This window comes from Oryctolagus cuniculus, chromosome X (genome assembly GCF_964237555.1).
Source record: "Oryctolagus cuniculus chromosome X, mOryCun1.1, whole genome shotgun sequence".
Lineage (NCBI taxonomy): Eukaryota > Metazoa > Chordata > Mammalia > Lagomorpha > Leporidae > Oryctolagus > Oryctolagus cuniculus.
The window spans coordinates 36534809-36678987 of NC_091453.1; the positions used below are offsets into that span (position 1 = coordinate 36534809).

Sequence of the window (144179 nt, forward strand, 5' to 3'; positions counted from 1 at the left end):
TTTAGGATCCAGTCATTGATTTCTATAAATAACCTCTCTGTACTACTTTTTCTTCTATCGCATAGGTTTTGCTATGTTGCGTTTCTATTGTCATTCATTTCTGGACATTTTCAGATCTCCACATTGATTTCTTCCTTGATCCATTGGGTGTTCAGGAGTAAATTTTTTTGTGTATTTGTGTAGTTTTTAACATTATTCTTGTTTTCCGGATTTATTTCATTGTGGTTAGAAGAGATACTAGTATGATTTCTATTTTTAAGTCTGTTGAAATGTGTTTTGTGACCTGTGATGTGATCTGTCCTGGAAAACAGTCCATGTGGTATTGAGGAGAATGTGTCTTCTGCAGCTGATCTGTCCACTTCTGAAAATGATAAGGACCCCTAATATTATTGGAGTCTATATCTCCTTTCAGGTCTATTAATGTTTGTTTTATGTATTTTGGTGGTCCAATATTGTGTGCATATATGTTTATAAGTTATATAAGTTATTTTTCCTCTTGCTAGATTGAAACATTTATCATTAAAATGGTCCCTTATCCCTTTTTACTGCTTTTGGCTTAAAATAGATTTTATCTGACAGAAGTATGATTATGCCTATATCATTTTGAGTTACATTTGCAAAGAATATCTTTTTCCATCCTTTCACTTTCAGCCCATGTATGTCCTTAGAGGTTAAGTGAATTTATTGTAAGCAGCATAGAGTTGGGTCCCATTTTTTAATTCATTTGGTTCTCTGTGTCTTTTAATTGCAGGATTTAGTACAATGACAATTAAGGCACTTATTTTTTTTATTTGACAGATAGAGATAGACAGTGAGAGAGAAAGAAAGAGATAAAGAGCTTCCTTCCATTGGTTCACTCCCCAAATGGCCGCTATGACCGGAGCTACGCTGATCCGAAGCCAGGAGCCAGGTGCTTCCTCCTGGTCTCCCATGTGGGTGCAGGCGCCCAAGCACTTGGGCCATCCTCCACTGCCTTCCCAGGCCACAGCAGAGAACTGGAGTGGAAGAAGAGCAACCAGGACTAGAACCTGGCACCCATATGGGGTGCCAGTGCCACAGGTGAAGGCTTAACCTTCACAACACAGTGCCAGCTGCTCTTGATATAATCTTAGCAGTGAGTTTTCTTCCTTCTGATAGCTTCCTTTATTAGCATCCTTTTTCTTTTTCAAATTGAAGTACTTCCTAAAACTTTTTTTGTGATACAGGTCTCACGGTGATAAATTATTTCAGCATTTGTTTGTCTTAAAATGTATTTATCACTCCCTCATATTTGAAGGGTAGCTTTGGTGGATACAGTATTCTTGGCGAGAATTTTTTTCCTTCAGTACTCTAACAGTCTCACCCCACACCCTCCTGGCTTGTAAAGTTTCTGTTGAGAAGTCTGCAGTCAGGTGAATCGGGACCCCTTTATTTGTTATTTGCTTCTTTTTTCTTGCAGCTTTGAAAAGGCACTCTTTATGTTTAACCTTGGAGAACTTGATTATAGTATGGCTTAAGGTACATTTTATTTGATTGAATCAAATTGGTGATCTTTGACCTTGCTATACCTGTGTCATTGTACATTTCTCAAGATTTGGGAAGTTTCCTGTCATTATCTCTTTGTGTTTTTTTAAGGTTTATTTATTTATTTGAAAGTTGAGTTACACACAGAGAGAAGGAGAGGCAAAGAGAGAAAGAGAGAAATAGAGAAAAGAGAGAGAGAGAGAGATCTTCCATCCGCTGGTTCACTCTCCAATTGTCTGAAACAGCCAGAGCTGAGCCCATCTGAAGCCAGGTGCCAGGAGCTTCCTCCGAATCTCCCATGCAGGTGCAGGGGCCCAAGGACTTGGGCCATCCTCTACTGTTTCTCAGGCCATAGCAGAGAGCTGGATGGGAAGTGAAGCAGCTGGGACTTGAACCGGCACCCACATGGGATGCCTGCACAACAGGAGGCAGCTTTACCCGCTATGCCACAGTGCTGGCCCCATCATTGTCTCTTTGAATATGCTTTCTACACCATTGGCATTCTCAAGTCCCTCTTGAATCTCAATCTGTTTGCTTTTTTTAAGCTATGCTATATTTCCTATAAACTTTCTTCATTCCTCTTGGTTCTTTTTCTGCCTCCTGCTGTGTATTTTCAAATAGCCTGTCTTCAAGTTCACTGATTTTTCTATTTGGTGTATCCTGCTATTGCTGCCTTCCATCATGTTTTTAATTCCACTTAGTGTACTTTTAAACCAAAGGATTTCTGCTTGATTTTATTCCATTTCTCTATCAAAACTCTCTGTTAGAATATTGAATTGTTTCTCTGTGCTCTCTTGAAATTTATTGAGTTTTCTTAAAACAGCCACATTGAAATCTTTATTCAAGCATTTACAAATTTCAATTCCTAGCTGGTTTGTTTCTGATACGATATTTTGCTTCTTGGTTGGGGTCATACTTCCCTGAAAGTCCTTCACATTCACAGGTGCAAAAAGTTATCTGAACATTGAAGGATTATTTTTAGCAATCTTGTTTCATCTTTAGCTATCCTAGAAGTTCTAAGCATGTTTTTTATTTTCTTTGAGCCTATAGATACTTCTACTATGTCAGCAGTAGGTAGCACTATATGAAGAGATTTGCCCCAAGTCTAATGATACATTTTTACTGATTCAGTCCTACAATACTCCCCAAAGTTAAATTTGTCCCAAATCTGCAGTTGATGTATTGTTCAGTATGAACTGGGAAATGGGACCAGCCTTGTGGCATAGTAGATAACCCTGTGGGCACCTGTTCATGCCCCAGCTGCTCTACTTCCAATCCAGCTCCTTGCTAATGGCCTGGGATAAGCAATGGAAGATGGCCCAAGTGTGTGGACACCTGCCACCCATGTGGGAGACCCAGATGAAGCTCCCGGTTTTGGTGTGGCCTAACACTGGCCATTGGGGCCAACAGGGGATGAACCAGCAAAAAATGGATGCGCTCTCTCTCTCTCTCTCTCTATATATATATATATATCTCTGCTTTTCAAAATAAATAAATAAATCTTAAAACATGTATAAGAACTGGGAAAATTCCTAAAAATAGTTACTCTGTCACTGCAAGCCTCTTCATAGGCTGTGGGGGGCTCTGACTTCTTGTCCTGTGTCCTTGAAGACCATGATGCTAGATTACTCCTGGAGCTCACCATTCACCATGGCAAATACAGCCTGCAAGAATAGGACTGAAGCCAACCCTGCTATTGTCTGTCTGCTGCTAAGGTGGACTCAGTGCCTGATGATTCTCTTGCCAGCCAGTGGTGATTCTGGCTGGGATATTATACTGATCAACCAGAATCCTAGAACTCCGCTGGGCACTGAGGCAGCTAGAGTTTAGAGGACTATTAGTATCTGGTCAATACTGGGTGATAGAGTCAGACCTCAGCCACTTAGGCAGGCCCCAGGTGGGTAACACCTGGTTCTCACAGTCACCAGGCTTTGTGACATCTTGGGGGTGTGCACCAGGCTAACAATGGGCTGGTGGTGAGACACACAAGACTGTCTCACCAGGGCACAGGTCTTCACCTAATACTAGGGCAAATCTAGTGACTCTGTTCACACGCACTGGCCTAGGGATGGAAACTGTTAGGAACTTCCTAGCATTGGGCTTTACCTGCTCAGCACTGGTTTTCAAGACACAGCCCTGTAGACCCTCAGTATCTGCCAAATGTTGGAGGAGGGTGATAAAGGCACCCTGCTTACCTCCAAAATTGGTTCAAGTGTGGTCATACCTGTGTCCCACAGCTACTGGTCCCATGGAGTCCCAGTAGTACTCACCAAGCCCACCCAAATCTGGCAGTGACCCACCTCAAAATGAGTTGATGACACCGGAGCACAGGTCTCTGTCTGATGCTGGGGCACAGACGCATACGGTGGACCTGGTTCTGAGCTCTGAGGCATGATCCTAAGCTCCTTTTTGTGGTCTCTTCGCATTGATGAGGTTTTGCTCCCTGCAGGCAGCTGGTGGAGGGGTGGCAGAGGTAGCCTGGCTTTGGAAGCTCCAAATATTCACTCTGTTGGTATGGCCCTCAGAATAGGTCAGGGAGGGGGAGAGGGTGTTGGTTAGTCCAACTAAATTTTTTCACAGTGGACCTGGCATTGGGATTCAGTTCATTTTCCCTCTCCCAGACAGAAGGCATCTCTCTATCCTGTGCCCCTTTTAACTGGGAAAGGGGTGACGCAGGCATCTCTTTTCTTCTTGCTTTCCTCAGTGTGACTTTTCTTATGTTTATAACCAAAACAGGAACTGTGATCTCTCAGCTGACTTCTGTAGCTCATATGAAGGTGACTTGGTGTGTGTAGTTGTTCACATTGGTGTACTCTGTGTGCAGGTGGTCATTGGAGTGCCTTATTTATCCACCATCTTGATTCTCTGGCCTACTAATATTCTGTGTGTTTTTCACTGATACCACATTGTCTTAATTACTGTGCCTTTTTATCCTGTCTTAAAGCTGGGAAGTACAGTCCTTTCACTTTGTTCTTGTCTTTTAATATTGTTTGCTGTTTTGTCTCTTTCACCTTTCACAGAGTATTTGCGATGAGTTTGTTAACAATTGCAAAATAACCTTCTAGGATTTTAACTGAGAGTGCATTGAATCTATACATCGAGTTAAAAAGAACTAAAATCTTAGTAATACTGAGTTTTCCTATGCATAAACATGGAATATCTCTTAATTTATTTAATTATTTGATTCTAATCAGAAATTTTTGCTTTTCCTCATATATATATTTTACACACACACACACACACACAAAGGCAATTCAGAAAGTTTGTGGGGAAAATGGAATTAAAAGATAAGATTATGGGATTGGTGTTTGGCTCACTGAGTGGTTAAGATGTAAATTGGGATGTCCATGTCCCTCATTGGAGTACCAAGGTTCTACTCTCAGCTCTGGCTCCTGATTCTAGCTTTCTGATGATGTAGACACTGGGAGACAGCAGTGATAGCTGAGAAAAATTGGGGACCTGTCACCTATGTGAGAGATCTGAATTTAGTTCTTGGCTCCTGGACTTGGCCCAGCTCAATCTCACCCATTTTGAACATTTAAGAAGTGAACCAGCAGATGGGAGCTGTTTCTGTCTCACACACAAATAAATAAACAAATTTTAAAGGATAAAATTATCTTAATGTCAAAATTTTTTGAAATCTGTACACAAATTTTCCATAATACATATTTCCTGTGAACTCTTTAAAGGAATCCAGCTAGATTTACACTACTGTTTGGATACTATTGGAAATTGCATGTTGGTTTCCATTTGCCTTTTTATTGATACCTATGAAAGAAATTGACTTTAGGGTTTTTCCAAGATGGCAGAATAGGGAGGAAGCTTACTTTTCTAGTCTAGTGGAAGATAGTTTTTAAAAACCGGAGAGAGTGCACTCTCAGGGAAGTTAGGTAGAAAATTGTAGAGGAAACGCCACACAAATTAGAAGTACACTGTAGAACTATGTGGAGGATATAACTCAGGACCCCAGTAGTGGATACCCTCAGCACCAGCTTTGGAAAATGAGGTGAGACCAAACTGCAGCAGCCCAAGCCACTGACAATAAAGCTGTGGAAAGAGCCTGGCCCGAGTCTGGCTTGAAGCCCTGTGGGGGACAGTGCACCTGCCAACCTAGAGGAGAAAAGGGGATACGTTTCTCTCTCACTGACCACCTAGCACTGGTGACCTGTAACTAACCAAGAGTGGGTGAGCACCATTTTGGACACATGTAACACCTGTGCCAGTTTGTGTCTGCACACTCAGCACTAGCCATGAGGAGTGCCCGAGTCCAGCTGGGAGAATTGACAGGGGGCTGGTTGTGCATGACTGCGGGGCCTTGTGTGCTAGGACTGTATGAACACTGTGGCTGCCTGTGAGGGCACAGAGTGTGGGTGAGTCTTTGGGCAATCACTGTAGGTGGCTTCACACACATGGGGCTCCCTGAACCCTTGTAGAGGGTCATTGCTGTGGGAACCATGCTCACACAGAGGACTCAAGGGATCCATGGTTCTTGTGGCAGTGCAAACAAATATTGTACCCATTGTGGCTAGTGCCCAGGCATTGGTCTTTTTGGATGATAGGAGTTGAGTGTGAGTGTGACTAGGCCAACAGAGCTGAACAAACCTCCCCTCAGATTGTGAAAAAAAAGGAGGATATTTACCAGGATGTCACCTTGGACACTCCCCTCATACAGGGAGCACTGAACAGAGCTCTCTAACTACACACAGCACATGCCTCTGGGTATTCATGGAAAGAGTGGACACTCCACGGAGGCACAGAGGCATAGTCCAAAGATAAAGGCCATCACAGGGAAAAAAATAAACAGGCGTCTCCACAAATGACTAATAATAAATGCAAAACTTAAATAAACAGAACAAAAAAAAGAGAAGAAATTAGAAAACTAAAAAGCAGTATTGGTATTTATGGGATACTATCAAATGACAAACATATGGGTGTTAGGAGTTCCTGAAAGAGTGGAAAGATACAATGGGTTAGAAGGCTTTTTAGTCAAATGATTATAGAACCTTTCACTAATCTGGAGAAAGAAAGGGACGTCCAAGTACAGGAAGCACATAAAACTCCCAATAGAAATGACCAGAAAAGACCTTCATCACAACACATTGTAGTCAAACTCCTCAGAATAAAACATAAAGAACAGATTCTACAATGTACACAAGAGAAATGCTAGATTTCTTTCAGAGGATCTCAAATCAGACTCACAGCTGACTTCTCATCAGAAACCCTACAGGCTATGAAAGAATAGTGAGATACATTATAAGTCGTAATAGAAAAAAAAAAAAACCTGTCAACCCTGAATACCGTACCCTGCAAAGCTCTCATTTATGAATGAAGGTAACATAAAATCCTCCCATGACAAACAGAAAATGAAAGAATTTTTCACAACTCATCCAGTCTTACAAAAGATGCTAAGGATGTCCTATACACAGAAACAGAGAAACATGGTCATCACTATGAAAGAAGGTTAAGACAGAAAATCTCCCAGTAAAAGTACAATGGAAATCCAAAGTAAACAATAGGAATATTTATGGAAAAATGGCAGGGCCAAGTTGTTAGTTATCACTAGTCACCACGAATGGAAATGGTCTCCACTCTCCAATTAAAAGGTAGAGACTGGTTGAATGGATTAAAAAACAAAACCCATCTATTTGCTGCCTACAAGAAACACAACTCACCAATGACAGATGCAGACTGAAAGTGAAAGGATGGAAAAAGATATTCCATGCTAACAGAAACAAAAAGAGAGCTGGTGTAGCCTTCCTAATATTAGACAAAATAGACTTTAACACAAAAAGTGTTAAAAGAAACAAGAATGGCACTATGTAATGATTAAGGGATCACTTCACAAGAAGATATGACTATTATAAATGTATATGCACCTAATTACAGGGCACCTGACTATTTAAAAGAAATCATAATAGACCTAAAGGGAGACATATACTCTCATACAACAGTAATGAGGGACTTCAATACCCCACTTTCAGGGATGGACAGATCAACCAGATAGAAAATCAGCAAGGAAACAGTGATAATCGACACTATCAATTAACAAGTGTACCTAACAGATATCTATAGAACTTGTCAACCTATAGATGTGGAATACACATTCTTCTCACCAGTGCATGGAACTTTCTCTAGGATAGACCACATGCTAGGCCATAAATCAAGTCTCAGCAAATTTAAAAAAATAGAAATCATACCATGCATCTTCTCTGACCACAATGGAATGAAGCTGGGCATCAACAACTCAGGAACCTCTAGAACATATGCAAACACATGGAGAATTGAACAACATGCTCCTGAATAAAGAGTGGGTCATAGAAGAAATCAAAAGAGAAAAAAATTTCTGGAAACAAATGAAGGTGAAAATACAACATATCAAAACTTATGGGTGGGCGGTGTTGTGGCGCAGCAGGTTAACGCACTGGCCTGAAGTGTCGGCATCCCATATGGGCGCCAGTTCTAGTCTCGGCTGCTCCTCTTCCAATCCAGCTCTCTGCTATGGCCTGGGATAGCAGTAGAAGATGGCCCAAGTCCTTGGGCCCCTGCACCCACGTGGGAGACTCAGAATAAGCTCCTGGCTTCTGGCTTAGGATTGGCACAGGTCCAGCCATTGCGGCCATCTGGGGAGTGAACCATCAGATGGAAGACCCCCCCCCTCTGCCTTTCCTCTCTCTGTGTAACTCTGACTTTCGAATAAATAAATAAATCTTTTAAAAAACTTATGGGATACAGCAAAAGCAGTGTTAAGAGGAAATTTTATAGCAGTTGGTGCCTACATCACGAAATTGGAAAGGCACCAATAAATAAGCTGTCAATGCATCTCAAGGACCTAGAAAAACATCAGCAAACCAAACCCAAAACTAGTAGGAGGGAAGAAATAATTAAAATTAGAGAAGAAATAGACAAATTTGAAACAAAAAATAAATACAAAATATCAGCAAAATGAAGAGCTGGTTTTTTGAAAAATTTAAAAAAAATTTACATACCATTGGCCAGTTAACCAAAAATAAAAAAGCCAACTGAGAGAAGACCCAAATTAATAAAATTAGAGATGAAAAAGGAAATGTAACCACAGACATCACAGAAATAAAAAGAGTCATCAGAAATTACTACAAAGAGCTCTATGCCAACAAATTGGGAATCCTAGAAGAAATGGATAGATTCTTAGACACATACAACCTACCTAAATTGGGCTAGAAGACAGAAAACCTAAACCAACCAATTATTAAGAAGAAAACTGAATCAGTAATAAAGACCCTCCCAACAAAGAAAAGCCCAGAACAGGATAGCTTCACTGCTGAATTCCACCAGACATTTAAGCAAGAACTAACTCCAATGCTTCTCAAACTATTCAAAACAATTGAAAGGGAGGGAATACTCCCAAACTCCTTCTACAAAGCCAGCATTACATTAATTACTAAACCTGAAAAAGATACAACAGAGAAAGAGAACTACAGATCAATTTCCCTGATGAATATCCTCAACAAAAAACTAGCCAATTGAATAAACAACACTTTGGAAAGATCATTCACTCGGACTAAGGGGAATTTATTCCTGGTATGCAGGAGTGGTTCGACATTCACAAATCAATTAATGTAATACATCACATTAACAAATTGAAAAACAAAAATTATATGATTATCTCAAGAGAAGCAGAGAAAACATTTCGTAAAATACAAGATCCTTTCATGATGAAAACTTTAAGCAATTTGGATATAGAACGAACATTCCTAAACACAATCAAGACAATTTATGACAAACCCATGTTCATGGATTGGAAGAATCAATATTATCGAAATGTTCATATACCAAAAGCAATTTACAGATTCAATGTGATACCAATCAATATGCCAAGGACATTCTTCTCAGATCTAGAAAAAATGATACTGGAATTCATATGGAAACACAAGAGACCCGAATAGCTAAAGCAATCTTACACAACAAAAACAAAGCCAGAGGCATCACAATACCAGATTTTAAGACATACAACAAGGTAGTTACAATAAAAAGAGTCTGGTACTTGTTACTTGTACATAAACAGATAGATAGACCAGTGGAAGACAATAGAAACCCACACATCTGCAATCAATGTGTCTTTGACACAGGAGCTAAAATCAATCCCTGAAGAAAGGACAGTGTCTTCAACAAATAGTGCTGGGGAAACTGGTTCTTCATATGAAGAAGTATGAAGCAATACCCCTTCCTTATACCTTACACAAAAGTTCACTCAAAATGCATAAAAGATCTAAATCTACAAGCCAATACCATCAAATTATTAGAAATTATTATTGGGGAAACACTTAAAGATATTGTCATAGTTAAAGAGCTCTTGGAAAAGACCCCAAAGGCACAGGCAATCAAATCCATAATTGACAAATGGGATTAAATCAAATTGAGAAACTTCTGCACTGCAAAAGAAACACTCAGTAAAGTGAAGAGGCAACTGACAGGGTGGGAGAAATTATTTTCAAACTATGCAACTGGCAAAGGATTAATAACCAGAATATATGAAGAAATCAAGAAACTCAATGACAACAAAGCAAACAACTCAGTTAAGAAATGGGTAAAGGACTTGAACAGGCATTTTTCAAAAGAGGAAATCCAAACGGCTAACAGACGCATGAAAAAATATTCAAGATCACCAGCTGTCAGAGAAATGCAAATAAAAATCACAAAGAGGTTCCACTTCATCCAAGTTAGAATGTCTTTCATGCGAAATCAACAAACAACTAATGTTGGCATGGATGTGGGGGAAAAGGTACCCTAATCCACTGTTGGTGAGAGTGTAAACTGGTACAGCCACTGTGGAAGACAGTATGGAGATTCCTCAGAAATCTGAATATAGACCTACCATATGACCCAGCCATCCTACCTCTGGGAATTTACCTAAAGGAAATGAAATCAGTGTATGAAAGAGTTTTCTGTACCCTCATGCTTATTGCAGCTCAATTCACAATAGCTAAGATATGGAATAAACACAAATCCCCATCAACTGAAGATTGGATAAAGAAATTATAGAATATATACACCAAAAAATTCTATACAGTGGTTAAAAAAAAGAAATTAAATCCTGTCATTTGCAACAAAATGGATAAAACTAGAAATCACCATATTTAGTGAAATAAGCTAGTCCAAAACAGGCAAATACCATATGTTCTCCTTGACCTGTGATAACTAATAGAGCACCTAAAAGGCAATCTATAGAAGTGAAATTGACACCTTGAGATTCCTTGACTTTGAACAGCCCTTTCAATTGTTGAGTAATATTTTTGTACTAGTTGTTGAACTTTTTACTTAGTATAGAGTTAACCATATGTGTGTAAAGTTAATTGAAAATAGATCTTAGTACAGGTCCGTCAAAGAAGGAGGTACCTCTCTCTGAAGGGAGGAGAGAACTTCCACTTTGACTATGACCCTGTCGGAATAAGATTGAAGTCAGCAAACTCAAAAGGCTTCCATAGCCTTGGCAACTCATGACTAGAGCCTAGAGAGATTACTGACGCCATAAACAAGAGTGTCAAATTGTTAAGTCAACAACAGGAGTCACTGTGTACTTACTCCTCATGTGGGATCTGTCCTAAATGTGTTGTCCAATGTGAAGTAATGCTATAACTAGTACTGAAATAGTATTTTACACTTTGTGTTTCTGTGTGGGTGCAAACTGATGAAATCTTTATTTAATATATACTAAATCAATCTTCTGCATATAAAGATAATTGAAAATGAATCTTGATGTGAATGGAAGGGGAGAGGGAGCGGGAGATGGGAGGGGTGCGAGTGGGAGGGAAGTTATGGGGGGGAAGCCATTGTTATCCATAAACTGTACTTTGGAAATTATATTTACTAAATAAAAGTTAATATGAATGGGAATCGGAGAGAGAGGAGGAATAGGGATGGGAGTGTGGGTGGGAGGGAGGATATGGTGGGAAGATCACTATGTACCTAAAGTTGCACTTATGAAATGCATGAAAGTTGTATTCCTTAAATAAAAGTTTTCTGGGAAAAAAAGAAATTGAATATATTAAACTGTAAACTTGCTCTAGAGCTCAAGATGTTTTTCTGTCAATTCTTTCAGATTTTCTACAAAGACAATCATGTGACCTGTGGAGAAAATTTTAAAGTCAAGCCTGATATATATACCGTTTATTGCTTTTTCTTGTTTTATTGCATAAGATAAGAATTTCAGTACTATGTTGAAAAGTAGCTGTGAGAGGCAACATATTTGTCTTGTTCCTGTTCTTAGTGGGAAAGCTTCTAATTTCTCACCTTAAGTATTATGTTAGCTTCAGGGTTTTGTATCACATTGATGAAATTCTTTTCTATTCCTAGTTTCCTAGTTTACTGAGGGATTTTATTATAAAATGGTGTTGAATTTTGTTAAATGCTCTAAGTTTGTTGATATGTGATTTTTCTTCTTCTTCTTCTTTTTTTTGGGGGGGGGGCACGCAGAGTTAGTGAGAGAGAGAGAGACAGAGAGAAAGGTCTTCCTTTGCGTTGGTTCACCCCCCAAATGGTCGCTGCGCCAGTCCAAAGCTAGGAGCCAGGTGCTTCCTCCTGGTCTCCCATGCGGGTGCAAGGCCCAAGCACTTGGACCATCCTCCACTGCCTTCCCGGGCCACAGCAGAGAGCTGGCCTGGAAGAGGAGCAACCAGGACAGAATCCGGTGCCCCAACCAGGACTAGAACCCAGGATGCCGTTGCCGCAGGAGGAGGATTAGCCAAGTGAGCCACAGCGCTGGCTGATTTTTTCTTCTTTAGCCTGTTGATGTTATAGATTAGTTTATTTTTTAAGGTTGAACCAAACTTATAGGGCTGGAATAAATAACACCTAGCCGTGGTGTATAATTGTTATAAATTGCTGTATTTGATTTGCAGAAGCTTAGAGTTTTGTAATTATGTCTAAGACATATTGGTCTGTAATTCTCTCTCCCTATTATATCCTTGCTTGGTTTTGGTATCAGGATAATAATGGCCTTGTAGAATCAATTATGAACTATTTTTGGGCTTCTCCCTTCTTAAAGAGACTGTAGAGGATTGTTATAACTTTATGTTTAAATGTTTGCTAGAAGAGCTGACATTGTTGCCCAGCAGGTTAAACCTCTTCCTACAGTTCCAGCATCCCCTATCAGTCAGAGTATTGGTTCAATAACTCCTCCCATCCATTTCCCTGCTAATATGCCTAGGAAAGCAGTGAAAGATGGTCCAAGTGCTTGGGCCTCTGCTCTTAAAGTAATTTCCGTTAGCCTCTTTGTTACAGGGTTCGAGGTCAATTGTAACTCTGTGGTTACCATGAATTTTCATTAGTTTTGTTCTCCAAAGCCTATTAGTGGGAAATTTAGTCAGGGGATTCAAAGCACAAAGAATAGAAATAAAAATAAATACAAAGTGCCTTAAGAAGCCTTTTTAGCTTTGTATTGAAGAGTGAAGTTAAGTATGAAAAGATGGATAGATTTGGCTACATAGAGTTAAAATAATCAGGGCAAGCATTTGGTACAGCAGCTAAGTCATCACCTAAGATGCCCATATCCCATATCCAAGTGCTTGGTTTGAGTCCTGGCTACTCTGCTTTGGATCCAACTTCCTGCTAATAGACACCTGGGGAGTCAGCATGAAATCACTCAAGTTCTTGGGTCTCTGCCACCCACATGGAAGATCTATATTAATTTAAAAAGTAAAAATTAGGGAAATATTTGCAATGTATGTATGGGGTATCGATTTCTTCATATATAACTGATAAAATCAGTATGAAGACTTTAAAAAAACTTAATGCTGACAAAATATGAAAAATCAAGAATTGTCATGCAACATAAGAGGCAATACAAATGGGTATTATTTTTCTTGAAAAATGCAACAACAGAGTTAAAAGTGTTCATGAATTTCAATCTATTAAATCTTCTCTTCTGTATATTAAGATAATCGAAAATGAATCTTGATGTGAATGGAAGGGGAGAGGGAGTGAGAAAGGGGAGGGTTGTGGGTGGGAGGGACGGTATGGGGGGGGAAGCCATTGTAACCCATGAGTCGTACTTTGGAAATTTATATTCATTAAATAAAAGATAAAAAAAAAACTTCTACAAATCTATGATAAATAATCAAAGATGTGAAGAGGTGAAAAACACTTTTCATTTAATGGAGGGATAAACTTTGAGGAATTATCAATATGCTTTCCTTCTATATAATACCTTTCCTAAATTTTCCTAGAAATTATTATAGTGAATTTTCTGTCTGAAAATAGAAATGGGAAATGGAAGAGCAGAGATCTGCTATAAGTAACTCTAAATAATATATTTTATCAAACTCAGTGTCATGGCTTGAAAATCTCTGCCTAATACATAATACATTGTAGTCAGTATTGGAGGTAACAATCATTATCTGATATGTACAACTTCCAGAAACCAGGCACAGATTTATTTATGGTGAACACCCTTTCATGAAGCAGATGCTATTATAGCGCTCATTCTGCACATGAAGATTCTTGGGCACACAGAGATGGAGTCTGTTAGGTCTGGAATACCTTGCGGTTCTGGTCTTTTGTACCCCCAGAAAGGAGAGATGGAAAAAGGAGACGGACAGAGACCAACCTCAACAGAGACAGGTTGCCTTGCTGGCAGCAAAGAGGTTGGCAACAGTCTGTTCTTGCACAGAGATTGCGTGCAGGGTGAATTTGGGACTCGGGTTTTTTTTTTTTTTTTTTTTTTTTTCAGGCAGAGTGGACAGTGAGAGAGAGAGAGACAGAGAGAAAGGTTTTCCTTTGCCATTGGTTCACCCACCAAATGGTCGCCACGGCCGGCGCATCGCGCTGATCCAAAGCCAGGAGCCAGGTACTTCTCCTGGTCTCCCATGGGGTACAGGGCCCAAGCACCTGGGCCATCCTCCACTGCACTCCCTGGCCACAGTAGAGAGCTGGCCTGGAAGAGGGGCAACCGGGACAGAATCCGGTGCCCCGACCAGGACTAGAACCGGGTGTGCCGGCGCCGCAAGGCGGAGGATTAGCCTAGTGAGCCGCGGCGCCGGCGGGACGCGGGTTTTATCCAGCTAGGAGGGAATTTGCAGGGGTGTAGAAGGCAGCTGGCAGAAGAGTGGGGCTCTTTGAAGTCTCCGGGAATTTCCTCCTTATCAGTTCCATAGCTGCCCTGTGAAGCTTATCTGTTTTTTTATTTGCATTGCAAGCAGTCCAGGAGGGTCTGGTTCTGCACCAAGGATCTCAGGGAGGAAGCGGGCAGGGTGGGGGAAGGAGGAAGAATGGGAGGGGAAAAGTGGCACAAGTCCTTTAGAGTCAGGGTCTCAGGTCCCTCAAAGAAGCCAAAGTTCACCAATATCCCTGGCAGTACACCAGATTCTAGATTACACACTGGTTTGCATGATTCTTTCCAGCCCCCAATATAAGAATGAAATAAAAGACACACTGGGGAGGAATGTAAATCAGCCAGTAAAACTTTTTTGAAAGTAGTAATAATACAGTTACTGCTCAAAATAAAGTGCCAAATGGAAGGGAGAAAAGTCACATGGGTTCATATAGTATTGGAATCGACCCCCTAAAATATATATGAAAGTTCCCCAGAGGTCGAGACTGGGGTGCCACATATGTTATCAGAATTTGGAGTGCCATACGATATCATCATATGCTTATTAATAAATCCCCAATATTAATAAGCCCGCGTGGGTTCTTGTCTAATATTTACAGAAGAATTCTAAATACCGGCATAAATGAATGAGGCAGCATGGTACATTTTAGGCTTTTATTTAGTGCAAAAGATGCATAGGAGAGAGAGGGCTTTAGTTCAGTCTAAAGAGAAGGGAAAATCTGGAAATTAGGGTAGAGTTCATACCAAGCAGAAAGCAGGCCAAAAGCCATGTGCAGCAAGCACTTTGAGCAGCTATCCACCGTTTATCACCAGCAGCAAAGCACTCCTTGCCTTTTATATATTTCTCACAAGGGAGTGGTTATGTTACCAGTAAATGGCAGGGTTCTTGTCTTCGTGCAAGAAAGAATTCAGGCATGAGACATGGAGTAGTGGAACGTAAAGTAGCAAGGTTTGTTAGGGAAGGGACATCTGTAAGAACGGATGGGCACCTCTCCAGACAGAACCTGAGAGAGAGTGCCCAGTCGCTCGGACTAGGGGAGAGTGGGGTTACATGGTTGAGTGGAGAGATTACACCTGGGCATGCCAGGTGGGCGGCTCAGCAGAGAGGCAGAGGGCTGAGCACGCAGTCTGGTTGAGGCTGGGGGTTTTTAACGACATGGGTCTTTGTCTTCACACATCTCCTCCTGAAACAAAGGATTTTATGGATGTAAATATTAAGTAGCTCCTGAGTTTTCCCTTGAAGGTATCAGACAGGAGGAAGCCTAGCTGGCGCTGTCCTAACCCAGGATCCAGAGCAGGGTATTTGAAATGCAGATACTGGGCTGCATCTGGAAGATTGTGGAAGATTTGTCAGGCAGAAGGGGCAGGGACCCCCACCTGGCAGGTTATCGGGTAGAAGGGGGCAGGGCAGGATGCGAATCCTGCACTGCCCCTGAAACATTTTTGGGATGACTTTGAGATGCACATGCATATGCTGGACATAGACGTCTTCTCTTGAGGCCTTTGTCACGCACACATAAACTCATATCTGACTTCCTACCTAACAGTCACATGGTCTAGTGGGCAGGTGGGCGCTCAGGTCGGGTCAAGTAGGGCATGATGTCACATGGGGGTGTGCTGAGAGTATCAGGTAGGGCTTGAGGTCAGACAGGGGCATGGCGAAGGTGTGCTCTAGCAGCTCACAAACCTAATCAGTTTTAGCCTGTATGCCTGTCTACTTCACCAGTATCGTGAAAAAATACATTATATCTAAAAGAATAAGTTTCTAGAAATTAGGTACTTGTGATTTTGTTTAAACATTTAATTTATTTGAAAGTCAGAGTTAGAGGAGAGGCAGGGTGGGGGGCAAAAGGTGGGGGGATCTTCCAACCACTGGTTCACTCCCCAAATTGCAGCAAAGGCTAGAGCTGGGCTGATCTGAAGCCAGGAGCCAGGAGCTTCCTTCGGGTCTCCCATGCAGGTGCAGGAGCCCAAGGATTTGGGCCATCATCTACTGTTTCCCAGGCCAGAACAGAGAGCTGCTGGATCACAAGTGGAGCAGCTGGGTCTTGAAAAGGTGCCCATATGGGATGCCAGCACTGCAGGCGGCAGTTTTACCCTCTGTGCTACAGCACCGGCTCCTAGGTACTTGTTCTTTTCCTCAGTACATAAATATTGAGAACACACTGCTAGACACTTAATTTGGTTTCCTGAAAACGTAGTGGTTAGCAAAACAACCATAGCTCCTGTTCTTGGGAAGATGACACTATGCTATTTACCCTTAAGCTAGAGGATCAGGGTATATTTCGCTTTCCATCTCAGTTATTAAATATTCTTCCTTTCTTATAGATTATGTATTTTTAGGAAGGGAAATGAATAAAAATTTTCAAATGAAAATGAGTAAAAATTAATAAAACTTGTTCTTCATTTGAAAATCTTTTTAAGATAGGCCAACTCTTCAAATATTTTTGTTTAAAAGACTTTGAAGCCACAATGCAATATAGACCTTATTGAGTGTGTTCTATACAATTATTTATTCGTTTGAAAGGCAGGAGGAGGGGAGGAGGAGAGAGAGAATTTCTGCTGGTTCACTCCCCAAATCCCCCCAACAGCCTAGGAATCCGGGTCTTCTATGTGGGTGGCAGAGACTCCAGTACTTGAGCCATCACCTACTGCTTCCCAGGAGCACATTAGCAAGAGGCTAGAACGGGGAGCAGAGCAGGGACTTGAACCTAGGCACTCTGATATATGATGCGGGACTTCCCAAGTGGCATTTTAACCTCTGTGACAAATGTCTGTCCCCTTCATTGTATTTTAAAAATGAAAAATAAATGCATTTGTATGAATAAAAAATATGTAAGGAAATGAATTACAAAATACCATGGTTATCTCTGGGTGATGGGACTGGGGATAAGATTAAATGAATAATTACAATGAAAGAAAAATATACTGTATCAACATAAAACAGATCTATATAGAGTCCAGCACAAGGTGGGGAAAGAGAAAGACAAGACTATTTAGAGAAGCGGAAATACAGGTTGCTAGGGTACCCAAGCAGCCTCTCATGAGAAATGGTAATTACAAAAGCAAAATGTTTTTGTCCACTAGCTGTGAGTCTTCATGAGGGACACATCAGGAAAGGGCGGCCTCAGCACGCAGACCTGACAGGCAGAGACAACAAAAGAATTAGCTTCTTCCTTTGGCTTCCGTGGAGTTTTTTTCAAACACAAAGGGCGGGGCAGACAGGCGGGCAGAGCCGTTTCACGTCGCAATGCTGCCATCTGCAGGTGTTGCAGACCAAGTACCGCCAATTTCCCACAGAAAAATCCATCTTTTCCGCTGATTTTCTGCCCCAAACCGAGAGATGTCGGCTAGGGACGTCCAGCAGGATGAAAGCTCCGACCAGATGCTGGCTCGGTACCGGCCGCTGGCCCTCCGGCGACCCGTCCTCTGCGCGGAAGCCTTCCCTGGTCCCACCCTCGGAACCATAGCAACAGCAGCCAAGTCCCCGCGCCACAGGAAAAACGCGAGCGTGCGGGCGGGACTACACGCTGATTGGAGGGTTCTGGGCCTGCGCGTCGGTGCCGAGTGACGTCGTTGCCAGCCTGCACTTCGGCGTCAGACTGCCAGTTTACTTCGCGGTAGCCCTAGAGGATGGGACCTGTGATGTCCAGGACTTGCTGCCCGACTGTCCCAGCCTCCTCCACCGCTCCTCGCTGGACACCTGTACCAATCCCCTCATGCACCGCACTCTGTGAGCACGCTTCTCACGTAATACACTCAGTGTCTGTTTCAGCCCTCATCCCTTTGGTCCTTTCTGTGTTAGGTTTTAGGAATTTAGGGTTTGAAGAAGGCGAGGAAGCGGCTAAAGTAGAAAGGACTTTGTTTTAGGGGGAACAGAATGGGGGGAGGGTAAAGACAGTGGGGGTGTGTGTGGCTGAAGCCAAGTTTCATTCCTTTTGAGGAGTAGGCAGAGTCCCTTCTTAAGATGCTTGTTGGGGGATGTGCAGAAAGGCTCTTTGGTGAAATTTACTATGATTGAGCAATTTAGAATGTCCCAGGTGAGGGTCATTCCTGAGCAAATAAACACTCCACTAGCCTTTGGATTACCTCTCTGTGCCAGTCCCACCAGGTTTGGGGGCTAAGGGTTAAGTGGCCTAGCAGGTTCTAACATTCTGGAGACCTCAGTGCCCACGAGGCCAATGAGAACACCACCTGCGCTTCTGTGTCTTCACAAATGTTCTCCTCGCCATCTCAGTCTCTCCCACCCACAGTCATGCCCTGGGCATCAAGCAAAATGGTGCCTTTACACCATGTCCATTACGTTCTCCCAACACCATCACCCATCCTTCCAGCATCCTCTTTCTAATGGTCTTGCATCCGCTGCCTTCAACTACATGGAGGCTTCCAGTCCACCTGCCACACCATGATGCTCATCATCTACCAGGCCTTCCTAACTTAGCACATCAACTCCCCCACCCCCACACACAACTCTTCTGTTTCATTCTCCTTCCTCCCTTCTCTCCAGACAAAAATAACCTAAAAACTCTGCACCCTCCATAACTATTTTCTGTCTCCTCTACCTACAAGAGCCCTGCTCAAGAACCAGAACCCAATCTCCTTGTGATAATCACTGATATTTCCTTGAAAAAAATAGATCAAAGAAAAAACACTCATCCTTTCCCCCAAAACACTGGATCGACATTGTAACCTATGCTGCCCCTGTGGAAGAAGCCAGGATCACCAACCTCTCTACACAAATCCTATACCCTTACACCTTCTCAAGGAGCAGGCTTTTGTGATGGTCATTATTTCTCCTGAGTTGTCATACCTCTCATCTGAATTTGATGACCCACAAACGTGTTCATGTTTTTTACCCCTTAAACAAAATGAAATAAAACATAAGCCTGTTCCTTATCCCACATGCCTTGAAGGTACCATCGCATTTTCTTGATGCTCAAAACAGCAAATCTGTTTGAAGGAGTGAGCTTTTGCAGTTCTCATTTCTTTCTCTGGAAACATCATGTTCTTTACTGGATACTTCCATCTATTACAAACATGCTCTTCTTTCTCACACCTTAAACAAATTGAAGTAAAACATAAGCCAAGCCCTTATCTCATGTGCCTCCAAGGTGTGCCACATTTCCCTCAAATGGCAAACAGGAAATTTATCTCCACTTTGACAACCATTATCATTGCAAACCAGTTCAACCATTTTCTATCTACCTTCTCCCTCACGAGAAAACTGATCTCCACATCAACTAATTTATGATCATGCCCCCTCCTCACTTTACCATATCTCACATGACTTTAGTACATTTGATAGTCCCTTCTTTAAAAAACTGTCCCCTATGGCCAGGGCTGCAGTGTAACAATTAAAGCTGCCATCTGCAACACTGGTCCCCTACATGGGTGCTGTTCAAGACCCGGCTGCTCCGCTTTCAATCCAGCTCCCTGCTAATGTACCCATGTGGGAGACCTGGAAGAAGCTCTGAACTCCTCGCCTTGGCCTGGCCCAGCCCTGTCTGTTGCTGCCATCTGGGGAGTGAACCAGTGGATGGATGCTTGCTCTCTATTTGTCTGTCTCTGCCTCTCTTTGTAATTCCAACTTTCAAATAAATACATAAATATTTTTTTAAAAAAAACCTGTCCTTCTTATGCTTCTTCTTGTCCTCTCTCCATTCCTTTAATTTTATGTTTTATTTTTGGGTTAGTGACAATACACTTTCCTGGTGTTCCTCCTACCACAGTAACCACTTAACTCCTTTTCAGTGTTCATTACTTCTCATTTCCATTTTTGTTTTTTAAAAAGATTTATTTATTTATTTGAAAGTGCTAAGGTGGGGGAGGGGAGAGAGAGAGATCTTCGATCTGCTGGTTCACTTCCCAGATGGCCACAATGACTGGGGCTGGGCTAGGTCAAAGCCAGGAGCCAGGAGCTTCTTTTGGGTCTCCGACATGGGTGCAGGTGCACAAATACTTGGGATGTCTTTTGTTGTTTTTCCTAGTTCATTATAAGGGAAATGGATTGGAAGTGGAACAGCTGGGATTTGAGCCCATGCCCATATGGGATGCAGGTATCAAAGGCTACGGCTTAACCTGTTATGCCACAATGGAGGCCCCTTGCTTCTTGCTTTCTGCATGAATGTTAACAGCCCGCATCTACCCCTTGCTTCTCATGTCACTCTCTTTCTTGTTTTTTTTTTTATTAATTTGTCTATCATACAGCATTATATAATGTGATCTCCTACATTTATATGTCACTTTCCAACACATCCTCTGAGATCTTGATTTTTCTCTGTTTCAATGACCAAGGGATATCATATATTTAATAGGGTGCCCTAAGCATGTCTCTTCTGTGTGTTAACGTTTTGCTTCTACTGTATTCTTTTTTTATTTTGACAGGCAGAGTTAGTGAGAGAGAGAGACAGAGAGAAAGGTCTTTCTTCTGTTGGTTCATCCCCCAGATGGCCGCTACAGCCAGCACGCTCGCTGATCCGAAGCCAGGAGCCGGGTGCTTCCTCCTGGTCTCCCATGTGGGTGCAGGGCCCAAGCACTTGGCCATCCTCCACTGCCTTGTATTCTATCATCATGCCTTTTCTTTTAATTTTTTTGAATTTGGAAAGTTTTCAAAATTCACAGAAGCAGAGGCTAGTGTAATGAAATTATATGTTCCCTGGATTCAACATCAATTGATTTTTGCCACACTCATCTTACTATCCCTTTTTTTTTTTTTGCTACAGTATTTTAAAGCAAATCCTTGCCATCATGCCATTTTGGCCCCCTACTTTGATATGTATTTCTAGAAAATAATATATTGTTACATAATTTCTTGGTCAGTATCATGGCTAGTATGTAATTATCAAGTAATTGTATATGGCATGTAAGTGTCAAGTAATTGTGTGACAATATAACTGATTTGCTAAACTTGACTCAGATTTTGAAAGGAAGATGTTCTTGCCTTCAGAAATATGGAGTACAAAAAGTATAATTAAAGGCAATCTTTGCTGAGTATTTAACATCCACAAGGCATTATGCTAAGAATATGCATTATCCTGTACTTCACTTCTCCCAACAGTTTTATGCAGCCAGTCTTGGTTGTACCCTTATTTTTATCCCGATTTTACAATGAGGGTGTTGATATTTTGAAATGTAAGGTAGCCTGGCATATCCTTTTGGATTTAGCCATCTGAATGTTTTTTGTATCCATCCCCTTGTTTCCTTAGGTAAAAACAATCACATCATCTTTTGTCCTCATTATGATCACTCTGACCTATTTCGGTTCTTTGAATGTGCCAAGAGTATTTCCTCAGTAAGGCATTTGGCACAGTTCCTTTTGCCTGGAACTGTCTACCCACAGATCCTTAAAAAGCTGTTTCCTTCTCAATGTTACAGTTTCTATTCAACTATTACCTTTCCAAGGAGGATTTCCCTAACTTTCTATGTATTTTATCCCTGGTCTAAGATTTGAATTATTTTGTTCCTAATATTTATCTCATTAAATCGTTTGTTCATTGGTTAGTTGGTCTTATATCTCCTTCCCAGCTAATCACCAAGTTGCCAAGTTACTAGCTACTACTAGAGTACCAAACGCCTATTGTAAGAGGTTCCATTAATATTTTTTGAATGAACAAAGGACCACTTGAAACCTGCTTGTTTGTAGTTTTGAGCGGATAGCAAGAGGCGATGTCACTTGATAACATCTCTTCCAATTGATAGCTAATTTTAAATGTACATATGCTCCATAACAATTCCTATAGGATTCTGGGTATGCATTTTAGAGCTTTAAGTGAAACATTTCCCTGCCTTGTCTTCCTTCCAAATCATGAAATTATTTTATTACTACATAAAATGGTACATCCATGATAAACGGGGGGTGGGGGGTGGGAAAGGAAGATGTTAGCCAATTGTAAGGTTACCTAGGGTGGGTAGTAGTACCATCTTTTTTTTTTATTTAAAGGAAAGAGTTTATTGGGGAAACCCAACAGACTAGAGGGAAGGGGCAAAGAAGGAAAAGAGGGAGAAGGAGAGTGTAAGAGAGACAGATATCAGGAGACAGAGAGGAAGAGAGAAAGCCATGTGTTCAGGAACAGCTCCTTTTAAAATTTTGCCGGGGGGTAGGCAGGGAAGTAGGAGCAGCAAATCCATTAGGATGGGGGTGGGGCTGACACCAGTGGTTGGGCCATGTGGCCACCTGGCTTCCAGCAATGGCAGTGGGGGCTAGAGCCTAGGATGGTGTCAGGGTGTGGATCGTGCCATAGATAAGACTGCACCATTTTCCTAACATTCTCCCCTTTTGTTTTTTATAAAGCAGGAGTTGTATGGGATTACACTAGTCCCAAAACTCCAGGAGGGGTAGAGGAATGATGATCTGTCTTTAGAGCTACTTCCTGCTGACATGGGGTGATGAGTTACTCTTTGCTGGCATGGGGAGATGTCTCAAGCCACTATCTCCTCAGTGGAGAGCCGAGTATATCCCTGTAGCAGCATTTGGTTGTCCACCTGGTTGCTGAAGGCCTTGGTTTGTTCCATTATCACCAGCTGTAAACACTTAAACAGACACTATAGTATAAAAGACAGGGTGAAAATAGCAACCAGTGATCCTAAGAGTGGCATTAACCAGGTAATGAGAGGATTTCATAGAGGAGAGGAAATGAAGAGGGGTCTCTGGACCCTTGTGAAGACTGTTTGATGGACGTGGTTTAAATCTGATCCCAGCCAAGACCAGGAGAAAGGCCACTCATCTTTTGCAGGTAGAGGGGTTTGTCTATAGAGAAATTCTGAATAATCATACAACATTAAATGGGGGAGAGGACCATCAATACACACAGGTTGGGAGTAGAGCCATTGATGTTAGAGTAGAGGCTATGATTACAAAGGAATGAGGCCCCAACTGGGCTAGACAGGGTCTAGAACAAAGGACAGAGTCATTATAGAGGACCTAAGAAAGGTGCTATCTAAGCCACTACTAAGTTTTCTGATTGAGAGGCAAATAGAAACTGATATAAGGTGCTTGATAATAATCTGGTGGGCTTTAAGGCCTTGTCAGTTAAGAGGCCCAGAACTGTCTCTCTCTTCCCATGGGGTACATTCTAAGGGAGGTATGAACCTTTTGGGGAAGGCACCCTGTTGACTTCCATTACCTACCTGGCCTGGGAGGAGAGCTGGCCAGGTAAAGGCAGGAAGCATCTCTAACAGGAAATTTACAGTTCTGCCTGCAATGTTACTGACCCTGTTTGGCCGTCCCCTGAGCAGTGGTGGTCACTTTGGAAGCTGGGCTGAGTGAAGGGCTTTTCAGCTTAGAGCCAGCAAGGTTTGTGGCTCTGGCCTGGGTGTCCTTCGACTTCAGGGCAGGTCCATTTCCGGTCCAACTCTTGGCTGGCAGAGCTGCCAGGGCTCTTCATAAGCTGACTTCTGCTGAAGCCCGGGCTTAATTGGTGCCATCATAACTTTATCTGTAGAGAAATACTGTGGCTGCAGAAATCCTTAATCTTTGTGTTCTGGATTCATCAACTGCACATTGGATAGTCAATGTATGTGCACATATTGGTACTGGAAATTGCTTATTCTTAGAACAGAACAGATATTTGTGAGCTCTCCAAATATGTTTGATAGCATCACTGCTTTTCCTGTTAGCAGCTGCCAGCTACTGGACCCAGAAGCCTGAGAAAAGGCTGAAGGATGCCAGAGCAATCTCAAATCTTGAGATGATGGATACTTATAGTAGAAAGTGAGAAACAAATGCCTTATTTAATACTGAGATGAACTTGTACCCATAATTCAGTAGAAAGGCCACTGAAGGCTATTTTCCAGGGATGAGACGTTTTCAAGCATTCTCATTCCAGTGATTTTATAATTAGGACAGTTGTACTTTCATTTTATTTTTCAATAATCTAGAATGTATGCCAAATGGTAATGAGAAAAATAATGTCTTAAAAGTTTAAACTATTTGAGGCCAGCGCTATGGCACAGTAGGTTAATCCTCCGCCTGCGGCGCCAGCATCCCATATGGGCGCCAGTTCGAGTCCCAGCAGCTCCTCTTCCAATGCAGCTCTCTGCTGTGGCCTGGGAAAGCAGTGGAAGATGGCCCAAGTCCTTGGCCCCCTGCACCCGCATGGGAGACCCAGAAGAAGCTCCTGGCTCCTGGTTTTGGATCAGAGCAGCTCTGGCTGTTGCGACCATTTGGGGAGTGAACCAATGGAGGGAAGACCTTTCTCTCTGTCTCTTCCCCTCACTGTCTGTAACTCTACCTTTCAAATAAATAAACAAAATCTTTTTTAAAAAGTTTAAACTATTAAGCTTATATCAATTGTTGCCACTTTATTTTATTAGATAACAAATATGAAAGTCTAAAGATAAAAAAAAAATTGTGGAGGCTGGTGCTGTGACACAGCAGGTTAATGCTCTGGCCTGAAGTGCCGGCATCCCATATGGGTGCCGGTTCAAGACCTGGCTGCTCCACTTCCGATCCAGCTCTCTGCTATGGCCTGGGAAAGCAGCAGAAGATGGCCCAAGTCCTTGGGCCCCTGCACCCTCGTGGGAGACCTGGAAGAAGCTCCTGGCTCCTGGCTTCAGATCGATGCAGCTCTGGTCATTGTGGCCAATTGGGGAGTGAACCATCGGATGGAAGACCTCTCTCTCTTTCTCTCTGCCTCTCCTCTCTCTGTGTAACTCTGACTTTCAAATAAATAAATAAATCTTTTTAAAAATTTGTGTGTTCATGAAGTTCCAGAACTAACAAAGATGTGAACACACACCCAAGCTTGGACCCATAGCTCTTGGAACACATCACATGCTCCAGAAGAGTTCTGTGCTGATCAACAATCCTTAATGCTTATCAGATGATGATAAGGCAAGATTTCTTATGAGTGAAGCTCTCTGGGCACTCATGAAATTTGCTGATGCAGCACCTCATAGGCTCCTTTTAAGCAAACTGGTTATCTTGAATGTTTAGTTCATTTTTATCAAGAGCTTGTCCTGCTCCTTCTGATGCAAATGATGATACATAATTATCTCTCCTATTTTATGATTGTTTATTAGCCTTTTTTGACTCTTAAACAGAAAATGTAAATACTAAAGTCTTCTTTTTATGACCTAAAGATATTACGAGAATACTTGTGTCAGCATGAAAGAAGATGGAAGGAAAAGAGTGTTCTGTGTCAGTTAAAGAGGAATAGAAGGCACAGGAAAGCAGTGGCAGACTGAAGTAAGGTTCTCACTCCTCATTGCTATTATTCAATGTAATGCTGGAAATTTTACCCAGAACCATAGGCAAGGCAAAGAAACATGATAGATACAGATAAAAAAGAAAAAAGTCAAATTATCCATGTTTGCAGATATCATGATTCTGTAGAGAGACCTAAACATTGTGTCAAGAAACTGTTAAAACTGATAAATCCACTAAAGTGGCAGTACACAAAAAATGCAAAAATCAGTGACTTTTTAAAAAATATTTATTTGGAAAGGCAGAGTTACACACAGAGAGAAGGAGAGTCAGAGAGAGAGAGAGAGACAGAGAGAGAGGTCTTCCATATGCTGGTTCACTCCCCAAATGGCTGCAATGGCCAGAGCTGTGCCAATCTGAAGCAGAAGCCAAGAGCTTCTTCTGGGTCTCCCATGCGGGTGCAGCAGCCCAAGGACTTAGGCCATCCTCTATTGCTTTCCCAGGCCACAGCAGAGAGCTGGATTGGAAGTGGAGCAGCCGGGAATCGAACCAGTGTCCATACAGGAGGCCCACACTGCAGACGGCGACTTTACCCGCTAAGCCACAGTGCTGGCCCCAAGTTTCGCATATCTTATGGAACTGTGCCCAATATCTGCTGGCCATAGATAAGATAAACCATGTAACTAGAAAACACCCAAAACTGCTGCTACCCTTCAGAGTTTTTGGACCCAAAATTTCCCTTCAAGTTGCTGATTGTATCTCGGTATGTAATCCCCTCTCTGATTTTCTTTTCCCTGAGAAGTTTCCTTTCAGTCATATTTCCCTGCCCTCTATGCAAATCTGTGTCATCCAAATAAAAATGATTGCATGCTGCTGCCACCCTGTGGTCACATCTTTTCCCACTGGGGTATAACAGCACTTGAAGATGTATTGTAATAAAGACGTTCTTTATAAACCCTAATGTGACCACTAAAAAATTATAGCTGCTAAGCCAAGGAAGAAGAAAAAAATGCAACCATAAAAACAGTTGATTAATCCACAGATAGGAAAAGCAGAAAGGGACCAAGGTTTTATACTTAATATTATGGAGAGGAAAATGGTAGACTATTATTGTTAGCAAATGAAATATTTGCGATGAAAATGGCTGTATCTACAGCCATATCCCAATTCACTGTTCGCTTTAACATTCACATAATAAATTTTGTGAGTCTGTGAATTCAACTCGCATTCTAAGTTGGAAACCTACAGTGCCAAGTTGTCAATTTGTCCAGTTACCTCAACTCTGTGGCTATAACAGAAATTTTGAGAATTATCATAGGGGTTTCAAGGTGGATCTTAAGCTGATGACTCAGGGGCTTATAATGGTTCACTTTTGTAAAGCTATACACCCTTCAGTATTTGACATTTTCAGGCTCTTACTATTGTTCCAATACAGCAACAACCTAGTCCCCCTTTTCCTGTCTCAAAAGGGAACTTCATTCTAGGGGATTATTGAGTATTCTTGCATGAAAAATTAGCTTCTTGTCAATTTTGCTTTGTGTCCTTTTATAAGAAATAGATCCTTCAATTTATTTTTTTAAAGATTTATTTATTCAAAAGTCAGAGTTACACAGAGAGAGGAGAGGCAGAGAGAGGTCTTCCATCCGATGGTTCACTCCCCAATTGGCCGCAGCAACTGAAGCTGTGCTGATCCGAAGTCAGGAGCCAGAAGCTTCTTCCAGGTCTCCCACACGGGTGCAGGGGCCCAAGGACTTGGGCCATCTTCTACTGCTTTCCCAGGCCATAGCAGAGAGCTGGATCGGAAGTGGAGCAGCCGGGTTTTGAACCAGCGCCCATATGGGATGCCAGCACTTCAGGCCGGTGTGTTAACCCATTGCGCCACAGCACCAGCCCCAGATACTTCAATTTAAAAGCCACTCAACCACACCCCCAGGTACACTACTTATGCCATCCCTTCTCTCCCCAGATGTAATCATTGGCATGAGTTCCGAATATTAAATGATTCTTTCACGGACTATTTCAACACTGCCTTCATGGGGTGCCAAGTTCTCATCCCTCAGTATCAACTAGATATCTAGATTTTTTTTAACCTTAATTGAGCCAGATAATCAAACCTAGATTTCTCACAACAGCCTGCCCCATATCTGTCAATGTCAGTTATCTACTTCTCACTCATTGTATCAAAGCCTGAAACAGTTTGGGTCCTTGGTTTCAGCCAAGGTTATATTTTCAGGAAACACATTTATTGGAAGCAAAATTTCTCACAGAATGAACAAAAAATTTGGAGAACCAAGGTCAGAAAACTGGTAGCCAGTCAGCTGGAATCACACCACAGGGACAGCCTTGGCTGGGTGTAGCTCGTGCATTCAATCAGCAATGAACACCACAGATGGCACTGTCATTGGATGCTTATTAAGCATGTAATGAGTGTTATAGGAAATGGCCAATGCTAAAGGGACAGAAATAATAAGGAGAATGAGTAAAGGCAGTGTTGGACAAGTGCAGAAGCACACACATGAACACATTTACAGGTGTAGAAAGACATGATTGGAAGTAACCTGGACATTGTCAGAGATAATGAACCACAAAGCCCCATCATTAGTTAGATGTTCTTTTCACAATCCCAGGATTCCATAAGTGAGTCTGCTGTGGGTCAAATGCCTATACTAAAGCTGAACGAATTTTAACTGTACTAAGAACCATTTCAAGCATTATGTAGAAACCAATTGACAACAGTGAGCTTACTCAGGGCTGGTGTTGTGGTGTAGCAGGTAAAGCTGCTGCCATATGGGTACTGGGTTGTGTCCTGGATGCTCCACTTTCTATTCAGCTCCCTGCTAATGGCCTGGGAAAAGCAACAGATGATGGCCCAGGTGTTTGGGCCCCTGCCACCCACGTTCAAGACCCAATGAAGCTCCTGGCTTTGGCCTGCCCAGTGCTAGCCATGGCAGCCATTTGGGTAGTGAACCAGCAGTTGGAAGACATTCTCTCCCTCTCCCTCTCCCTCTCCCTCTCCCTCTCCCTCTCCCTCTCCCTCTCCCTCTTCCCCTCCCTCCCACCCTCCCTCCCTCCTTCCCTCTGTATGTCTCATTCTCTCTCTGACTTTCAAAATAACCAAAATTTTTTTAAAAAATAGTGAGCTTGTTCTGGTCAGGTCCTAATCGTTCATCTTCATAGATAGCTAAGGAAATAGCCTCTAGGTATTTGTATTGTATCCTATAAAGTAGTGAACTTCAAATGCTTTATTGCAATGCTGCTTGTAGCCTACAACACTGACCTCGTGAACCACTGTGGATTGCAAATCAGTTTGGAAACATTAAAGTTTTTCACAGAAAATCTGTAGTGGTTAGTAAAAGGTGCAATACAAGTATATGCAGACACACACAAGAATCCCCATCCATTTTGTCCTCATCCTTGGGAATTCAGGTTTTTTTCAGACAAAATAACATCTTTGATATGAGCTGCAATGACTACCGTAAAACGTGTAGTGTCTAATGAAATGCACTAGTAAGTTCCACTAGCAAAGCTTCACATGAAAATTCTGATAGCAGCATCTGATTTGCATATGACAACTGCCACGTGGTACAGACTGGAATTCACTGGTAAAAGAATCAGCAAGGGCATGTGACCTCTTATACTCTTGGTATCCCATGGACAGCTGTGCTGGAGCTGGGGTGCAATGGCTAACCATCTTCCTTCTGTGTTCTCTCTCTCTCTTTTTTTAAAGATTTACTTTATCTATTTGAAAGACAAAGTTACACAGAGAGGTAGAGAGAGAGAGTTCTTCCATCTGCTGGTTCATTCCCCAAATGGCCACAATGACTGGAGCTGACTCGATCCAAAGTCAGGAGCCAGGAGCTTCTTCTGGGTCTCTCACACAGGTGCAGGGACCCAAGGACTTGGGCCATCTTCCACTGCTTTCCCAGGCCACAGCAGAGAGCTGGATCAGAAGAGGAACTGCTGGGACTAGAACTGGCACCCACATGGGATATTGGGGCTGCAGGCCAGGGCTTTAACCCATACGCCATAGTGCCAGCCCCATGTATTCTCTTTTTATAATCTAATTGTGAGATTCTTATTTCGGATTCCAAGGCATCAATAATTTGATCTCAGATGCCAACAGGTGTGTGATATTAGATGTCAGTTATTTAAGGGGCTTTTGAAAAGTGTCAACTGCTCAGAATCAATGGAGTTTGACCCCCAATTTTCTCAGTCCCATGGAAACCAACTTTTTCATAGATTCTCCTGTTTGGCCATGTGGGAAGTTGCAGAAAGAACTCTTATAGGAAGAGGGGCTACTGTTAATCCCAGGAACTACTCCTTCTTATAGCAGCCCAGAAAGAATTCCTGGGTCAGCTATCAGGTAATTATTTTTTTTCTTTATAGTGTCATTCATACATTCTACTTTCTGTTGTGTCACAAGAATTACTTCACAACTTTCTTCCATCCAAATCAACATACATTCCCTGTAAACTCATTCAGTGGGCCAGGATTTACCTCACAGGAACAACAGGAGGAAAATAAAAATTGGCATCAGATTGAAGACCTGGAGGCAAGTCATTCAGGAATCATCAAAGCCCTGGTTCTTGTGACCCTCAGCTATCAAGGTATATGGTGACGTGTATTGGCCATCTTCTGGTTAAGTGTTCACAGAAAGATTAAATGCAGAAGTCCCTATCTCATGTACTGAGGGCTTCTGCAATACACTACCAGAAATGGGTTAGGAGGGAAAATGTCAACTAAAATTTGGTAAGCAGAGTGTCCTTGCTGAGAAAGAAAAAAAATACAGAAAGATATCAAGGATTATGCTTGCTTCCACCTTAAAAACAGAAGATCTGGGGTCAGTATTTTGGTGCAACCAGTTAAGCCACCACTTGTGATGCACCACATATGAGCCAAATCCCACATGAGTTCAAGTCCTGGCTACTCCACTTCCGACTCAGCTCTCTATGAATGCACTTGAGAAAGCAGGGGAAGATGGCCCAAATGTTTGTGCCTTTACCACCCACATGGGAGAACTGGATGGACTTCCAGGCTCCTGGCTTTGGACTGGCCCACCCCTGAGGCATTCTGGCCGTTGCAGGGAGTAAACCAGCAGATAGAAGATTGAGCGTGCGCTCTCGCTTGCGCTCTCTCTCTCTCTCTCTCTCTCTCTCTATATATATATATATATATCTCCATCCATCCCTGTAACTCTGCCTTTCAAATAACTAAAACTTTAAAAAAATCGCAAGAGCCATAATTTGTTTTTAAGCTATTATTAAAGAGAGAGAGAGTGACAGAGACAGAGACAGAGAGAGAAAGAGAATCTTTGCTTTCCTCACATGAGTATTTCCTTAAAAGAAGTATAGCTGAATGGAATATATAAGAGTCAGTTTAAATATATATTCTAATTCAGTACAAATAGCTACTTTCTTATGAAAAGACTCCTATCTATCCTTCCCTTCAGCATCTACCCTCCTATATTCTTTGATGAGATAAGTTCTATGAACTGAAATAATGCACACAATTTACTGTTACATAAATAAGAGCTTATTACTCCATTGGCTTCATCAACATAAGTTTACTGTTCAAGAATCTCTTGTCTGAGAAGTTATTATTCATTCCAGGAGCTATTCAGAAAAAGAGCTAAATGTCATTTTAGAACCCTAAGACTCTACACCACTTGGCTCAAAATTCTTGCTTAACTTTGTCCACCAAACCTAAACTGCATGACTCCTACCCAATCATAAGTATCTTTAAGGTCTTTTCACCCATGAGATGCTAGTGTGTCTGTGGAGGTATTGTTCCCCCTTAACAGCATTATGCAATCATGTCAGCACTGTCTTTTGAACAGGTTACTTAGCTGATGATGAACCTAGTCACTACTACTATACTCATTCATCATGTGACAAGAGACTGAGCCTAGATCCTAGATTTTAGCACCGATATCTATGCATGTTTCTAAATCATACATTTAATTATCACAGGCATTTTCAAGGGAATTAGCTACCAGTTCAAAGACTTAAATGCACAGCAATGTAACCAAAAAATGAAGAAAATAAATCTGACTGTATTTATTCTATGCAAATGAAGAAAGGCATTGAAAGCATGACCAATAAAGACAAAAAACAGCTACAGAGAAGGAAATAACATATCAAAGCATATATTTTTATTCTTTTTTTCTTTTTTTAACTTTTATTTAATGAATATAAATTTCCAAAGTACAGCTTATGGATTACAATGGCTTCCCCCCCATAACGTCCCTCCCACCCGCAACCCTCCCCTCTCCCACTCCCTCTCCCCTTCCATTCACATCAAGATTCATTTTCGATTCTCTTTATCTATAGAAGATCAGTTTAGCATACATAAGTAAAGATTTCAACAGTTTGCTCCCACACAGAAACATAAAGTGAAAAATAATAGATGATTTTTTTAAATGATGATGAAATCAGATCAGACCTATTGTCATGTTTAATCCCAGTGAGAGTCAAGTTGGGAATTGATAATTTCTTCTTCTTTTTTTTTTTTTTACAGAAGATCAGTTTAGTATACATTAAGTAAAGCTTTCAACAGTTTGCACCCCCATAGAAACACAAAGTGAAATATACTGTTTGAGTACTCGTTATAGCATTAAGTCTCAATGTACAGCACATTAAGGACAGAGATCCTACATGAGGAGTAAGTGCACAGTGACTCCTGTTGTTGACTTTACAAATTGACACTCTTGTTTATGGCCTCAGTAATCTCCCTATGCTCCAGTCATGAGTTTCCAAGGCTATGGAAGGCCCTTGAGTTCTCCGACTCTTATCTTGTTTAGACAAGGTCATAGTCAAAGTGGAAGTTCTCTCCTCCCTTCAGAGAAAGGTACCTCCTTCTTTGAAGACCTGTTCTTTCCACTGGGATCTCACAGAGATCTTTCATTTAGTTTTTTTTTTTTCCAGAGTGTCTTGGCTTTCCATGCCTGAAATACTCTCATGGGCTTTTCAGCCAGATCCGAATGCCTTTAGGGCTGATTCTGAGGCCAGAGTGCTATTTAGGACATCCGCCATTCTATGAGTCTGCTGAGTATCGCGCTTCCCATGTTGGATCGTTCTCTCCCGTTTTTATTCTATCGGTTAGTATTAGCAGGTACTAGACTTGTTTATGTGATCCCTTTGACTCTTAGTCCTTTCATTATGATCAATTGTGAACTGAAATTGATCACTTGGACTAGTGAGATGGCATTGGTACATGCCACCTTGGTGGGATTGAATTGGAGTCCCCTGGTATGTTTCTAACTCTACCATTTGGGGCAAGTCAGCCTGAGCATGTCCCAAATTGTACATCTCTTCCCTCTCTTATTCCCACTCTTATGTTTAACAGGGATCACATTTCAGTTAAATTTCAACTCTTAAGAATAACTGTGTATTAATTACAGAATTAAATCAGTAGTATTAAGTAGAACAGACAAAAAAAAACTACTAAGAGGGATAATGTATTAAGTTGTTCATTAACAGTCAGGGCTATACTGATCAAGTCACCATTTCTCATAGTGTCCATTTCACTTCAACAGGTTTCCTTTTTGGTGTTCAGTCAGTTGTCATCGATCAGGGAGAACATATGGTATTTGTCCCTTTGGGACTGGCTTATTTCACTCATCATGATGTGTTCCAGATTCCTCCATTTTGTTGCAAATGACTGGATTTCATTGTTTCTTACTGCGGTATAGTATTCTAAAGAGTACATATCCCATAATTTCTTTATCCAGTCTACCGTTGATGGGCATTTAGGTTGGTTCCAGGTCTTAGCTATTGTGAATTGTGCTGCAATAAACATTAGGCTGAAGACCGCTTTTTTGTTTGCCAATTTAAATTCCTTTGGGTAAATTCCAAGGAGTGGGATGGCTGGGTCAAACGGTAGGGTTATCTTCAGGTTTCTGAGGAATCTCCAGACTGATTTCCATAGTGGCTTGACCAGTTTGCATTCCCACCAACAGTGGGTTAGTGTCCCTTTTTCCCCACATCCTCGCCAGCATCTGTTGTTGGTAGATTTCTGCATGTGAGCCATTCTAACTGGGGTGAGGTGAAACCTCATTGTGGTTTTGATTTGCATTTCCCTGATTGCTAGTGACCTTGAACATTTTTTCATGTGCCTGTTGGCCATTTGGATTTCCTCTTTTGAAAAATGTCTATTGAGGTCCTTGGCCCATCTCTTAAGTGGGTTGTTGGTTTTGTTTTTGTGGAGTTTCTTGATCTCTTTGTAGATTCTGGTTATTAACCCTTTATCTGTTGCATAGTTTGCAAATATTTTTTCCCATTCTGTCGGTGGTCTCTTCACTCTCCTGACTGTTTCTTTTGCAGTACAGAAACTTCTCAATTTGATGCAATCCCAATAGTTGATTTTGGCTTTGACTGCCTGTGCCTCCCGGGTCTTTTCCAGAAATTCCTTGCCTGTGCCAATATCTTGAAGGGTTTCTCCAATGTTCTCTAATAACTTGATGGTGTCAGGTCGTAGATTTAGGTATTTAATCCACGTTGAGTGGATTTTTGTGTAAGGTGTAAGGTAGGGGTCTTGCTTCATGCTTCTGCATGTGGAAATCCAGTTTTCCCAGCACCATTTATTGAATAGACTGTCCTTGCTCCAGGAATTGGTTTTAGATCCTTGATCAAATATAAGTTAGCTGTAGATGTTTGGGTTGATTTCTGGTGTTTCAATTCTGTTCCATTGGTCTATCCATCTGTTTCTGTACCAGTACCATGCTGTTTTGATTACAACTGCCCTGTAGTATGTCCTGAAATCTGGTATTGTGATGTCTCTGGCTTTGTTTTTGTTGTACAAGATTGCTTTAGCTATTCGAGGTCTCATGTGCCTCCATATGAATTTCTGCATCATTTTTTCTAGATCTGAGAAGAATGTTTTTGGTATCTTGATTGGGATTGCATTGAATCTATAAATTGCTTTTGGGAGAATGGACATTTTGATGATGTTGATTCTTCCAATCCATGAGCATGGAAGATTTTTCCATTTTTTGGTATCCACTTCTATTTCTTTCTTTATGATTTTGTAATTCTCATCGTAGAGATCTTTAACGTCCTTGGTTAAGTTTATTCCAAGGTATTTGATTGTTTTTGTAGCTATTGTGAATGGGATTGATCTTAGCAGTTCTTTCTCAGCCATGGCATTGCTTGTGTATACAAAGGCTGTTGATTTTTGTGCATTGATTTTATACCCTGCTACTTTGCCAAACTCTTCTATGAGTTCCAATAGTCTCTTAGTAGAGTTCTTTGGGTCCCCTAAGTAAAGAATCATATCGTCTGCAAAGAGGGATAGTTTGACTTCTTCCTTCCCAATTTGTATTTCTTTAATTTCTTTTTCTTGTCCGATAGCTCAGGCTAAAACTTCCATAACTATGTTAAATAGCAGTGGTGAGAGTGGGCATCCCTGCCTGGTGCCAGATCTCAGTGGAAATGCTTCCAACTTTTCCCCATTCAATAGGATGCTGGCCGTGGGCTTTTCATAAATTGCTTTGATTATATTGAGGAATGTTCCTTCTATACCCAATTTGCTTAGAGTTTTCATCATGAAAGGGTGTTGAATCTTATCAAATGCTTTCTCTGCATCTATTGAGATAATCATATGGTTTTTCTTCTGCAGTCTGTTAATGTGGTGAATCACATTGATTGATTTGCGAATGTTGAACCATCTCTGCATACCAGGGATAAATCCCACTTGGTCTGGGTGGATGATTTTCCTGATGTGTTGTTGTATTCTATTGGCGAGAATTTTATTGAGGATTTTTGCGTCTATGTTCATCAGGGATATTGGTCTATAATTTTCTTTCAGTGCTGCATCTTTCTCTGGCTTAGGGATTAAGGTGATGCTGGCTTCATAGAAAGAATTTGGGAGGATTCCCTCTTTTTCGATTGTTCTGAATAGTTTGAGAAGACATGGAATCAGTTCTTCTTTAAATGTCTGGTAGAATTCAGCAGGGAATCCATCTGGTCCTGGGCTTTTCTTTGTTGGGAGGGCCTTTATTACTGATTCCATTTCTGTCTCAGTTATGGGTCTATTTAGGTTTTCTATGTCTTCATGGTTCAATTTAGGTAGGTTGCATGTGTCCAGGAATCTATCCATTTCTGATAGATTTTCTTGTTTACTGGCATACAAGTTCTTGTAGTAATTTCTGATGATTCTTTTTATTTCTGTGGTGTCTGTTGTTACGTTTCCTTTTTCATCTCTGATTTTATTGATTTGGGTCTTTTCTTTTTTTAGTTAGTTGGGCCAATGGGGTGTCAATTTTGTTTATTTTTTCAAAAAACCAGCTCTTTTCTTGGCTGATTTTTTGTAATTTTTTTTGGATTCGATCCTGTTGATTTCTTCTCTGATTTTAATTATTTCTCTTCTCCTTGCTAGATTTGGGTCTGGTTTGCTGCAAATTTTCTAGGTCCTTGAGATGCGCTGAAAGCTCATTTATTTGGTGCCTTTCCAATTTCTTGATGTAGGCACCTATTGATATAAACTTTCCTCTTAACACTGCTTTTGCTGTGTCCCATAAGTTTTGGTATGTTGTGCTGTTATCCTCATTTACTTCCAGAAAGTTTTTGATTTCTCTTTTGATTTCTTGAATGACCCAGTGTTCATTCAGGAGCATGTTGTTCAGTATCCATGTGTTCGCATACTTTCTGGGGTTTCCTGAGTTGCTAATTTCCAGCTTCATTCCTTTATGGTCTGAGAAGCTGCATGGTATGATTCTAATTCTATTAAATTTGCTGAGACTTGCTTTATGACCTAGTATGTGATCAATCCTAGAGAAGGTTCCATGCACTGCTGAGAAGAATGTAAAGTCTGTAGATGTAGGATTGAAAGTTCTGTAGATATCTGTTAGATCCATTTGGGCAATAGTGTCGATTAAATCTGCTGTTTCCTTGTTGATCTTCTGTCTGGATGATCTATCTATTTCTGAGAGTGGAGTATTGAAGTCCCCCAGTATTATTGTATTGGAATCTAAGTCTCCCTTTAAGTCCCTTAGCATATCTTTTAAATAGACCGGTGCCCTGTAATTAGGTGCATATACATTTATAATAGTTACATCTTCCTGTTGAATTGAACCCTTAATCATTATATAGTGCCCCTCTTTGTCTCTCTTAACAGTTTTTGAATTAAAGTTTATTTTGTCTGATATTAATATGGCTACACCTGCTTTTTTTTTGGTTTTTGTTGGCATGGAATATCTTTTTCCAACCTTTCACTTTCAGTCTGCATGCATCTTTGTTAGAGAGATGTGTTTCTTGTAGGCAACAAATAGTTGGGTGTTGTTCCTTAATCCATTCACCAGTCTGTGTCTTTTAACTGGACAGTTCAGGCCATTCACGTTTAATGTGACTATTGATACATAGTGACTTTGCCCTGCCATATTCCCGGAGATATTCTCTAGTATATGCTTTGAGCTTCCCATGCTCTTTTACTGGTAGGTGTTCTTCCTTTCCCTTCTTTCATATTGATGGCCGTGTTTCTGTGTTTCTGAGTGTAGCACATCTTTAAGTATCTTTTGCAGGGCCGGACGAGTGGCCACAAAGTCTTTCAATTTCTGTTTGCTATGAAAGGTCTTTATTTCACCTTCATTCACAAATGAGAGCTTAGCAGGATATAATATTCTGGGCTGGCAATTTTTCTCTCTTAGCACCTGTGCTATGTCTCGCCATTCCCTCCTAGCCTGTAGTGTTTGATGAGACGTCTGCTGTGAGTCTGATTGGAGATCCTCTGAGAGTAATCTGACGTTTCTCTCTTGCACATTTTAGGATATTTCTTTATGTTTCACTGTGGTGAGTTTAATTACAACGTGTCGTGGTGAGGATCTCTTTTGGTCATGTTTACTGGGGGTTCTATGAGCTTCCTGTACTAGGATGTCTCTGTCCTTCTCCAGACCCGGAAAGTTCTCTGCTAGTATTTCATTAAAAAGGCCTTCTAATCCTTTCTCTCTTTCCATGCCTTCAGGAACTCCTAGAACCCGAATGTTGGTTTTTTTAATGGTATCCTGTAGATTCCCGACAATATGTTTTAGATTTCTAATTTCCTCTTCTTTTCTTTGGTTTGACTGTATCCTTTCCTGTTCTCTGTCTTCTAAGTCCGATATTCTCTCTTCTGCTTCACCCATTCTGTTTTTAAGGCTCTCTAATGTGTTTGTCATTTGATCTATTGAGCTCTTCATTTCATTTTGATTTCTCTTCACTATCACACTTTCCTGCTCTACTAGTTTCTGCGTTTCATTTTGATTCTTCCTTAAAATTTCATTTTCACAAGAGAGATTTTCAATCCTGTCCAATAAGGATTTCTGTAGTTCAAGGATTTGCTTTTGAAAACTTCTAAATGTTCTTATCATGAATTTTTTGAAATCCATATCTTGCATTTCTTCTATCTCATCATCTTCATAATCTTGGCTTTGGGTGTTTTGTTTATTTGGAGGCATCATAGTGTCATCGTTGATCTTGCTCCCTCTATTTCTGTGTTTGTTACTTGGCATAGTTAATTCTGTTTCCCTCACTGTGAGTTTTTTTTTTTTTTTATACAATGTCCGTGTTAAGTGGACTGCCTGCTGTTGGAGGAGCCTTGGAGACTTGAGATGGGTGTGGCCTGAGAGCTCTGCTTGGTTCTTCAGGGTTACAGGTGTGCAAAGGTGACACCCTCAGGTTATGCGTGGTAAATGTCTATTTATTTATTTTATTTTATTTTATTTTATTTTATTTTATTTTTTGTTCAGGAGGTAAGTAATACTGCAAGGCTGAGCAGAATGGATGGTATTTAGCTTCGCTGGCTTCTACCCAAAGAGTCTGTGAAGGCTAGGTTTCTCCTGCAGACTCCCACTGGGTTGCCTAGGCTACTGAATTGTAGCCTTAACTCTCCCCTTTTATTATGTATATCCCAGCTCTTTGTCTCTTGCTGGCCTTTGCAAGGTTGGCAGAGAGTGGAACTTGTCTGTACCAGTATGCCCCCACCTTTTTTTTAATTAATTAATTTATTTATTTATTTTTCCTTCTCTCCTGTCGTCAGTCTATTGGACTTTCCTGCTTCAAAACCCGCGTCCCTCTAAAATTCTGTCCGCCGTTTCCCCGCCAATGTCTCCGGTTACTGAGCTCACCTCCGCTTCCAGTGCCGATGTGTGGACTCGGAGCCCTGGGTGTCCCTCCTCTCCCCGCTGGTGTCTTGGTCACATAGACTCCCCTTCCTGCACTGGCGCTCAGACTCTGTGGCTCCTGTGGTTCGGCTTCCGCGTGGTGGGCGACCCTGCTCTCCCAGTAGGTCCTTTGAGTCACAGCGAATAGCTCTGGAAGAGTTTCCTCTGCAATTTTTTTCCTGATCCTTTTTCTGAGGCTACCATAACTCCGCTTTTATTAAACTAAATTTTCCCGGACTATCGGTGCACGCCCTCACTATTCTGCCATCTTGGCTCCGCCCCCATATCAAAGCATATATAAAAATAGGTATTAAGATCCTCAGTCACTATTTTTGTCACAGGTGATCTTTATGAGACACATTCTTATGTAAAGTTATCCTAAAAGAAGTTCCTTCAAAGTTCCTGGAAAAGAAAGATTGGTCAAGAGAAAGAATTGGGGCTGGTGCTGTGGCATAGCAGATGAGGTCACCACCTATGACACTGGCATCCCATATGGGTAATGGTTCAAGTTCTGGCTGCACCACTTCCCATCTAGCTCCCTGCTGATGTGCCTGGGATGGCGGGGGAGAATGGCCAAATCCTTGAGCCTCAGTACCCACTTAAGAGACCTGGAAGAGGCTCCTGGCTACTGGCTTCAGACTGTCCCAGCCCTGCCCATTGTGACCATTTGGGCAGTGGGCCAGCCAATGGAAGATCTCTCTCTGTCTCCCGTTCTCTGTCTGTAAATCTGCCTTTCAAATAAATAATTAAATATTTATTTATTTTTTATTTTAAGAGATGGGCCAGCGCTATGGTGTAGTAGATTTAAGCCTCTACCTGCAACAACGGCATCCCAAGCCATCTTCCACTGCTTTTTCAGGTGCATTATCAAGGAACTAGTTCAGAAGTGGAGCAACTGGGACTCAAACCAGCACTCATAATGGGATGTGGATGTCACAGGAAATGGCTTAACCTGCTGCACCACAACACTGGCCCCTGAATTGGCCTATTTTCTAAATGAGAAGATTGAGGTTCAGATATTGTGCCTTACCAAAGGGTACATGACTGGAAGAATATAGAGTCCTTTCAACTGCCAGAGATAGGTGATTTAGAAGATAGCATCTTGACTGGGAGCTGAAGAAGTTGGAGTGCTCGGTATGTGCACTGATTCCTTCAGGGAGAAGTTGGGAGAGGTTTAATCACTAGTGTTGGAGTAGGTGAGGAAGGCAAGGGATGTATTCACATGCCCATTCAGACTCTGGGAAGTCTCTTGTTTCCTTGCTCTGGCAGCTTCCAGATACAGGTTTGCAGAAGCCTAATCCTCAGGCAGTAGCTTGAACACTATATAGACAAATCCCTTCCAGGGAGAAACACTGAGCTTGGGATTTTTGCCTGCTGACTCTGCACTGAGCATGTGAGAAAGTGCTCCTGCACATGTTTAAAGTTGCCTTTTATCCTCTGAGGTCTCATGGGACATGCAAAGGTCAAACCCAGTCACCCCCAGATGTAGGTAATTTAGGAGCCAAACTCAAGGGCGACAGTGAACATTGGGAAGCTGTATGTCTGCTTCAAACCCTCTACTCCTTTGGGATACTCTGGGAGTTGAGAATTCCCATTATATTATAAGGTGCTGTGCTTTGAGTGGGGCTGGAATGAGAGGTTAAATTTAAATGTGATTTAAATGTGGATATTTTGTTCAGTTTTCTGGTGTGTAAGAGTTTCCAATTGATTCATATTCAAATGCTTATTCAGTGCAGTGGTAGAAAATCCAGTCAGGCGCCTCCTATTCCATGATCTGCTAATGTCCCTCTATAACTTTTGTATTTTATTTTAAGAAATACAGAGAGAGAAGGAGAAAGGAGAGAGGAGAGAGAAGAGAGGAGAGAGAGAGAAACCTTCCCAGATCACTTCCAGAGAAAGGAGAATGGAAACATGATTAAAAATTCTCAGGTATCATACAAGACAGTGAAACAAAGTTAGTGGATGTTCACAGCAAAAAATGAAAATCTTAAAAAAAGTTATTTGTAAAAATTACTTGCAATTGTATCACCTAGATATAAACACTGGTATCATGTTGGTGCATAATCTTGTGTACACTTATCTATCTAATTACACATAGATAGAGATTCATCAAGTATCTCAAAAATTATGATATAACTAGTACTAGGATCTACTTTAGTGCCTGAGCATTTAAAAAAAACCCTGATGTTACAAATGCATTATGTATTTCATAACAACAGAAACTGTTTCAAAAATCTGAAAACTGTTATGTGTAGGTTAAAAGACTAACACTAAAAAGTAACAAAATGATTTCATATTTTGTAATTCAGTATGACTTTGATACAATCTGTTTTTGTATCTGATAGTGCCTAAGTCAGGCAGTCACACATTCAGGACTGAACTACCTTTCATTGACTCTATATATGTGGAATTATACTATTAGTGTATCACTAATACTATCCTCGTATTATTAAAATGCAATATTACAAAAAACAAATCCATGTAATTTGGCATCTTAATGAGTTTTATACCTGCTTCTGGCACTTTTGAGAGCACTAGATCTGATATAATCTCCCCTTTGACATCTAAACCATCTCCTTGTTTACCTCCAATTGTGGGCTGAGATAGATCCTGCAGATCAGCTTCCAGGTCTGGTCCTTAGAATACAAAGGTTACTGGGGCCAGCGCTGTGAAGTAGTGAGTTAAGCTACCACCTATAGTGCTGACATCCCATATGAGTGCTGGTTCAAGTCCCACCTGCTCTACTTCCATTCCAGCTCACAGCTAATGTACCTGGGAAAGCAGTGGAAGATGGCCCAAGTGCGTGGTTCCCTGCCACCCAAGTGGCAGACCTGGATGAAATTACTTGCTCCTGGCTTTGGCCTAGCTCCGCCTTATGGTTGCTGTCATCTGGGAAGTGAACCAGTAAATGGAAGATCTCTCTCTGTAACTCGTCTTTCAAATAAATGAATAAATATTTAACAACAACAAAAAAGAAGAAAATTTGTCAGTTTTCCCTCCAAAGCACTTACTTTTAAAAACAAATGTTCTGCTTTTCCAGGTGTCTTACTCTTTCTGTAATTTTCCATTTCCCTCTCCCTGCATTTTTTTCTTTTCTTGTCATACTGTGGACATGGTATATGTCCCTTTCATATTTTGATATAAAAAATGATGGTGATGGCTCAAAACTACTGTGATTTTGTAATTTATTATCAAACTGGAATATCTTTAAGTGTAAATAGAGTTATTATTCATATTTACACCTAGTGTATCTATGAAAACTTGGGGAAAATGGCTGCTTTAGTTTTAAAAAAGTCATAAGGGTAAACTACTTTTAACAAAATATTTTTGTATTTCTGCACAATAGAGAAAAACAAATATAATATTTGTCTTTCTATTTGCTTCCCTTATATAGTTGCAAATGTGATATTAACTTTCAGCTATTTTATATTCAGGAATTAAATTACACATTTTTGTGAACTCCTTTTTCCTTAGTTTTCTGTGTGTTAGTCATATTTTTAGTAAAAATATACAAATTGTTGTTTTTGCTTAAAATGATCATTTAATCCATTCTGAAATTGAACTTCTTGATCTCCTTGCAAAACTAGAAAACATGGTGTGATTAAAAAGTAGTGACAATAATAGGGCTTTTACAAGTTCATGGTGGGTGTGGCCAGCATTGTGCCATAGTGGGTTTAACTGCCACTTGAGATGCCAATACCCCATATGGGAATTCAAGTCCTGGCATCTCCACTTTCTATCAAGTTCCATGCTAATTCTCCTGGGAAAGCAGCAGATGACGGATCAAAGTTTGGGCCCTTGCCACCCATGTGAGAACTAGAATGGAGTTCCTGGCTCCTGGTTTTGGCCTGGCCCAGCTCTGGCTGTTGCAGCCATTTGGGGAGTGACCCAACAGATGGAAGATTCACATTCTCTCTCTCTCTCTGCCTCTCTCTCTCTCTCTCTCTTTCTCTCTGTCTCCATGACCCCCATTTCTTTGTTTTTCAAATAAGTAAATATTTAAGAAAATGAAAGTTCATGGAAAGTTTGTATTATGAAAAACTTATGTAAATTTCAACAATTTTTGCACCAAAAGAAACTTATTTTTTTAATTCCATGTTTGACAAACTTTTTTTTTTTTGACAGGCAGAGTTAGACAATGAGAGAGAGAGACAGAGAGAAAGGTCTTCCTTCTGTTGGTTCACCCCCCAAATGGCCGCCAGGAGCCAGGTGCTTCTCCTGGTCTCCCATGCAGGTGCAGGCACCCAAGCACTTGGGCCATCCTCCACTGCCCTCCTAGGCCACAGCAGAGAGCTGGACTGGAAGAGAAGTAACCAGGACAGAATCTGGCACCCTGACAGGGACTAGAACCCAGAGTGCCGGTGCTGCAGGCGGAGGATTAGCCTAGTGAGCTGTGGTGCCGGCCTGACAAACTCTTTGAAATACCCTTTTATATATGTTTAGAAGTCTACCTTAAAAGCTTCTGTAGAGATCTAACTGAATGTATGTCAAAAGTTGACTCTTAGGGTTCTGGTTTTAGTCCATTGTATATTTCTCCATTTCTCCATTAGAAGAATGTTTTCATGCTAAAGAAATGTTAAATGTTTGAGGAAGGCCCCTTGTTGTGGCACAGCAGGTTAAACTGATGCCTGAGACCCTAGCATCCCATGTTGGAGCACTACTTTGAGTCCTGGCTGCTCCACTTCCAATGCAGCTGCCTGTTAATGCACCTGGGAAGGCAGCGGAATATGGCCCAAGTACTTGGGCCCCTGTCACCCTCTTGAAAGATTAGGATGGAGTTCCAGGCTCCTGGCTTCAGCCTGGCCCAGCTCTGAAAGATTTTGGCTATTTAAGGAGTAAACCAGTGGATGGAAGATCTCTTTTTAGCAGTCTCTCCTTCTCTCTGTCACTCCACCTTTCAAATAAATCTTTAAAAAAAATTTGAGGACATAGATGTATTTACCCTGATTGGACATTATGCAATGTATTCGTCTATTGAAATATCACATGATACCCATCAATATGAACAATTTCTACCTGTTAATTATGTTTAATAAGGAAAGCAAAATTTGGTATACTTTGTGTGCCTTTAGTGTCATCTAAATAAAATTCTGCTCAGTAGTGTTCCTAACTATTATGCCCATATTATAGGTGAAGGGCAATCAGAAGTTTGAACATAGACAAGCTGAAACAATATAAAGTGTTCTCATATTGGGTATCTTGCTTCAAATTCTTGTTTCTTAGCATGTAACTTTTCATTTTTAAAAGATCTATCTATTTTAAAGGCAGAATGACAGAGACAAAGACAAAGAAAAAAAAAGAGACCTTCCATTCCCTGGTTCACTCTCCAAATGGTTGCAATAGTCAGAGATGGACCACACTGAAGTTATGAGCCAAGGATTCCATCCTGGTCTTCAGACCATCATCCCTTGCTTCACAAGACACATTAGCAGGGAGCTGGATTGAAAGCCCAGCAGCTGAGACTTAAACATATACTCGTGTGGTACGCCAGTGTTGCAAGTAGTGGCTTAACATACTATACCACAACACTGGCCTACTTTTGGTTCAAATTCTGATGATAAGGTTTTGCAGTTTGTCCAAAGAAGTGTTGAACTTCTTTTTTGTTAAGGGCCGGTGCTGTAGCATAGAAGATTGGGCCTCCACCTACAGTGCTGGCATCCCATATGGGCGCAGGTTTGAATCCCAGCTGCTCCTCTTGCAATCCAACTCTGTATTAATGTGCCTGGGAAAGAAGTGGAAGATGACCCAAGTTCTTGGGCTCTTACACCCACATGGGAGACCCAGAAAAAGCTCCAGGCTCCTCCTGGCTTTGGCCTGGCCCAGCCTCGGCTGTTGCAGCCATTTGAGGAGTGAAACAGAGGATGGAAGACATCTCTTTTCTCACTCGCTCGCTCTCTCCCCTCCTCTCTCTTAAATTCTGCCTTTTAAATAAATAAAATCCTAAAAAAATTTTAAAAACATGGGGCTGGCACTATGGCATAAAAGGTTAATCCTCCACCTGCAGTGCCCACATCCCATATGGATGCCGGTTTGAGTCCTGGCAGCTCTACTTCTGATCCAGATCTCTGGAAATTGGTGGAAGAAAAAAAAAATAGAATTGAGAGTATAAATAAATGACATGGAGACTTTAAAGAGTACCAAAAATCAATGAAACAAGAGCTGGCTCTTTGAAAAGATAAACACAATTCATAAACCCTTAGCTAGACTAATCAAGAAAATAAGTGAAAAATTTTAGATTCATGGAATTAAAGATGAAAGTGGAGACATTGTCAGGGACAGTGCAGAAATACAGAGGATTTTTGTAGATTACAATGAACAACTACATGGCAATGCATTTGATAACCTTGAATAAATGGACAAATTTCCAGACACACACACTTTACCCAGACAAAATTCCTATACAGAATAATATTCTGTAGTGAGACTGAATCCATAATTTAAAATTCTCCCGTGAAAGAAAAGTGCAGGAACAGATAGCCTCACTGCTGAACTATACTAAAACATTTAAAGAATTAACAGCAACCCTTCCTAAATTATTGCAAAAATTAAAAGAGGAGGTAATTCATCCAAATTCATTCTATGAGGCCAACATTGTCATGGTACCAAAACTAGACAAGGGCATAACAAGAAAGGGAAGCTATAGGCCAATATCCTTGATGAATACAGATTGAAAAATCTCCTGGGACCAGCAAGTAAAGCTACCGCCTGCAGTGCCAGCATCCAGCTTTCTGCTATGGCCTGGGAAAGCAGTGGAAGATGGCCCAGGTACTTAGGCCCCTGCACCCACGTGGGAGACCCGGAAGAAGCTCCTGGTTTTGGATCGGCACAGCTCCAGCCGTTGTGGCCACCTGAGGAGTGAACTAGTGGATTGAAGATCTTTCTATCTGTCCTTCTCACTGTCTGTAACTCTACCTTTAAAATAAATAAAATATTTTAAAGAATTAAAAAACAATTTGTTAAATTTATTCGTAAGTATTTGGTACCATCAAAAACTATTTTTTAAATTTCATATTTTGAATGAACTTGCCTATACAGATGTAAGGTTGTATATTGATTATTTATTTTGCATCACTGATAAATATGCTCATTCCAAATTTACATCCTTCTTGATTTCCAACATACACAAACGTATCATCTTTGCATACTAACATCTTGTTTCTGCCATTTTACATGTTACTCATTTTCCCTTTTCCTATTTTACATCATTGGAATAGGTACACCTAATGCAGTGTTGAATTAAAAATGATCATAGTGGATGTCCTGGTATTTTTTAAAGATTTATTTATTTATTTGAAAATCAGAGTTACACAGAGAGATAAGGAGAGACAGGGGGAGGTGCTCTTCCATCCGCTGGTTCACTCCCCTATTGGCTGAAACGACCAGAGCTGTGCAGATCCGAAGCCAGGAGCCAGGAGCTTCCTCCAGGTCTCCCATGTGGGTACAGGGGCCCAAAGATTTGGGCCATCTTCTACTGCTTTCCCAGGCCATAGCAGAGATCAGGATCAGAAATGGAATAGCTGGGACTCGAACTGACCCCTATACGGGATGCTGGCATTGCAGGCAGTAGTTTTACCTGCTACACCACAGCGTCGGTCCCATACATCCTTGTCTTGTGCTTGCTAGGACATGGAAAAGTCAACATCTCACAGTGTTGACTGTGGTGTGTGTGTGTATCTATCTATCTATCTATCTATATACACACACACACTTTATCAGAATAAGGAATTCCCGTTTTATTACTAGTTGGCTAAGAATATTTCTCTTGAATATATGTTGACTTTCTTTTTTAAAAACTGATTTATTTATTTATTTGAAAGTCAGAGTTACACAAAGAGAGAAGTTGAGGCAGAGAGAGAGAGAGAGGTCTTCATCTGGTTCACTCCCCAATTGGCCGCAATGGGTGGAGCTGCACCTATCTGAAGCCAGGAGCCAGGAGCTTCTTTTAGGTCTCCCACACAGGTGCAGGGGCCAAAGGACTTGGAGCCTCTTCTCTGTTTTCCCAGGCCATAGCAGAGAGCTGGATTGGAAGTGGAGCAGCTGGGACTGAACCGACACCCATATGGGATGGCGGGCTGCAGGCAGCAGCCTTACCCACTACGCCACAGTGCCAGCCGCTATGTTTTGATATTCATCAAACACTTACAGAACATCTATTTAGATGACCATATGATTTCCCCACTTCATCAATTTGTTAATGTGGTAAATTGCATTGATAAGTTGCCATGTTTAAACCAATCTAGGGAAAATATTTAGTTATGATACATGAGAGGGTGTTCAAGAACTTAATGGAAAATATGCTTTGTGAAAAAAGTCTGCATGGACTTGAAAAGCTTTTTTGTACCCCAACGACCATTTTTAATGCCATTTTCCCATGAATATGTTGAAGTTCCCTAATACTATCCTTTTGGGATAATCTATATATTCATTTTTTTTTCAGATTTTTACGTGTATCCTCCTAAGTGACATTTTTTGGCAAGGAAATATTTTATTGACAGCCAGGGACATAGCCATAAGAGATGGAAGCACACAGGACTTTTTTCTAAAAAGTTCATGGAAACGCATATTATGAAAAACTATGAGTGAGTTTCAAATTTTTTTTGCATCAAAATAAAATCCAAAATTTTTCACATATGCTTTGAAGTACCCTCATATTCTCGCTGTTGGACTTCATTACAGAAGATGCACTAGCTTCATAAAATATATAAAGCCTCTTTCTCTATTCTCTGTAACTGAAATCTCTACTAGGCACTCAGTAATATAGGGCTAGGATTTCCCAAGTTACCTGTTTGTGGATTACATTTCTTTTAGCATTGAGCCCTACTTAAAGAGACAGGAGGCACAGGTTCAAGTTTCTATCACTTCAAACTTTTTAAGGCCTTTTTTCCATGCAAGATGTCCCTACTGAGACTGCCATTCTAAAAACAATCTGGGAGACAATAAGTGATAGCTCAAGTAGTTAAGTCCTGCACCACCTCCCTATGTGAAAGACCCAGATGAAATCCCTGGCTCCTGACTTCAGCCTGATCCAGCCCTGGCCATTGAGCTTGTTCGGGGGAGTGAACCAGTGAATGGGTCTGTTTCTGTCTGTGTCTCTCTGTCTGCATCTCTCTGCCTTTCAAATAAATAAAATGTTAAAAAAAAGTTATGAAAGCTGAGATACATCTTAGCTTTTTTAAAGTCAAGTTAAGGAACACTGTTCAAATTCTTCTATACTGTTAGTTATTATATCTCAGTGCCCAAATGTTAATTTTTCAACATATGTATTTCCTTGCTGCTGGTTCCTCATTGCAATATTTAATGTATAACAATATGAAATGGTTTTCATTGCTCTTGTAATTAAGTACAGTTTGGCTGTTCATTGTTGGAGTTAGCTATCATCTTGATCTTCTGTTTCATAGTACATTCTGGGTACACAGCATTCCTAATCCTCATAATCACTGTAAGTCTAAACATTCATTGAAATCACTTGGTGTAAACACTGTGTAGGGATTTCAACATGTGCTATCCCAGTAAACCTCCAAAACATTCCAGGCATGTAGATATGCATTTCCTATTTTATAGAGAAGGATCTGAGAGGATAAGAGGTTGATTTCCCACAAACTGAATGTCAGTTTTGTATTTTACAGGTTCTGCCGTTAAGATGTTCTGTTTGTGGCTTACCCTGTTATAAGCCTCAGTTTCCCCATCTATAAAATGGGGTTAGTTTCAATATTTACTACAAGTGTATTTTTATGAATTCAATAGAACACACTTTCTTGGTGTTTGTGTGGATTAAATGAGATCACATATGGTCCTCATGTGGCACTTTCTCATTGTGCCCTCACATGGTGGAAAGGGAGAATACTTCTTTAAGCTTATTTTATAATGGAACTAATCCCTTATAAAATGTGGATCTAGCCACCTACCCACAGTTCCCTCCTCTCATTGAAATCTTCTGGTGGTTATGATTTCAACATAAGGATCTGGGGAAAGAGTCACAGACATTCCGATCATAGCAGTTCTAATCATCTGGCATTACTTTTAAAAATATCATAGTATAATTTTGTTTTTGCTATACTTAATTTTGGTCAGGTTTTGTTTGCTTTGTTTTCTTCTAAGGTATTTCTTTTTAAACAAATTTGTCAAGTCGCAGTTCAATTAAGTGAAGAGAAAGTAGTAACTCTAGGGGGCAGGCACTGTGGGGCAGGGGGTTTAGGACACTGCTTGGGATGCCTGTATCCCATTATCAGAGTTCCAGTTGAGTCCCAGCTAATCTACTTCCTGTCCATCTCCCTGAAGGGGGAGATGGCTCAAGTACCTGAATTCCTGCCACCCACATGGGAGACCTGGATGGACTTCCTGCATCCTGGCCCAATGGATGAAAGATCTCTCTGTCACTATGGCTTTCAAATTAAGAAATAAATGATTTAAAAAGTAGCAACCCTGAAACTGACACTTAATGAGGGATGTCTGGGAACTAACTGATAGAAGATCTGTGACCCACAAAAGCTAACAGTCCCTCAGGAGTGGTGATTGGTGAAAGATACCAATTTATGGTTCATTTGATGTAGTCATGTGCCTGGACTCTGCCAATAGCGTTTGGGGACAGAATATTCCAATAACTCCTTGACTACACACTAAGGCCAAGAAGAAACATTAGGGTTAAAGAGACATACTCTGTTTTAGTCCTGTTGAGTTGCTCCACAAGTAGGCACTCATGATATGCCGTGTCATCAGGCTTGTAATTGTGGTGTAATCTGTGATGTCAGTGGTTCCTAGGGTATTCAAAGCTGCAGAGGGCCATGGTGACAGTCATACCTTTTCAACACTGCAGCCAACAACTAGACTTACCATCAAGCTACGTTGGAAGTCCCCTATTTAATTTATCTTTTAGAGTGGTAAGTAAAGTTTTACTATATTCTTCTTGAAGAACTATGATATGTCTTTTCAAATAGCAAGTTACTTTGTATTTATTTCACGTAGATTTTAATGGGAGATTAATATTGTAAGATTTTGTTCTTTATTGCTCTCCTTTTCCAGATGTCCTGTGCTCAACTTTTAAAGTTATTGTATTTTAAATGGAAAGTAAAAACAAAACAATTTAATAACCTTGGCCCAGTTATTTTCCTTTACTGAGCTTCAATTTTCTCCTTAGTTAACTGTGCCTGATGCTTCTTAGTATGGTCAGATGTGATCAACACAAAATGATTAGAAATAATAATCAATGCTGTTATTCTTGAGTGTTCTTTAGTGGAAGGAAAGATCAGGTTGTGATGAAAGCATTCATTGTTCGCAGGGTAATAGATCTGTTTTTAATGCCTTCCAACTGAATATGGGTTGTTCAGAATTTGAAGCATGTGAAAAGTAAACTTGAGGTTTGATAAGTTTTCCTTACAGTAAGCTGTCAAGGAATCTAGCTACAACTTTCTGTCTCTGGCCTGACCTCCATACAAGGTATGGATGATCTGACAATAAGGATGGTGCCAACTCTGGGCAAATGAGAGAAGCTTACTCAGTCCAGGATGGCCAGGGTTCTGGCTTGGGCAAGGAGAGGGAGGTGACCAAATCCAAGCAATTTGCTTCCTGTGTGGGTCTGTAATTTGTGCTCTTCCCTCACTATCTCCTCAACTAAAGAAGCCTAATTAACAAAAAGGCTGTAATTCACCGAGTAGCTCATTTGTGTCAGGCACTTTATCCATTTCAGATATGAACATTTATTGACAGCCATTGGTGTGCCAGGCAGTGTCCTTGGAGGTGAGGACCTACCAGAGCCTGAGGGCAACGTTGATTATATCATGAGTGAATGTGTGTCTATATTTTCTAATAACTCTGATGGGAAGAACACCTCTTCAAATCTTGACATCAGTATTGAAGAGCTATTTGTGTCCTTACTCACCTGTAACAATTCCTCAGGTTTTCTAGGATACCACATTATATGTAAGAGTACTGGTTACTTAGATTTACATAATGATTCACTTTATCCCCAAAGTCCTGGTTTCTTCTACTAGACAATGATATAGGAAAATCAAATTCCATGTTCTGGGTGTGCTCATTGTGGCTTATGATGCAAATTTCCTAAAACATAGCATAATAATTGGCAAACTAGTAGGCATGTGGCTTCCATGTTTGAAAGACAGAAACAGAACCTGGGATAAGGAAGTCACTTTAGTATGTCATTCACTGTATTTTTTAATCATTGACATGCTTCACTGTTACTGGCTTAATTTTCATTGGGGTAAGAGAGACATTTTCCTGTATATAGAAGAAACTAAAAATTGGTTTCATGATGCTCCCTTTCTTTGCTCCCTACTATTTTTTGCAGTTTGGAAACATTTGAATACAGTACTTTACTCACTAAATTTAAGTAACTTGATAGTTTCAAGCTTCAATTTAATGTCATAGCCTGAAGATCCAAAAGGAATTTCAAGTGGGGACTACACCTCCATGGAGCCAAAAAAGACAGTTACCCCTAGTTTGAGTTCTGATTCATGCCTGACTGCAACTAAAGAAATACCCCAGGAAGTTACATCAACCTACCAAATATCTTTCTCTGAAATACAAAAGCTGGACCTCATTAACTTCAACCCGGATCCTGGTAGCAGCTACCTCACTCCTCTCCCTGAGGATCTGGTCCAGCTGCAATACAGAGATGAGATAACTCAAAAAGATAGGCAGAGGAAGTGGGAAAGATCAGTGCTCCCTCAGAGAAAAAGATCATTCATGGAGCATATAAGACAAAAAACCCTCAATCACATGGCACCTTATCGAGTTGAAAGGGAAGGAAAAACCTTATACTCACACAATAAAGATCAGAGTAGATGCAAATGTCATTACTATCAGATTGACAGGGAGGAAACTGCTAGTAATACTAACGGGAAGGATCCAGCCTTTTGGAAAATGCTGGTACAAGGCTTTAACCAAATGACCCTCAATCCTAATGCCATTCAAGCTGGCCGTCTACAAGAAGACCTGCCACCAGATCAGTGAAGAAAGAAGCGGTGTCATGAGAGGCAGAAGAAAAGCAAAATAATTTTTGCAACGCCTCCTAAAACAATAGTTGAAATAAACCTAAGATTCTCATCCTTGTGTTGAGATCTGAATTGACTCAGATGTGTGAGCATTGATTTTTAGCTAATTTTTTAGATAGAGCATTTTGTGAAACAAACTATGAGGAATGGTTATTGGAAGAAGCAAGGTCCAGTTTTGACCAAAAAAATTTGCAGGATATTGGGTGTAGTTCTAGGACAGCAATGATCATTCTTCCAGTGACTTTAGAGTCAATCTGGGGCATGCTGGGAGGAGCTACTTTATGGCAAAGAAGATGGGTAAACATGGTTCTTAACAACCCATTATTTGGTTTTCATGATGCGACTTATCTTTCCTCCTGCTTGGCTCTCTTCTCCCCTAATCTGTTTTCACTAAGGTACAAAGGATCACTGAAGAGTAAATGCCTTGCTGATTTTAAGCACTTTTCTTTTCCATTCCATGTATTCATCACCAGAAAAAAAGCACTATGCCTGATAAAATGCATGTGTCTTTTTAAAATCTGAAGTTAACGAACAGATAAGATTCACTTTTAAGGGTTTGAATAAAAATGATATATGGAAAAGGTTGTGTGACTGGAACTTGGGGGCTTCACATTGATTTTTGGTTAAAATATACATACGAAGAGGCAGATATAAGGAAGTATTTTCATATTCCTCTAAAATTGAATACTAATCACTCTCCTGAAGAATTTTCCAACAAGTTATCTCAATTGTCAGCACCAAATACTCATGTACAGTTTTTAACAAACCCACAAATTATTCAAAATCATATTTTATTCAGTATTGCATGAGTGATAAATGGTCAATGAGTGATAAATGGCACTACACTTGTTGATTTAGAGTAGGAGTAGGATGAGGAAGGGACAGAGTAGCATTATATTCTTAGAATTGTACATATGAACTATATTGAAACTGTTGAAAACTAATTAAGGCCGGCACCGCGGCTCAATAGGCTAATCCTCCACCTAGCAGCGCCGGTACACCGGGTTCTAGTCCCAGTCGGGGCGCCAGATTCTGTCCCGGTTGCCCCTCTTCCAGGCCAGCTCTCTGCTGTGGCCCGGGAAGGCAGTGGAGGATGGCCCAAGTGCTTGGGCCTTGCACCCCATGGGAGACCAGGAGAAGCACCTGGCTCCTGCCATTGGATCAGCACGGTGCGCTGGCCACAGCGTGCCAGCCGTGGTGGCCATTGGAGGGTGAACCAACGGCAAAAAGGAAGACCTTTCTCTCTCTCTCTCTCTCTCTCTCTCTCTCTCTCTTACTATCCACTCTGCCTGTCAAAAAAAAACTAATTAAAAGTCTTAAACATCAAAAATTTAAAAAAATTTTTTTTTAAAGTATAGGTAAGAAAGGGGCTTTTTGTGGGGCTGGCACTTTGGTATAGTAGGTTAAGCTGCCACCAGCAGTACCAGCATCCCATAAGGGTGCTGGTTTGAGTGCCGGCTGCTCCACTTCCTATCCAGCTCCCTGCTGATGTTCCTGGGAAAGCAGCGGAGGATGACCCAAGTGTTTTGACCCCTGCATGGGAGGCCTGGAAGGAGCTCCTGGCTTCTGATATCAGTCTGGCCCAGCCCTGGTCATTGCAGCCATGTGGGAGTGAACCAGTGAATGGAAGCTTTCTCTCTCTCTCTCTCTGTCTCTCTCTCTCTCTCTCCCTCCCCCCCCTCTCTCCCCCTCTCTCCCCCTCTCTCCCCCTCTCTCTCCCTCTCTCCCCCTCTCTCCCCCTCTCTCCCCCTCTCTCCCTCCCTCTCTCTCTCTCTCTCTCTCTCATCTTCTCTTTCTCTCTGTAACTCTAACTTTCAAATGTATAAATCTTAACAAAGGACTCTTGAATACACTTGCATTATTCTTTGGCTTACCATGATCAGTATGGCATGTGGAGAAACCACTGCATAGACAAATTGACCCATTGGGGTAACAGTGGGAAGCAGAATACTCTGCCCACATTGACAATCTATGTATGACATGATGTATGCATGACATACATCTGCCATAGCTTTAGGTGTACCATGATGCATTCTTCCCTCGCAGGTTCCCCTTCTGTGTTTTCTGTGAACAGCACTCCCATGCTAACTACATGGGAGTCCCAGAGCATCATTATATTATTTATATTTCTTCCAAATTTGTGCCAGGTATTAATATGTATTACATATGTATTTTTAGCTTAATGATATGAAAGTGATTGCCATAAATTCGTTCATGTAAAATACTCTGAGAGTTACTTCAACACAGATCATAACTTTCTGCTGATAGGAGCCAGCATTGTGGTACAATGGGTTAAGCTACTGTCTGCTATGCCAGCATTCCATAAGAGTGCTAGTTTGAATTCCAGTTGCTCCACTTCTGATGCAGCTGTCTGCTAATGTGACTGAGAATGCAGTAGAAGATGGTCTGAGTACTTGGGCCTTGCCATCCACATGGGAGACTCGGATGGAGTTCCTGGCTCAGTCCCAGCCATTGTGACTAAAGAGTGAACCAGTGAATGTAAGATATTTTTCTCTTTCTGTGGCTTGCTCTCTATCACCCTGCCCTTCATATGAAACAAATGCATCATGAATAACAATAAAAAAAGGCAGACAGACAGAGGAATACATACATTCAGACAGATATCTCCCACCTTCTATTTCTCTACCCTGATTTCTGAAACAGATAGTGCTGGGCCCAGCTGAAGCCCAGAGCCAGGGGTTTAATTAAGGTCACCCACATTGGTGGCACAGAGGGAGTTGGGTGCTGTGTCATAGAGAGCTAAGCCACAGCTTACAACTGCAGCACTAACTGGGGTTCCATTCCTGGCTGCTTTAGTTCCAATCCAGCTCCTTGCTTATGTGCCTGGGAAGGCAGCAGAAGGTGGCCGAAGAATTGAGGCCTCTCACACCCACATGGGAGACCTGGATGGAGTTCTGGAATCCTGGCTTAGGCCTGGCCCAGTCCCAGCCCTTGTGGTCACTTGGGGAGTGAACCAGTGATGGAGGACATCTCTCTCTGTTTCTCCCTCTCTTTGCAATTCTGTTTTTGAAATAAATAAATAAATCTTTGAAAACATTCTGCTGATAACAAAGCAAATTTGCTTCTGGGGCAATCTGCTTTATTATGAAATATTCAGTGGTGTGATATAGCAAAAAGCTCTGATGTTTTCATACTCATGGAAATAACTTCAGGACATAAAATGGATTCTGGACTTGTGATTTCATCAGAGAGTGTGTTACAGCAATCCTGAATGGTTTACACCATATTTCAAGAGAACCATGTAAAAAGATGGGTGGTTTTGTATCACTGCAGACTGATCATTTAAGCAGTACTAGATATTAAAATGATAATATTACAAAATCACAGGAAGAATGCTTTCTTACACTGAAAGTAGCTGAATAAAAAAGAAACCTATTATGTTTAAATTATATTGTTTATAAACTTTTAGTAAAGCTTCATATTTTAATCAGTAAAATATTTAATAACTTTATAAAACATCCACTGAGCATGAATGGAAATTATAAATCACTGAAATCTTAGTTGTATTTATAAAACATGCTTGTGGCCGGCGCTGCAGCCCTGAGGCACCGGCACCATTATGTCGCTCCCCCTCTTCGTGGAGGAACGACACAGGACCCTGCGCTGTTCTTTGGTCTGCTCGGCCCTCCCCGGGTTTACTGCTGGTTCTTCCCGGGTTGGCTACTATCCCTTCCACCTCCGTGGAAGGGCAGTTCCCCCTGGCCACATTCCCCACTTCCGCAGGGGAGCGGCACACCGCCGGCCGGCTCTCTCGGGGGCTGCACAGGTGTTCCCCTTAGATGTTCCCCTTAGATGCTCCTCGTGCATGCCGTCTCTCTCCTCCTTTATAGTCCTCCTCCGCCAATCCCAACTTGGCTGCCCACACGCCGAGCACGCTGCTCTCCTCCAATCAGGGCAAGTCCTACAGTTTATTGGCTGAACTGGAGGCAGCTGTGTAGAAGCTGTTTTCTTCTCTCCCAGCGCCATATTGTGGGAGAGCAGATGCATAGAATAAGTCTTAATTCCAGTAACTTAGTCTAGTCCGGATTGCTCCCCACAGATCCCCCTTTCTTTTTATTTTTTGGCGTTGATACGCGCCTGTCTTCGGTGTCCCGCGGCACACACTCTGCTCTACTTGCTAGAGTTGCCACAGGTTCTTACAAGTCCTATCAATCAGGCAAACCGAATCCGGGTCCTCTCTTCGCCATGTTGTGAGGAGGTTTTTAGGCGCTGATGCGTGCCTGTGTTCGGTGACCTGCGGCTCACACTCTGGTCGAGCCGCCTGCTGGTGCTTACCGCCTTACTAATCAGGCAGACCGAATCCAAGCCTTCTCATTGCCATATTGTGGGGAGGCCTATTGGTGTTGATTTGTGCCTATCTTCGGTGACCTGCAGCTCATACTCTGGTCGAGCTGCCTGCTGGTGCTTACCGCCTTACTAATCAGGCAGACCGAATCCAAGCTCTCTCATTGCTGTGTTGTGGGGAGGCCTTATTGATGTTAATTCGTGCCTGTCTTCGGTGACCTGCGGTGCATAAGCTGCTAGCCGCCCGCAGGTGCTCATCGCCTCACTAATCGGGCAGACCGAATCCAAGCCTTCTAATTGCGACATTGTGGGGAGGCCTTACTGATGTTAATTCGTGCCTGTCTTCGGTGACCTGCGGCACATAAGCTGCTAGCTGCCCGCAGGTGCTCACCGCCTCCCTAATCAGGCAGACCGAATCCAAGCTTTCTCATTGCCATGTTGAGGGGAGGCCTTTCTATTTCTCTATTTCTCTATCTCCAGGCATTCCTATTTCTCCCATTTTACTTCTATCTTCCAGCATTCCTATTTCTCCCATTTTACTTCTATCTTCCAGCATTCCTATTTCTCTCATTTTACTTCTAAACTTCTGTTTCTCTTATCCCTGCGGCTTCCCGGCACCCGCCCCGAGGCTGCTTCTCAGCGGCTTTCCGGCTCTGAGCCGCTTCAGCCCGCGCCTCTCTCATCTGCGCGGCTCGGCTTTGCGCGCACACTCCGCGGTCTCGCACTTAGTCCAGCGTTCCCTATCTACTTGTGCCCCGCACGCTCTCTCTGCGCGCGGCAGCCTCCACGAGTCACACAGCGTAGCTTACGTCTCCGCCACTAGCATTCAATCTAAGTTCCCCGGGCTAGCCTGGCGAATTCAACCCAGCTCACGTCTCCGCCCCACGATTTGGCTTCCCGTCCTTTGCTCCCCGGGCTAATCAGACGGATCCCAATCTGGCTTACGTTTCCGCTTCTGGTTTCAACTTTTCGCCCCCTATTCCCGGGCTAACTTGAGAATCCAAAGTGGCTTTCGTCTCCGCCTCGGCCTGCCCCCCGCGGCTTCAATTTCCTTAACATTTTTCTCTACCCGGTATGTTTCCCCAAGCTTTCCTCCAACAATACTCCTCCCTCATTTCTCCTGGCCTCTCCCCACAGTCTGCATCCGAGTTTGTTCTAGCTTTCACTTTCGCCTTCGACCTTAGAGATTTCTCCCAGCTTCCCCCCGTAGTCCGTATCTGAGTCTATGCCTAGGCTTTCAATAGCTTCTTCCGGCACCTTTTTCGTCCGGCTTTTCCCTAGGCTGTTTGCTAGTCTCTCTCTCCAATATTTTCCACTTCTTCCAGTTTCTTCCCTCCTAAGTTTCCTATCCGTCCTAAGTTTCCTATGCGTCCTAGGTTTCCTATCCGAGTCACGGCACCATTATGTCGCTCCCCCTCTTCGTGGAGGAACGACACAGGACCCTGTGCTGTTCTTTGGTCTGCTCGGCCCTCCCCGGGTTTACTGCTGGTTCTTCCCGGGTTGGCTACTATCCCTTCCACCTCCGTGGAAGGGCAGTTCCCCCTGGCCACATTCCCCACTTCCGCAGGGGAGCGGCACACCACCGGCCGGCTCTCTCGGGGGCTGCACAGGTGTTCCCCTTAGATGTTCCCCTTAGATGCTCCTCGTGCATGCCGTCTCTCTCCTCCTTTATAGTCCTCCTCCGCCAATCCCAACTTGGCTGCCCACACGCCGAGCACGCTGCTCTCCTCCAATCAGGAGCAAGTCCTACAGTTTATTGGCTGAACTGGAGGCAGCTGTGTAGAAGCTGTTTTCTTCTCTCCCAGCGCCATATTGTGGGAGAGCAGATGCATAGAATAAGTCTTAATTCCAGTAACTTAGTCTAGTCCGGATTGCTCCCCACACTCCATGTCCTAGTCCTGGTTGGGGCGCCAGTTCTGTCTTCTGTCCCGGTTGCTCCTCTTCCAGTCCAGCTCTCTGCTGTGGCCCAGTTAGGCAGTGGAGGATGGCCCAAGTGCTTGGGCCCTGCACCTGCATGGGGGACCAGGAGGAAGTGCCTGGCTCCTGGCTTCGGATCGGTGCAGTGCACTGGCCGTAGCAGCCATTTGCAGGGTGAACCAATGGAAGGAAGACCCTTCTCTCTGTCTCTCTCTCTCGCCGTCTAGCTCTGCCTGTCAAAAAAAAAATGCTTGTATATATTAATCCAATTTTGATATATTGTGTTAGCAAGAAATCACTGCAATTTCTACCCACTACGTAAGAATGTACCTATATATTCATAATCAGGGCATAGAAGAAATCATTATTATTAAATATTTTATGGAAACAGTTCTTTATGTTGGGAGAGATCTTATTAAGTCATTCAACTAAATGTCCTTAAGTTACTTATGAGGATATTGACGTCTAAAGCAATTAAATGATTAAAGTCACCATCTGGTTGACATTAGTGCCATTAGCATGGATAATCGTTACTTTTTTAGGCAAAAGTTTTTTTTTTTTTTTGACAGGCAGAGTGGACAGTGAGAGAGAAAGACAGAGAGAAAGGTCTTCCTTTACCGTTAGTTCACCCTCCAATGGCCACTGTGGCCGGCGCACGCTCCGCACTGATCCAAAGCCAGGAGCCATGTACTTCCTCCTGGTCTCCCATGCTGATGCAGGGCCCAAGGACTAGGGCCATCCTCCACTGCCTAACTGGGCCACAGCAGAGAGCTGGACTGGAAGAGGAGCAACCGGGACAGAATCTGCGCCCCGACCGGGACTAGAACCCGGAGTGCCGGTGCCACAGGTGGAGGATTAGCCTATTGAGCCACGGTGCCGGCCAAAAGTTTCTTTCAAAAACCATTTATTTATTTATTTATTTATTTATTTATTATTTTACCAAAAGAAATCTTTTATTTAAGGAATATAAACTTCATTCATTTCCTAAGTACAACTTTAGGAATATAGTGATTCTTCCCACCATACCTGCCCTCCCACCCACACTCCCACTCTTCCTTCTCCTCTCTCTCCCAATCCCAGTCCCATTCTTCACTAAGATCCATTTTCAATTAACTTTTACACAGAAGACCAACTCTATACTAAGTAAAGAGTTCAACAATTTGCAAGAAAAAAAAAAACTGTTCCTCAACCGTTGAGACAAGGGCTGTTCAAAGTCATTGCATTTTTTAAAAGATTTTATTTATTCATTTGAGACGTAGAGTTACAGGCAGTGAGAGGGAGAGACATAGAGAAAGGTCTTCTGTCCGTTGGTTCACTCCCCAGATGGCCACAACATCTGGAGCTGCGCCGATCCAAAACCAGGAGCCAGGAGCTTCTTCCGGGTCTCCCACATGGGTGCAGGGGCCCAAGGACTTGGGCCATCTTCTACTGCTTTCCCAGGCCATAGCAGAGAGCCGGATTGGAAGAGGATTAGCAGGGCCTAGAACAGGTGCCCATATGGGATGCCGGCGCCGCAGGTGGTGGATTAACCTACTGCGCCACGGCGCTGGCCCCAGTCATTGCACCTTGAAGTTAATTTTACTTCTTTTTAAATTACCTTTAATTATCTTTTACTTAATTACATTTAAAGAAGCACCCAAGAATGATACATCTTCTGCAAGCAATTAGACATAATTATACAACTCTGAGGACAGAGGTCTTGCATGGGGAGTTAGTGCACAGTGACTCCTGTTGTTAATTTAACAAGTAACACTCCTATGTATGATGTCAGTGATCACCCCAAGGCTTTTGACATGAGCTGCCAAGGCTATGGAAGCCTTTTGAATCCACAAAGTCTGTCAGCATTTAGACAAGGCCATAAGCAAAGTGGAAGTTCTCTCCTCCCTTCAGAGAAAAGTACCTTCTTTGATGGCCACTTCTTTCCACTGGGGTCTCACCCACTGAGGTCCTTCATGTAGGACATTTAAAAATTTTTTAAAGGTCTGAATATAAACTACAAATTTGTCATCTTTAATCGTTAACATTTTTTGGCTATTTAGACAAGATATTTTCCTTAAGAATATATTAAAACATCTGTATATAATAAATTTTGAACAAATGGGGATTACACCAAGAATGAAAAGTTTAGTTCAACATTGTAACCATCACTGTAACACATACATACTGCAGAATAAAAATGAAAAAAATTTTTTAAAGAAAGTGGTTTTTCATGGTTGGAATTTCATGACCTAGTTTTGTTAGACAAAATGGGATGTTTTGAGAGAAATACAGTATTTTCTTCCTGCTATAGTCAGTATTCCAGGTGTTTATAGATACATGGACATTTTGAGTTATAGCTGATGTGGAAATGTTCAAAATGAAAACATGTTTATTAGAAGTGGATACTGACATACAATCTTGTTCAAGATTGTTTGCTATAAATAAATTTTTTAAAGATTTATTTGAAAGGCAGGGTTACAGAGAGAGAGGGAGATACAGAGAGAGATCTTCCATCTACTGTTTTACTCCCTAAAAGGCTGTAACATCCTGAGTCGGGCCAATCCAAAGCTAGGAACCAGCAGCATTTTTTGGGTCTCCCACGTGGGTGCAGGAGCCCAAGGACTTGAGCAATCTTCTGCTTCTTTCCCAGGTGAGTTAACAGGGAGCTGGATTGGAAGTGGAGCAGCCAGGACTCGAACCAGCACCCGTATAGGATGCCAGTGCCACAGGCGGTGGCTTAACCTGCTATGCCACAGCACCCACCCCTATAAATAAATCTTTAAATAGAATTTACAGGGCAGGCATTGCAGCATAATGGATAAAGCTGCCGCCTGTGGCACCGGCATCCTGTATGTGGCTTCTTGCTGTGAACTGAGTTCTGGGGAACGTGCTCCAGTGCCTCTTTTAAAAACTGCCTCCTTTTACTCTGCAGTCACAAGGAACTGGCAAATTGCAAGGTCTTCCACTCCCAGAGCTAGGTGACATAGGTGTCCATCCCTCATGTGGGGACAACAGAAGTTCGGGGGAGCAGAATGTCTGCACTGAGCCTGTCACTCTTCAGAGAGAAGCTGAGCATTAGGAATTTCCTCTTCATCCCAGGGCTCGGTGCTGTGAGTGTGGAACGTGGCAACAGTGTGTCACAAGTTCTACACATGTAACTGTGGGTGTTTTCTCAGTTTTCTGGTGAACAGGTGGCTGTCACTTTCAGATTTCTCTCAGAGGGAATTGATCTGTGTCTAGAAGTTTATTTCCTGTAATTCCAGGAGGGCGGAAATTCAGAAGCCTCTTATTGTCACATCTTGCTGATATCATTCAGTAATATTTTTATTTCTCTTTTTAAAGATTCATTCATTTATTTTAAAGGCAGAGTTACACACACACACACACACACAGAGAGAGAGAGAGAGAGAGAGAGAGAGAGAGAGAGAGAGAATCATCCATCTGCTAGTTCACTCCCCAAACAGCTGCAACGGCTAGAGCTGGGCCAGATCACAACCAGCAACCAGGAGCTTCATCTGGGTCTCCCACATAGGTAGCAGCAGCTCAAGGACTTAGGCCATCCTCTGCTGCTTTCCCAGGTGCATTAGCAGGGAGCTGGATCGGAACTGCAGCAGCCAGATTTGGAACAGGCAATCAAATGGGATGCCAGCACTGCAGGAGGTAGCTATACCAGCTAAACCACAGCGCTGGCTCTCATATTTTTGCTTCTGTCGCTCCCCCTCTTCATGGAGGAACGACACTAAACCCTGCCTAGGCTTCCTATCCGAGTCACGGCACTATTATGTCGCTCCCCCTCTTCGTGGAGGAACGACACAGGACCCTGCGCTGTTCTTTTGTCTGCTCGGCCCTCCCCGGGTTTGCTGCTGGTTCTTCCCGGGTTGGCTACCGTCCCTTCCACCTCCGTGGAAGGGCGGTTCCCCCTAGCCACTTTCCCCACTTCCGCGGGGGAGTGGCACACCGCCGGCCGGCTCTCTCGGGGGCTGCACAGGTGTTCCTCTTAGATGTTCCCGGTGCATGTTGTCTCTCTCCTCCTTTATAGTGCTCTTCCACCAATCCCAACTCTGCTACCCACACGCAGAGTACGCTGCTCTCCTCCAATCAGGAGCAGCTCCTGCTGTTTATTGGTTGAACTGGAGGCAGCTGTGTAGAAGCTAGTTCCTCCTCTCCCAGCGCCATATTGTGGGAGAGCAGATGCATAGAATAAGTCTTAATTCCAGTAACTTAGTCTAGTCCGAGTTGCTCCCCACAGCTTCTAAGGGCCTCACTTGGAACATGATAACCAGAAACTTTCTCAGACCCAAACTGCACACAAGGAGAATGTCCCAAAATCAAATGGGTCACCACATCATTTCTAGATAACTAAGATGCCAGAAGCAGGTATGCAATCCGTTAAGGTGCAATATTATGTGACTTTGTTTCCTACAACAGTAAACTTGTCATAACACCATAAAGATGACTTTAATGCTACTTTAATAACAGCATCTGCATAAAGATTCCCTGAATGACAGTTCAGACTTCAAAGCCCTGACTGCCACTTTGAGACACTTTCAAATAACTGAAACAAATTGTGTCAACGCCATATTAAATTGTAATATATGAATAATTTTCTTTCACTATAAATCTTCTAGCACATAGTAAGCCTTTTTAACATAATTTCATAATTTCTACTTTTAGTAAATACATAATGAGTTTATGATATTGTATAAAATATGCCGAGGCACTGAAGCAGAATCAGGTCAGTTTTAATATAATTGTGCTTCTGGATGAGGTCTTTGGATTCCAAAGAAACCACTGCTCTTATTACCAATTGGATAAACAGACCCAACAACTGTGTGGTGCCTAAAAAGGTCCAGGGTTCCTGTAAGAACAGCATTTCCATCTCTAGCATCAGTGAGTCCCATTCACATTCCTTCCCAACTTCCGTGGGTGCCTGCAAGAACCTTGCCACCACCATTGTGGTTCCTTCACATTGTGTGCACTCTCCTCTCCTTATTCTGAGCCCTTGCAGCTGATGCCCTTGCACTTTCTTTCTTCTTCTCCCACTTCCATGGGTGCCTGCCTGAATCTTCTGACCACCAATGCAGTGTTCCCTACGGTTCCTTAAATCCTTGTGTGCTTTCATTTCAAATATCAGAATCATTTCAGCCACACTCCTTTGCCTTTAACCTCCTCCTCTTAACCTGGTGCACCTAACAATCACCAATGTGGTGCATGAATAGGGTTCCAGGGTTCCTGTCGGTGTTGTACCCTGTCTCTCAGGATCTCAGCCCTTGTGGCCACTGTCCTTGCCCTCAACACTTCTCCTCCTCACCTCCATGAGTGCCTTATGAACTTTACAGGCACAAATGTGGTGCCTCCATAAAGTCTGGGTTTCTTCCCGCCATGTATACTTTAATCTCAGTAATCAGAGCCCCATCACCATGCTGGCCCTTTTCCCCTTCCATTCTCATTTCCATGGGTGCCTGGATGAACATTTTCACCGTGTATGGTGCCAAGAGAATTCCTGGCGTCCCTTATAGCTTTGCTGCGTTCATCTCAGGCATCGGAACACTTTGGGCCAGTCCTGTACACTTTGTCCCATCACCCCACTCTCCTTTGAGCCTGCCTGAATTTTTGCAGGACCAGTGTTGTGCCTCCATATGGTACTGGATTCCTTCTAGCTTTGTGGACTTTGATCTCAGTCATCTGAGCCCTGATAGCTACCGTACTTTCCTTTCACCCACATCCCCTGTACCAGGGCTGCACCATGACCATTCTGCTGTGGGCTAGGTTGGGCCTAAATTAATACCCCAGGCTGTTGCCTTTTATGTAGAGAATTCTAAGTAGAGGCACAACCATGGCATGCAATGTGATAAGCTTTATTTACGAAGTGAGAAGAATACAGAGGCACATGAGGGCTTCATTTAGGGAGAGTGCACCAGAAGAGGTAAAGAGGGGAATTTCGTACCCTGCTCTGCTCATCCTGAGTCCAGGAGGTGGGAAGAGAGGAAGAGCCCCGTCTTCATCAGGCTTTTTATTAGCTTAGAAAAAGGGAGTGGTTACATAAAACTGCTGCATCCCACATCCCAAAAGGTACACCTGGGGAGGGGTCATCTGATTGACAAGTGGGTTGACAGGATTACATGGGGGTGGGGAGGTGTGGTCTCCAGTTCATGAACTCTCTGACTTCCCACATCAATTCAAACCATGTATGTGCTGCTGTGAGAGCATGAGAGCATTCCTGTTTTTTTTTTTTTTTCCTGGCTTACTGAACGTTTATCTCAAGAACCAGAAAGTTTTGGGCTAGAGTCCTGTCTCCTCTTCTCCTCTTTCTACTCCCTTCTGTGCCTTCTTGAATTTTTCTGACATGATGTTGCACCCCGCTATGGCACCGGGTTCCTAATGGCCTTGAGCACTTTCTTTGTAATTTGAACGTGAGGCAACAGTCCTTGTCGTTTCCCCCTTCGTCTCTCCACTTCCTCCGGAGCGTGGATAAACATTCCCACCGGCCCAGGTTTCCCCGGATAGGGTTCTGGTGTTCTTTCTGTCTTTGCGCACGTTCGCCAAAGGCATCAGAATTCTTTTGAGGAGTTTGGTCGCCTTCTCCCCTTGCATCCCCCGCACCCCCACCCCGTGTGCTAGACTTAACCTTTCTGCAACCCATGTGCCACCTCTATATAGTACCGGGTTCTTTCTGTTCTTGCACATGTTCACTTTAGTAATATGAACGCCGCAACCCACCGTGCTCGCCCTTTTTCCCTCCCCCTCCGCACTTCCGTGGCTGCCTGGGTAAACATTCCCACCAACTGTGAGGTGCCTCGCTAGAGACCTGGCGTTCACTGTCTTTGGGAACTTTCGTCTCAGGAATCAGAACCCTTTTGCCGAGTCCTGGTCCTTCTACCCTCGTCTGACCCCAAAGTCTTTGCCTGAATCTTCTCACCACCAATGTTTTGACTCCTGAAGTTACCCGGATTCCGTCTCAGCTTGTACCCTTTTCTCTTAATACTCTGAGCCCTGGAAGCCGCCGTCCCTGCCTGTCCACCCCACCTCCTCTCTTTTGAGACTGCAGGATAAACGTTCCCAGCGTGTGGTGCCTAGATACGGTTCAGTGTTTGGTTTGGACACTAACATGTCAGCGATCGGAACCTTTTGGGCCACAGTCCCCACCCGAACCCCTATCCCCTAGCCAATTGTGTGCCTGCCTGAATTTTTAGACACTCGTATGGCGCCTGCATTTGGTGCCACGTTCCTTCTGGCCGTGTGCATTTTGTGCTCAGTACTCCGAATGCTAGAAGACACAGCCCAAGCCCCCTATTTCCTCTTCGGCTCCCCACTTCCTTGTGTGTCTGGATAAACATTCCCACCAACTTCTTTTACCTGGATATGGCTCTGGGGCCGTTCTGTCTTTGGGCATTTTTATCTCTGACATGGGAAACCTTTGGCCAGTTCTATGCCCTTTGATTCCGCACCCGACTCTCGCGTGTGCCTGCCTAAAGCTTTCTGCCGCAAAAGTGACGCCCCCATATATACCGGGTTCTTTCAAGGCTCGTGCAGCTTCATCTAAGAAATTGAGCCCTGGAGGCCGCCGTCCATGCGCTTTCGCCCCGCCTCTCCTCTTCCGGGGCTGCAGAATAGACATTCCCACATTATCATGTGGTGCCTCAATAGGGTTCCGGTGTTCCTTTAGGCATTGGGCACTTTCAGGCATCGAATCACTTTGGGCCACAAATTCCGCCTCCCCTCTTTTACTGTGCCCGTCTGGATTTTTATGACACCGATGTAGCGCTTCCATATAACACCTTTTTTTTTTTTTTTTTTCTCGCTGGTGATACTTTCATCTAAGAAATCTGAGCCCTGGAGGCCACCGTCCTGCCCTTTCACCCTACGACCTTTCTTCCGGGGATTCATGATAAACATCCCCTCAATGTGTGTGCTTCTTCGATAGGGTTCCGGTGTTCCTTTAGGCAACTGGCACTTTTAGGCATCCAATCACTTTGGGCCACAGATTCCCTGCCGCCTCTACTGTGCCCTTCTAAATTTTTCTGAAACCTACGTGGCGCTTCCACGTAACACACCCCCACCCGCCCGGCTGGTGGTACTTTGATCTAAGAAATCTGAGCCCTGGAAGCCACCGTCCCTGCCCTTTAACCCCCACGACGCCTCTTCCGGGACTTCATGATAAACATTCCTTCAATGTATGTGCTCCTTCAATGGGGTTCCGATGGTCCTTTAGGTATTGGGCACTTTCAGGCTTCGAATCACTTTGGGCCACAAATTCCCTGCCGCCTCTACTGTGATCATCTAAATTTTTCCGACACGGATGTAGCACTTCCATATAACACCGAGTTTTTTCTTGCCATGAGCATTTTCATCTAAGAAATCTGAGCCCTTGAGGCCACTGTCTCTGCTCTTTCACCCCCCCCAACGAGCGCTCTTCCGGAGCTACAAGATAAACAACCCCTCAATTTTTATGCTGCTTCCATAGGGTTCCGGATTTCCTTTAGGCATTGGGCACTTTGAAGTATCAAATCATTTTGGGCCACAAATTCCCCATTCTCCCGCCTCTAATGTGCCCGTCTGAAATTTTCAACACCGATGTAGCGCTTCTATGTAACACGGAGATTTTTCTGGCTGGTGGCACATTCATTTAAGAAATCTGAACCCTGGAGGCCACCGTCGATGCTCTTTCGCCACCACGACCCCTCTTCCGTGGCTTCATGATAAACATTCCCTCAATGTATGTGCTGCTTTGATAGGGTTCCGGTGTTCCTTTAGTCATTGCGCACTTTCAGGCATCGAATCACTTTGGGCCATAAATTCCCCCTCCCCACCACCAGCCCCACCCGTACTCCCCTCCGCCTCTACTGTGACCGTCTGGATTTTTCTGACACCAATGTAGTGCTTCCATATAGCATCGGATTTTTTCTGGCCATGGGCATTTTCCTCTAAGAAATTTGAGCCCTAGAGGCCACCGTACCTCCCCTTTCACCCCATTAGCCCTCTTACCTTGCTGCAGATTACGCGTTCCCAGTGTGTGGTGTTTCAGTGTTTGGCTTGGAAACTTACATATCAACGGGACCTTTTGGGCCACAGTCCCCACCCGAACCCCTATCCCCTAGCCAATTGTGTGCCTGCCTGAATTTTTAGACACTAGCCAATTGTGGTGCCTGCATTTGGTGCCAGGTTCCTTCTGGCCGTGTGCATTTTGTTCTCAGTACTCCGAATGCTAGAGGACACAGTCCAAGCCCCCCTTTTCCCCTTTGATTCCCCACTTCCTTGTGTTTCTGGATAAACATTCCCACCAAACTGCTTTACCTGGATAGGGCTCCAGGGCTGTTTCTGTCTCTGGGTACTTTTATTTCGGAGATAGGAAGCCTTTGGCCCGTTCTATACATTTTGATTCCGCACCCCACTCCCATATGTGCCTGCCTAATGCTTTCTACCACAAAAGTGTTGTCTCCATACAACACTGGATTCCTTCTCGCTGTGGGCACTTTTTTTTTTAGATTTTATTTATTTACTTGAGAGGTAGAGTTACAGTGAGAGGGAGAGACAGAGAGAAAGGTCCGTCCGCTGGTTCACTCCCCAAATGGCCACTATGGCTGGTGCTGTGCCCATCTGAAGCCAGGAGCCAGGAGCTTCTTCCGGGTCTCCCACTTGGGTGCAGGGGTATAAGGACTTGGGCCATCTTCTACTCAGGCCACATCGGAGAGCAGGATGGGGAAAAGGAGCAGCCGGGACTAGAACTGGGGCCCACATGGTATGCCAGCACCACAGGTACAGGATTAACCTAATGTGACGCGGCGCTGGCCCTGCTGTGTGCACTTTCATCTCAGAAATCTGAGCCCTGGAAGCCACTCTCCGTGCCCTATTACCCCACCTCCCCTCTTCTTGTGTTGCAGGATAAACTTTTTAGGTGTGTAGTGCCTTGATATGATTAATGTGTTCCTTTTGGCTTTTGCACACTTTCATTTCAGTGTAACCATTTTCCCACATCCCCCACCCCACCCCCTCTTCTTGTGTGCCTGGCTGAACTTTTCCAACACTGATGTGGTACTACACATATCAGTGGGTTCCTACCGGCCTTGTGCACTTTTAGTAACTCAAGCACTTTTCGTCACAGTCCGTGCCCTTTTGCCCCATCTCCTGTTTTCCTGGACTCCAGGAGAATATTCTACCCCCATATATGTGCTGACTCAATTGTGTTCCACAGTTCTTTCTGGTTTGGGGCACGTAAATCTCAGGAATCGGAACCCTTTGGACCATAGCCCTGTTGCTTTGCTTGCTTTTCTGATTCCCTTTTGTGAGCCCTTCTGTCACCCATATGGTTCCTTCTGGCCCTGCCCACTTTCAGTAATCAGTGCCCTGTCAGCCACCAACCTTGACCTTTCATCCCCACACTCTCTCGACCCTTTCCAGAGCTGCCAGATGATCATTCCCAACATATGTGTGGTGTTTCAATAGAGTTCCAGGTTCCATTCTCTATGCAAAGATGCATCAGAACCCTTTTGGCCACAGTGCTGCCCCCTTCTCTCCTTTTGACACTCCCTTGTGTGTGCCTGCCTGAACCCTTCTACTACCAGTGTGGTGCTTCCATATGGGTTCCTTCTGGTCTTGTGAACTTAATCTCAGTAATCAGAGCCCTATCAATCACCATGCTTGCTCTCTTTCCCTCCCATCCTCACTTCTGTAGGTGCCTGTTTGAAAGTTTCCACCAACTTGAGTAGTATCTTGATAGGGTTCTGTGGTTCCTTTTGGCTTTGGACACTTTCATCTCAGCTATCAGAACCTTTGGCTAGTCCTGCTGTGTTCTTCTCCTTTCCCTACTCCTGTGTGTGCCTGCCTGAAGCATTCTGAATCCAATGTGACTCCTCTATATGGATCCTTGCCCTTTCTTCCCTGCCATTTGTGCCTTGATGAACCTTCCCTTCAACAATGTAGTCCCTTTATGGTATTCCAGGCTCCCTTCTAGCTTGGGTACTTTCATCCCAGGCATTTGAGCCCTTTTTGCCATGCTCCTTTCCCTTTCTCACCCCTCTTCCACTCTTGGGATGGTTGGTGAACCTTCCAACTAATGCAGTGCGTCAGTAGAATTCCAGTTTTCCTTCTGCTCTTGTTCACTTTTGTCTCAAGCATTTGAACCATTTCAGTCACTGTCATATTCCAATGGATTACTGGGTGAACCTTCCAACTACCAATGTGATGTTTTGATAGGAGTCCTGGGTTCCTTCAGGACTTGGGCATATTCCTTTCAAGAATGTAGACCCTTTAGGCCACTGCCTTCAGTCTTTCTTTCCTTCACCCCTACTCCTGTGAGTGCTCCACTGCACTTATCATCACTAAACTGTCCTGTTGGTTTCAGTAGTTCTTCTAGCCTTCTGCACTTCCCTATATGAATTTAACGCTGTTTTGGCTGCTGTCTTTTCCTTTCCATGAGTTCATAGGTGCCCTGGTGGACCTTCTAATCAACAGTATCACCCCTATGAGGATTTTTGGGTTCCTCCAGCCTAGACTCATCCTATGTGCCTTAGATCCCAAGGTCATCTGCCAATAACCGGTTTGGTTGATGCAGGAAATAGAACATTTATATTATGAGTCTTCAAGGCTCCCTGTACTAGGGTACCAGTGATTCTTCTGTTCCTTAGCTGCCCGATTTGCAATGTAGCCTGAAGTCCTTTAGGTCATCGTCCTGCCCATGAGCTTGGCTGTTTGCCTAGGGTGGCAAGCTATTTTCAGTCATGGCACTGGCATTCCTCAAGCAATTCCAGAACCTTACCAAGCTTTCAGTAAGTACCACAGCTTTGGAATATTGGGCCCTCTTTGCCACCATGTGTACCACAAATGTGTGCCCTCTGGATCTTTCCTTGCACAAACATGCCTTTCACCAGGATTTCAGTTATCCTTTAGACCCAAACAATATCTTTTTGCAGTGGAACTCCAGATTTCTAATAGGCTCTCAGAAGGCACAGTTGTGTCCTTTCAAGGTCCAAGACTCTTCACAACATTGTCTGACAACTTTCTTGGTGCCTCAGATGGCACTTCCAGGCATCATCTACCCTGACATTGCTTTCTGGTGGTCCTTTTTGATGACTAGACTGCCCATGCACTGGAGTTCAATGGTTTGTTAACAACAGTAGCCAGATCCTGTGTTTTGGAATATTATAGTTCTTTTGAGAACCATGTTTCCAGCCCATTGATGCTTCTTTTGGCCCTGTACTTCTATCACACTATGGTCATTAAGGCTCTTCCACCTCTAGATGTTCCCCATGTTGTTTCTAGCCCACAGTACACCTGCCCGGTGGGGACATGGTGTGTATTTCCAGCTATTATTTTGTATTTCTATTGTTGGAAGTGGAGAATAATTGGTCATAGTGATGATCACCACTGGAGAACCAAGGGCCCTTGTGACTACTACCTCTCTCCCTACTCTGCCCATCACTGGTGCCCAGTGGAAACTCTTGACCACCAACCTTGTAGAGTTCCAAGGTTCTTACTGATCCCAAGTCATCCTTTACACTAAGAAACCAAAGGGTTTTTTTTTTTTTTGACAGGCAGGGTGGATAGTGAGAGACAGAGAGAAAGGTCTTCCTTTTGCCGTTGGTTCACCCTCCAATGGCCACCACAGCTGGCGCGCTGCGGCCGGCGCACTGCACTGATCCGAAGGCAGGAGCCAGGTGCTTCTCCTGGTCTCCCATGGGGTGCAGGGCCCAAGCACTTGGGCCATCCTCCACTGCCTTCCCGGGCCACAGCAGAGAGCTGGCCTGGAAGAGGGGCAACCGGGACAGAATCCGGCGCCCTGACTGGGACTAGAACCCGGTGTGCTGGCGCCGCTAGGTGGAGGATTAGCCTATTGAGCCGCGACGCCGGCCCGAAACCAAAGGTTTTTGCACCAACAGCCTATCTGTGTTAAGCAGAAATCAAGCCCTCTGATCACTGGCAGGCGTGACTCTGGGGAATCAATGGCTTTTTCAGTCCTTAGCTATCTCATGTGCTATGGAACCTGGGAAAATTTGGTCGCTGATCTTCCCATACATTATATCCCTGGGGACATTGTGGACAACAGAAAACCCAGACACTAAAGATCCGAGTGTCTTCATGTCCTCCAGCTTATGCATGTGCTTGGGAACTACACAACTTTGGAAACTAAAGCCTGTGAAACATAGACTATGTTGGACATTGAGTCTATCTCAACCTATAGAACCCTGGGGCTCTTCCAGGCATATGCTGGCCAGAGCACTGGTATCTTGCATCACCTTTAGGTATGTTCTCCTCTTACATTCATTCCATGTGGGGCCTTTGTGAAACCAGACTCCTGACATGTTGGATTCAGGAAGCCTTATGGGCATGAGTTCCCATACTATGAAGTATAAGGGCATACAGGCAGTCATCTTTACAACATTGTGGTGCAATAAGAATCCTTTCAGCCACCATATGTAGTACACTGGGGAAATGTCTTGCCACCAGTTTCCTTACCACCTAGGATTGGGGTGTTTTTGCCCACCCCAACCTATACTTTGGCTGGGGAACCAAGGGCTTTCTGGCTCCCAGACTGTCCACAGGAGAAACAAGAGCATTTTAGATCACAGTTCTGTCCTACCTTAAGTATGCCATAAGATGTTTTGAATCCCAGTCTGCCTATAAGCTACAGAGGCAGGAGCCCATGCAACCACAGTCCACAGAGGTAGTGTCCTAGGGAAAATCCTGCCACCAGACATTCCACTAGCTACAGTTCCAGCCTTCTTCATGCTACACTCTGCTAGTATGCATTCAAGGGATTTTCTCCATTGTCCTATTGCCTGCTATGGAAAGCACAGTACATTTGGCATGGATCAAAGAGCTAAATACAAAACACAAAAATATAAAAAAATCTTACAGGATAACATAGGAGAAAATCCAGGAAACTTTGATTTTGACAGTGACTTTAAAAATATATAATACAAAAGCATGAAACATGGGAAAATAAATGGACAAATTGAACTTCATTAAAATTAAAAACGTCTGCTCTGTAAGACACTGTTAAGAGAATGCAAAGGGCCAAGACTGGGAGAAAAAAACTTGCAAACATATTTGGTAAAAGACCAATACCCAAAATATACAAAGGTCAGTTAACATTAAGAAAACTAGCATCCCTATTTAAAAATAGGCAAATGAAGAAATGCCTCACCAAAGAAGATAGTTAATGAGCATATTAAAAGATGCTCTGGGGCTGGCGTTGGCATTGTGGCACAGAGGGCACAGCCACTGCCTGTGATGTTGGCATCCCAAATAGGTACTGGTTCGAGTCCCAGCTGCTCCACTTCTAATCCAGCTCCCTGTAATGCACCTGGGAAAGCCACGGAGGATGGCCCAAGTCCTTGGGCCACTGCATCCACTTGGGAGACCTAGAAACAGCTCTTGGATCCTGGCTTCAGCTCAGCCCAGCTCTGGCAGTTGCGGCCATTTGGGGAGTAAACCATCTGAAGAGAAATCTCTCCCTCTCTCCCTCCCTCCCTCCCTCTCTCTCCTCTAACCCCCTAACCCCCCTCCCTGTAACTCTGATTTTCAAATAAATAAAAATAAATCTTATTAGAAAAGATGTTCAACATCATATGTGATTAGAGAGTTACAAATTCAAACAAGATACAATGACACTGAAATGGTTAAAACACAATATCCTGACAATACCAAATTCTGGAGAGGATATGGTAAGACTGGAATTTTTGATTGTTGTCCGTAGGAGTGAAAAATGGTATAGACACGTTGGAAAGCTGTTTGACAGTTTCTTACAAATTTCTATGCTTAGCACACTCATACCATATAATCCAGCAATTACACACTGCTTGACATTTATCCTAAGGAACTGAAAAGTTACAGCTCCACAAATATTTGCACACAATTGTTTATATCGGCTTTATTCACAACTTCTAATATTAGGAAGCAACCAAAGTATCCCTCAATGTGTGAATGAATTAAAAAAATGCAGTACATTTACACAATGTAATATTATTTGGCAATGCAAGGAAATGATATATCAAGTCATGGAAATACAATGAAGAACCTTAATTGCACACTCATAAGTGAACTAAAGCTATTTACTGTATGATAACAACAGTATGACATTCTGGAATTGTAAAAAGTATGGAGACAGTAGAAACGTCTTTGGCTGCCAGGGATTTGGAGGCAGGAAGTAAGGGGAGAGCAAATGGAGAATAGGGAATTTCAAAGGCAGTGAACTAATTCTATATAACACTATAGTGATAGATATGTGTGAGTTTTGCATTTGTGAAATCCCATATAATGTGTAACACCAAGAGTGAACCTTAATATAAATTATATATCTTAGTTAACAATATTGTGTCAATATTGACTCATCAGTGGTGACTAATGTAAGATGTTAATAATAGGGGCAACCATGTGCATGGGATGGGAACTTAGTACTTTCTCTTTTTTAATTTTATCTTTTTAAAGGTTTATTTATGAGGTCTGCGCTGTGGCATAGTAGGTTAAGTGTGCTCCTGTGACACCGGCATCCCATATAGGTGCCAGTTCATGTTCCAGCTGTTCTTCTGATCCAGCTCTCTGCTATGGCCTGGGAAAGCAGTGGAAGATGGCCAAGTCCTTGTGCCCTTGCACCCATGTGGGAGACACAGAGGAAGCTCTTGGCTCTTGGCTTTGGATTGGCTCAGCTCTGGACATTGAGGCCATCTGGGGAGTGAACCAGAGGCTGGAAGACTTTTCTCTCTGTTTCTCCCACTCTCTGTCTGTAACTCTGCCTCTCAAATAAATATATTTTGATTTTATTTATTTATTTTAAAGATTTACTTTATTTATTTGAAAGACATAGTTACAGAGAGAAGTAGAGCTACATAGGGGCCCAAGGTCTTGGGGCAACTTCTACTGGTTTCTCAAGCCATAGAATGGAGCTGGATCAGAAGTGGAGCAACTGGGACTCGAACCGGCACCCATATGGGATGCTGACACTGCAGGCCCGGGCTTTAACCTGCTGTGCCACAGTGCTGGTCCCAATTTTATTTCTTTGAGAGGCAGAGTTACAAAGAGAAAAGGAAAAGGAAAAGGAAGAGAGAGAGAGAGAGAGAGAATGAATGAGAATCTTTCATCTGCTGGTTCACTCTTCAAATGACTGCAATATCTGGGGCTGGACCAGAACAAATCTAAAAGCTTCTTCTGGGTCTCCAATGTGGGTGGCAGGGGCCCAAGCCCTTGGGCCATCTTCTGCTGCTTTCCTAGGCGTTAGAAGGGAGCTGGATTGGAAGTGGAGCTGCTGGGACTTGAGTTGGCACCCATATGGAATACTGCCATCGCACTTTGCACTTAATCCACTGTGCCACAGTGCTGGCTCCAGGAACTTAGTACTTTCTGATCAATTTATTTATAGACATAAACCTGCTCTAAACATGAAACCCATTGATTAAAAGGAAGGAGAAGAAAAATAATAAAAATAAAATTAATAACCTAACTTTACACCTTGCAGAACTAGAAAAGGAAAACTGAAACCAAAGCTAGGAGACAGAAGGAAATAATAAAGATTAGAGAAAAAATAATATGAAACAGAGAACAGAAAAACAAAGAAGAAAATCAGTGAAACTGAAAGCTAGTTCTCCGGAATGATCAGCAAAATTGACAGCCCTTTAAGCAGACTGACAAAGAAGAGGACGATGCAAATTATTTAAGATTAGAATCAGCAATGAAAGTGGGGTCAGGGGGCCAGCGCTGTGGCACAGCTGGTTAAGGCCCTGGCCTGAAGCGCCGGTATCCCATATGGGCACGGGTTCAAGCCCCAGCTGCTCTACTTTCCGATCCAGCTCTCTGCTGTGGCCTGGGAAACAGTGGAGGATGGCCCAAGTCCTTGGGCCCCTGTACCCATGTGGGAGACCCGGAAGAAGATCCTGGCTCCTGGCTTTGGATCAGCACAGCTCCACTTGTTGTGGCCATCTGGGGAGTGAACCAGCAGATGGATAGACCTCTCTATCTGTGTCTCTATTTCTCTCTGTAACTCTGTCTTTCAAATAAATAAAATAAATCTTTAAAAAAATGAAAATGGGGGCATTTCTAATGACCACTGAGGAAAAAATGAATTGTAATTACACGAGAAAAAGGTATGCCAATAAATTAGATAACTTGGATGAAATAAATTCCTAGAAACCCACAGATACCTACATTGATTCAAAGAAACAGATCTATACTGTTAAAGAGATTGGATTGGAGACCAAAACCCCCCAAGAAAGGATAATCCAGGATCCAATGGCTTCACCATCGAATTCAATTAACCATTTAAAAAAGAATTAATACCAATTCTTTAAAGAAAAATCTTACAAAATCTTCTATCTCAGAGTGAATAATCACTCCCAAAGGAATATATACAGCTAAATATTGCAATAATAATTTCTGAAACAACATTTTTTCTTTAAAGGTATAGGATTTATTTAAGCATTGAGTTGCTTAAATTAAAAGCAAACAAGTAGGCATAATAGTAACTAGATATGGGACCCGCACTGTGGGCTGGGTAAAGCTGCCATCTGCTGTGCTGGCTTCCCATATGGCCACCAGTTCGAGACTCAGCTGCTCCACTTCCCATCCACCTCCTTGCTAATGAACCTGGGAAAGCAGTGGAGGATTGTCAAAGTGCTTGGGTCTGCACCCACGTGGGAGACCCAGATGAAGCTCCTGGTACCTGACTTTGGCCTGGCCCACCCTGGACCATTGCAGCCATTTGGGGAGTGAATTAGTGGGTGGAAGACCTTTGTCTCTGTCTCTCCTGTCTCTGTAACTCTTTCAAATAAGTAAATGCATGTTAAAAAATAACTAGATATTAATAACTACATATGATAAGCTAGTTTCTTATTTCTTTGGGTTTGTATTTTCTCAATACTGGATATGTAAAACGAAATTCAGAAAGACATTGGATGCTGAGATCAATATTACATTAATGTGGGCCGGCACTGTGGCCCCAGCAGGTTAAAGCCCTGGCCTGAAGTGCTGGCATCCCATGGAAGCCAGTTCTAGTCCAGGCTGCTCCACTTCCAATCCAGCTCTCTGCTATGGCCTGGGAAAGCAGTAGAAGATGGCCCAAGCAGTAGAAGCAGTAGGAGGTGCCCAAGCACCTGCATGGGAGACCCAGGGCTGGCTCCCTACTCCTGGCTTCGGATCAGGGCAGCTCCGGCCGCTGCGGCCAACTGGAGAGTGAACCAGCAGATGGAAGACCTCTCTCTCTGTTTCTACCTCTCTCTGTTACTCTGTCTTTCAAATAAATAAATAAATAAAAAGATATTACTCTAATGACTAATTTAAAGTTTTTATATTTCATCAGAACAACTGGTTTATTCTAATTTACCTACTTTATTTTGGCAAAAATTATGTATCTGAACCTATATAATAAATGTACATTAGGATTATATATTTTCTATCTGTGCTGTTTCACTTTAGATTTATTTGAAGGATTCTGCTAGTAAACACAAGCTAAAAGAAACACTGCACCAGTTCATTTGGCCTCCTTTTAAGTCTGAGATTTGAATTGTGAGACCAATATTAGACATTGTCTCTGGAATTCTAACAATTGCCAATATTGGTGCTCTTCAAGTGTGCATTACTTCCAGTACATTGGATATCCCCAGGGATCAGCAACTGAAAACAGAATAGGGCCAACTGATACTGTCATGCATTAAAATATAAAAAAACTAAAACAAATACATATAAATATCTGTATAATAAATTGAGTAAGAAGTAACTCATTGCCTTATATTTAATGGACAATAAGTACATTTTCTACAAACCTGAACTGAAATAGCTTTGTTTTTGAATTTACCATTCTAACATAATGGCAGCCTATCACTCACTACCCACTATCTGGGAATCTGTAAGATATGATCTTTTCTTTTAAAGGGGCACCCCACTTATAATTGGTTTTGCTCCAGTTTCGCCTGTACTAATTAACAAACTTATATGGTTCAGAACTCAACTTCTGGGAGCAACTAACCATGCAGGGGGGACACAGACATTGGCAATAACCGAAACTACTCCAGCTTACAAAGCAAATTCGTTAGATAGGATAGACAGAGACTTCCAGACCCTGGATAGGCAGGGCCAGCACTACGCCCCCTCATAAGCAGGGAGCAGTTACAGAAGAGATGATTCGACATCCATCAACTTCCCTTAGGATTAAGGGGATGGAGTCTCTGAGAGGGGAATGAAGTAGGCAGGCACACAGGTTAAAATTGATTAGGTTTGTGAGCTGGAAGGCCACGCCCCTGTGTGACCTCATGCCCCTACCTGGCCACACCTGAGTGCCGACCAGCCAACCAGGTTAAATAAACACTCCCCTTTGGAAGTGGGTTAAAAGCTTGGGACACGGTGTGTCCTGCCCTCTCTTCTCCCCTGGTTTCTTGCCGGGAGGTGCTGGCTATAGCCCTGCGCCTCCAGGGTGTGTGGCCTTCGAGCCACTTGTCCTAGGCTTCCTGGCCTAGATGCTCCTCCACGTGGCTGGTTCCTGGTGCTCGGTATGAACCCAGATTTATCTCTCTCTCTTAGATAAAGCTCTCACTCTCCCATTCATCTTTTGCACTAAATAAAAGCCTAAAATGTAAAACAAAACAAAAAACAAAAAGTTAACTGATTTTTGTACCCTCATCCCTTCTTTTACATAGTGATTTTGTTAAAAGAACACAAAGAACACTCTTCTGTCTACATCCTTTAGAGGGTTTTGTTTTCACTCAGGGTCAAATGGTACACACTCTCCTCTCCTCACTCAATGTATAGTGGATAATCAAATGGCTCCCTTACAGTCTTCCTTAGGTTCCTGTTCACCTTGGTGGTTGAACGGTCCTTCTTCATCCTATATAAAGAGGCAATACTCTGCCAGCTGTTTCTAATCCTATATTTATCATTTTTTAATCTTTCTAGAACTTATTATTTGGCATATTAATAACTTGTATTTGTTCATTGTCTTTCCTCATAAGAATATAAATTTATAATCTTTATTTTGTCTCCTGCTCCATTACTAGCACATTGAACAGTGCCTGAACACACAGCAGCAGGTGTACAATAAACATTTGAACAAGTGTGTGAACCTGGATTCCACTTTCTATCATTTCTTTTTTTTTTTTTTTTAACTTTTATTTAATGAATATACGTTTCCAAAGTACGAATAATGGATTACTATGGCTTCCCCCCCATACCGTCCCTCCCACCCACAACCCTCCCCTTTCCCACTCCCTCTCCCCTTCCATTCACATCAAGATTCATTTTCGATTATCTTAATATACAGAAGATCAGCTTAGTATACATTAAGTAAGGATTTCAACAGTTTGCTCCCACACAGAAACATAAAGTGAAAAATAATAGATGATTTTTTTTTAATGATGATGAAATCAGATCAGACCTATTGTCATGTTTAATCCCAGTGAGAGTCAAGTTGGGAGTTGATAGTTTCTTTTCTTTTCTTTTCTTTTTTTTCTTTTTTTTTTTTTTTACAGAGGATCAGTTTAGTATGCATTAAGTAAAGATTTCAACAGTTTGCACCCCCATAGAAACACCAAGTGAAATATATTATTTGAGTACTCGTTATAGCATTAAATCTCAATGCACAGCACATTAAGGACAGAGATCCTACATGAGGAGTGAGTGCACAGTGACTCCTGTTGTTGACTTTACCAATTGACACTCCTGTCTATGGCATCAGTAATCTCCCTATGCTCCAGTCATGAGTTTCCAAGGCTATGGAAGCCCTCTGAGTTCTCCGACTTTTATCTTGTTTAGACAAGGTCATAGTCAAAGTGGAGGTTCTCTCCTCCCTTCAGAGAAAGGTACCTCCTTCTTTGAAGACCTGTTCTTTCCACTGAGATCTCACTCACAGAGATCTTTTGCCAGAGTGTCTTGGCTTTCCATGCCTGAAATACTCTCATGGGCTTTTCAGCCAGATCTGAATGCCTTTAGGGCTGATTCTGAGGCCAGAGTGCTATTTAGGACATCTGCCATTCTATGAGTCTGCTGAGTATCTCACTTCCCATGTTGGATCACTCTCCCCTTTATTTATTCTATCGGTTAGTGTTAGCAGGTACTAGACTTGCTTATGTGCTCCCTTTGACTCTTAGTCCTTTCATTATGATCAATTGCGAACTGAAATTGATCACTTGGACTAGTGAGATGGCATTGGTACATGCCACCTTGATGGGATTAAATTGGAGTCCCCTGGTATGTTTCTAACTCTACCATTTGGGGCAAGTCAGCTTGAGCATGTCCCAAATTATATATCTCTTCCCTCTCTTATTCCTACTCTTATGTTTAACAGGGATCACATTTCAGTTAATTTTCAACACTTAAGAATAACTGTGTATTAATTACAGAATTAAACCAGTCCTATTAAGTAGAACAGACAAAAAAACTACTAAGAGGGATAATGTATTAAGTTGTTCATTAACAGTCAGGGCTATGCTGATCAAGTCACCGTTTCCCATAGTGTCCATTCCACTTCAACAGGTTTCCTTTTTGGTGTTCAGTCAGTTGTCATCGATCAGGGAGAACATATGGTATTTGTCCCTTTGGGACTGGCTTATTTCACTCATCATGATGTGTTCCAGATTCCTCCATTTTGTTGCAAATGACTGGATTTCGTTGTTTCTTACTGCGGTATAGTATTCTAAAGAGTACATATCCCATAATTTCTTTATCCAGTCTACCGTTGATGGGCATTTAGGTTGGTTCCAGGTCTTAGCTATTGTGAATTGAGCTGCAATAAACATTAGGCTGCAGACCACTTTTTTGTTTGCCAATTTAAATTCCTTTGGGTAGATTCCAAGGAGTGGGATGGCTGGGTCGAACGGTAGGGTTATCTTCAGGTTTCTGAGGAATCTCCAGACTGACTTCCATAGTGGCTTGACCAGTTTGCATTCCCACCAACAGTGGGTTAGTGTCCCTTTTTCCCCACATCCTCGCCAGCATCTGTTGTTGGTAGATTTCTGAATGTGAGCCATTCTAACCGGGGTGAGGTGGAACCTCATTGTGGTTTTGATTTGCATTTCTCTGATTGCTAATGACCTTGAACATTTTTTCATGTGCCTGTTGGCCATTTGGATTTCCTCTTTTGAAAAATGTCTATTGAGGTCCTTGGCCCATCTCTTAATTGGGTTGTTGGTTTTGTTTTTGTGGAGTTTCTTGATCTCTTTGTAGATTCTGGTTATTAACCCTTTATCTGTTGCATAGTTTGCAAATATTTTTTCCCATTCTGACGGTTGTCTCTTCACTCTCCTGACTGTTTCTTTTGCAGTACAGAAACTTCTCAATTTGATGCAATCCCAATAGTTAATTTTGGCTTTGACTGCCTGTGCCTCCCGGGTCTTTTCCAGAAACTCTTTGCCTGTGCCAATATCTTGAAGGGTTTCTCCAATGTTCTCTAGTAACTTGATGGTGTCAGGTCATAGATTTAGGTCTTTAATCCATGTTGAGTGGATTTTTGTGTAAGGTGTAAGGTAGGGGTCTTGCTTCATGATTCTGCACGTGGAAATCCAATTTTCCCAGCACCATTTATTGAATAGACTGTCCTTGCTCAAGGAATTAGTTTTAGATCCTTGATCAAATATAAGTTGGCTGTAGATGTTTGGGTTGATTTCTGGTATTTCAATTCTGTTCCATTGGTCTATCCATCTGTTTCTGTACCAGTACCATGCTGTTTTGATTACAACTGCCCTGTAGTATGTCCTGAAATCTGGTATTGTGATGCCTCCGGCTTTGTTTTTGTTGTACAAGATTGCTTTAGCTATTCGAGGTCTCTTGTGCCTCCATATAAATTTCAGCACCAATTTTTCCAGATCTGAGAAGAAGGTCTTCGGTATCTTGATTGGTATTGCATTGAATCTATAAATTGCTTTTGGGAGAATGGACATTTTGATGATATTGATTCTTCCAATCCATGAGCATGGAAGATTTTTCCATTTCTTGGTATCCTCTTCTATTTCTTTCTTTAAGGTTTTGTAATTTTCATCGTAGAGATCTTTAACGTCCTTGGTTAAGTTTATTCCAAGGTATTTGATTGTTTTTGTAGCTATTGTGAATGGGATTGATCTTAGAAGTTCTTCCTCAGCCATGGCATTGTCTGTGTATACAAAGGCTGTTGATTTTTGTGCATTGATTTTATACCCTGCTACTTTGCCAAACTCTTCTATGAGTTCCAATAGTCTCTTGGTAGAGTTCTTTGGGTCCCCTAAATAAAGAATCATGTCATCTGCAAAGAGGGATAGTTTGAGTTCTTCCTTCCCAATTTGGATCCCTTTAATTTCTTTTTCTTGCCTAATAGCTCTGGCTAGAACCTCCAGAACTATATTGAATAGCAGTGGTGAGAGTGGACATCCCTGTCTGGTCCCAGATCTCAGTGGAAATGCTTCCAACTTTTCCCCATTCAATAGGATGTTGGCTGTGGGTTTTTCATAGATTGCTTTGATTGTATTGAGGAATGTTCCTTCCAAACCCAGTTTGCTTAGAGTTTTCATCATGAACGGGTGTTGTATTTTATCAAATGCTTTCTCGGCATCTATTGAGAGAATCATATGGTTTTTCTTCTGCAGTCTGTTAATGTGGTGTATCACATTGATTGTCTTGCGCACATTAAACCATCCCTGCATACCAGGGATAAATCCCACTTGGTCTGGGTGGATGATTTTCCTGATGTGTTGTTGCATTCTATTGGCGAGAATTTTATTGAGGATTTTTGCATCTATGTTCATCAGGGATATTGGTCTGTAATTCTCTTTCAGTACTGCATCTTTTTCCGGCTTAGGGATTAAGGTGATGCTGGCTTCATAGAAAGAATTTGGGAGGACTCCCTCTTCTTCGATTGTTCTGAATAGTTTGAGAAGAATTGGAGTTAGTTCTTCTTTAAATGTCTGGTAGAATTCAGCAGTGAATCCATCTGGTCCTGGGCTTCACTTTCTATCATTTCTTATAGTTCTAGGTAAATTACAGAAGTGTCTTCAAATTTCTTTGTTCCACATAAAATAATTTTGAGTATGTGTGCACCCTCTCAGTTTTAAATTGACATGTTATATTTTCTACCATATGTTTAAATAGATCTTTGTCTCTGTGTCTCTTTCTCTGTTTCATTGCCTTTCAAATAAAATTAATTCAAATTTTAAATTTTAAATAGAGCTGCATGGGATGTGATTTTGGCACATTTCAAAATAGTGTTGTATTTAAAATGTTATATCACTTTTTTGAAAAAAAAAAAAACTCCAATAAAATAGAATAAGAGCAAACTCTTTCTAAGTCCCTGTTTGAGAACAGCATTACTTTCTTTTTTTTTAAACTTTTATTTAATAAATATAAATTTCCAAACTAAAGCTTTTGGATTACAGTGGCTTCCCCCCCCCCATAACTTCCCTCCCACCTGCAACCCTCCCGTCTTCCACTCCCTCTCCCATTCCATTCACATCAAGATTCACTTTCAATTCTCTTTATATACAGAAGATTAATTTAGTGTATATTAAGTAAAGATTTCAACAGTTTGCACCCACACAGAAACACAAAGTGTAAAGTACTGCTTGAGTACTAGTTATAGCATTTATTCACACTGTACAACACATTAAGGACAGAGAGCCTACTACACGAGGGGTAAGTGCACAGTGACTCCTATTGTTGACTTAACAAATTGACACTCTTGTTTATGGCATCACTGATCACCCTAGGCTCTAGTCAAGAGTTGCCAAATCTATAGAAGCCTTTTGAGTTCACCGACTCCAATCTTATTTAGACAAGGTCATAGTCAAAGTGGAAGTTCTCTCCTTTCTTCAGAGAAAGGTACCTCCTTCTTTTAATGGCTTTTTTTTTTTTTTTTTTGCCAGAGTGTCTTGGCTTTCCATGCCTAAAATACTCTCATGGGCTGTTCAGCCAGATCCGAATGCCTTGAGAGAACAGCATTACTTTAATACCAAAGTCAGATAAATACAACACAAGGAAAGAGAATTACAAACTAACACCAGTTATGAATGCAGATGCAAAAATACTCAGTGAAATACTATCAAATCAAATCCAAAAGTACACTGAAAAAATTTTACACCATTACTAAGTGGGATTTAGTTGAGGAATGTAAGTGTGACTCAACATTAAAATAAAGAAGATCAATCAACAGAACAAAGGGGAAATACATAATTATCTTAATTGACAAGGGAAAAGCATTAAACAAAATCCAACAATCTTTGATGATAAGAATTCTCAGAAAACTGGGAATACATAGAGACTTTCCCCAAAATATAATTTTTTCGATAGTATGGACTTTTTTTTTTAAAAAAAGGTTTATTTATTTAATTGAAAGTTGGAGTTACACAGAGAGAAGGAGAGGTGCAGAGGGAGAGAGAGAGGTCTTCCATCCAGCTGGTTCATTTCCCAAGTGGTCGCAATGGCCGGAGCTGTGCCAATCTGAAGCCAGAGCTTCCTCTGGGTCTCCCACGTGGGTGCAGGGACCCTAGGACTTGGGCCATCTTCCACTGCTTTCCCAGGCCACACCAGAGAGCTGGAGTGGAAGTGGTGCAGCCGGAACTTGAACCGGTGCCCATACAGGATGCCGGAACTGCAGGTGGCAGCCTTATCCTCTACTCCACAGCGCCGGCCCCTGGACATTTTGATAATATTAATTCTTTTGGTCCATGAACATGGAGGACTTTTCAATATTTTGTGTTTTCTTCCATTTCTTTGGTTAGCTTTTTGTAATTTTCATTATAGAGATATTTTACACTCTTGGTTAAGTTTATTCTAAGGTATTTAATTTTTTCTAACTATTGTGAACAGGAGTGTTATAAATTATCAGCCAGACTATTGTTGGTGTATAAAAATGCTACTTATTTTTGTGTGTTGATTTTGTATCCTTATACTTTGTTGAGTTCTCTTATCAGTTCTTATAGAATTTTAGTAGAGTTTTCTTTTTTTTTTTTTTAAGGATCATGTAATCTTATAAACAGGGATAATTTGACTTCCCCCTTTCTGATTTGTATACTTTTTTCTCTTTCTTTTGCCTGATGGCTCTGACCAAAGCTTACAGAACTATATAGAACTAAAGAAATGAGAGTGGACACTCTAATCTAGGTCGGTCCATGTTTTTGTGAAAATGCTTCCAACTTTTGTCATCCAAAATGATGTTGGTTGTTGGCTTCTGATATGTAGTCTTTTTCTTTAAAAGACTTATTTTTATTTATTGTGGCATAATAAGTTAAGCTACAACCTGCAGCACTGGTATCCCATATGGGTGCTGGTTCTAGTCCTGGCTGCTCCTTTTCCAATCCAGTTCCCTGTTAATACTCCTGGGAAAGCAACGGAGCATGTCCTAAGTCCTTGGGCCCCTGCACCCACATGGGAGATCCAGAAGAAGCTCCTGGCCTCAGCCTGGCCCAGTCCTGGCTATTGTAGCATTTGGGGATTGAACCAGCAAATAGAAGACTCTCTCTCTCTCTCTCTCTCTCTCTCTCTCTCTCTCTCTCTCCCTCTTTATTTGAAAGACAGAGTTTACAGAGAGAAGGAGACAGAGAAAGATCCTCCATCTGCTGGTTCACTCCCCAAGTGGTCACAATGACTAGAGATATACTGATCCAAAGCCAGTGTCCAGGAGCTTCTTCTGGGCCTCCTACGTGAGTTCAGGGGCCCAAGGACTTTGGCCATCCCCCTGCTACTTTCCCAGGCACATTAACTGGGAACTGGATCATAAGTGGAACAGCCTGGACTTGAAATGGCATCCATATGGGATGCCAGCATCGCAGGTGGCAGCTTTACCTGCTATGCCACAATGTTGGCCCAGATACATAGTCTTTGTTACATTGTGTTATATTCCTTCCACACTTAATTTTTAAAAGTTTTTTGAATTATGAATTGATGTTGCATTTTTAAAAAGATTTTATTTATTTGAGAGGTAGAGTTACAGATAGTGAGAAGGAGAGACAGAGAGAAAGGTCTTCCATCTGCTGGTTCTCTCCCCAAATGGCCACAACGGCTGGAGCTGAGCTGACCCCAAATAGGAGACAGGAGCTTCCTCCAGGTCTCCTGCATGGGTGCAAGGGACCAAGCCTTTGGGCCATCTTCTACTGCTTTCCTATGCCATAGCAGAGAGCTGGGTCAGAAGAGGAGCAGACAGGACTAGAACTGGCGCCCATATGGGATGCCAGCACTGCAGAAGGATTAACCTACTGCACCACAGCATCGGCCCCTAATGTTGCATTTTATCAAATGCTTCCTCTGCATCTATTGAGATGATCATAGGAGTTTTATTCTTCATTTTGTTCATGTGATGTATTATATATATTTATTCCCATCCTGCTTGGTCAGGACAGGTGCTCTTTTTGTTGTGTTATTGGGCTCAATTTGCTGATATTTTGTTGAGGCGCTTTTCCCAGGTCTCTGAAGTGAGTGCAGGGGCCCAATGACTTGGACCTTCTTCCTCTGCTTTTACCAGGCCATTAGCAGGGAGGTGGATGGGAAGTGGAGCAGCTAGGTCATGAAGCGCCCCCAAAAGTGATGCTGGTGTCACAGGTGGCAACTTAATCCTCTACACCACAACACTAGTCCCAAATTGGGAAAGTTTTGTGCTCTTATTTCATGGAATGGATTTTATAACACATTCTTTTTCACCCCACCCTGTCCTTCAGAAATTCTCATGATTCAAATATTGGATTGTTTGATAATAGTCCAGATATCCTGAGTGCCCTTTTCTTTGTTTTTAATTTTTTCTCCTTTTTTGTCTGACTGAGATGTTTAAAAAGACCTGTCTTCAAGGTCAGAAATTTTTTTTTCTGCCTGAGCTAGGCTTTTCACTGTATTTTCTATTTGACTCATTAATTTCTTTTTTTTTTTTTTGACAGGCAGAGTGGATAGTGTGAGAGAGAGAGAGACAGAGAGAAAGGTCTTCCTTTGCCGTTGGTTCACCCTCCAATGGCTGCTGTAGCCAGCGTGCTGCGGCCAGCGCACTGCGCTGATCCGAAGCCAGGAGCCAGGTGCTTCTCCTGGTCTCCCATGCGGGTGCAGGGCCTAAAGACTTGGGCCATCCTCCACTGCACTCCCAGGCCATAGCAGAGAGCTGGACTGGAAGAGGAGCAACCAGGACAGAATCCGGCACCCCGACCGGGACTAGAACCCGGGGTGCCAGCACCGCAGGCGGAGGATTAGCCTATTGAGTCACGGCACCGGCCAGACTCATTAATTTCTAATATTTGTGTTTGGTTCCATTTCAATATCTCTATTTCTTTGCTCAATTGCTCTTTCATGTCATGTGCTGATTTCTTAATTTCATTTAACTCTTTATCTCTATTCTGTTGTATCTCTTTGGGTAACCTTACAATAATTTTTTGGAATTTTTTTCTCAGGCCATTCATCAATCTCCATTTCTTCAGTAATGCATCATTGTATTTTTGGGGGGTGCATACTAATTCCTTGTTTTTTCATATCTCTTGTTTTTCTACATTGATTTTTGTGCATTTAAGGGATAAGTTGATTCTTTCGCTTTTAGAGAATGTTTTTTGTTGATCAAAGGTTTTTCCTGGAAACATGACTTTGTGTATTGATTTCATAGATTGCCTTAACTTTAGTTCTGGTTAGTTTTTGTTGTGTAGTCTAGACCTATATTTGCTGTAGTTGATGGTTGCTACATTAGGGATCTGTGGTGCTCCTATAGCTCATTATGGTCACTGTGATCCATATTACACAGATATCCACCAATCTCCAGAGGAAGGGATTAGAATAGGGGCTGCTTACTTGTTGGTAGCAGGCCCTTGTTGTGCTGTAGGTGCACCTCACACACAGACTCCAAGCCAATATCCACATCAGGAATTGGAGCTGTAAGATAAGTGCTGCCTGCAGGAATAGGACGGTCTCACAGATTCCTAGCAGGTGCCTAACTCTATACTTTCAAGACTAGCACTAGTGATGGATCCAACAGGTGCTGTCTGTTAGAGTAGTTGATCCCTGAGAGTGTCTGCCTCTGTGAATAAGCCATCTTGCATCATTGTTTGTGGGATCCTTACTGGTCTGGGTGGGCTTCAAGAACCTCTGGTCCAAGCTTCAAGTGATCAGCAGGACTCAAAACCTAGCAGTTTCCATGGGGATGAGCTGGAGCCCTGAGCCCCATGCTGTGTCTGGGCAGAGCAAAGAAATGGTCTAGAGACACCAGCATGCAAGGACTATGTGCTGGGTTAGGAGAGACACACAGAGCCCAATTCAATGTTCTAGGGAGAAAACTGCTCTTGGGCTAGGTGGGGCAAAGTCAGCCTAAACATAAGACCCCTAGGTTCATGTTTGATGGGAGCAGAAATCTTTGGTAGTTGTTTATGGAAGGGGTAGGAGTGCAGAGTGATATCCCAGATGGGAAGGATGCAGAAACTCTGGCTACTGTCTATAGGAGGGGCTGGAGCCAGGTAGTATGGAACTTAGATCACAAGCCCTTTTCTGTGCCCTTATTGGGAGAAGGTTGATTTCCTACTAAGAGTGCATGCAATCCCAGGCATCTTCCCCCTCTTGAATGTGTACACTGTTCAGAGCATGGGCAAATTCCTTATTGTGCTCAGAACATGCCACAAGAACCATTCTGCAGGAACTGTCCCAAGTGCACAGGGAACTCTGAGCCTTCACAGGAACCCTGACTGAATTCCTGTGAGTACAGGTTTCAGCTGCAACCAGCAATGTTTCAAATGGTCACAGGAAAGGAGACAATGGAGGAGAAGAAGGCAATGGAGATGAGCCAAGATCCTTACTTCCAGGGCCATGGGGGATGTCCTTCTCCCACTGTCCACTAGCCTGCAGAGTGCTGTGTGTGCTAGGGTGCAGAGTATGCCCTTGCTCTGTCGGTCCCACTTGTGTCTGAGGGGGTATGCTTTGCTAAAAATGCAGGAATGTCCTCCACACCTCATGGAAGAAAATAAGTAAGGACTTCCATATCCTAGTGTTATGAGCATTAGTGCCTCAGTTTTTATTCCAGTTCTTGCCCCCACAGAGATATGAATTCAAGGCAGAGGCACAAATACTGTGAACAGGTGACAGCAGGATTTATTTAGAAGTGAGAAAGTGAATATACATTCATGTGAGAATGTTGGCAACCCCACACAAAGAGATGCCCATCATGAGTGAGCTAGAGAGTTGCCTGTAAGGAGAGAGAGCTGGAGGAGTTCCAAGAAGGACCAATATGCAAAGTTCAAGACCCCAAAAGCAAAAATGATGTTCCTCCAGCTACTTTTATGGGGGTAGGGGGTGTTGCCCTAATCAAATGTACCAGTAAGATGGAGTTTAGTGTGTGTGAGGTTTTCTTGGAGTTTCATGGCTCCCACGTGGCCATAATGGCATCTCCTCCTTCTTGATCCCAGATAAGACACAAATGCATCGTGGGAAAATGGGTGTACTGGAATGGCAGCTAAGGGGTAACGTTGCAATGCAGGGCAATGCAGAAGTTATTAGGAACATATTCTGGCTTACCTAATCCTACCTAATCTTCTCGCCTAGTTCCCCCATATTAATAGTGTCATATGGCTGGTGCCGCAGCTCAATAGGCTAATCCTCCACCTGGGGTACCGGCACACCAGGTTCTAGTCTCGGTCGGGGCCCCGGATTCTGTCCTGGTTGCTCCTCTTCCAGTCCAGCTCTCTGCTGTGGCCCGGGAGTGCAGTGGAGGATGGCCCAAGTGCTTGGGCCCTGCACCCTCATGGGAGACCAGGGGAAGCACCTGGCTCGTGGCTTCGGATCAGCGCGGTGCACCAGCCGCAGTGCGCCAGCTGCAGCGGCCATTGAGGGGTGAACCAACGGAAAAGGAAGACCTTTCTCTCGGTCTCTCTCTCTCTCTCTCACTGTCCACTCTGTCTGTCAAAAAAAAAAATAGTGTCCTATGGCTTGTGAAAGTGACTTGTCAAGATGGCTCCCCAGCCTCTGCTCTGAGGGTTGAGGGTGGAGAAAGAGCCAGTTGACTCTTTGAAGCAAAGGTGCCCTGAGTTTTTCAGGGAGCTCTCCTTACTGGACAGCTGGTCTGTGGTGACTGGATTCCTCTTTACAAGGATCTTCTGCACAAGAGATCAGTGTAGATGGGTTCTGCTGAGGCTCGACTGCTCACTCTTTTCCCTGAAACAGGGAATATCCCTGGCTTTGGAGCTTTGCTGTATGTTTGGCTTTGTTCCTCTTCCTATGCTGTCATGTCTGATCTTGGAACACTACTGTTCCCACTATTCTCTTATTACATTGAGGAGCTCTATCTCAGGAACCCACCTTGAGATGTATCTGCTTTGGAATTTCTCAGTGGAGGAGGCAAGGGATGCTAGGTCTTTCTATATCATCATTTTGAATCCATATAATTGCATTTTAAGTCCTACTTCCAATGAAGCCTGGAATGACTCAATAATAAAATGGCAAGGAATCATCTTGTGTTTTTGTTTTGTTTTGTTTTGTTTGTTTGTTTGTTTGTTTGTTTTTCAAGCAGAGAAAGAAGGAGAGAGAATGAGCTTATAAGTCATGGATATTGAAGGTAAGTGAGTGTAAGATGCCTACACTGAGAAAAAGCTCTGCCCCACTGTCAAACTTCAGTGATAGTTCTAACAACACTGTAGACACTGCATGAGTGACTGCTAATACATCAGATGTTACATATTACAAGTTTCTGCCTTGAGACAAAAGTTGATACAATTTGAAATACAAAGACCATGACATAGTACAACCTTAAGTGATCAGTTTAAATGTATTTACATATGTATTTTCCAAACTGATGACCTTTAATTACACAGTTTCTTAATTTAAAAGGGTACAGGTGATCAGCATACCAGTTAAGACATCCAAATCCAATATCAGAGTACCTGAGTTTGAGTCTCTCTTCTGCTCCTGATTCTAGTTTCCTGCTAATGCACACCCTGGAAAGTCGTGTGTGATGACTCAAATAGCCGATTCTCTGCAACCCAAATGGAAAATCTGAATTTAATTCCCAGCTCTCAAGTTTGGCCTAACTTTTTGCAGGCATTTGGGGAGTGAAACAGAAGATGAGAGTACAGTCTCTCTCTGTCTCTATCTCTTTCTCTATTAATACTACTTCTACTACTACTAAAAAGTGAATTAAGAAAACAAAAAGAAATAAACACAAGTAAGCCCTTGATATTTAGGGATTAAGTTATCTTGTATTGATATTCTAAATACTTTACTTCTACCATGGTGAAAAATTGTGTGGGAGTACTTACATGAAAGGGCAATTTTAGGGCTACATTCAAGAGTCTATTAATCATGACTAAAATTCAATTTTAGAAAGATCTTGCTCTTTAAATGTTTATGTTATAAGAGTATTAAATAAACAGGTGTTAAAACATGAACATCCTAATAAGAATAATAAAACCAAGTGAATTGAAGGGAAATGGAAATAGATAACAAAAGACAGACATGACTTATTGATAAAATGTGAAGTAATTCAGCTAAAGCATTAAAAATATTCATCTTTTTAAAAATTAACTCAAAATATCTAATAGCTTACACAATCTTCAAGAAAATAAAAACATTCAAACATGGAATGTACAAAAGAGGCAAATATATATTGAATATATTGTGTAATTGAAAGGAAATTTATTATTGCACAAATATTTTCAAAACATATAAAAATGTGTGTTGATTGTTTAATCTACTGCTTTAATACATTTATTTATCAGTTCTAATAGTTTCTAGGGAAAGTCTTTTGTTTCACTCTGCACAAGAATCATGATATATGTAAAGAGGAATAATCTGGTTTGTTCTTTTCATATCTGTATTTAATTTCTTTGTTTTACCTAATGGTTCTGGGTAAATCTTCCAGCATCAAAAATTGAATTACAGTAGTGAGAGTGGATGCTTGTCTGGTTCCAGGTCTTAGAGTGAACACTTTCAACTTTTTTCCATTCAATACAATGTAGTCTTTTTGTTTACTATGTATAACCTTTATTATGTTGAAGTATTTTCAACTAATTTCACTAATTAGATCAAGATTTTTATAGTGAATGGATGCTGAATTTTATCACATTTTTCTGTCTTTTAAGATAATCATATGATTTTTTTATCTTTCACTCTATTGATGTGATGTATTATGCTTACTATTCTGTAATCAGTGAACCCTTACTGCATTCTTGGGATAAATTTGACTTGGTCATGACCAATGATTTTTTTTACGTGTTGTTGAATTCAATTGGCTAGTATTTTGTTTGCAATTTTTGAGTCTGTATTCATCCAAGATATCAGCTTATAATTTTTATTTTGTCATTAACATTAGTCTAGAAAATTAGTATATTAATTTCATCATATGCTTAGATTTACCATCCATGAAACTCTTTGTGGTAATAGCACTGAAAGTCTATTCTTTCAGTAAACTTAAGTTAAAATATTCCATCAACTAGTGTACATATTATACATTAAATCTCTACATTGATTTAACTTGCAGATTATTACCTTGAAATGAACATTCCCCATCCCATCCCATTCCCCATTCCCCGTTCCCCATTGTGACTTCTAATAATCAATGTTCTTCTTTGCTTCTATGTATTAAATTATTTTAAATTCCACATATCAGTGAGATCATGCAGTATTTTTATTTCTGCATTAAGTTTATTTTACTTAGCATGTTGTTTGTCAGGGTCATTCATGTGTCACAAATCATAGGATCTCCTTTGTGAGGGTCAGCAATATAATATCTAAGATACACACGTATCCCATCACACACACACACAACACACTGCAATTAGTTTTTCCATATATCTGTTAGTGATATTCCATTCTCTGTGGTCCAGAGAATGTAACTAGGGAAAACAGAACTTTGTCCACAACCAGAGCTAGGAGATTGAGGAGCCAGTCTGTCGGCTGGAAGCACTAAGAGTTGGAGTGCTGCATATATGGACAGACTCCTTCCAGGCAGAAGTTGGAGACCTGGGTTAATCACTAGACCTGTGGTGAGTGAATAAGCAGACTCATAGAATGGCAGATGTCCTAAACAGCACTCTGGCCTCAGAACTGGACCTTAAGGCATTCGAATCTGGCTGAAGATCCCATGAGAGTATTTTAGGCATGGAAAGCTAAGACATTCTTCCAAAAAACAATACATAAATGAAAGATCTCTGCGAGTGAGATCCCAGTAGAAATAATGGGCCATCAAAGAAGGAGGTAACTTTCTCTGAAGAAAGGAAATTACTTCCACTTTGACTATGACTTTATCTAAATAAGATCAGAGTCAGTGAACTCAAAATGCTTCCATAGCCTTGGCAACTCATGACAAGAGCCTAGGGTGATTACTGACGCCTAAACAAGAGTGTCAATTTGTTAAGTCAACAACAGGAGTCACTGTGCACTTACTCCTCATGTAGGATCTCTGTCCTTAGTGTGCTGTACATTGAGATTTAATGCTATAACTAGTACTCAAACAGTATTTTTCACTTTGTGTTTCTATGTGGGTGCATACTGTTGAAACCTTTACTTAATATATACTAAATTGATCTTCTGTATATGAAGAGAACTGAAAGTGAATCTTGATGTGAATGGAATGGGAGAGAGAGTGGGAGATGGGGAGGGTTGCGGGTGGGAAGGATTTATGGGGGGGTAAAGCCATTGTAATCCATAAACTGTACTTTGAAAATTTATATTTATTAAATAAAAGTTAAAAAAAAGAAAGTAAAATATGTTGCAAAAAATACATTTTTTCAAGTACCTGCTTGAAATATGTACACACTCCATAGTAAAATGTATCAAGTGATTTTCCCTTTTTTATTTTTTTAATGATTTATCCATGTATTTGAAAGTCAGAGATAGAGAGAGAAAAGGAAAAAGTAGGAGAGAGAGAGTCCATCTGCTGGTTTACTCCCTAAATGTCCACAATGGCCAAGGCTTGGCCCAGCTGAAGCCAGGAGCCAAGAGATTCATCTGGGTCTTCTACATGGGTAGCTGGGGCCCAAGGAGTTTGGTCACCTTCCACTCCTTTCTCAGGTGCATCAGCAGGTAGCTGGTTTGGAAGTGGAGCGGCAGGGACTCAAACTGGCACCCACATGGAATGCTAGCACTGCAGGTGGTGGCTTAGCCTTCTATGTCACAGCGCAGACCCCAAGTGACGTTTTTCAACCCCAAAACTCTGTATATCTTTTCTCAAAATCCTTTCTTTGCTCACAAATAGACAAACACTGAATGTTCTCATGAACATGTTGATCTCATAGAAATAACAGTACAGATGTACCAGAGGATGGGGATGGTGGAAGAAAGGGCATACAAAATGGACAGTAGATGCGAAAATACAGTTAGAAAGGAACAATAAATTTCATTATTCTATGGTACTCTAAGTTGATTATCGTTAAAAATTTACAGTGTTTTTCAAAATCACAAGAGAAGATATCAAATATGCACAACCCAAAGTAGTAACAAATGCTTGAGATGATGTTAATGTTAATTATTTTATTGTGATTATTAGACATTATATACATGTATGGAAAAAGCACCCTGTATCCAATGCATATGGACAATTACTATGTGCCAATTAAAATTTTAAAAATTTAAAATCATTGTCCACCAATCCTAAAGTATCATATTACCATTTATGTCAGATTCTAAGCAAACTGTTCCACCACCTTGATAAGTTTGTTTTCACCAGACTTCAGAATGAGTACAAATATCTAGAAGGTTTTTCCATTTCTGAGATTCTAGTGCCCCTGTGGGGGGGGACTGCACCTGAAAGTGCTGTGCAATGATGTCAGCTTTGTCTTATGGACAGGGCATATGAATGGCACTCGGGAAGCACCGTATAGGTTGGGCATAATCACTCCTGCTATAAATCATGTGACTATAGACTGTGCCTAGATCCTAGGACCAGTATCTATGGATATTTTTGAACCTTGAATGGACCAGTCGTATTCATGGAGAACTACCACTATAGAGATGTAAATGTATCATAACATAGCCCGGAAATCAAAGAAAATATGTCTTAATCTATTTATTCTGTAGGCGTAAACAAAGCCTTTGCAAGCATGACAAGAACAAAAACAAAATGGCCGCAGACAGGGAAGGAAATTACTGGCGTAAACAGATATGAAAATAGATGTTAACATCTTTAATAGCTACATCTACCACAGCAGGTTTGAGACATACTGGTCCAAAACAATAACCTTGCGTTATCCTTAGCGCTCCGAAAGAATAACACTGCTCACAAAACAAACATTAGGAGCAATTCCTTCGTACTTCTGCAGAGCTTTGGGACTCTAAGTTCTGCCCACACGTGTCTGACTCAGTGCGCATGCTCACTGCCTCACGTGTTCCCTATTGCGCATGCGCCTTTGTATTGGCGTTCCGTGTGCACACCTGTGCTGCGGGAGCCATTTATAGCAGTCTTCTTCCTTTTTGCCTGCCTGAGAGTCAGTCGGTAGGTGCCTTCTGTCGGATCAGTTTAAATGTGAATGAGTGTGAGAAGGCGCCAGGTATCTTCATGGCATTGACTGATGTGGTACGTGGACTCAGAGGAGAAAGGGCGTCGGAGGAGAATGGGCCAAATGACGATGGGGGAAGGGTTGAGGCTGTTGGAGATGTTTTTGTCTCAGAGGCTCCTGGAATGGCTCACAGGGGATAGATTTCCAGTCGTCAGTGGGACATAAGGCTGGGCAGATGGTGAGGGAAGGACAAAGAGACCAGGGACACTTAAGTGATGACAGAATCTCCAAAATACTTAAGGCACTAGGCGGAGATGCCCAGTGAGGGGTGTGGCCGTTGCTTTCTATAACGACTTCTCACTTTTCCCCGGATGGTGTAGAAACATCAGCAGAAGGAATGATAGAAACTGTGCATCTTAACAAGAACTATTTTAGATGACAAACAGGCCTAGTCAGTGGGATTATGACAAAAAGAATAGTCACTTGAATTTTCATTGTGTGGTGGATTTCCTAGAATGTCTCCATAACAGGAAATTCAATTATATGATAAATATCAATGTTTTTTTGCCAGACTTGTCAATGTAAATGCTGTTACCAATAATCAAAAAGTATGGAAATGCATGTATATCCTTGGAGTTTTTTGAAAATACTTCTAACATATTTGAAAGTTAAAAATTGACATTTGGGCCAGCACCGCGGCTCACTAGGCTAATCCTCCACCTTGTGGCGCCAGCACACTGGGTTCTAGTCCCAGTCAAGGCACTGGATTCTGTCCCGGTTGCCCCTCTTCCAGGCCAGCTCTCTGCTATGGCCCGGGAGTGCAGTGGAGGATGGCCCAAGTGCTTGGGCCCTGCACCCCATGGGAGACCAGGAGAAGCACCTGGCTCCGGGCTTCGGATCAGCGCGATGTGCCGGCCACAGTGCACCAGCCACGGCTGCCATTGGAGGGTGAACCAACGGCAAAAAGGAAGACCTTTCTCTCTGTCTCTCTCTCTCACTGTCCACTCCGCCTGTCGAAAAAAAAAATTGACATTTGGCCATGGAAATGCTCAAATACAGAAATTCTCTTAAATAAATTTTTCAAATTACAATGTTCTCCTTTCAGTGAGAAATATGAGTGACACAAAATCAACATCTTCAGCCACAGGAGGAGGAAATGCACAAGAACTTTTTCAAGAGGAAATTGAGCCTGTGGAAGTGAGTGCTTAAATATCTAATGTTTTCTGTTAAATTTATCTTTGAGAAAGTGTTAGTGAGTAGTAGAGATACACTGATAAAGGCCTTCCATGTTGATAATGGTTGTCAGTTGGTCTCATAAAGGAAACGTTCATTCAGGAGAATTATATCTGCTGTATCCCAGATGGATGCTCTTAGGTTCCTGAAAGATGTAGTCCATGATTTCACTCTCAGGCTTCCTCAGAAAAGATAGCACACATGCATCCCAGCATGGAAAAAAAAACTTCTATAGGCATTGGAGGTAACTTTTCTGGGAGATACCTCTCTGAGGGAAGAGTAATTTTTTTAAAAAAAGATTTATTTATTTGAATGGCACAGTTACTGTGGAGATGGTGGGGGTAGGAGAGATCGAGAGCATTTGGACTTACTGATTCACTCCTAAAATGACTGCAAATAGCCAGGGGTGGCTGGGCCAGGCCAAATCTAGGATCCTGGAACTCTATGGGTCTCCAGTGTGGGTAGGATTTGGGCAATCTTCTGCTTTCTAAGGCTCAGGGAGCTGGATCAGAACAGGGAGTGGATCACAAGTGTAGCATCCAGGACTTGAACCAGCGCTCATATGAAATTCTGGCATACAGTCATTGGCTTAATCTGCTGTGCCACAAAACCTGTACCAGGGAAGAGTAATTTTTTGAAGAATTAGTATATAGGACCTTGCTGAAAAATGTAATTAATGATCTAGTTTATACCTATATATTAAGTGTAGTTATTATAAAACAAAACTTTTTCTTTACAAAAACTCATTTCAATAGATACATCAGTCTGGTGGTGGGCCTCAACCAGAAGAGCCAGCAGTTCAAGGTCAGAATATTCCACCTGGTCAGGAGGTGGAGGAAGAAGGAGCACCCGAGGCTGAAGGTAAAGGGAAGGGGAAGTAAAATGCCTTTGGCAGTGAAGGGTATGAGTACATTACATATTATTACACAGGAGGAAGAAACACATTAGAGAAGTATTTTTTTTAAAAAGATTTATTTGTTTATTTGAAAGTCAGAGTTACAGAGAGAGGGAGAGATCTTCCATCCACTGGTTCACTCCCCAGATGGCTACAATGCCCTGGGCTGGGTCAGACTGAAGCCAGGAGCCAAGAAATTTAGAGAAGTATCTTATACATTTACTGAATATTGGTTGGAAAAGTGAAGAATATAGCTTTTAGCTTTGTGCTTTCCATCTTTATAAGGAATTTTCTCTTGTTCTTTTAAAGGTATTTCTGTATCTTATTTATTTCACTTAGCATCATGTCTTTCATGATCATCCCTGTTGACACAAAGGACAAGATTTCCTTCCTGAAGGGTACTATTAGATTTTACACCACACACACACACACACACACTGCACTTAGTTTTTCCATTCATCTGTTTAGGGATATTTCATTCTCTGTGGTCCAGTGTAACTGAAGACAGTAGAAATTTTTGTTTTGTATTTAACTTGTAAAATTCTCATGTTAATGTGCTATTGATACAAAGAGAACAGATTCAATGTGGTTCATAGATATAATTCTAAGAATATACTTGCCTCCCTCCTTTTTTCCTCTTTTTAAAAAAGATTTATTTTATTTATTTGAAAGATAGAGTTACAGAGAGAGGGCGAGACAGAGAGAAAGATATTCCATCTGCTGGTTCACTCCCCAAATGACCGCAATGACCACAGCTGAGCTGATCTGAAGCAAGGAGCCAGGAGCTTCCTCCAGGTCTCCCACGTGGGTGAAGTCCTTGGGCCATAGTCCACTGCTTTCCCAGGCCATAGCAGAGAGCCAGATCAGAAGTGGAGCAGCCAGGACTTGAACCAGCACCCCTATGGGATGCTGGCACTACAGGCTGGGGCTTTAACCCGCTGAGCCACAGAGCCGGCCCTTCCTCTTCCTTTCTTTTCCTTCCTCCTTCCCTCCCTCTCTCCTTCCCTCCTTTCCTCCTTCCCTCCTTCCCTCATTCCTTCATTCCTTCGTTCCTTTCCACATATTTTAATTGACATTCTAGTCCAAAGGCTTAATGCTGGGGCTGGCACTGTGGCTTAGCGATTGAAGCCTCAGTCTGCAGAGCTGGCATTCCTTATGAGTGCCAGTTTGAGCTCTGACTGCTGCACTTCCAGTCCAGCTCCTTGCTAATTCACCTGGGAAAGCAGCAGAGGATGGCCCAAGTGCTTGTGCCTCTGCACCCATGTGGGAAACCCAGAGGAAGCTCCTGGCTCCTGGCTTCAGCCTGGCTCAGTCCTGGCTGTTGCAGCCATTTGTGGAGTGAACCAGCAAGATGGAAGATTCATTATCATTTCTCTCTCTCTCTCTCTCTCTCTCTCTCTCTCGCACCCTCTCCCACCCCCTCCCTACTTCTCTATAACTCTGTCTTTAAAAACAAATAAATCAATCTTTTTAACAAAAAGGCTTTATGATCCATTAAATAAAGGGTTCAGTAAGTAAAAAGTGTCCGTAGCTAGAGCGAGGTGGTTCTGGATCCAGTCCCTTGGCTGTAAGCACTAAAAGTTCGTGGTGCTGTATATGTGGACAGACTAGTTCAATTGAGAATTTGGACACCTGGATTAATCAGTAGACTTGGGTGAGTGGGGAAGGGAAGCACACATGTGTCCATTCAGATTCACACCGATCTCTTGTTTATCTGACCCATTGCCTTCCAGATGTACACTAGCTAGAAGGCCAATCTCTGGGCAGCATCTGGGAAAGCTTGTGGATAAATCCCTTCCAGGGAGAAACAGAAAGCTGGGCACTGTGCCTGCTTGCTATGCACTGAGTTCTGAGGGACATACTACCATTCCTGTTTGAAATTCCCAGGGATCTCAGGGATCAACAAGGTCTTTCACTCTCAGAGCTATGTAATGTAGGTGACTAACATTTCCTGTGAGAACAGAACAAGTAGGGGGAACTGGATCCAACCTGTCACTCCTTAGGGAAAAGCTGAGATCGGGGGGATTCCCCCATCATTGTAAGGTGCTGTGCTCTGGGTGGGGTGTGGGGTGACACTGTGTCACAAGTTACTTTATCAAGATAAGTCGGACATTTTTTTCTGTTTTCTGTTGGAGTTTGTCCACCATTTTCTGGTTTTCTCTGAGATGGAATTGATCTGGATATGGATGGTGTTTTTGTTGCTGCAACCCCAGGAGAAAGGAAAGTAGGAAGCCTTCTATTCCACTATCTTACTCATGTCACTTGGTAACCTTTTTATCTCTAAGGGCCCCATGTGGCATCTGATGTCCAGGAACATTTTCAGCCTGACCCTGGTGATATATATGAAAATGGTCCTGAAATCAATGGGACAGAACCTCCTAACTAGAGCACTACAATGCCAAAAGCAGGTATGTATAGCTCATTAAAGGCCAACATTATGTGACTTTGTTTTTCATGATATTAAACCATTTATAATACCATAGATATAACATTAATGCTACTTTAATAACAGCATTCACATAAAAAGACCCTGGATGACAAGTCAGACTTCAGAAGCCTGACTGGCAACATGACACATTTTCCAATAAGTGAGACAAAATGAGTCAAAGCCATATCGAATTAAAATATATGAAAACAATTTCTTACTTGTCAACATTAATCTTCTAACCAACAGCTAATGCTTTTTACACTGTTAGAATTTAAGTTTTCATGAAATACGTATAGCATTTGTATTGTCATTTGCATGAAGGACTGAGGCATCACAGAAGATTTTATTTATTTTTAATTTCCTAAAAAGATATTTATTTGAAAGTCAGTTACACAAAGATAAAAGGAGGGAGGGAGGTAGGGAGGGTGGGAGGGTGAGGGAGAGAGAGAGATCTTCCACTTACTGGTTCACTCCTCAAATGGCTACAACAACCAGGGATGGGCCAGACTGAAGCCAGGAGCCAGGAGCTTCTTCTTGGTCTCCCATGTGGGTGCAGGGGCCCAAGGACTTGGGCCACTTTTAGCTGCTTTCCCCTGCACATTAGCAGGGAGCTGGATTTGAAGTGGAGCAGCTGGGACTCAAAGCAGCACACATATGGGATGCTGGTGCTGCAGGATACTTGCTACGCCACAACATTGGCCCCCTGAATTAGATTTTAGCTCCAGCTCTAATATAATTTGTGTTTCTCTCAGAATCCTTTGGATTATTTTTATTTTTTAAACAATATATTTTCAGTTTACATTATAGTCATAGGTGTAATGTTCCACTAAATAAAGAGTTCAACAAATAGAAAGTAAAAATACTTAGTTCAGCAGGAATATAGGAAGTCTATGTTCAAGGTCCCTGTAGAGACCAAACTGAATGTAAGCCAAGGGGTGACTTTGAGGATTCTAGTTCTAGTCTGTATTAACACCCCAAAACCTTGGTCTGCCTTTGATGTCCTCTCAGTGAGTTCCACATCATATGGTTGTCCACTCTATGTTTGTATTACAGGTGAAGGACATGCAGACGTTCAAATGGAGACAACCAGAACCCTGCCAGCTGTTCTTGTATCAGTTGTTTGACTTCCAGTTCCCTCAATAAACTTTATAGTTCCCTGTGGAGAAAGCTTGGGTGTCTTCTCACTTTTTTCCTAGGCTTCTGATATTGTTGAAAATTGCATCACTTCTGAAATGTTGTATTCTGACTAATTGCATATATAGAGATGATGTTTGTATATTCCTTTTTTATCCATCAACCATGAAAAATTTATTCCAAATGTATTTCTACACCTTTTTTGATTTCAACATACAGAATCACGTCTTTGAATCATAACAATTTGTCTTTGCCATTCTACACATTATATGCTTCCTGGTTCCGTTTTTACAACATTAGGCAGCCTCAACCTGTACAGTGGTGAATAGAGCCAGAGAAGTTGGTCATTCTTGTCTTAATCTGACAGGAAATGGAATTTGATTTAGCACTTCGCTGTGTTTGTTTACAGATTTACCTTACCTGAAGCAGCACATCCCATTCTTTTTTAATTCACTATTTTTGTTCCTTTCATATGTGAAATTTTTTGAATTTTTATTTTTTAAGATTTATTTATTTGTTTGAAAGAGTTAGAGAGAGAGAGAGAGGGCCTCCATCCACTGGTTCAGTCCCCAAAGGGCCCCAACAGATGAGGATGGGCCAGCCTGAAGCCAGGAGCCAAGAGCTTCTTCCAGTCTCCCACATGGGTGCAAGGGCTCAAGGACTTCGGGCATCTTCCACTGCTTTTCCAGGCACGTTAGCAGGGGCTGGATTGGAAGTGGAGCAGTCAGTACTCCAACTAGCACCCATATGGGATGCTGCATATGGTTTATGCTGCTGGCCCCACACATGAGAAATTTAAAGGCAGATTTTTGGGGCTGAATAATTGCACCCGAGGGCATCAAGACGTTAAAAAGGAACTTTCTTTCATGTGTCCAAGTAAGTGGGCTTTTTTCAGCCTCTCCTTGGATTCTCTCACTTAAGGTTGAAGCCCAGGTGGACAGGCCCCCTTCCCTGGTCCCGCGTGTGCCTTGCTGTGTGAACATGGGCTTCTCAGGATGTGCGCAGCATCCCCAAGCTTCATTTCCACTGCCTCAGGGTGTGGCGCAGGATCCCCCACAGAGTAGTGTTTGCCTGGCTGCAAATGCGTACTCCAGGTAGCCCCGCGTGTTCCTTGGAGTCATCACTTGATGTTCCCTGGACTTCTGGCATGCAGGCCAGAGGCCTGGCTCTGGTTTCGTGCATATCTCTTCCCTTCACCCAAGGGCTCTGTGCCGGTGACACCGGTGGTGGCAGGGCAAAAATCAGTGACTTATTTTTTAAACATTTATTTGCTTATTTGAAAGGCAGAGTTACACAGAGAGAGGAGAGTCAGAGAGGGGGAAGAGAGAGAGAGAGAGAGAGAGAGAGAGAGAGAGAGTCTTCCATGCACTGGTTCACTCCTCAGTTGGCCTCAAAGGCTGGAACTGCACCAATCTGAGGCCAGAAGCCAGGTGCTTCCTTCCGGTCTCCCATGCGGGTGAAGGGGCCCAAGGACTTGGCCATCTTTTACTACCTTCCCAGGCCAGAGCAGAGTGCTGGATTGGAAGTGGAGTAGCTGGAATTTTAACCGGCACCCGTATGGGATGCCAACACTGCAGGCAGCGGCTTTACCCGCTATGCCACAGCACCAGCCCCCAGTGGCACTTTTATACACGACTTTTGACAATATTTTGTTTCTGGGCTGGCATTGTAGTGTAATAGGTTAAGTCTCTGTCTGCGACACCAGTATCCCATATGGGTACTGGTTCAAGACCTGGCTGCTTCACTTCCAATTCTGCTTCTTGCTAATGCACCTGGGAAAGCAGTGGAAAATGATTCAAATGCATGATCCCATGCACCTATGTGGGAGACCCAGAAGAAGCTCCGAGCTCTTGGTTTTGGCTTGGCCCAGCCCTGGCCATTTGGAGAGTGAATCAGCAGGTGGAAGACTTTCTTCTTCTTCTTCTTCTTCTTCTTCTTCTTCTTCTTCTTCTTCTTCTTCTTCTTCTTCTCCTTCTTCTCCTTCTTCTCCTTCTTCTCCTTCTTCTCCTTCTTCTCCTTCTTCTCCTTCTTCTCCTCCTTCTCCTCCTTCTCCTCCTTCTCCTCCTTCTCCTCCTTCTCCTTCTCCTTCTTCTCCTCCTTCTCCTTCCTCCTCTTCTCCTCCTCCTCCTCCCTCCTTCTTCCTCCCTCTCTCTCTTCCTATCTTGGTTACTCTGCCTTTAAAGTAAAGTAAAAAAGAAATCTTTAAAAAGAAGAAAGTAAATATTGGGTTTCAAGAATGTATTCGCTTTCAGTTATATAATATCTATTCAATATCTGTTAGGGCCTTTCATACTGCTTGTTTGACTATTTTTTTGGATAGGCAGAGTGGACAGTGAGAGAGAGAGAGACAGAGAGAAAGGTCTTCCTTTTTCCGTTGGTTCACCCCCTAATGGCTGCTGAGGCCGGCGCGCTGTGGCTGGCGCACTGCGCTGATCCGAAGCCAGGAGCCAGGTACTTTTCCTGGTCTCCCATGAGGGTGCAGGGCCCAAGCACTTGGGCCATCCTCCACTGCCTTCCCGGGGCACAGCAGAGAGCTGGACTGGAAGAGGAGCAACCAGGACAGAATCCGGCGCCCCGACCAGGACTAGAACCTGGTGTGCTGGCACCGCAGGTGGAGGATTAGCCTATTGAGCCGTGGTGCCAGCCTTGTTTGACTTTTTCAATTTCCTTCTAAATAATGTAAAGTATTAGACATCATATTTATTTTAAAAAGGATCAACATTTTCAATTTATTAGTTTAGTTATTTTTTCTTATACTAATTAGTCCTACCTTTTATTAAGTATCTCTTTCCATTTCTCAGGTATATTTTTTCTTTATTCTTCTCTTGTTGTTGTTATTGTTGTTTATAAATATTCTCATGTTCTAATATTTATTTAATATCTGTCTTATATGTATTTATAGGACATGATCTTCCTAGGCATCCATTTTAGTCATGTACAATAGGCTTCCAGAAGTCATCTTAAAAATGCCCTTAGATGTAAATATTCACATAAAATTATACAGCAGTGTAGAGTAAAAGTGTTTATAAGACTAATGCAAGGTAACTTCATCTCCAAACATCAAGCACTTCTTTGTATTTATTTCTTATGGCTTTATTTATTCAGTTTTATTTTTTAATGGAGAGAGGGAGAGGGAGAAGAAGAGGGAAAGAGTTCGTGCCCTCATCTGCTTTATCACTCCCTAAATGCCTGCAAGGGCGGGTAAGGCTGAAGCTGATATTTAGGAACCCAATCCAGGTTTTCCATTGGGATGGCAAAAAAACACAACTATTTGAGTCACCAAATTCTGCTTCACAGAGTGTACATTTACAAGAAGCTGGAATGGGGAGCAGAATTGGGACTCAAACTGAGATACTCTGAGATGAGATGCAGGTGTCTTAACTAGCATATTTTTAAAAAAGATTCATCTATTTTAAAGGTGAAGTTACAGAGAGGAAGAGGCAGAGAGAGAGAAGTCTTCCATCATCTGGTTCACTCCCTAAATGGCTGTAATGGCTACAGCTGACCCAGACTGAAGCCAGGAGCCAGGAGCTTCCTCCAGGTCTTCCACATGTGTGCAGGGACACAAGCACTTGAACCTTCTTCTACTGCTTTCTCAGGCACATTAACAGGGAGCTTTAGCCACCATCTTTTTAATAAAGATTTATTTATTTTTTATGCAAAAGGCATAGTGACAGTGAGGGACGGAGTGGGGAGAGGGAGAAAGAGAGAGAGAGAGAATCTTCAGTCTGCTGGTTCACTCTCCAAAACACCTTCAACAGTCAGAGATGGACCAGCCAAAGCCTTGAGACAGGGTCTCCATCCAAGTCTCCCACGTGGGGGCCAGGGACCCAAGTACTGGGATCATAATCATCTTCAGATTTCCCAGGTGCATTAACAAGAAATTGAATCAGAAATGGAGCAGCCAGGGCTAGAATAGGTGCCCCAAGAGATGGGCAGGGCTCCCAAGTGATGGCTTAACCCACTGGACCACAATGCAGGCATCTATACGAGAATCTTAACTGCTGTGCCTAATGCCAACCCCACTTTAAATTCAGTGTCTGTTGTAATTAAAGGCCAGTGCTTTGGAAAATGCATGTGTAATCACATTTAAAATGACCACTCAGGATACATTGTGTTATGATCTTTGAACTTCAAATCCAATCAACTGTTGTCACAAGGCAGAACCGTGTAATATATCACATCAGATATGATTAGATTATTCTCTCATATAATGTATAGAGCAGGGGTGGGAAACATCCTGCCTCTGGGCCATATAACTTCTGTAAAATTATTAGATTATTTGGTCTGGCCCTGCCAAGGCAACCTCATGTAGGACTCGAAATTCAACAAATCTATAGCAGGCTATTTTTTAAGTTGGTAATGACGATGAATGAAATTGTAAATATCCTAAAGGTGCTTGGAAGAAAAAAGGTTCCCCACCCCCAACTAGAATGTTAGAAATAACACCAAAGGTTGACAGTGAGACAGAGTAGTATTATGTTTAGCATAGGCATCTTAATTTCCCTCACTTTCAATTTCCATGACCTTCAAGCACTCTCCCTGCTTGATTAGTTACAAAATAAAAAGCTATATGGCTTTGCCATTTTATTATTCAGTTATTCTAGTCTTCACTGGCGCACGGATTTGAAATGGAACCTTTTTTTGGTGAGATAATTGAGAATTTGACAGAATAAGAACAGGCATTCATGTATCCATACATCAAAACAAAGTAGAGCTGGCACCGCCGCTCAATAGGCTAATCCTCCGCCTATGGCGACGGCACACCAGATTCTAGTCTCGGTCGGGGCTCTAGGTTCTATCCCTGTTGCTCCTCTTCCAGCCCAGCTCTCTGCTGTGGCCCGGGAGTGCAGTTGAGGATGGCCCAAGTTCTTGGGCCCTGCGCCCGCAAGGGAGACCAGGAGGAAGCACCTGGCTCCTGGCTTCGGATCAGCGCAGTGCACCAGCCGCAGCGCACCAGCCTCAGCGGCCATTAGGGGGTAAACCAAAGGAAAAAGGAAGACCTTTCTCTCTGTCTCTCTCTCTCTCACTGTCCACTCTGCCTGTCAGAAAAAAAAAAGAAAGTAGAGTACTCATTGTCTTAGTAGCAAAGAAATCTAAATTCATTTACCACAATTTGAATCATGGCATATTTTATAAAAATCAAATAATGAAAAACAAAAATTTAGCTGAATTTTCTCCAGCATAACTAAGAATGAATAAAATCAACATCGAAAATTATTTTAACAAATTAGATCAATGATCTTTTTGGATCATTCTCTCCTTATCAATTCTATCAGTTAGTATTAGCAGACACTAGTCTTATTTATGTGATCCCTTTGACGCTTAATCCTTTCATTATGATCAATTGTGAACTAAAACTGATCACTTTGACTAGTGAGATGGCATTGGTACATGCCACCTTGATGGTACTGAATTGGAATCCCCTGGCACGCTTCTAAATCTACCATTTAGGACAAGTCCAATTGAGCATGTCCCAAATTGTACCTCTCTTATTCCACTTATATATTTAACAGGGATAAGTTTTCAGTTAATTTTAAACACCTAAGAATAATTGTTTGTTAATTACAGAGTTCACCAATAGTATTAAGTAGGACAAAAAATACTAAAAGGGATAAAGTATTAAGATGTTCCTCAACAGTCAGAACAAGGACTGATCAAGTCACTGTTTCTCATAGTGTCCATTTCACTTCAACAGGTTTCCTTTTAGGTGCTCAGTTAGTAGTCACCGATCAGGGAGAACATATGATATTTGTCCCTTTGGGACTGGCTTAGTTCACTCAGCATGATGTGTTCAAAATTCTTCAATTTTGTTGCAAATGGCCGGATTTCATTGTTTTTTACTGCGGTATAGTATTCTATACAGTACATATCCCGTAATTTCTTTATCCAGTCTATTGTTGATGGGCATTTAGGCTGATTCCAGGTCTTAGCTATTGTGAATTGAGCTGCAATAAACACTAGGGTGCAGACCACTTTTTTGTTTGCCAATTTAATTTCCTTTGGGTAAATTCCAAGGAGTGGATGGCTGGGTCGAACGGTAGGGTTATCTTCAGGTTTCTGAGGAATCTCCAGACTGACTTCCAGAGTAGCTTTAGCAGTTTGCATTCCCACCTACAGTGGGTTAGTGTCCCTTTTCCCCACATCCTTGCCAGCATCTGTTGTTGGTAGATTTCTGTATGTGAGCCATTCAAACCGGGGTGAGGTGAAACCTCATTGTGGTTTTGATTTGCATTTCCCTGATGGCTAGAGATCCTGAACATTTTTTTCATGTGCCTGTTGGCCATTTGGATTTCCTTTTTTGAAAAATGTCTATTGAGGTCCTTGGTCCATCTCTTGAGTGGGTTGTTTGTTTTGTTATTGTGGAGTTTCTTGATCTCTTTGTAGACTCTGGTTATTAACCCTTTATCTGTTGCATAGTTTGCAAATATTTTTTTCCCATTCTGTCGGTTGCCTCCTCACTTTCCTGACTGTTTCTTTAGCAGTACAGAAATTTCTCAATTTGATGCAATCTCAGTTGTTAATTTGGCTTTGACTGCCTGTGCCTCCCGGGTCTTTCCAAGAAGTCTTTGCCTGTGCCTGTATCTGGCAGGGTTTCTCCAATGTTCTCAAATAACTTGATGGTGTCAAGTCGTAGATTTAGGTCTTTAATCCATGTTGAGTGGATTTCTGCGTGAGGTGTAAGGTAGGGATCTTGCTTCATGCTTCTGCACGTGAAAATGCAGTTTTCCCAGCACCATTTATTGAATAGACTGTCCTTGCTCCAGGAATTGGTTTTAGATCCTTGATCAAATATAAGTTGGCTGTAGATGTTTGGATTGATTTCTGGTGTTTCAATTCTGTTCCATTGGTCTATCCATCTGTTTCTGTATAAGTACTATGCTGTTTTAATTATAACTGCCCTGTAGTATGTCCTGAAATCTGGTTTTGTGATGCCTCCAGCTTTGTTTTTGTTGTACAAGATTGCTTTAGCTATTCGAGGTCTCATGTGCCTCCATATGAATTTCAGCATCATTTTTTCCAGATCTGAGAAGAAGGTCTTCGGTATCTTGATTGGTATCGCAGTGAATCTATAAATTGCTAATGGGAGAATGGACATTTTGATGATGTTGACTCTTCCAGTCCATGAGCATGGAAGATTTTTCCATTTTTTGGTATCCTCTTCTATTTCTTTCTTTAAGATTTTATAATTCTCATCGTGGAGATATTTGACATCCTTGGTTAACCTTATTTCAAGTTATTTGATTGTTGTTTTTGTAGCTATTGTGAATGGAATTGATCTTAGCAGTTCTTTCTCAGCCATGACATTGTCTGTTTATACAAAGGCTGTTCATTTTTGTGCATTGATTTTATATCTTGCTACTTTGCCAAACTCTTCTATGAGTTCCAATAGTCTCTTAGTAGAGTTCCTTGGATCCCCTAAATAAAGAATCGTATCATCTGCAAAGAGGGATAGTTTACTTCTTCCTTCCCAATTTGTATCCCTTTAATTTCTTTTTCTTGTCTGATGGCTCTGGCTAAAACTTCCAGAACTATATTGAATAGCAGTGATGAGAGTGGGCATCCCTGTCTGGTACCAGATCTCAGTGGAAATGCTTCCAACTTTTCCCCATTCAATAGTGTGATAGCTGTGGGTTTTTCATAGATTGCTTTGATTGTATTGAGGAATGTTCCATCTATACCCAATTTGCTTAGAGTTTTCATCATGAACGGGTGTTGTATTTTATCAAATGCTTTCTCTGCATCTATTGAGATAATCATATGGTTTTTCTTCTGCAGTTTGTTAATGTGGTGTATCACATTGATTGATTGCAAACATTGAACCATCCCTGAACACCAGGGATAAATCCCACTTGGTCTGGCTGGATGATTTTTATGTTGTGTTGTTGCATTCTATTGGCCAGAATTTTATTGAGGATTTTTGCATCTATGTTCATCAGGGATATTGGTCTGTAATTTTCTTTCAATGCTGCATCTTTTTCAGGCTTAGGGATTCAGGTGATGCTGGCTTCATAGAAAGAATTTGGGAGGATTCCCTGTTTTTTGATTGTTCTGTATAGTTTGAGAAGAAATGGAGTTAGTTCTTCTTTAAATGTCTGGTAGAATTCAGCAGTGAATCCATCTGGTCCTGGGCTTTTCTTTGATGGGAGGGACTTTATTACTGATTCCATTTCTGTCTCAGTTATGGGTCTGTTTAGGTTTTCTAAGTCTTCTTGGTTCAATTTAGGTAGGTTGTATGTGTCCAGGAATCTATCCATTTCTGATAGATTTCCCTGTTTGCTGGCATACAACTCTTTGTAGTAATTTCTGGTGATTCTTTTTCTTTCTGTGGTGTCTGCTGTTATGTTTCCTTTTTCATCTCTGATTTTATTGATTTGGGTCTTTTCTCTTTTAGTTATTTGGGCCAATGGTGTGTCAATTTTTTTTTTCAAAAAACCAGTTCTTCGTTTGGCTGATCTTCTGTAAATTTTTTTTGAGTTCAATACTGTTGATTTCTTCTCTGATCTTAATTATTTCTCTTCTCCTACTAGTTTTGTGTCGGTTTGCTCCAGTTTTTCTAGGTCTTTGAGATGCATTAAAAGTTCATTTATTTGGTGCCTTTCCAATTTCTTGATGTAGGCACTTATTGCTATAAACTTTCCTCTTAACACTGCTTTTGTTGTATCCCATGTTTTGATATGTTGTGTTGCTATCCTCATTTACTTCCAGAAAGTTTTTGATTTCTCTTTTTATTTCTCTTTTGATTTCTTCTATGACCCAGTGCTCATTCAGGAGCATGTTGTTCAGTCTCCATGTGTTTGTATACACTCTAGGGATTCCTGAGTTGCTAATTTCCAACATCATCCCACTGTGGTCTGAGAGCTGCATGGTATGATTGTAATTCTTTTGAATTTGCGGAGACTTGCTTTATGGCCTAGTATGTGGTCAATCCTAGAGTAGGTCCATGCACTGCTGAGAAGAATGTAAATTCTTTAAGTGTAGGATTGAAAGTTCTGTAGATATCTGTTAGATCCATTTGGGCTATACTGTCGATTAAAGCTGCTGTTTCCTTGTTGATCTTCTGTTTAGGTATCTATTTCTAATTGTGGAGTCTTGAAATCCTCCAGTACTATTGTATTGGAGTCCAAGCCTCCCTTTAAGTTTCTTAACATATCTTTTAAATAAACCGGTGCCCTGTAATTAGGTGCATATACATTTATAATAGTTACATCTTCCTGTTTAATTGATCCTTTATTCATTATATAGTGCGCCTCTTTGTCTCTCTTAACAGTTATTTTGTTAAAGTTTATTTTGTCTGATACTAAGATGGCTATGCCAGCTCTTTTTTCATTTCTGTTGGCATGGAATATTTTTTTCCAACCTTTCACTTTCAGTGTGCATGCATCTTTGTTGGAAACATGTGTTTGTTGTAAGCAGCAAAGATGAGATTTTGTGTTTTTAATCCATTCAGCCAGTCTGTGTCTTTTAACTGGAGAGTTGAGGACATTAAGGTTCAATGTTACTATTGATAAGTAGAGACTTTGCCCTGCCATTTTCCCAAAGATATTTTCTAATATGTGCTTTGAACTTCCTGTGATCTTTTACTGTGAGGTTTTCTTCCTTTACCTTCTTTCATATTGATGGCCGTGTTTCTGTGTTTCTGTGTGTAACCCATGTTTAAGCATCTTTTGCAGGGCTGGACGAGTGGTGACAAATTCAATTTCTGTTTGGTATGAAAAGTCTTTATTTCACCTTCATTCACATATGCGAGTTTTGCAGGATATAATATTCTAGACTGGCAGTTTTCTCTCTTAGTACTTGGGCTATATCTTGCCTCCTAGCCTGTAGGGTTTCTGATGAGAAGTCTTCTGTGAGTCTAATTGGAGATCCACTGGTAGTAATCCGACATTTCTTGCACATTTTAGAATCTTTTCTTTATATTTCACTGTGCTGAGTTTGATTACAACATGTCATGTTGAGGATCTCTTTTGGTCATGTTTATTAGGGGTTCTGTGAACTTCCTGTACTAGGATTTCTCTGTCCTTCTCCAAACCTGGGAAATTTTCTGCTAGTATCTCACTGAAAAGGCCTTCTAATCCTTTCTCCCTCTCCATGCCTTCAGGAACTCCTAGAACCCGAATGTTGGGGTTTTTAATAGTATCCTGTGGATTCCCAACAATATTTTTTAGATTTCTAATGTCTTCTTCTTTTCTTTGGTTTGACTTACACTTCCCTGTTCTCTGTCTTCTAAGTCCAATATTCTCTCTTCTGCTTCACTCATTCTGTTTTTAAGGCTCTCTAATGCATATGTCATATGATCTATTGAGTTCTTCATTTCATTATGATTTCTCTTCAGTATCACAATTTCATATTCTACTAGTTTCTTCATTTCATTTTGACTCCTCCTTAAGATTTCATTTTCATGAGAGAGATTTTCTACCCTCTTCAGTAAGGATTTCTGTAGTTCAAGAGTTTGTTTTTGAGATCTTCTAAATGTTCTTATCATAAATTTTTTGAAATCTGTATCTTGCATTTCTTCTATGTCATCATCTTCATAATCTTGAATTGGAGTGTCTTATTCATTTGGGGCATCATAATATCTTCCTTGTTCTTGTTTCCTCTGTTTCTGCATTTGTTTCTTAGCATTGTGGAGATATTTTTTGGTTTCTTCTTTTTTTCCCCTCGCTGTGTTGGTTTTTCTTGTAATACTGTGACTCTTGATTAAGTGGACTCTGCTTTTGATGGATCCTTAGAGGCTTTTGGTGGGTGTGGCCAGCGAGCTCTGTTCGGTTCTTCAGTGTTAAGAGTGTGCCAAAGGTGACACACCCAGGTTAGGCGAGGGAAATCTCTCTCTCTCTCTCTCTCTCTCTGTCTCTCTCTCTAATTCAGGAGGGAAGTAATTCCACACAGCTGAGTTGAATTGAAGGCAGTCATTGTCTGAGTTTTGACCCCTGTGGGTATAGTATTCATCTGCTCTGTCCGAAGGACCACACAAAGGGTCTGTGCAGTCCTCAGTGTAAGCTCAGATTCCCCTGCAATCTCCCACCGGGTTGCCAAGGTTACCAAGTTTGTGGTGTCTCCCGAGAGTACTCACATCTCAGGCACTCCGTGAGTTCTCTCACACACCCTTAGTTTTTTTTTTTCTTTTTTTCACAGTCTCAGTTCATAAGCTCCACACATTCACTAGGACCTAACCTGTTATTTCTCCCCACCAGAGTCAGGTTTTCTGCTTGGCTGATTTCAGGCGCAGCCCTGAGGTGGCAAAGCTTTTATATGTCCAAAATGGCACCTGCTCTTTGTCTTGCTCACCTTTGTTAGGTGAGTGGAGAGAGAGAATCGTATCCGTACCAGTCCCTTTTATTTATTTTTTCTCTCCTCTAGTTAGCCTGGTGAACTTTCCCCCATGTGGCTTCAAGCCTCGTTCCGTCTAGGCTCTTCCTGCCACTTTCCCGCCAGTGTCTCAGGCTACCAAGGTTTTGCCTCACCTCCCTTTCCAGCGCTGGTGCATAGACTCGGTGGCTGGGGTCCCGAGCTATGGGCGCCTGTGCCCTCCACGTAGGTCCACCGTGTCCCACTAGTTCCGAAATAGTTTCCTTTGCAGTTTTTTCCCCTAACTCTTCCCTGAAACTATAGTATCTCCACTTTTATTAAACTATCTTTTCCCAGACTATCAGTGTGCTCCCTCTCTATGCCGCCATCTTGGATGACTCCTGCATTACATATTTTTATGAAAGCAGAATTATAAAAAATTGTGAAAAGAGTTAGCTCTTGGCTAGAATGGCTAAGAAAAATCTTCTATATAATATAGTTTGAAAATATGTTTGACACTTAACTGAGAAGTGATCCCTGTTAAATATAAGAGTGAGAATAAGAGAGGGAAGAGATGTACAATTTGGGACATGCTCAAGCTGACTTGCCCCAAATGGTAGAGTTAGAAACATACCAGGGAATTCCAATTCAATCCCATCAAGGTGGCATGTACCAATGCCATCTCACTAGTCCAAGTGATCAATTTCTGTTCACAATTGATCATAATGAAATGACTAAGAGTCAAAGGGATAACATAAACAAGACTAGTGTCTGCAAATACTAACCGGTAGCATAAAAAAGGGAGAGGGCGATCCAACATGGGAAGCAAGATACACAGCAGACTCATAGAATGGCAGATGTCCTAAACAGCACTCTGGCCTCAGAATCAGCCCTAACGCATGCGGCTCTGGCTTAAAAGCCCATGAGAGTACTTCAGGCCTGGAAAGCCAAGACACTCTGGCAAAAAAAAAAAAAATTACCTAAATGAAAGATCTCTGCAAGTGAGATCCAAGTGGAAAGAACAGGTCATCAAAGAAGGAGGTACCTTTCTCTAAAGGGAGGAGAGAGCTTCCACTTTGACTACAACCTTGTCTAAATATGATCAGAGTCAGTGTGAAAGAAGCGGCTGTGAGCCACCATAAAAGTAGCCTTAATAAAAAAAAAAAATGGGGCTCCTGAGACAAACAGTTCCAGAGACGGCCTTGGGAAATGGGGAGTAAACCGGTTCACAGAGAAAGCAGTTAGCTACTAACCAGAGATACGGGCAACAGAACATCCTGCTATGTAGATAAGCCCCCTCCCCTGTGCTTGTTCAAGCTTAACAACAACAACAACAAAAAAAGCCGCGAGGCATGTAGGGCACATAGCCACCCCTTTCTGCTCTTCAATGACCCCCTCCCCTTATCCAAGCTTCCGTTTCTCCTCCTCCTCGACGACCTCCTCCCCTTGTAGTTGCCCAATAAACTTACGCCACCCTATGGTATGTTAATTTTGTGGTTTTGCCCCTTAAAAGCTGTGTGAGATAGCTGCTCGGGGCTCCTCTCTCTTTCTCGCTGCTTGCGGCAGCAGAGGGCGCATTTGCGCAAATGAAATAAAATTACCTCCTGTTCTTTTGCATCGTCTGGTCTGGAGTCTGTGTTTCTGGGGTCGTCACAAAAAGGACACCGCTTTTGGGTCCTACATTTGGGGGCTCGTCCGGGATTTGGGGGACCCCAGACTCCCACACTCCATCAGCCTGACGGAGGTAAGTTTGCTTACTTGTGTATAATTGTAATTGTGGTTTGTACTGTTTGTCTTTGTCTGCCAGGGCGACGTGGAATCCATCCTGGGGCGGTTTGTACTGTTTGTCTTTGTCTGCCAGGGTGAGGTGGAATCCGTCCTGGGGCACCTGTACAGGCTCAGTATTGAGAATACTGGACCAGTGGGGGAGACAGACGTGTCCTAAGACCCCTGGTTCAACCCTGGAGGACGCTCCAGTGGTGGTCTGGGAAGGAGGGAAAGAGGGAATTTCCCTTCTTCCAGGGGAGAGCCTGGCCAGACGGCCGCTCCCTTCTGATAGTTTCGGTTTTGTCTCGGTCTGTTGCCGCGCGGCTTGTGATTTGTGTTCTGTGTGTCGCTGTTTTTGCTGTCCTTTATTTCTTACTGTCTCCCCCATCTGTTTTTATTGTTGTGTTTGATTGCTAGATGTATACTTGTATGAAAAATGTGTATTGTATTCTTATGATGTGTTAATTATGTCTACCTCTCAATGCAACTCTAGGGCCAAATGTAAGGACAAATTTTTGGGATGGAGAGGCTTGTACCTAGATTTGGCTCTGGTAACCAAGAAACTTTGCTGCCGAATGACCTTCTCCTGCTCCTTGGGAGCCTGGCCAGCTCCCGGGGAGGGGGATAAAGGAATGTTTTCTGATAAACAGGTGGGCATGCTTCATGTCTCAGCTCTCTGGCCGAGATCCGGGACGGGACGCACTGCTTGCCTAACATCTTGGCAATGAGCCACCCTTGTCCTTGGGGGCTTTAAGGGGGAGCCGGAGCAAGCCTCTGTTGCTGCTGTTTCATCCTGGGGGAACACGCAGTCAAGCTGAATGTTAAATGTGCCCGTGATGATTACTAATGATGTTTAATTCTCAGTATAGATCCTTCTCCGGAGCTGTGTGAAGATTGCCTAGTGATGCCCACAGTATTGTAAATTCTACCAAACCTCCTTTGTAGGCTTTGGGGAGGTGAGGATAAATTTTGTTATCTGCATAGTGATGCATGTGTAAGCAATTAGAAAAAAACAGTACAGGATAAATGTAAATTTGAAAACAGAAAATGCTGCCCTTTAGACTCAAACTGTTAGGTAGTGGTAAAAAAATTATATCAAGCCTCTGTACCACTGCCAGAGACAACTAAGGTTATTCAGTGTTAACAATACAGAATTCCAGGTGGACATGAAAAAATATCTAAAACAGTAAAAAATTATGTTAGTGCTGGAGTGATAATTCCCATAATCACTAAAAAAAAATATCTAATTTGACATGTTAAAAAAAAAAACAGGTAAAACCTGAAAAATGACTGTGGATTACAGGAAATTAAACAAAGTTACTCTCCCATTGACTGCGACAGTCCCAGATACCATCATTTTAATGTAAAAGGTCACAAACATAAAAGCGTGTTCTTGATAAGGAAAGTTAAAAGAAACAAATACTTTTAAATAAAAAAAGGGACATGGTTTGTAAAAATTGTTTATCTTAATGGCTGGTTTATACTGAAATGAAAAAAGGGGGGTGGGAGAAGAGAAAGGTTTGAGCAAGTTACAGAAGGTGTGAAAAAGTTGCAAAATGTTATGAAAAACATAAGTTAAAGCAATAAGTTAAAGTAATCTATTATGTTCTCTTGATGTCTCTGTTAAATTCTAACTGTTTAAAAACAGCTGCAAAAAGAGCAGTGTTAAAATGGAGGGATCCTATCACCAATCAATGGAATGGACCTGATCCAGTACTGGTATGGGACATGGGCTCCTAAGGGATGGGTTTTTCTATGTAACCAACATGCCTTTACATCATTAGCCTCTGATAATTTCCGCAATTGCTCCCTGGGCCGTGTGGCCCCGATGCTAACATCTGTATTTACAGCAGCGGACAGAGTGCGTTGGCGGTGTGCTTTACCTGAAGACTACAATAACAATCATCCTAATAGGAGAGGACACTGCCCTTACCATGGCTGTATCAGTAGTCGTGTTCCTGGACTGGCTTTTGGAAATAATCGTGGACTATGAAGGCTTACATGTTTGGTGACCAAAGCAATCAATCTTACTGCTACTGTGCTATCCAATATAGCCAAAGAATTGGATCAAGTTCACTCAGGAGTGCTTTTAAGCCATGCAGCTAACAATTACTCGCTGTTAAAAAAATCATATAAGTTGTAAATCTGTACCTGGGGGATGTTATTTTAGCATTACTAACAATGTGCCATATATAGAGTCTGTTATTGATAAACTTAAGAGTAAAATGCAACATATGTTTATTACTAACCCACCAACACACTTGGGATGACTGTCAGCAGTTTTTACAGGCCCTCCTGACCACGGAAGAGCGGCAGCGGGTTTTCACAGAAGCCCGCAAAAATGTGCCGGGGGATGACGGCTGCCCCACTCAGCTACCTAACGAGATTGATGAGGTGTTCCCGCTGACTCGACCTAATTGGGATTTCAATACGACAGCGGGTAGGGAGTGACTCCGTCTCTACCGCCAGGTTCTCCTGACAGGGCTCCAAGGGGCAGGAAGGCGCCCCACCAATTTGGCCAAGGTACGTGCGATTGTGCAGGGTAGTGAGGAAACTCCGGCAGGATTTTTAGAAAGGCTAATGGAAGGATACAGAATGTATACTCCCTTTGACCCACAGGCCCCTGACCGGCAGGCCGATGTAATCATGTCCTTCATTGGACAATCGGCCCCGGACATCCGCACAAGGCTACAGAGGCTGGAGGGGTTGCAGGGGTATACACTGCAGGACCTAGTTAAGGAGGCAGAAAAGATTTTCAATAAAAGAGAAACAAAAGAGAAAAGAGAAGAGAGGTTACGCAGAGAACAGGAACGTAGGGAAGACCAGAGAGATTAAAAAAAAAAAAAAGAACAAGGACTTAGTTAAAATCCTGGCCACCGCAGTCACAGGACCAGAGCAGACTAAAGGTAGACAAGATAGGGACCTGGGAGACAAACGGAGGCCACGGTTGGACCGAGACCAGTGCGCATACTGCAAGGAAAAAGGACACTGGGCTAAGGATTGCCCAAACAAAGGACAGTCAAGGCGCCAGCGGAGAGCGATGCCCGTCTTGGCGCTGGAAGACGACGACTAGGTAGGTCAGGGCCAGGCGCCTCCCCCTGAGCCCCGGGTAACTCTAAAAGTGGGAGGCCGGCCAGTCACCTTCCTGGTTGATACGGGAGCCCAACATTCAGTCCTCACAACGGCCGGAGGCCCCCTTAGTTCCAAGACATCATGGGTCCAGGGGGCCACTGGAGGAAAACTGTACAAATGGACTACTGAGCGTAAAGTCGACCTGGCAACAGGGCGGGTCACGCATTCGTTTCTACTAGTGTCGGACTGCCCATACGCCCTGCTGGGAAGGGATCTGCTCTCAAAGGTTGGGGCCCAGATCCATTTCCAAGACAAGGGAGCCACAGTAGTCGGCCCCGCAGGCCAACCCCTCCATGTGTTGACCCTCCAGCCGGAAGACGAACACTGCCTTCACGAGAGCCCCCTATCAGCTCAGCTCCAAGTAACATCTGAATGGCTTACTAAATTCCCCCAGTCTTGGGTGAAAACGGGAGGAGTAGGGCTGGCTATCAGACAGCCCCCAGTGATAGTAAACCTGAAGCCCACGGCCACTCCCATATCAATCCGCCAATACCCTATGGCTGCGGAGGCGAAGGATGGAATTCGACCACACATACAGAGACTGATAAAACTGGGCATATGGAGACCTTGTCGGTCACCTTGGAACACCCCTTTGTTACCAGTCAAAAAGCCTGGCTCTAATGATTACAGGCCAGTGCAAGACCTATGGGAAGTAAACCGTAGGGCTGAGGACATTCACCCCACGGTCCCTAACCCATACAACCTGTTGAGCACCCTGCCCCCGACCCGAACTTGGTATACAGTGCTTGACTTGAAAGATGCCTTCTTTTGCCTAAGACTGAGTCCCCAGAGTCAACCTCTCTTTGCCTTTGAGTGGAAAGACCCGGAGACTGGGTCTTCGGGACAACTAACGTGGACCAGGCTTCCCCAAGGGTTCAAGAACTCCCCTACGCTGTTTGATGAAGCCCTACACCAGGACTTGGTGGACTTCTGGGTAAGCCACCCAGAGTTGACTCTCCTACAATACATGGATGACCTATTGTTAGCTGCAGAGACTGAGCAGGGTTGCACCAGAGGTACGGAGGCCCTACTCTGTAGGCTGGGAGAGCTAGGATACAGGGCTTCCGCGGAAAAGGCCCAACTTTGCACCCAACGCGTGACCTACCTAGGCTACGTATTGGAGGGGGGTCGGAGGTGGCTGACTGAGGAACGGAAAAAGGCTGTAGCGCTCATCCCGCTGCCTAAAAATGCTCATCACCTCAGGGAGTTCTTGGGCAGCGCCAGTCTCTGCCGCCTCTGGATACCGGGTTTTGCAGAGATGGCAGCATCCCTGTACCCCCTAACCAGGACAAATTCCCCGTTCATCTGGGGAAGGGAACAACAATTAGCTTTCGACAGAATAAAACGGGCCCTCTTGGAGGCCCCTGCATTAAGCCTCCCGGACCCCGCTAAGCCCTTTACCCTCTATGTGGATGAAAAAGGGGGAATGGCAAAGGGTGTCTTGACTCAGGATTTGGGGCCCTGGAAAAGACCTGTGGTGTATTTCTCAAAGAAACTGGACAGTGTCGCCTCGGGGTGGCCCCCTTGCCTCCGCATGATTGCGGCTGTGGCCGTCTTGGTGAAAGACTCAGACAAATTGACTTTGGGGCAACTACTCACCATAATGGCACCCCATGCCATCGAGGCCATCATCCGCCAACCGCCAGATAGATGGCTCTCGAACGCCAGGGTCACCCACTACCAGGCCATGCTGCTCAACCCTGAACGGGTCCGGTATGGAACTGCTGCCTCGATCAACCCGGCCACCCTGCTTCCTGGGCCGGGGTCTGAATCACAAGTCGACCACGACTGCCACCAAGTGTTAGCCGAAGTGCACGGGACCCGAGAGGACCTGACCGATCTACCCCTGTCAAACGCAGTCACCTGGTATACGGACAGGAGCAGCTTCTTGCACCAAGGTGAGAGAAAGGCAGGGGTGGCGGTGGTTGATGGGGAAACTGTCATATGGGCCTCTGCTCTGCCCCCAGGGACTTCGGCACATGTCGCTCCCCCTCTTCGTGGAGGAACGACACAGGACCCTGCACTGTTCTTTCGTCTGCTCGGCCCTCCCCGGGTTTGCTGCTGGTTCTTCCCGGGTTGGCTACTATCCCTTCCACCTCCGTGGAAGGGCAGTTCCCCCTGGCCACATTCCCCACTTCTGCAGGGGAGCGGCACACCGCCGGCCGGCTTTCTCGGGGGCTGCACGGGTGTTCCTTCAGCTAGATGTTCCCCATAGATGTTCCTCGTAGATGTTCCTGGTGCATGCCGTCTCTCTCCTCCTTTATAGTCCTCCTCCGCCAATCCCAACTCGGCTGCCCACACGCCGAGTACGCCGCTCTCCAATCAGGAGCAAGTCCTACAGTTTATTAGTTGAACTGGAGGCAGCTGTGCGGAAGCTGTTTACTTCTCTCCCAGCGCCATATTGTGGGAGAGCAGATGCATAGAATAAGTCTTAATTCCAGTAACTTAGTCCAGTCCGGATTGCTCCCCACAGGCACAGAAGGCTGAACTTGTGGCCCTCACCCAAGCACTTCGTGCCGCTGAGAATCGGAGAGTAAATATTTATACAGACAGCCGTTATGCCTTTGCCACAGCGCATATACATGGGGAAATATATCGGAGGAGAGGGTTGCTAACCTCAGGGGGCAAGGACATTAAAAATAAGCAGGAGATCCTAGACCTCCTACAAGCCCTCCACCTTCCTAAGAAAGTGAGCATCATCCACTGCCCAGGTCATCAGAAGGGAGATGACGCAGTGGCCAAGGGGAATAGAATGGCGGATGAGGTAGCTAAAACAAGGGCCCTGGACAGCGTCACTCTAGTAACGCAGTCATCTGAAACCTCAAATAACCCTGGGTGGTCATATTCGGAGCAAGATGTGACAGCTATCCAAAGACTGGGAGGCGCGTACAACGACCAGCGTAAGGTCTGGGAGATCCAGGGAAAAACAGTATTGCCGAGAAAGGAAGCCAAGGACCTCATAAAAGACCTCCATAGATGGACCCAATTGAGACATAAAAAGTTAAAGGCCCTACTGGACAGAGAGGAACTAACCTATTTCATAATAGGACTGGACTCATTAGCAAAACAAGCGACAGAATCCTGTGTTCCTTGTGCAAAAGTAAATCCAAAGTGTATTAAAGTACCAGAGGGAGCAAGGATGCGAGGGGCACGCCCGGGAACGAACTGGGAGGTGGACTTTACCGAGATTCGTCCTGGTAGGTATGGAATTAAGTATCTCCTAGTATTTGTAGACACTTTTTCCGGCTGGACAGAGGCTTTTCCGGTAAAGAAGGAAACAGCGCAGGTGGTGGTCAAGAAAATCTTGAAAGAAATCTTTCCGCAGTTTGGCCTGCCTAAGGTACTGGGATCCGATAATGGGCCGGCCTTTGTCTCCCGGGTAAGTCAGTTGGTGGCCAAGGTACTGGGGATTGATTGGAAATTGCATTGTGCGTACAGACCCCAGAGTTCAGGACAGGTAGAGCGCATAAATAGAACAAAAAAAGGAGACCTTAACCAAATTAATGATGGAGACTGGCGCTAGAGACTGGGTCGAGTTATTACCAATGGCCCTATTCCGGGCCCGCAACATTCCCTCCGCATTCGGGTTAACTCCGTATAAAATATTGTATGGGGGTCCTCCCCCAATAGCTGACTTGTTGGGGCCTAGCATTGACTCTTATGCCACTTCCCCCAGTCTGCAGACCCGACTGAGAGCTCTGCAGCTGATTCAAAAGCACGTGTGGAAACCTCTAGCGGCAGTGTACCAATCCAAGTGCCCTACAGTGCCACACCCGTTCCAGATTGGAGATTCAGTGTACGTCCGCAGACATCAGTCCAGGACCCTCGAGCCGCGTTGGAAGGGACCCTACACGGTGCTGCTGACGACACCCACTGCAGTGAAGGTCGACGGGATTGCCGCCTGGGTTCGCGCTTCCCACGTCAAGAAGGCACTGCCGGAGGGAGAAGGCCCCGCGGACGACTCAGCCAGATGGACACTCCAGCACACTCAAAACCCCCTCAAGATAAGACTTTTAAAAACTGCTTAATGTTTGTAATCATTAGCCTGTCGCCTGTATTGCTTATGACTCACCCTAGTCTCACCCTATCCAGCTCGTCCCTCTCAAACGCCCATGCTCCGCAAAAGCTCACCTGGGAAGTGATCTCCCCTTCGGGTAGCGTGGCCTGGTCAACCAGCGACACTCGGGTCCCAGGGACGTGGTGGCCTTCTCTCCACCCAGACGTATGCCAGATGGTCCTGGGGCTAGATACCTGGGATCTACCCGATCAGGACAGCATCCCTCTGAATCCAACGAGTCTGGTCAGAGACAATCTTCCCTCGGGATGTAGATACCGAAACCGAAAATGCCGACTACGTCATCTTAAATTCTATGTGTGCCCCAAGGATGGTAGAAGGCGGGATCAGATCTTCCGGTGTGGGGGGCCGGAGTCCCTATACTGTAAAAGTTGGGGGTGCGAAACTACAGGGGTAACATACTGGGGGCCTTCCTCTGCGTGGGACTGGATTACTGTACAGCGTAACTTCACTCCTGAGGGAAAAGATCAGTGTTTACAACTCCTCCCGGAAGGCCGTGGGTCCACTTCCCCATGTGCAAGTTCCCCTACGTGCAATCCCCTTAATATTACCTTCACCGCCTCAGGAAAACAATACGCAGCGCTGTCTAGTTGGATAAAAGGGAGAATCTGGGGAATGCGCTATTATGTTCCTGGTGAAGATTTTGGGTTTTGGTTCAAAATTAGACTAAAAATCACCTCTCCCGACCCCCTACTGGTGGGATCTAACAGGGCTCTGGCCCCTGCCTACAGGCCGAGCCACCCCTGGTCTAAGACAACCTAGCAGCCGGCCTCTAAGGGAATAGGCTCACCAACGCCGACCTCTATGAGGACAGGCTCACCGGTTCCCCTTGTAAGTCTACCTGCAGGAGAGAGAACAATGTCGCTAGTACGAGGCGCCTTTTCGGCATTAAATCAGTCTCACCCTAACCCCTGCTGGTTATGCTTGTCCGCAAGCCCGCCCTACTATGAAGGAATAGCTGTAGTTGGGGCCTTCAACACCTCCTCGTCCCACCGACAGTGTCCTGCCGCTAACCCCGTAATAACTTTGACAGAGGTCTCGGGAAGGGGATCCTGTATCGGGGACCCACCCTCGGCCTACCAGCGCCTCTGTAACAGCACCACCAACTCCTCCCGGGTGGACCGGAACTCGTACTTGGTGCCACCCCCCGGAACCTGGTGGGCATGCTCACGCGGCGGCCTCACTCCCTGTGTGTCCACCACTGTTCTCAACATGACCGGGGATTTCTGTGTCCTGGTGGCAATCGTCCCGAAGGTAATTTACCACCCAGAAAACACACTTGAGGAGCAGTACGACAGCGCTATAACTAGGTTCCATAGAGAGCCAGCCTCCGTGACCCTAGCAGCTCTACTGAGCTTTGGGGTGGCAGCCGCTGGGCTGGGCACAGGGACAGCTGCCCTCACCCAGGGAAGCAGCGGGCTGGCAATCCTTCAACAGGCGGTGGACGCGGACATCATGGAAATAAAATAGAACCTCCAACGATTACAAGAGTCCCTCACCTCCCTCTCAGAAGTAGTGCTCCAAAATCGCAGGGGCTTGGACCTGTTGTTCCTAAAAGAAGGAGGGCTATGTGCTGCCCTCAAAGAAAAATGCTGCTTCTATATAGACCACTCCGGAGTAGTAAAAGATTCTCTAGCCAAACTAAGAGAGCGGCTGGAGAAGAGACGACGAGAAAGAGAACAGACTCAGAGCTGGTTTGAGGGATGGTATAACAGGTCGCCCTGGTTGACAACCTTGCTCTCCACCATAGCGGGCCCCCTCATTATCCTGCTTCTAATCCTGACCTTTGGGCCATGCATTATAAACCGATTACTCCAGTTTGTTAGGGATAGGCTGTCCACCGTACAGGCATTAGTCCTCACACAACAGTATCAAGCCCTGGCCACCAGTGACCATATTAAAACCCCTCATTAACGGGCACACAATTTTAGGATTAAAATTAGTTCAAAGAGAAAATGGGGAAATGAAAGAAGCGGCTGTGAGCCACCATAAAAGTAGCCTTAATAAAAAAAAAAAAATGGGGCTCCTGAGACAAACAGTTCCAGAGACGGCCTTGGGAAATGGGGAGTAAACCGGTTCACAGAGAAAGCAGTTAGCTACTAACCAGAGATACGGGCAACAGAACATCCTGCTATGTAGATAAGCCCCCTCCCCTGTGCTTGTTCAAGCTTAACAACAACAACAAAAAAAAAAGCCGCGAGGCATGTAGGGCACATAGCCACCCCTTTCTGCTCTTCAATGACCCCCTCCCCTTATCCAAGCTTCCGTTTCTCCTCCTCCTCGACGACCTCCTCCCCTTGTAGTTGCCCAATAAACTTACGCCACCCTATGGTATGTTAATTTTGTGGTTTTGCCCCTTAAAAGCTGTGTGAGATAGCTGCTCGGGGCTCCTCTCTCTTTCTCGCTGCTTGCGGCAGCAGAGGGCGCATTTGCGCAAATGAAATAAAATTACCTCCTGTTCTTTTGCATCGTCTGGTCTGGAGTCTGTGTTTCTGGGGTCGTCACAAAAAGGACACCGCTTTTGGGGTCCTACAGGTGAACTCAAAAGGCTTCCATAGCCTTGGCAACTCCTGACAAGAGCCTAGGGTGATTACTGACGCCATAAACAAGAGTGTCAATCTGTTAAGTCAACAACAGGAGTCACTGTGCACTTACTCCTCATATAGGATCTCTGTCCTTAATGTGCTGTACATTGAGATTTAATGCTATAACTAGTACTCAAAGAGTATTGTTCACTTTGTGTTTCTATGTGGGTGCAAACTGTTGAAATCTTTACTTAATATATGCTGAACTGATCTTCTGTATATAAAGAGAATTGAAAATGAATCTTGATGTGAATGGAAGGGGAGAGGGAGCGGGAGAGGGGAGGTTTGTGGGTGGGAGGGAAGTTATAGGGGGGGAAGCCATTGTAATCCATAAGCTGTATTTTGGAAATTTATATTCATTAAATAAAAGAAAAAAAACTTCATTGTGGGTGATAGAACAATTTGGCATGCGAAGAACAAAAAAAAATAAAATATGTTTGACAAATGTTTCAGTTATCTGATAGTGTTTCAGTGTCAATCAGGTCTTTGAAGTATGAACTGTTGGGGCCTGCGCTGTGGCACAGTAGGTTAATCCTCAGCCTACAATGCTACAATTTCTCATTGATTTTAGGACCATCTTCTCCATCTGCATTTGGGGTGTGAGAAAGTTTTGGATATCTGTTTCCATGTGATGTCCTTACAAATAAAAAAGTTATTGAATGACATCAGCAAGATGGCAGAATAAAAGGCTTCCAACTTTCCTTCCTCCCAGAGTTGCACCAAATAAGCATCTAGACATAAATCTTTTCCCTCTGTGAGGAATACAGGAAATGGTTGATAGGCTGCTATTTACCAGAAAACTGAGAAAAGTATCCACACTCAAATGGCTAGAATAACGGTTGACACAATGTCTCCACATACCCCACCCAGATCACAGTTCCTCACAATGAGGAGGGAATCCCCAACTCCCAGCTTCTTCTTACAGATTAAGAGGCTCAGTCTAGATGTATAGCTTCCTCTATATTTCTACTACTTCTGCTCTTCCTACCTGAGGTCTGGACACCTACATCGCCTAGCTCTCGGGAGTGGAAATCTTTTGCACTTTGTGATTTCCCTGGGACTACAGAGAAAAAAGGAGGCGGTTTTAAACAGGCATGGGAGCACATCCCCCAGAACTCAGTGCACTGAAGCAGGCAAAATGCCCAGCTTCCTGTTTGTCACTGGAAGACATTTGCCCACAGGCTTTCTGAAATGCTGCCTAAGGATTGGGCTTCTAGCTAGTGTGCATCTGGGAGACTATGGGGCAGATAAACAACAGACATGTGGGAGTCTGAATAGGCATGTGGGTACTTCCTGCACCTTATTCACTCACCACAGGTCTAGTGATTAACCCAGGTCTCCAACTTCTGCCTGGAAGGAGTCTGTCCATATATGCAGCACTCCAACTCTTAGTGCTTCCAGCCGACAGACTGGCTCCTCAATCTCCTAGCTCTGGTTGTGGACAAAGTTCTGTTTTCCCTAGTTACATTCTCTGGACCACAGAGAATGGAATATCACTAACAGATATATGGAAAAACTAATTGCAGTGTGTTGTGTGTGTGTGTGATGGGATACGTGTGTATCTTAGATATTATATTGCTGACCCTCACAAAGGAGATCCTATGATTTGTGACACATGAATGACCCTGACAAACAACATGCTAAGTAAAATAAACTTAATGCAGAAATAAAAATACTGCATGATCTCACTGATATGTGGAATTTAAAATAATTTAATACATAGAAGCAAAGAAGAACATTGATTATTAGAAGTCACAATGGGGAACGGGGAATGGGGAATGGGATGGGATGGGGAATGTTCATTTCAAGGTAATAATCTGCAAGTTAAATCAATGTAGAGATTTAATGTATAATATGTACACTAGTTGATGGAATATTTTAACTTAAGTTTACTGAAAGAATAGACTTTCAGTGCTATTACCACAAAGAGTTTCATGGATGGTAAATCTAAGCATATGATGAAATTAATATACTAATTTTCTAGACTAATGTTAATGACAAAATAAAAATTATAAGCTGATATCTTGGATGAATACAGACTCAAAAATTGCAAACAAAATACTAGCCAATTGAATTCAACAACACGTAAAAAAAATCATTGGTCATGACCAAGTCAAATTTATCCCAAGAATGCAGTAAGGGTTCACTGATTACAGAATAGTAAGCATAATACATCACATCAATAGAGTGAAAGATAAAAAAATCATATGATTATCTTAAAAGACAGAAAAATGTGATAAAATTCAGCATCCATTCACTATAAAAATCTTGATCTAATTAGTGAAATTAGTTGAAAATACTTCAACATAATAAAGGTTATACATAGTAAACAAAAAGACTACATTGTATTGAATGGAAAAAAGTTGAAAGTGTTCACTCTAAGACCTGGAACCAGACAAGCATCCACTCTCACTACTGTAATTCAATTTTTGATGCTGGAAGATTTACCCAGAACCATTAGGTAAAACAAAGAAATTAAATACAGATATGAAAAGAACAAACCAGATTATTCCTCTTTACATATATCATGATTCTTGTGCAGAGTGAAACAAAAGACTTTCCCTAGAAACTATTAGAACTGATAAATAAATGTATTAAAGCAGTAGATTAAACAATCAACACACATTTTTATATGTTTTGAAAATATTTGTGCAATAATAAATTTCCTTTCAATTACACAATATATTCAATATATATTTGCCTCTTTTGTACATTCCATGTTTGAATGTTTTTATTTTCTTGAAGATTGTGTAAGCTATTAGATATTTTGAGTTAATTTTTAAAAAGATGAATATTTTTAATGCTTTAGCTGAATTACTTCACATTTTATCAATAAGTCATGTCTGTCTTTTGTTATCTATTTCCATTTCCCTTCAATTCACTTGGTTTTATTATTCTTATTAGGATGTTCATGTTTTAACACCTGTTTATTTAATACTCTTATAACATAAACATTTAAAGAGCAAGATCTTTCTAAAATTGAATTTTAGTCATGATTAATAGACTCTTGAATGTAGCCCTAAAATTGCCCTTTCATGTAAGTACTCCCACACAATTTTTCACCATGGTAGAAGTAAAGTATTTAGAATATCAATACAAGATAACTTAATCCCTAAATATCAAGGGCTTACTTGTGTTTATTTCTTTTTGTTTTCTTAATTCACTTTTTAGTAGTAGTAGAAGTAGTATTAATAGAGAAAGAGATAGAGACAGAGAGAGACTGTACTCTCATCTTCTGTTTCACTCCCCAAATGCCTGCAAAAAGTTAGGCCAAACTTGAGAGCTGGGAATTAAATTCAGATTTTCCATTTGGGTTGCAGAGAATCGGCTATTTGAGTCATCACACACGACTTTCCAGGGTGTGCATTAGCAGGAAACTAGAATCAGGAGCAGAAGAGAGACTCAAACTCAGGTACTCTGATATTGGATTTGGATGTCTTAACTGGTATGCTGATCACCTGTACCCTTTTAAATTAAGAAACTGTGTAATTAAAGGTCATCAGTTTGGAAAATACATATGTAAATACATTTAAACTGATCACTTAAGGTTGTACTATGTCATGGTCTTTGTATTTCAAATTGTATCAACTTTTGTCTCAAGGCAGAAACTTGTAATATGTAACATCTGATGTATTAGCAGTCACTCATGCAGTGTCTACAGTGTTGTTAGAACTATCACTGAAGTTTGACAGTGGGGCAGAGCTTTTTCTCAGTGTAGGCATCTTACACTCACTTACCTTCAATATCCATGACTTATAAGCTCATTCTCTCTCCTTCTTTCTCTGCTTGAAAAACAAACAAACAAACAAACAAACAAAACAAAACAAAACAAAACAAAAACACAAGATGATTCCTTGCCATTTTATTATTGAGTCATTCCAGGCTTCATTGGAAGTAGGACTTAAAATGCAATTATATGGATTCAAAATGATGATATAGAAAGACCTAGCATCCCTTGCCTCCTCCACTGAGAAATTCCAAAGCAGATACATCTCAAGGTGGGTTCCTGAGATAGAGCTCCTCAATGTAATAAGAGAATAGTGGGAACAGTAGTGTTCCAAGATCAGACATGACAGCATAGGAAGAGGAACAAAGCCAAACATACAGCAAAGCTCCAAAGCCAGGGATATTCCCTGTTTCAGGGAAAAGAGTGAGCAGTCGAGCCTCAGCAGAACCCATCTACACTGATCTCTTGTGCAGAAGATCCTTGTAAAGAGGAATCCAGTCACCACAGACCAGCTGTCCAGTAAGGAGAGCTCCCTGAAAAACTCAGGGCACCTTTGCTTCAAAGAGTCAACTGGCTCTTTCTCCACCCTCAACCCTCAGAGCAGAGGCTGGGGAGCCATCTTGACAAGTCACTTTCACAAGCCATAGGACACTATTTTTTTTTTGACAGACAGAGTGGACAGTGAGAGAGAGAGAGAGAGACCGAGAGAAAGGTCTTCCTTTTCCGTTGGTTCACCCCTCAATGGCCGCTGCAGCTGGCGCACTGCGGCTGGTGCACCGCGCTGATCCGAAGCCACGAGCCAGGTGCTTCCCCTGGTCTCCCATGAGGGTGCAGGGCCCAAGCACTTGGGCCATCCTCCACTGCACTCCCGGGCCACAGCAGAGAGCTGGACTGGAAGAGGAGCAACCAGGACAGAATCCGGGGCCCCGACCGAGACTAGAACCTGGTGTGCCGGTACCCCAGGTGGAGGATTAGCCTATTGAGCTGCGGCACCAGCCATATGACACTATTAATATGGGGGAACTAGGCGAGAAGATTAGGTAGGATTAGGTAAGCCAGAATATGTTCCTAATAACTTCTGCATTGCCCTGCATTGCAACGTTACCCCTTAGCTGCCATTCCAGTACACCCATTTTCCCACGATGCATTTGTGTCTTATCTGGGATCAAGAAGGAGGAGATGCCATTATGGCCACGTGGGAGCCATGAAACTCCAAGAAAACCTCACACACACTAAACTCCATCTTACTGGTACATTTGATTAGGGCAACACCCCCTACCCCCATAAAAGTAGCTGGAGGAACATCATTTTTGCTTTTGGGGTCTTGAACTTTGCATATTGGTCCTTCTTGGAACTCCTCCAGCTCTCTCTCCTTACAGGCAACTCTCTAGCTCACTCATGATGGGCATCTCTTTGTGTGGGGTTGCCAACATTCTCACATGAATGTATATTCACTTTCTCACTTCTAAATAAATCCTGCTGTCACCTGTTCACAGTATTTGTGCCTCTGCCTTGAATTCATATCTCTGTGGGGGCAAGAACTGGAATAAAAACTGAGGCACTAATGCTCATAACACTAGGATATGGAAGTCCTTACTTATTTTCTTCCATGAGGTGTGGAGGACATTCCTGCATTTTTAGCAAAGCATACCCCCTCAGACACAAGTGGGACCGACAGAGCAAGGGCATACTCTGCACCCTAGCACACACAGCACTCTGCAGGCTAGTGGACAGTGGGAGAAGGACATCCCCCATGGCCCTGGAAGTAAGGATCTTGGCTCATCTCCATTGCCTTCTTCTCCTCCATTGTCTCCTTTCCTGTGACCATTTGAAACATTGCTGGTTGCAGCTGAAACCTGTACTCACAGGAATTCAGTCAGGGTTCCTGTGAAGGCTCAGAGCTCCTTATGTACTTGGGACAGAATGCTAAGCAAATTAACATGAAATATTCATAATAAAATAGTCAAATTATTCTCTCACTGTTTTGAAATAAAACCTGCAGGCTGATGTGATAATGAATGTGATGCATGAGAATCCCAGGATCATTGTATCAGGACTCTATTGTCAAAAACAAGGGACCGTGGATTTTTGTGTAAGGTGTAAGGTAGGGGTCTTGCTTCATGATTCTGCACGTGGAAATCCAGTTTTCCCAGCACCATTTATTGAATAGACTGTCCTTGCTCCAGGAATTAGTTTTAGATCCTTGATCAAATATAAGTTGGCTGTAGATGTTTGGGTTGATTTCTGGTGTTTCAATTCTGTTCCATTGGTCTATCCATCTGTTTCTGTACCAGTACCATGCTGTTTTGATTACAACTGCCCTGTAGTATGTCCTGAAGTCTGGTATTGTGATGCCTCCGGCTTTGTTTTTGTTGTACAAGATTGCTTTAGCTATTCGAGGTCTCTTGTGCCTCCATATGAATTTCAGCATCATTTTTTCTAGATCTGCGAAGAATGTCTTTGGTATCTTGATCGGGATTGCATTGAATCTATAAATTGCTTTTGGGAGAATGGACATTTTGATGATGTTGATTCTTCCAATCCATGAGCATGGAAGATTTTTCCATTTTTTGGTATCCTCTTCTATTTCTTTCTTTAAGGTTTTGTAATTTTCATCGTAGAGATCTTTAACGTCCTTGGTTAAGTTTATTCCAAGGTATTTGATTGTTTTTGTAGCTATTGTGAATGGGATTGACCTTAGCAGCTCTTTCTCAGTCATGGCATTGCTTGTGTATACAAAGGCTGTTGATTTTTGTGCATTGATTTTATATCCTGCCACTTTGCCAAACTCCTCTATGAGTTCCAATAGTCTCTTAGTAGAGTTCTTTGGATCCTCTAAGTACAGAATCATATCGTCTGCAAAGAGGGATAGTTTGACTTCTTCCTTCTTGATTTGTATTCCTTTGATTTCTTTTTCTTGTCTGATGGCTCTGGCTAAAACTTCCAGAACTATGTTAAATAGCAGTGGTGAGAGTGGGCATCCCTGCCTGGTGCCAGATTTCAGTGGAAATGCTTCCAACTTTTCCCCATTCAATAGGATGCTGGCTGTGGGTTTTTTATAAATTGCTTTGATTATATTGAGGAATGTTCCTTCTATACCCAATTTGCTTAGAGTTTTCATCATGAAAGGGTGTTGAATTTTATCAAATGCTTTCTCTGCATCAATTGAGATAATCATATGGTTTTTCTTCTGCAGTCTGTTAATGTGGTGAATCACATTGATTGATTTGCGAATGTTGAACCATCCCTGCATACCAGGGATGAATCCCACTTGGTCTGGGTGGATGATTTTCCTGATGTGTTGTTGTATTCTATTATTATTACTGTTTCAATTTCTGTGGATTAAAGACCTAAATCTTCGTCCTGACACCATTAAGTTATTAGAGAACATTGGAGAAACCCTTCAAGATATTGGCACAGGCAAAGAATTTCTGGAAAAGACCCGGGAGGCACAGACAGTCAAAGCCAAAATCAACTATTGGGATTGCATCAAATTGAGAAGTTTCTGTACTGCAAAAGAAACAGTCAGGAGAGTGAAGAGACAACCGACAGAATGGGAAAAAAATATTTGCAAACTATGCAACAGATAAAGGGTTAATAACCAGAATCTACAAAGAGATCAAGAAACTCCACAAAAACAAAACCAACAACCCACTTAAGAGATGGGCCAAGGACTTCAATAGACATTTTTCAAAAGAGGAAATCCAAATGGCCAACAGGCACATGAAAAAATGTTCAAGGTCACTAGCAATCAGGGAAATGCAAATCAAAACCACAATGAGGTTTCACCTCACCCCGGTTAGAATGGCTCACATGCAGAAATCTACCAACAACAGATGCTGGCGAGGATGTGGGGAAAAAGGGACACTAACCCACTGTTGGTGGGAATGCAAACTGGTCAAGCCACTATGGAAATCAGTCTGGAGATTCCTCAGAAACCTGAATATAACCCTACCATTCGACCCAGCCATCCCACTCCTTGGAATTTACCCAAAGGAGTTTAAATTGATAAACAAAAAAGCGGTCTGCACCCTAATGTTTATTGCAGCACAATTCACAATAGCCAAGACCTGGAACCAACCTAAATGCCCATCAACGGTAGACTGGATAAAGAAATTATGGGATATGTATTCTTTAGAGTACTATACCGCAGTAAGAAACAACGAAATCCAGTCATTTGCAACAAAATGGAGGAATCTGGAACACATCATGCTGAGTGAAGTAAGCCAGTCCCAAAGGGACAAATACCATATGTTCTCCCTGATCGGTGACAACTGACTCAACACCAAAAAGGAAACCTCCTGAAGTGAAATGGACACTATGAGAAATGGTGACTTGATCAGCATAGCTCTGACTGCTAATGGACAACTTAATACATTATCCCTCATAGTATTTTTTTTTGTCTGTTCTACTTAATATGACTGGTTTAATTCTGTAATTATCACACAGTTATTCTTAAGTGTTGAAAATTAACCGAAATGTGATCCCTGTTAAACATAAGAGTGGGAATAAGAGAGGGAAGAGATGTATAATTTGGGACATGCTCGGGCTGACTTGCCCCAATTGGTAGAGTTGGAAACATACCAGGGGATTCCAATTCAATCCCATCAAGGTGGCATGTGCCAATGCCATCTCACTACTCCAAGTGATCAATTTCAGTTCACAATTGATCATAATGAAAGGACTAAGAGTCAAAGGGAGCACATAAACAAGTCTAGTATCTGCTAACACCAACCGATAGAATAAATAAAGGGGAGAGTGATCCAACATGGGAAGTGAGATACTCAGCAGACTCATAGAATGGCGGATGTCCTAAATAGCACTCTGGCCTCAGAATCAGCCCTAAAGGCACTCGGATCTGGCTGAAAAGCCCATGAGAGTATTTCAGGCATGGAAAGCCAAGACACTCTGGCAAAAAGATCTCTGTGAGTGAGATCCCAGTGGAAAGAACAGGTCTTCAAAGAGGGAGGTGCCTTTCTCTGAAGGGAGGAGAGAACCTCCACTTTGACTATGACCGTGTCTAAACAAGATAAGAGTCGGAGAACTCAAGGGGCTTCCATAGCCTTGGAAACTCATAACTGGTGCATAGGGAGATTACTGATGCCATAAACAGGAGTGTCAATTGGTAAAGTCAACAACAGGAGTCACTGTGCACTTACTCCTCATGTAGGATCTCTGTCCTTAACGTGCTGTACACTGAGGCTTAATGCTATAACGAGTACTCAAACAGTATATTTCACTTTGTGTTTCTATGGGGGTGCAAACGACTGAAATCTTTACTTAATGTACACTAAACTGATCTTCTGTAAAAAAAAAAAAAAAAAAAAAAAAAAAAAAAAAAAAAAGAAAGAAATTTTCAATTCCCAACTTGACTCTCACTGGGATTAAACATGACAATAGGTCTGATCTGATTTCATCATCATTTAAAAAAAATCATCTATTATTTTTCACTTTATGTTTCTGTGTGGGAGCAAACTGTTGAAATACTTACTTAAGGTATACTAAGCTGATCTTCTGTATATTAAGATAATCGAAAATGAATCTTGATGTGAATGGGAGGGGAGAGGGAGTGGGAAAGGGGAGGGTTGTTGGTGGGAGGGACGGTATGGGGGGGGAAGCCATTGTAACCCATGAGTCGTACTTTGGAAATTTATATTCATTAAATAAAAGATAAAAAAAAAAAAAAAAAAAAAAAAAAAAAAAAAAAAACAAGGGACCGTGGAATTTACTCAGTGTCATCCTTGCCTTTTCCATGAGTTACCCTTCGTTCCTACCTGTTATTATACTCACCATATTAAATCAGTGATGTTTTTGGGCCTCTCTGATTAGATTGTGAATGTAAAGCCAATGTCATGCCTCTAATTACTATTTATATTCTTAGCACCTAACATGTTACATGGCATGAGTAGGCACCAGTTGAGTATTGTGTAAAAATGTGTTAATAATCAACTGATCTCTTTACAATGTGATCGTTTGGGTATGTGTTTTACCTTACCAGTTCAGCCATCAGTTGGGATGCTCATATCCCACATCAGAGAGGCTGAGTTTAAGCTATGGCTCTACTCCCAATTCCAGCTCCTGCTAACTCACACCCTGGGAGACAGTAGAGCATGGCTCAAGTGGTTGCTCCATTCCACACACGGGAGACCTAGATTGAATTCCCAGTCCTGGCCTCTACAAGGTCTAACCCAGGCTATTGAAGGCAATTCAGGAGTGAACCAGCAGGTGATATTTTCCTCTGCATGTCTGTCTACCATTCTCTGTCTCTCTGCTTCTAAAATACATACATAAATAAAAAATTTAAATCTCACTGTTTTATACACTGTTGGTGGGAATTTAAATTAGTACAGCCAATATGGAGATTCCTAAAAAAATAAATATAGATCTACCATATGCCCCAGATATCCAACTTCTGTGTATACATACTAAAGAAATGAAACCAGATCATTTGTTTCAAAAATCTAAAGTCTATTTCATGGATAGTATTTGAATCATAATTACACTTGATCTTAGCCAAAAGGCCGAAAAGCGATTTGAATCATAATTAAAGTGCAATTTTTCTATAAGATTAGCTGAATACATTTGAAGGTCTGTGGAAAAATAATATCTCTTGTTGATTAACAAGAACATATTTAATGACTATAATGATATACTTTGGTGTAGAAAAACTTTCTGGAACATTGCATGAATGAATGCTACATAGAACAAATTACCCAAAATAAGAACAAAATTACTGGGGCACACTGTGGTGTAGCCGGTGATGCCACCACCTACAGTGCCGGCATCCCATATGGGCGCAGGTTCAAGTTCTGGCTGCTCTACTTCCAATACAGCTCTCTGCTATGGCTGAAAAAGCCATGGAAAGTGGCTCAATTCCTTGGGCCCCTGTACCCGCGTGGGACACCCAGAGGAGGCTACTGGCTCCTCGATTCGGATGGGCCCAGCTCTGGCCATCTAGGGAGTGAACCAATGGATGGAAGACCTCTCTCTCTCTCTCTCTCTCTCCTTCTGCCTCTCTGTAACTCTGCCTTTCAAATAAATAAAAAAATCTTTATAAAAATAAAAAGAAGAAAATTATTTTTGATTCACAGGAAAGCTACAAGTCTTACAGTGAGAGTACAGAAGTGAAGTACAAAAAAATGAACAGGCATTGCTGTCAGTCATATTGTGTAAATCCCTTAATGGTAAACTACTAAATAATCCATAAACTAAAATAAAGTTTAGAATATTGCCTTGCAAAGAAACAACATGTTTTTCACAGCATATTCATAGGTTAGACTTTTTCCCTTTTTTAAACATTTATTTGTTTGAAAGACAAAGTTACAGTGTGAAGGGGAGAGAAAGAGAGATTGACTCACTCCCCAAATTGCTGAGAATTGGGAAGGAGGGTATTGGCCCATGCTGAATCCAAGAGACTGGAACTCCATCTGGGTCTCCCATATTGATGACAGGGGCACAAGCACTGGGGTTATCCTCCTCTGCTTTCCCAGGCACATTAGCAAGGAGCTGGATTAGAAGTGGAGTAGCTGGGGCTAGAACCTGCACTCATGTGCAATGCTGGGATCACAAGCAGTGGCTTAACCTATGGCATCACAATGCTGGTCCTGCCACTTTGACTTTTTCTAATCCTACAAGTATTTAAACACTTTTTTTTTGGAGGGATGGAAAGAAATTTTATTTTCAAACAATTTGAAAATGATACATAAAATATTAGATTTTCAAAATCACACCTGACATTGGAAATTTAATGATTTAACCAATATAATAAAATGATTTCTTTTTATTTATTTATTTATGTATTTATTTATTTTTAACTTTTATTTAATGAATATAAATTTCCAAAGTACAGCTTATGGACTACATTGGCTTCCCCCCACCCCCCGATGACTTTCCTCCCACCTGCAACCCTCCACTTTCCCGCTCTCTCTCCCCTTCCATTCATATCAATTTCATTTTCGATTTTCTATATATACAGAAGATCAGTTTAGTATACATTAAGTAAAGATTTCAACAGTTTGCACCCACATAGAAACACAAAGTGAACAATACTCTTTGAGTACTCGTTATAGCATTAAATCTCAATGTACAGCACATTAAGGACAGAGATCCTACATGAGGAGTAAGTGAACAGTGAATCCTGTTGTTGACTTTACAAATTGACACTCCTGTTTATGGCATCAGTAATCTCCCTATGCTCCAGTCATGAGTTTCCAAGGCTATGAAAGCCTTTTGAGTTCACCGACTGTTATCTTGTTTAGACAAGGTCATAGTCAAAGTGGAAGTTCTCTCCTCCCTTCAGAGAAAGGTACTTCCTTCTTTGAAGACCTGTTCTTTCCACTGGGATCTCACTCATAGAGATCTTTCATTTAGTTTTTTTTTTTTTTTTTTTTTTTTTGCCAGAGTGTCTTGGCTTTCCATGCCTGAAATACTCTCAAGGGCTTTTCAGCTGGATCCGAATGCCTTTAGGGCTGATTCTGAGGCCAGAGTGCTGTTTAGGACATCTGCCATTCTACGAGTCTGCTGTGTATCTCGCTTCCAATGTTGGATCGTTCTCTCCCTTTTTTATTCTATCGGTTAGTATTAGCAGACACTAGACTTGTTTATGTGCTCCCTTTGACTCTTAGTCCTTTCATTATGATCAATTGTGAACTGAAATTGATCACTTGGACTAGTGAGATGGCATTGGTACATGCCACCTTGATGGGATTGAATTGGAATTCCCTGGTATGTTTCTAACTCTACCATTTGGGGCAAGTCAGCTTGAGCATGTCCCAAATTGTACATCTCTTCCCTCTCTTATTCCCACTCTTATATTTAACAGGGATCACATTTCAGTTAAATTTTAACACTTAAGAAAAACTGTGTATTAATTACAGAATTAAACCAGTCCTATTAAGTAGAACAGACAAAAAAAACTACTAAGAGGGATAATGTATTAAGTTGTTCATTAACAGTCAGGGCTATGCTGATCAAGTCACCGTTTATCATAGTGTACATTTCACTTCAACAGGTTTCCTTTTTGGTGTTCAGTCAGTTGTCACCGATCAGGGAGAACATATGGTATTTGTCCCTTTGGGACTGGCTTATTTCACTCATCATGATGTGTTCCAGATTCCTCCATTTTGTCGCAAATGACTGGATTTCATTGTTTCTTACTGCGGTATATTATTCTATAGAGTACATATCCCATAATTTCTTTATCCAGTCTACCGCTGATGGGCATTTAGGTTGGTTCCAGGTCTTGGTATTGTGAATTGTGCTGCAATAAACATTAGGGTGCAAACCGCTTTTTTGTTTGCCAATTTAATTTCCTTTGGGTAAATCCCAAGGAGTGGGATGGCTGGGTCGAACGGTAGGGTTATATTCAGGTTTCTGAGGAATCTCCAGACTGACTTCCATAGTGGCTTGACCAGTTTGCATTCCCACCAACAGTGGGTTAGTGTGCCTTTTTCCCCATATCCTCACCAGCATCTGTTGTTGGTAGATTTCTGTATGTGAGCCATTCTGACTAGGGTGAGGTGAAACCTCATTGTGGTTTTGATTTGCATTTCCCTGATTGCTAGTGATCTTGAACATTTTTTCATGTGCCTGTTGGCCATTTGGATTTCCTTTTTTGAAAAATGTCTATTGAGGTCCTTGGCCCATCTCTTAAGTGGGTTGTTGGTTTTGATGTTGTGGAGTTTCTTGATCTCTTTGTAGATTCTGGTTATTAACCCTTTATTCGTTGCATAATTTGCAAATATTTTTTCCCATTCTGTCGGTTGCCTCTTCACTCTCCTGACTGTTTCTTTTGCAGTACAGAAACTTCTCAATTTGATGCAATCCCAATAGTTGATTTTGGCTTTGACTGCCTGTGCTTCCCGGGTCTTTTCCAGAAACTCTTTGCCTGTGCCAATATCTTGAAGGGTTTCTCCAATGTTCTTTAATAGCTTGATGGTGTCAGGTCATAGATTTAGGTCTTTAATCCATGTTGAGTGGATTTTTGTGTAAGGTGTAAGGTAGGGGTCTTGCTTCATGCTTCTGCACATGGAAATCCAGTTTTCCCAGCACCATTTGTTGAATAGACTGTCCTTGCTCCAGGAATTGGTTTTAGATCCTTGATCAAATATAAGTTGGCTGTAGATATTTGGGCTGATTTCTGGTATTTCAATTCTGTTCCATTGGTCTATCCATCTGTTTCTGTACCAGTACCATGCTGTTTTGATTACAACTGCCCTGTAGTATGTCCTGACATCTGGTATTGTGATGCCTCCGGCTTTGTTTTTGTTGTACAAGATTGCTTTAGCTATTCGAGGTCTCATGTGCCTCCATATAAATTTCAGCATCATGTTTTCTAGATCTGAGAAGAATGTCTTTGGCATCTTGATTGGGATTGCATTGAATCTATAAATTGCTTTTGGGAGAATGGACATTTTGATGATGTTGACTCTTCCAATCCATGAGCATGGAAGATTTTTCCATTTCTTGGTATCCTCTTCTATTTCTTTCTTTAAGATTTTGCAATTCTCATCGTAGAGATCTTTAACGTCCTTGGTTAAGTTTATTCCAAGGTATTTGATTGTTTTTGTAGCTATTGTGAATGGGATTGATCTTAGCAGTTCTTTCTCATCTGTGGCATTGCTTGTGTATACAAAGGCTGTTGATTTTTGTGCATTGATTTTATATCCTGCCACTTGGCCAAACTCCTCTATGAGTTCCAATAGTCTCTTAGTAGAGTTCTTTGGATCCCCTAAGTAAAGAATCGTATCGTCTGCAAAGAGGGATAGTTTGACTTCTTCCTTCTCAATTTGTATTCCTTTAATTTCTTTTTCTTGTCTGATGGCTCTGGCTAAAACTTCCAGAACTATGTTAAATAGCAGTGGTGAGAGTGGGCATCCCTGTCTGGGACCAGATCTCAGTGGAAATGCTTCCAACTTTTTAAGTCATCATGATTTTCAAGGGACTTTTAAAAAGTAAATGTTTGTATGATTAGAAAACCATACTATACTAAGAGTTTCATTTAACAAATTATTTCTTTGTAAGGTAGTATTCTCAATATAAGCATTTATATAACTTGGGCTATGGATTATTTTAGCAATTTACTGTTAGGAATTTGCAGAATAAGGGACTGGTATTGTGACACAGTGGATCAAGCCTCCACTTGCGCCATTGGCATCCTGTATTAGAGTGCCAGTTCTAGTTGTGGCTGCTTCACTTCTGATCCAGCTTTCTGCTAATGTGCCTAAGACTATAGCGGGTGATGATTTAAGCGTTTGGGCCTCTGCCACCCATATAGGAAACCAGGATGGAGTTATCAGCTCTTGGCAACCCCCAGGCCTAGCCCTGCCTTTTGGGGCCATCTGGAGAGTGAATCAGCATATGGAAGATCTCTTTGTCTTCCTCTATCTCTCTTTCTGCCTTTCTTTCTTTTTTTAAAGATTTATTTATTTATTTTAAAGTCAGAGGTAGAGAGAGAAGGAGAGGCAGAGAAGAGAGAGAGAGAGAGATCTTCCATCCACTGGTTCACTCCCAGTTGGTGGCAACAGCCGGAGCTGCGCCAATCCAAAGCCAGGAGCCAGGGACCTCCTTCGGATCTCCCAAGCAGGTACAGGGGGCCCAAGGACCTGGGCCATCTTCCACCACTATCCCAGGGCACAGCAGAGAGCTGGATGGGAAGTGGAGCAGCCAGGACTCGAACCGGCACCCACATGGGATGTTGGTGCCTCAGGCCAGGGCATTAACCTGCTGCGCCTCAGCACCAGCCCCAAGATAGCATTTCTTTATTTTCACTATAAGACAATAATTTCATTTTGAGTCACATGCTTTTTTGTTAATTTCAATATTTTGTTCTATGTGATATTCATTCGTGAAATGTGATATAAAATCCTTTTGGATATAAATATAATTTTTTTTTTGACAGGCAGAGTGGACAGTGAGAGAGCGAGAGAGACAGAGAGAAAGGTCCTCCTTTTGCCATTGGTTCACCCTCCAATGGCCGCTGCGGCCAGTGCACTGCGGCCCGCGCACCGCGCTGATCCGATGGCAGGAGCCAGGTGCCTCTCCTGGTCTCCCATGGGGTGCAGGGCCCAAGCACTTGGGCCATCCTCCACTGTACTCCCTGGCCACAGCAGAGAGCTGGCCTGGAAGAGGGGCAACCGGGACAGAATCCGGTGCCCCGACTGGGACTAGAACCCGGTGTGCCGGCGCCGCAAGGCGGAGGATTAGCCTAGTGAGCCGCAGCGCCGGCCTATTTTCACAAAATAAGTTCTATTGTCCCAATGAGGGATGTCATCATAATTATATTTTTCATTGACCTGGAAATCCACTCAGCTAATCCTTCAGAAAAATTACAATTTAATTAAAATTCAGCTTCTATCTGTTGTGTAAATTTCAGATATCTGAGACAGCTGATGCTTACTGCTCTTCATACAGTATGGTATAGGAGAAGTGGATGTAGTGTGCTTATTCTTCAATTCTCAGTTTAAATAAGATTTCATAATAGAGGAAAGCAAATATGGAAATTCCAATCCTGGTTGCTGTTAGTATTGTAAAAATAACTCTTGTTTTCCTGAACTATTATGTAGCTGGTTTATTTGCATTTTTATTTTATATTTTGTAAACCTTTATATTTTAACTATATATTTTAAATTTATGCAAATGTTACAATAATTGTACAATTATTACAGTGTTCATCTAGATTCACTGTTAATACTTTAGATCATATTAATTTCTTATCCATTTTCCTCTCCCTTCCTTTCTCTCCCTCCCACTTCTATTTATTTATCTCCCTTCTGTCTTTATATCCATATATTAATATTTATTAACATATATTTGCATTAGCACCAACTCATATTAATTTTCAAATACTATATAAATACTATACATATAAATTTCATTTATATGTTTTCTCAGCATGATTCTAATCCATTTCATTTGATTTCATGGAAAATTAATCTCCTTTAGTTTGTACAGTTCTATCATCTTTATCATTCATGACTGAATTTAATTAACCTCTCTTATTTTAATAAGATATTTTAATTAACCTTTTTCCTATTTATTTTTCCTCTCTTTTTTTATTTATTTGACAGGTAGAGTTATAGACAGTGAGAGAGACAGAGAGAAAGGTCTTCCTTCCGTTGGTTCACCCCCAAATGGCTGCTATGGCCGGAGCTATGCTGATCCGAAGCCAGGAACCAGATGCTTCTTCCTGGTCTCCCATGGGGTGCAGGGCCCAAGCACTTGGGCCATCCTCCACTGCCCTCCCAGGCCACAGCAGAGAGATGGACTAGAAGAGGAGCAACCGGGACTAGAACCCGGCACCCACATGGGATGCCGGCGCCGCAGGTGGAGGATTAACCAAGTGAGTCACGGTGCCGGCCCCTTATTTTTATTTTAAGTGTGCTTATTTATATAGTGTGATAAATTGACACATGTATTCAGTGAGTGTTGATCAAGTAGCTTACTTTTCATTCTCATCTATTTAAACATTTTTTTTCAAAGATTTATTTATTTGAAAGGCAGAGTTTTAGAAAGGGAGGGATGGGGCTGGCCTTGTGGCGTAGCAGTTAAAGCTGCTGCCTGCAGTGCCGGCATCCCATATGGGTGCCCGTTCGAAACCTGGCTGCTTCACTTCTGATCCAGCTCTCTGCTATGGCCTGGGAAAGCAGTAGAAGATGGCTCAAGTCCTTGGGCCTCTGTGCCCATGTGGGAGACCCGAAAAAAGCTCCTGGCTCCTGGCTTCGGATCGACACAGCTCCAGCTGTTGCGGCCAATTGGGGAGTGAACCAGCAGATGGGAGACCTCTCTCTCTCTCTCTCTGCCTCTCCTTCTCTCTCTGTGTAACTCTGACTTTCAAGTAAAATAAATAAATCTTTTAAAAAAAGAAAGAGAGGGAGATGGAGAAGAGGGAAAGAAGGAGGAGGAGTCAGAGAGAGATATTCCATATTATGGTTCATTCTCCAAATGGCCATAAAGGTCAGGCCTGGGCCAGGCCAAAACCATGAGCCTGGAACTCCATCTGGGTCTACTGCATGGGTGACCATGGCCCAATCACTCAAGTAATCTTCCACTGTTTTGCCCAGTGCATTAGCAGGGAGCTGGATGGGGAGTGGAGTATCCAGGACTCGAACTCATGCTAATAGGGTATGCTGGCACTGCAGCTGTACCTTAACCCTCTGTGCCACAACCCTGACTCTGAAACTTTTTTTAAAAATGATTTACACTAAACAGTTCCACATAGCATGGTTTAGTATGAAATTTCACCAAATGCACACATCATGTGCCAATCAAATCAAAGTAATCATCATTTCTGTCTTCCTTTCATCATCTTATGCTTGGGTCTGTGGAATCCCTCTTTATCTGTTCATAAAATATATAATAGGTTATTGTTATAGTCATCCCTGTGCTGTAGAACACAATAACTTAATCCTTCTCTCTGACTGTGTTTAGGTACCCATTTTTCAGTCCCTCCCTACTACTCCACTTTTCTCAACCTCTAGTAATCCCTAGGCTACATTCAAGTCAACACTATTTTGTAGCTTCCACATCCATGAGAAAAAAACATGCAGTATTTCTCTTTCTGTTACTGGTTTACTTCCTTTAACTTGATGTCTTCCACCTCTGTCCTTTTTGTGCTAATGATAGGTTGTTCTTATTTTCTATAGTTGAGTAATATTGTATCATGTATACAATCACACTTTCCTTTTCCAGTCATCTGTTGATGGGTGTCTAGGTTGATTCCATCTTAGCTATGATGTATACTGCAGCAGTAAACCTGAACATGTAGCTATCCCTGATATGCTGATTTCATTTCCTTTATATATATATACTCAGAAGTGGGATGGCTCAAAAACAGTAAGTCTTGTTATTTTTTCAAGGAAACTTCATAATGTTCTATGCAACAGCTGTACTGATTTACATTCCCACCAACAGTGTATAAGGCAGTGACAATAGGGGCCAGTGTTAGGGCACAGCCACTTAAGGCACCACTTTCCATGCTGGCATCCCATATTGGTGGGGGGGGCAGTTGGATTCCCGGTTACTCTGCTTCCCTCTAATATGCCCAGGAATGCAGCAGAATGTGGCTCAAGTACTTGGGCTTCTGCCACCCATGTGGGAGACCAGAATATAATTCCTGGCTCCTGGCTTCAGCCTGGTCCAGACCTAGCTGTTGAAACCATTTGAAGAGTGAACCCATGGATTAGTTCTCTCTCTCTCTCTCTCTTTAAAGTGAATGACTGTATCTTTTTTTTTAAAGTGACACTAAAATATTTATTTAGTTACTAATTTACTTTATAAGCAGAGAGTGACAGACAGACACAGTGAGAGCTCCCATTTGCTGGTTCATTTCTTAAATGTCCTCAACAGTCAGGGCTGGGCACAGATGATGCCATGAACTGGGAATTCAATCCAGGTGTCCTATGTTGGTGGCTTAGATCCAGCTATTTGAGCCATACTGTACTGTCTCCCAAGGCATGTATTAGGAGAAAGCTAGACTTGGCAGCACAGCAAGATCTTAAATTCAGCCACTCTGGTATGGGATCTGAGTATCCTGCCTGGTGGCTGAATGACTAGCCAATTATCTGGCCTGACACTGACTTTTAAAAAAAATATTTATTTTATTTATTTGAAAGGCAGAGTTACAGAGGGAGGGAGGGAGGGATGAAGGAAGGGAATTGAGAGAGAGAGAGAGAGAATCTTCCTGGCCACAATGCTCATGGCTGGGCCAGGCCAAAGCCAGGAGCCAGGAGCTTCATCAAGGTCTCTCATGTGACTGGCAGGGTCCCAAGCACTTGGGCCATCTTCACGGGTGCATTAGCAGGGAGGATCCAAAGTGGAGCATCTGGGCCTGGAACTGGGGCCCACAAGGGTTGCTGGTGTTGTAGGCGGTGGCTAAATCTGCTACGCCACAAAGCCAGCCTAACAGTAACATTTTAAAAGAGGAGAGATCAGTTGATTAGTAACACTTTTTGATGCAGTACTTTTGGCGTTTATCCATGCTACATTACATGTTAGAGGCTAGAAATCTAAATAGAAATAATTTTAGATATATTTTCAGCCTTGAGCTCACAATCTAGTCAGAGAATCCCAAATATCACCGACTTAATATGGTGAGTAAAATAATAGGTAATTACAAAAGGGAAACTAATTTGTCTAAGCAAAATCATGATAAAGGAATAAGGTAATATTTGTAAATTTTATTTTCCCTTGTTTTTGGTAACAGACTCCTGAAATAAGGGTCTTGGGTTCTGATGCCTCACATTTATTATCACCTTAGCCCACAGGTTTTATTTCACAACACAGAGGGAATTAATTTTATCATTTTGTTATTCATATTTCACTCTTTGCTGCTTAACTTAGATACCATTCTTTTTTTATCTTTTATTTAATGAATATAAATTTCCAAAGTACAGCTTATGGATTACAATGGCTTCCCCCCCATACCGTCCCTCCCACCCACAACCCTCCCCTTTCCCACTCCCTCTCCCCTTCCGTTCACATCAATATTCATTTTCGATTCTCTTAATATACAGAAGATCAGCTTAGTATACATTAAGTAAGGATTTCAACAGTTTGCCCCCACACAGAAACATAAAGTGAAAAATTATAGATGATTTTTTTAAATGATGATGAAATCAGATCAGACCTATTGTCATGTTTAATCCCAGTGAGAGTCAAGTTGGGAATTGATAATTTCTTTTTTTTTTTTTTTTACAGAGGATCAGTTTAGTATGCATTAAGTAAAGATTTCAACAGTTTACTCCCCCATAGAAACACAAAGTGAAATATATTGTTTGAGTACTCATTATAGCATTAAGCCTCAATGTACAGCACATTAAGGACAGAGATCCTACATGAGGAGTAAGTGCACAGTGACTCCTGTTGTTGACTTTACCAATTGACACTCCTGTCTATGGCATCAGTAATCTCCCTATGCACCAGTCATGAGTTTCCAAGGCTATGGAAGCCCCTTAAGTTCTCCGACTCTTATCTTGTTTATACAAGGTCATAGTCAAAGTGGAGGTTCTCTCCTCCCTTCAGAGAAAGGTACCTCCTTCTTTGAAGACCTGTTCTTTCCACTGGGATCTCACTCACAGAGATCTTTTTGCCAGAGTGTCTTGGCTTTCCATGCCTGAAATACTCTCATGGGATTTTCAGCCAGATCAGAATGCCTTTAGGGCTGATTCTGAGGCCAGAGTGCTATTTAGGACATCCGCCATTCTATGAGTCTGCTGAGTATCTCACTTCCCATGGTGGATCTCTCTCCCCTTTATTTATTCTATCGGTTAGTGTTAGCAGGTACTAGACTTGTTTATGTGCTCCCTTTGACTCTTAGTCCTTTCATTATGATCAATTGTGAACTGAAATTGAGCACTTGGAATAGTTAGATGGCATTGGTACATGCCACCTTGATGGGATTGAATTGGAATCCCCTGGTATGTTTCTAACTCTACCAATTGGGGCAAGTCAGTTGATACCATTCTTTTTTATTTTTCATTCATATTTGAGGTGTACAACATGATATGTTGATAAATAAATATGTATCTATAAA

At 42.4% G+C, this 144179-nt stretch overlaps 1 protein-coding gene across 5 annotated transcripts; it reads left to right on the top strand.

Moving 5' to 3' along the window:
- The first annotated feature begins 49486 nt into the window (after positions 1 to 49486).
- Positions 49487 to 100107, top strand: LOC103345149 (G antigen 6). Of its 5 annotated transcripts, none has more exons than XM_051834712.2 (5): positions 49487 to 49739; positions 95490 to 95581; positions 96373 to 96478; positions 98798 to 98920; positions 99994 to 100107. In XM_051834712.2, the coding sequence occupies exons 2-5, from the start codon at positions 95541 to 95543 to the stop codon at positions 100081 to 100083; spliced, it is 360 nt and encodes a 119-aa protein (XP_051690672.1). In that variant the 5' UTR covers positions 49487 to 49739; positions 95490 to 95540; the 3' UTR covers positions 100084 to 100107. The 5 variants fall into 5 exon arrangements, with proteins under 5 accessions (XP_051690672.1, XP_051690676.1, XP_051690675.1 ...); XM_051834716.2 differs by lacking the exon at positions 49487 to 49739 and adding an exon at positions 89475 to 89508; XM_051834715.2 differs by lacking the exon at positions 49487 to 49739 and adding an exon at positions 91819 to 91933.
- The last annotated feature ends 44072 nt before the right edge of the window (positions 100108 to 144179 follow it).

Excerpts from the sequence above, each read along its gene's own strand:
- LOC103345149 (XM_051834712.2), top strand. The coding sequence starts at position 95,541 with ATGCACAAGAACTTTTTCAAGAGGAAATTGAGCCTGTGGAA. Across the intron at positions 96,479-98,797 it reads AGGAGCACCCGAGGCTGAAG|GGCCCCATGTGGCATCTGAT; the intron begins GTAAAGGGAAGG and ends TTTATCTCTAAG. Across the intron at positions 98,921-99,993 it reads CACTACAATGCCAAAAGCAG|GTGAAGGACATGCAGACGTT; the intron begins GTATGTATAGCT and ends TTTGTATTACAG.